Source organism: Sparus aurata, chromosome 23 (genome assembly GCF_900880675.1).
Source record: "Sparus aurata chromosome 23, fSpaAur1.1, whole genome shotgun sequence".
NCBI classification, from domain to species: Eukaryota; Metazoa; Chordata; class Actinopteri; order Spariformes; family Sparidae; genus Sparus; species Sparus aurata.
In genome coordinates this window covers 10,527,869-10,650,686 of record NC_044209.1, presented here as the reverse complement: position 1 = coordinate 10,650,686, position 122,818 = coordinate 10,527,869, and the positions used below count along the sequence as shown (strand labels likewise).

The following is a 122,818-nucleotide window of genomic DNA, read 5'->3' as shown; positions in this document are numbered from 1 at the left end:
TATGATTAAAGAAATCTTTCGTTTCAGAGGCAAGACAGACCCAGCCCACATTGTGAAACACAGTGTCTGAGACATGTTTTCCCTTTTCACTAAGAGTGTGTGACCTAGAAGTCAGGAGTATTGCATAAGAAAAAGTGGAGGAGGCTCAGAGGCTGCAAATCCACATGCACAAGTCAAACATTATAATCAGTGGGCCAAGTGTTAAAGACACTTATTTAGATAAAAAACACGTATTACAAGTAAAAGATAAAATATTGCATTCTCCGTGATCAAGGACTCCTCTAACCACCTGACTGCACAATAAAAAAAAAGGAATTTTTCTGATATTTTCCAAGTTGCACCTCTCTTTCCTGATCAAATCAACCAACAATGTTAGTATCTATTGATGTTTCTTCTTCACTGTTCTGTTTTTTTAAACTGATCAAGAAATTACTATTTACCCCATGTTTTACAAAAAGAGCGAGAACATGCGTAACATCTGGCTACCTGGATTAATATTTACATTCGCAAACATGAGAAACAGCTTTAAAATCTGTTGAAATGTCCTGCAATCCGAATGGTCGGAAGAATCTTTGAGAATACTGTGAGCAGTTCATTGCGTTCAAATGCCACTCGGTATTTACTTTTCATTAAAATCCGATGCAGTGGTCTGTGACTCGGATGTAACGTTAGCACGTGAGAGTCACAAACAGGGGCCGCTCTCACCATTCAATCATGCGTCCTGCGTGACTGTGACAGCTTACAGCTCCTCCTGCAGTGTTGTGTCGAGCAGCCGTGCAGCAAGCATGTGGGCAGTACCAAAGCTGACATGTCATATAAATAGTAGGTGAAATATCACGTAAAGATATTTCATTTCAAATTTGTTTGCGCTTGAGACTAAATTCCTCTAACATTTCCACTGTAAAAGAAATGTATCTGATGAAACGTCATGCCAGCAGTAACTGGTGTCCCCTGCTGCTGCCTTCTGCTGTATGTGAGCTTCTTTCATGTGTACAGTACAGTAGTGCCTCCTGTGTGACCATTAAAACTCAGATCTCCCCGCCGTCCTTCCTTCCACAGCACTTCTACCACCTGGACACATGCCAGACACAAACACACACACACACACACACACGCACACACGCGCACACACACACACACACACACACACACACACAAACAGATCTACAACCAGACAGGAAGCACCCCCCGCCTCCCCTGTTCCTGTTTCTCACAGCATGCATGTGTGTGTTTGTGTGTGTGTGTGTGTGTGTGTGTGTGTGTGTGTCCACGCTCGCTCTGTGGAGGCCTTCCACTGTGGACAATCAGCAGGAGGCACATTGAACAGCACAGGAACAAAGCTACACAAAGACGTGAGATAGAAGATAGCGGAGGATAGAAGCAATATTATTGGAGAGGAAAAAATATACAAAAAATTGCACAGAGAGAACGAAACACAGATAGAGACCAAGTCGGAGAGTTGTGATTGTGGAACAATGCTGGCGGACAAACTGTTTTCTTCACCTCTCTCCTCCCTCCCTTCCTCTCTTCTGTTAGCGGGAGGGAGAAGTTCAGGCGGCGTTCGTACCACTGCAGATGATTTTGAAAAGCTACATTATTCTGGACTTTTTTCTAAATGTTTTATGTTCAGACTGCAAATTCTAAAACAACAAACTTAATGAAATACATTTTTTTATGGAGGGTTATAAATACTACAGCAGAATCATACCAGAGTGTTTTCCCTGCTCATGCCAAGCAAGACACTTTTCAAAATATATCAACTTTGGAGATGCCAAAGAAGCATTATGATGGATCCCAGTGGTTGCCTTGCAAGATGCTGACCACTTTGGTCTCCTTCCTGGGCTACTGCTGCTCCTCCAAGGCGGCACTGCAGCTGCAACAGGCTAAGGAGTCGGTGTGTTTACTGGGGAAACTACAGCTCACAATTTGTTTTATTGGATCCATTGATGGCTGTTTGTTTCACAAACCAATAGCAAGAAAAACGTGACACAACCCACCAGACTGAACAACCACTGAACATACAGTCAGGATATAGCACATAAGGAAGCTAATTCTGGAGGGCAATTTAATCTTGGCCCACCGATCTCCCTTCCTCTTGTTGTACAGCAGACTACCAGGGGCGCGAAAATATTTGCGTGATTGGTCGTTAAGATTTGAACTTGACCACTTTTCTCACTTAAAATAATGAATGCATTCAGAACATAGCATAGAATGCCAGGACCATGAAGCCACAGAGGCATTCATCGTATGAAAATAATAGACGCAAGCCAATTAGGAACAGAGTGGGGCAGGTCTTGGGATCCATTAAAACAGACAGAAAACTACTGTCTAGATTTGGATTTGCTAAAATGAAAAGAGGAAGACATGATTTAAAAATGATATGTGGACAGTGGAAGTAGTTTAAAAAAAAAAAGAAAATTAAATTGTCCTATTTAACTAGGTAATCAATTTGTTCTGTTTGCATCAAAAGCCCAGTGGGGAGACACAAAAGTACAACAAGCAAACAGAAAGATTCACTATTGCCAACTCTTTCTCCTCCCCTCTTCACCCCCAGGCTGTATGTGTGTGTGTGTGTATGTGTAGATGTCTAACCAGACAAGATCTGGCAGAGATAAAAGATGACACCCGCACAAACACACGCTACTTTCCATTACATTTGCATCCCCAGATTTTCATTAATTTGCTTAAGCGCCCAGCCACATGACACAAAGCCGGACAGAGGGCCAACAGAAGCGAGCTGGAATTACAGTAAACTCAACATCAGAAAAGTATGGCAGAAGAGAAGCCGGGAGTGACTCTAAGATCTAGGTCAGGAGCCCGGCAACATCAGGGTTTGTCCCTTGAAAACACACACAATGTGTATAAACATGTAAAATGAGGCAAAGCCACCCAAAGCCAACAAGTCAACAAGGAAGTGAGTGCTGGCACAAGTATCGCACCGATAAGAGGCATCAATTAACAATCTGTAATTTACACAGCCATTACGGTTTATCAGCGCTTTTTTCTGTCAGCTGACGGACAGATGGACACACCTACAAAAAAAACACGGAAAGATTCTGACTTATCAACACTCATTTGTGCACCGCTAACTTAATCACTTTATGAGTCTAAACCAAACCAAACCACAGATGGTGACCAGGGTGAGTCACCTTATCACATGTCCTTTTATCGGAGAGTTTCTTTTATAGACTACTTACAGAGAAATACTCGTGTGCCTAGATTAGCTGTTCATCCTTTGCCCATTGCTAAAGACCAGTTTGCATTTCAGTGATGCCCTCGAACATACAGTGTCGAGTCACATCTGCACAATGTCTGAAGGGGAAACTGAATATAAAGAATAAGGCACTTTAGATTAGGGCACACTTAACTACTTTCTTTTTAGCATTTACTTTCATTATTAGCTCTTTATTAGTCATTCTTAAGCACTTGGTAAGGCCTTATTTTCCATGACAATGCTCTACAAGGTGTCCCTCCATAAACCCACTAATGACTGCTCTTTGATGGTAAAGTTCTTGTACTTGAATACTGATCTTATTATGCTTTACCTAGCATGGGCCTTGGAGGGTGATAGTACCACAAGATAAGTTATTTCCCTTTAATACTTTAACACTTCCTTAATATGGTCTACTCGCATGTAACGCTTTGACCTCAGTAACAGTAGAAATGGTCCAACAATACCTGCACTGATATATTTCTATATTGTGAATTATTTAAGTATTTTCAAACGCTACATCTCCTGAAATCTGTGCAACCTGCTATAAAAGTCATTGAAATATAATATAATGATAAAAGTAATGACATTTTTTAAATACAAAAAAGGACCCATTTTCATTCAACTTTATCAAATTAAACACAAAACATATTTACCCAATACATTTCTAAAAGCAGGAATATGAACCAAATATTTAATATCATTTGAAATATGTGTGTATTTCAGTTTTGCATTTCGCTGGTTGTAGAAATGCGGAAATGCAGTATTTCCTCGATGACTCCATTGCCATTTGGTGCATCTTCATATGCTCGCAACAAAAAAAAACTATAAGCAAAACTAGGGAAACACAGACCGCTCAGAACTACCATATCTCTCAGTCTCTCCCGGCCATCGCTCGGTGGCGGCATTGCACGTCGTCAACGCGTTTTGCAAAGCTCGCCACGTAACATTAATAGCGTCATCACATGCATAAAACGTGATATGGTGGAAGAGGAACATCTTTGCTAAGATTAGCAAAATTCATGAATATTCTGGCTTTGTTGGATTTAATTTTAGGGCTTGCCAGTTGATGGCCATTGGTGGAAGGTCTGTATCTTTACAGTTAATGTACAAAAAACTCTTCATCACGTCTTCCTGACTTGTTAGGTCTTGCTCATAAATAATCCACTGGTAGCTTGATACTTAATAACCAACACAGGTTCTTCAAGTCTATAGACCATGTCAATCAAGTGTTATTTACTACCACCTTATAGGGCACGTACTTCCTTCTTCCTTCCCATGTGCTACTAATGTGCACGCTAACATTCAAGTTAATGGTTAATATGTGTGCCCCAATATGAAGCGTCACCAAAATTCAGACTGAATATCTAAATTGTGCTTCAACACACAGCTCCTGAACATCACTGTGTGTCTTTTCTCAATGTCGGACGTACACATACAGCAGATGTTTTTCTCCTTTCTATGGCAGGAAATACAGTGTAGCTTTCTATCCTGTCTTCAGAGTTTAAAGCTTCCCTATATTTGTGTGAGTGTGTACGCAAATGCAGAGGGAAACACTTCTGTCTAACCTGGTGTCACCAGAAATAGGCCACTAGCTGAGCTAATCTTCCTTCCTTTACATAAACAGTCCAGCACACAAGGACACACACGCGACCGGCTTCCCTTCCTTGGAACAAAGATATGTTCATGGTTATCCCAACTGTTGGATTGAGACACACAAACACAAAATGAATCCAGACAGGGAGATAACAGTGGTTATTCTGGGGTTATTCGCTCCAAGCAGACAGTCAGGACAGCTGAGGGGGAGCGGGAGACACCACCCAGCCTCCCGTCAGCTAACACTCTGCTGACCTCTGACCTCTTCCGAATGCGTATGTGTGTGTGTGTGTGTGTGTGTGTGTGTGTGTGTGTGTGTGTGTGTGTGTGTGTGTGTTTGCTCACATGTATACCAGCTTCCATGCTTTCAGCATTGTGATGGAGGCTGTTTGAAGTGTGAAGGTTCTGGCAATTCAAAAGGTCAAGTTAGAGTACCATCACCAGTTACCAGTAACCACCAGTTAGAGTTACAGCCATCTCATATTCACACACACAACACTATCTTCTGCTTTACATCAAATAGAGTGCTGCGAGGTTTGAGTTGAGTTGTTTGGGGGCAAATGTTTGATAAGTTTTGTCTGAGCTGGGTGGTGTGTGTAGTCCGGGGTTCAGGTTGTGGGCTGGTGAGATGGACGCTGGGGGATGGAGACTTGATGTCTGGGATTCCTTTGGCTGCAGCCCGACCAGAATAACTGCTGAGAAGTATCTGAAATTCCTCTTTCATCCGGGCTGCAAGGATGCCGTTTATTGCTCAACTATATTGCACAACATCTTAAATATTACCGCATAATATAATGTCTTTTAAACAGAAACTATTTTACATGCAAGGTGAGCTTCTTCTGCCCTTTGAAAGGTGTCCCAGCAGACTGATGCGTGGGATTTGAGTGTGTGGGAAGCCAGTGAGGGATTCATAACTCTTACGTGGTGATAAAATTGTTCACCGTTTTGTCAAATATACTTGAAAACTTTCTTTCCCTGAGTTAGATGAGAAGCATGACTCTGGCCAACAATACCAAAATCTACCTACAGGCACATCTAAAGTTCAATAATTAGGTCCTGACTAGGAACCTGTTGGTACTGCTCCAAATATTATTCATGCAAACAAAATTCAAACCTGATGGGAATTTAAATATTTCATGGTTTTGGGCCATAAGAGCAGCAAAATGGCTTTCCAAGCGCACCAAGAACTACAAAAAACTATCTTGGTGCCATGACTGAAGTCCAACAGGAAGTCAGCCGTTTTGAATTTAGTGCACACTTTTGGCGATTTGCACAACCTCGTGCTGCAGCTTTCACCAGATCAATTTCATGTTTTGTCAGGGCATTCTTTTCACCTTTGTGATGCACAGTTGCTAAAAGCCTGAGTTTTCGTTGAACTACATGGTTGAATCCGCACTGACTTCTCGCATTTGATAAACGTCCCAGCCTCAACACATTTAAATGCAAATAGTCAGTCACAGTAGTAGCTGCCCCCTAGTGACAGCATAAAATTGTTATTTTCTAAACACTGAGGTCCTTTTTGTGGCAATCATCATTTGACTTACATAAAATGTTGCTGTCTATTCTTGATATATTACGATCTAACGTGTCATCAGTGAGAGTTCTCTAGCGCCACATAGTGGAGACAGGAAGTCAGATTGTTCCGAAGTGCAGTTGCAGTTTAAATTATTATGTTACGACTTTTGTTTATTCCATGGTGTAAAAAATACACATTGTGATTTTACAGGGAATTATGGCCTACTTCTTGGCACATGTACAGTAGGTTACAGACAATAAGTTAACCAGCTGCTGGCTGTAATTTCATATTTACCCCACAGGTGGTGTCAATCCTCTCATCCTCTCACTCTTGGCAAGTAAGCCAAAAAGTGAATTTGTCCAAAAACTAGAACTGTCCCTTTAAAGCAACTCCATGCCGATTCAAGGAAGAATGAAGATCAAGTGTTCTTTGTAAATTAGGCGAAAATTATTGTTTTCACTGTTGGGATAACATGAGTGTGCCCCAACCTTTCATCTGAGTACCTGATAAATGACATTTCATCAAAAGACATTTATCGCTGTTTTCTTAGAAAAATAAGCACAAAACAAAACAATTTTAAGTATGATCTGAGTGGGTGGATAATAGAGATTTGCATGCGCATCCACACAGAAACACGCACGCAACACAATTGCGTGTACGTGCACACCATATTCCTTGTAATGGTGAGTAATGATTTTGCATATCCGTTGTTTAATGCGTGTTGTCGTCATCACTTTGCATTTTTAGAGAGACGTGAACATTCCTTTTTTTTCAGTGACGAGAACCCTCTCAAAACAGGTGGTGCTTTTCGGGTTTATCCAAATTCGACGTCAAAATCTCGCAAAGCACACATGTTGTTTGGTCGGCCAACAAGGTGCAGTTAAAATAGCTAAAATAGTCTCCGGGGGGATGACCCGGCATGACTGCAGCAGCTGAGAATTTCATTAGAGTGGGAGGAGAGAGGAGGGATGGGAGGAGGAGGAGGTGGATGAGAAAGATGAAGGAGGAACACGAACCGCAGAGAAGCGCTTTTTAAAAAATAACCAAATCTGTGACATTCTGTCTTTGTTAGGGCAGCGTCTCGTACACTCACAATAACAATAACTACATGTTTAAGGTTTTAGAATGTTTGGTTGAGGTCTTTGACTCTTTGTAGGAAACCGGAAGCAAACAGAGGTTTAATTGTGTCGTCTTGACAATCCACAGGTCTTTATCACTTCGATGTAAACAAATGACACTTTCGAGCTGATACTGTCATTCTTATTTTTAGTAAAACTCAGTGTCAACTTTTACTACAGCGCAAATACGTCTAACCGCACATTCTAGTTGCTTTACCTTGAAGGCTACACACACAAACCAAGGCAGGCTATTTACATTGCTTTCCCAGAGGGCAATTTTGAGCCTGAACTTAGCCGCGGACAGTGTCGGACTGAGGGTGTTTGAGGGGGAAGGCCCAAAAAAAGAAAATAAAAAGAGCATCAGCTGTATGTGATGAACACCAGCACGCAGAAAAGTCCTGATGCATATTGTGATGAGACGACACTTCACCACGCCTTGTTCACTGAAAGGTCACCATAGAGGGAACTTTATCATGTTTGATCTACCACAGGACATCCAGGAGGGCACTTGAGGAGAGTGTTTTCAAACATGGGGACACCAGGGTGAACAAGAGAATGACCTTTAATGAACAGTTTGCATTTGTTTTTTAAGCTATTTAGATATTAAATGAAATTCACAGACACTCACACTTCACATGCAGTTTGTTAGCAGCAGCGTGTCAGGTTCACACCCATCTTTTTTCCATAAACGACTTACTTCCTCTTTCCTCTTCAGTTGTGTGACATCTCTGCCCTGCCACGCTCCCAAACGCACACACCCTCACACACTCACACTCAAACACACACGCGCCCACAACTCTCTCTGTTAATCCTTATAGAAAAAGTGTGAGTTATGTTAAGGCTGGTGTGTGTGTGTGTGTGTGTGTGTGTGTGTGCATGTGCGGCATTGTTCCCAGTGTGATGACTGCTTGTGGAGCCAAGGCTTAACTTTTGTGCTGAGTACCTTTGTGACCAAAGCCTGACCTGAGTCTATTAGTGTGTGTGTGTGTGTGTGTGTGTGCGCGCGCGCGTGTGTGTGCGTGTATGTGTCGACCACTTGCTGAATGGACAGAATGTGTCTGACTTCACGGGGGACTATCTAGTCGACTACGCAAATGAGCCACATGCACTTACACAAAACTCACAACTTTAGTTAAACCTAACCAGCGTAAACCTCTCGTTTTATCACAGAGAGCAAACGCTTGTGTATTTATCCACATATGCAGTTGATTGCCATGCTAGCAGCCGTGTCTCTCGGTCACCCAGTCCATCACTTTGGCTAAAATATCTCAACTGAACGGATGGATGGATATAAAGTATTGTAAGGACGCTCAGGATCTATAGTAATCATTCCAATGAGTCCTACAGATTTCATCTAGAGCCACCATCAGGTCAAAAGTATGTCTAAGAAGATGCTTTATGACAAAATGATGATAAAATAATGACACTCCCATCAGCCTTAGCTGTACTATCTTATGATGCTTAACCTAGTAAGAATTTTACTAGCGTCCCTTATATTTTTATTTTTTTCGTCCCTACCACTCAAACATCCTGAGTCTGCCACTGGCCAGGGTGATATTCATCTTATCTAACTGTTCACTGAAATGCAAACGCAAAAGAGGTGCATTTCCCAAAATGTAGCTTTTGTTTTATGGTATACAAAGTTTGACGTCAACACCGATGTTCTCCCCGCAGGCTTGTTCGTGTGTTCACAGGGTCGTCACATTTCAAACGCGCTCGCTCTTTGTCGTCACAGATTTTGGTTATCCATTTATTTGCCTTCTTCCTGCACTCTACAAATATGCAGTAGATCCCTAGTTTCTATGCTATGCTCACCCACTCCAATACGGCATGATCTCATATCGATAAAACTGTCCAGTTGCGTGATGTACAGTTTGTCTTCTCTGTCTGGAGCATTGTAAACCGGATAATGTCTGCCCTGAGTGCCTTCCTCTCTACATTCAAAGAGCTAATTCAAACTTTTCAGCTCTCTTCCATTAAAGGGCGTGGAGAGGCACCGGAGGAATAGCGAAGGGGAGGAGCAAGACATTCAAGCCATTTCACAAACTACCCTCCCGAACTCAAGTCTCCTGCTGCGCTGTTGTTTGTCTCCGCTTAGACTTTCATGTAGCCTCAAGGGATGAATTACACACCTAATGACACCCGGCTCTCCCTGTGCTGCCCCTCGTCGGTGCTTTATATGTGTGTGTCTCAGTGCTTTTTGACTTTTTGTGGAAACATACGGATGTAAAGTTTCCCCAATATTTATTCCTCTTGCACTTGATGTAATTTCCAACCTTTGAAATCCCATTTCATGATGATTTTTATTTTTGTTGTTATTTTTTTTACCTTTCTTCATCGACCACATTCATCCTCCACTACGTAGTCTTACTTTTTGTGTTGGTCAGACGTCTCAGTTTAGTTTTGATACACTGTGTTGTGGCCACAGCCTACCATGCATGTGAACCAAGAGTGGTGAGCAGTGGATAAAGCTCTCTAACGGCTTGTGTGAATACGTTTGTCAGTGACGGATGGGCCATCACAAAGAAAATATCACATTACACACTCTCGACAGGGCAAACAATTGGGGGAGGGCAGGGTGCACACACACACGCAAACACACATGCACATACATACACACTAAACATTTCACCCTCTCACTTTTCATATTCCGTCGACCAATTACCTTTTACCTATTATTCCACTGAGCCAATAAAACTGAGACATCAAGTGTTGTGTGTAGCATGATTATAAAAGCACCTTGCCAAATGACAGTAAGTTGTGACAATATATGAAGTATTTACACTGTAAAAAGTTACTCTAATCAACGGCATTGTTGATGCTTCCTGAGGATATTACTGCCCGCTGAACTTTAAAGCCCCCCTGTGACTCACTGAACTGCTCACCTTTGTTGTGCGTAATGGACTCTAATGTCACGTTAACGCTGGAGCTAGAAAATTGCGTTTGATTACAACATACTGTGTGTCAGCATAGCCTGCTGGTAAAGGAATGTGCATTGCTAGGACTGAGGGGCACATTTCAGAATAAAGACCCATTAAACCGGGACAGCTTGTCCAAATGGGGACCAAAATGTTCAAATTTGCTGGTTTGTGGGTCAGTGGTTAGGGTTGGGGTTAGGGTTCAGCAACTAGTGGTTATGGTTTGGGTAAGTGCAAGTGTGTGTCTACTGTCACTCTTGCTGGCTGGGCGTAACTCAACCAACAGCACTCCCTACTGGACACACTGGATCACATTGAGCTTCATGTAATAATCAATGTAGTTTTACTGTAAGACAAAGAAATATGAACTTCCTGCTAATTCTAGTCAGAATCATTGCAACATAACTGTGTTAGACAAAATACTGAGATACACTGGATGTTGGGTTAATTTTTGTGTTTGTTTTTTAGCTTAGTAAGGTTCCCAGAACAGTTGTGATTAATTAATACAGTACACCACTGTGGCAGCTGCTTAGATAAGACGACTAAGGTTTGATGAATTCTTATCAAACTCTGCAGGTTAAAACATCTGCGTGTTCATACTCAGGTGGTTTGTATTCTGGCTTGGGGGCTTCCAGAGTATGGAACTTTTGAATGTTTAATAATTTCAATTAATGCACTGTTTTTAATTGCTGTAAGCACTGTACTTAACACAGGGAAATGCTGCCAGTAAAGAAGCTAATAATCACTGCGAGGCATTGTTTTAACCGGAGAGAAGAATTGTAGAGTTATCTGGGTTGTTTTTTTGTTGTTGTTGTTTTTTTTTTGCGTTGTGTTGAACTGCTGAACTGTTTTGTATTCACAAATGAGGTCCATGTTTCCTTGGAATGCAGATATGAATGCAACAGACTACACTTTTTTGCAACTTAAAATGTCACTCATTTGCATTTAGGTGTAAGGTCTCCTACAAAAAGTTTTTTTGGGTTTTTTTTGGACTGTGGAACCGAGGATGGAGGACGGTAGAAGCTCTATGGCTAATGTCAGAGAATACAACAAATTTAATTCTCGTAGTATGTCACTTTTTTACTTCAAATATTAGGCTATGGTGTCATACTAATGAGGTAAAATCAACCAAACAACTCCATGTATTATTATCAAGAAATATTTTTGTGTATTCAGTGTTCTTGTTTGCACTTTTTCTACTTTTGATAGAAAAAAAATTGGGGGGGGGGAACACGGTGTAACTTTGTTTGTATGGAATTCAGTTGAATATGGCGCCAGATAAATACATATATTCATATATGCTGAACATATTGTGACATATTGGCTACAGTGCTCGCTGAAAATATGCTAAATCTGTGTCCATCCATCCAAGTTTCAACTTGTGCGCACACCGGAACCTTCGAAGGGGGACGACTTTCACAGCAGGACACAAAGATGGCAGACGTACCAGATAACGCACCAGAACGTGAGTTTTTAAAGATGTATTATTTAGGTGACTTTAACCTGTAATACATATATTGATTAGCGATTTGGTGTTTTGTAATGTTATCTTTGCTCTGATGTGTTTTAAACAAACGTTATTATTAGCAGCAGTGGAACTAACTGCGATATTCCTGTTTGTTTTGTTTTCAGCGTTTTTTATTTTCTATCCAGGCAGGTTATCAGTTAGCTAAAATATGAAATACACTCCTGTGCTGTTAATGTCGGAGCTTTCAATCCAAATCATAAGTTTGTTCAACTGTGAAGTTGTGTGACGCAGTTATTAAAGTGTTTTCTTAGAGCCATTAGATAAACGTCATATTAATGCGGATTAATGCCAATGCAGAAAATGGCCAATTTTGCCTAAATAAATACACAGAAAGATGAAAAATAAACAGTTCTGAATATATTGTCATTTGTGAGAAGCTGCCACATTAAGGTGAATCCATGAAATGTTGCTGAGTCATTGTGACTCAGTTAAGATTCAGTGTGGGAATGACAGCAGTGGCTATCAGTTACTTCTTGATATTAGGGGTCGACTTATATCTGGCTTTTTCAGGCCCGATACCGATTATTAGAAATCAAGGAGACTGAAAACCCATATTTGGGTCTTTGCCGTAAAAATGAAAATCTGTGTGTCAAATAGCCAACAAACAGTGAAGGAAAAAACAGTGCAGTGTACTCAGGTACTGATCTTAAGTTCAATTTGCTACTACTTTACTTCAGATTATTCAGATCTTAAATGTGACGTGTCACCGATCAGATGTTGTTGTAGGCGGGACATAACATAGCGCATTTTTAAGTATGTTTATTTTATCTGCAAAATTCACCAATTCTAATTCATTGAAAGTGCTGAATATCGTCCCGATAACCAGTCCAGATACAGATTACAGATATGTAATTTTGAGACAAATTTGAACCCAAACCCTTCAAAAATGAGCCATCGGTGAAGTTTCGAATAAACATACGAGGAATCAAAATCACAATGGTGAAATTCAGAAATTCTCAAAAAGTATTTGGAGTACAGCTGTATGAAGTTGCCAGACCCTTAATCTTTTTTGTTTTGTATTTGTATTTGTTGTTTTTTAATAAATCCATTGGATTTTAGTTGTAAATTGTCACAAAAAAAAAATATTTAAATCAGCATTTCCTGGAGCCAAAGATGATGTCCTCAAAAGTCTTGTTTAGTCCAGAACCCGACGACATTCAGTTTACTGTCATACAGGAGTAAAGAAACCAAACATTTAAACACATTCACGCAAACTAATTAATTCACCATCAACATTGTTGGTGTTTAGTTGAATAGTTGACAGCTAATGTATTAATTGTAGCTGCTCTAATTTAATACACATTTCCCCAAAATTCAGCTTAACACATTAGCCCTTTTTACACCGCGTCTCCGCATTTTTTCCGGACCGGTCGTTCGCCAATTCTCCACCGATGGTGATTCACACAGAGCGAAGCATCTCCGCCTAACCGCCTGTAATTCACACAGAAAGCCGGCGCTGCGGCTCCTAAAGAAGTGTGGCAGTACATGTCATGTTGATGATGTCGGTGTTTCCCAGGTGTTCCCCCTGTCCGGACAGTTTATAATCATGTGGATGTTGTTATAATGTGTAGTGATTGAGATACTGACCCACCAAACATCCTGGAAAGTGACGAAGTTACATTTTTCGCGCTGAAAATTACATAATTACATAATCGCCATCAGTGAACTGGACGCTGTCTGACTCTCACTTGCGGGGACGGAGGCTGAGGATAGTTCACTGAAGTCTAGGTCAAGAGGGCTGATGGTCGCTGTGATTTATTTTCATCACAAACACTCGGTGAGTTAAAGTTTTTGCTGGTGACAGGCGCTGTTTTTTGGGCAGAAATGTGAGGAAGAGTCGGGAGGACAGGCGGAGGACAGACGCTTCTCCACGTACTGCTGTGGTATTTGTTTTCCTCATATAAGTTTATCAAAGACAGTTACAGTCACTATGTTACTGTTGTTTGGTCCTGTAACGTTGCTTTGTGGTACATTGCTCTGTATTTAGTTGAGTGAAGGACCTGTGCAGTTGACTAGTCAGATCGACACGCCCTCGCTCCGCACCTCCGGATTATCCGTTCACACTGGGACGGCTCACCAATAATGCGGCCCTGATACTACCTCCAGAGGCGGATCAGCGCCGGAGCTAAATTTCCCACCCCGCTGCATCTGAAACTTTCACACAGTGGAGGGTGCGGAGAATTGGCGCAGGATCCCCGCATGCAAACGGCAGTGTGAATGGGGCTAGTGGGTATGTTAGGAAAGTCCCAAGTTTGTCTGCACAGCAGGCGTTTGAATTGGCGTCCCCACCAGAGTTTAAACCACCAGAACCACAACATGTAATCCATTTCTGATCAGTTTAAGATTATCTGACAAACTAGACACACTTACAGCTGATCTCTGTTGAATCCTTTCAGACTGCCCGGGTACAACAAGTGAGCAAGCAGGGAAGTCATCGTCATGTGCGGGCTGCCCCAACCAGAAGATATGTGCTTCTGGAGCCACCAAGGCCCCTGACCCTGGTAAGACTGTCAACAATTATATATAATTATATACTCTATACAGTAAGGCCAGTAGAAATAGTAGTTTAAAACCAATATTTCAGTGGATGCTTGCTTTGTCTCATTTGAGTGTCTTGTTCTGCTGCATCCTTCGTCTCCTCCACCTGTCTCATCTGCAGCCATAGCGGAGATCGGAGAGAAGCTGTCGACGGTCAAACACAAAATCCTCGTGCTGTCTGGGAAAGGAGGAGTAGGGAAGAGTACCTTCAGCGCTCACCTGGCCCACACCCTCGCAAGTGACAGCACGAAGGAGGTAATATAAAACTGAATTAAAACAATCAAGGCCATACTGACGTTTAACCCAATCCCAGTTATTGTGACCCGTAGAGATCAAATAAACACCACTAGAGGTTGCTGCAGACTTGGCTCAACAGAGTTTTATGGTCATACATTTCAGACAACTAAAGCTGTGATCATACACCCAGTTTAGCATTTAGCAACTTCCTCTTTATGTGACCGCACATATCAATAACTCTTAGCATCTCACAGTGTCTCTGCCTTTGCTAAAACCCCGTCCGGCTGCATACGTGAAGAGGTGTAGTACAACAAATGTGGATACGGCTCTGTTAGCCATACTCCCCCTCCTCTTCCTCCTTCTCCTCCCTCTGGTGTCCAATTTTATCCCTCCAGCCTTTAGGTTTCTTTGTTCAAGCTACAAAAAGTCTCATATTCTAGCACACAGAGCCTGGAAATTCTCAGTGTGGCTCTTGAGAAATGCAGGATTACAAAACTGAGTCTAAGATAAGAACAGTTCTGCTTCCTCTGTGTGTTTATAGGTCGCCCTGCTGGATGTAGATATCTGTGGTCCGTCCATTCCGAGGATCATGGGCTTAGAGGGTGAACAGGTGAGTTGAGGGCAGAATTGTTAACAGTGATACAGCTTGTGAGATTTTTCCCAAATAAATTACACCTACTTTGGTCTTTTCCACGACATATAACATTCATTCTCTTCATGCAGATGTTGTTGCTATGGCTGCATCAAGAATAAAGCTTATTAGTGTATATATATGTATATAAATAAAATGTTTATATTGTTGTGTGTGTAGCTTGAAGGGGCTTACAACTTTCATTGTGCTGTAAAATGATTCCTCAATCTGTCCTCTTCTGCGCAGGTTCACCAGAGTGGCTCAGGCTGGTCTCCTGTGGTGAGTCGATTAAAATTTTCAAGCTTAATGTCTTACTCCTTTAAGATATTGCACATATCATCAATTCGCATGTGTCTGTCTGTGTCTGTTGTAGTATGTGGATGACAATCTGGCGGTGATGTCGATCGGCTTCCTGCTCAGCAGCCCCGATGATGCTGTGATCTGGAGAGGCCCCAAGAAGAATGGTATTTGATTTTGTGTGTGCTTCGAAATGTGTTTCACTTTTTCTAAATGTGTTCCCTCTATATAATCTACGTCTTTTTCTTCTGCCAGGGATGATCAAGCAGTTTTTGAGGGATGTAGATTGGGGGGACCTGGATTACCTCATTGTGGACACACCCCCCGGCACCTCTGATGAACACCTGTCAATTGTCCAGTACCTTAGCTCCACCCACGTCGATGGGGCCGTTATCATCACCACACCACAGGTAGCACGCACACACGCTCACACGCGCTCAGGCATAAATCCTGTGACAGTTACTGCAGTAAGTAACATTAAAGGCATTTACAGCAACTGTAGAGGGGGATTCCGTCTGCGCCCACTTTCTCTCCATCCAATTTGACTGCTTGCGCCTCACTTTGTGATTAACTACATTTCCCAGAATAACTTTTTGCCTACCACCTGGAGATGTTCAGTCGTTCAGTGGTGGTTTTTTTGTAACTCCAAACAGTAATAATGATAGTGAGAGTGACACTAAAAGCCACAACGATATTAACGGACCAAAAAATGAGACGTGATAGCGGGCTAAAAGCAGGAATCATTACCTTTACTCATAACGCAACATCGCTACAACTGCCGTACAAGATCTTAGCGCTGCTCTCCACGTGGATAATCTGCCTCTTTGTGACACAACATTTGCAGCACACTGACATTGCTGTTTTTATTAGATTTGATAAGTATTGTTGTTAAGTCCCTAAAAAAATAACTTCTGCCTTGAGTCAAGAGACCTCAGTGGTACATTGTAGGTCAAAGTGTTGGTGAGATGTCATTTTATCTTTCCTGGAAACCCCCCCCGGTCTGGTGACTGTCACCAGACGTCTCTACACCTACACGTTTGACACGCCGCTAAATTCAGTAAGTCACACACCCGTTGGGGGTTAATGCAAAGTAATTCTGTGAAGTGTGGCCACATGGGGTAGATTGAGAGACGCATTAGAATTCCAGGGGTCCACAACAAACTTTACTTTGTGACAATCTCACATGTGACACCTAACAAAAAACATACAATATAAGAACCTATATCATAAGACATTACATTACAAAATAAACAGGACAAGGCTAAAACGTTTACACAGACAAGACAGCTCCTGGTATCACAACGGTTAAGATAAATGTAGTACAATGATTTAATTCAGAAAGTTAAATACAACCTGATTATCTGACTATGATGACAATGATGATTATGATCCGTGATTATAATATTATAACATTTGGAAACATTTGGAAATGATGAATGTGCTGCAAATACAGTTTACATGACATGAGTATCCTGTTTTGAAACATTGAAGAAACATTAAATTGTTGATAGTTATTTATTTATACAGTGTAGAGTGACAGGGACAACATCGCTGTAAGTGTCCTAGTTCCCAGTTCCCTGGGCAGGTGTAACGACAGCTACGATAGACACATATATACATTTAAATGGAACAACAATATTGGACATTGTAGCAAAGCACATATGAAAAAAAAAGCCCAAAAACTTAAAAGCGAGGAAACAAGAGATAAAACAGAGCACGGTTCACAGTATTTGTGTAAGTTAATGTTTTGTTTTTGTAAAACAGTCACACATTCACTGGAGAAGGATTGGCAGTAAAGCCATAACCAAGCTGCTGTTGTCCCTCGCACTTTTCTTTTTACAGCGTTACTCAAGAAGTAACCTGCTTGCACAATACAACCACAATATGGCAAGCAACAGAGGATGCTTTCTTATCGCAAACCTATAAAAAGCCACAATGGCTACAGTGTGCCTAAACAAGCCTTCATAGCCCCATATAAAGTTATCATCCAACATGTTTACTAGTCGTTTGATTACACGTTACACAATAAAAGCAGTCAAATAGGAGCAGCACTTTACATAAAATACAGAACACTGTATTAAGACAACCCTGTGCGCTTGCAAGTCCACTTCCACACAGGTGTACATTCTGTGAAATCTACAGGCGGTATAAACTGTGTGTTCTGACACACAGAAACAGCACAGTGTCCTCACCTGGTTTGATGAGGGCTTCTGCATTGTTCGGATGACAGGACACACCTTCAGTATGAGGTGCGGTGTGTTAACTAAAGAGGCACCAAGGAGTCTGATGGCATAGCAACCCACAGACACACATATTTACACATTGACAAGATATTACACATACTTGCATAGTGTAAATGTAAAAGGGTTTGTCACACTGAACTTGTGCTCTTGTTTACGTTGCCGTTATGCGCAAGCAAATTGGTTGTCACCGTATTTATTGAAAGACTTAATCAAAGTAAACACTTCCTGATACTTAAATTAGACCGGGGCCGGTGAGGTCAGACAGCAGAACAAGCACTTCCTCATTCCTTCAGCTCTCACTTAACCAAAACTAACCACACATGAGCCGGGAATTACCCTGGCAAACAAGCCAGTGCGTGAGATATCAAGAGACGGGTTTCCAAACTTGCGATAACGAAAGTATGAGAAGAGTGAGAAGAATCTTTTCTTTTTTTTTTTAAACAACACATTTCCAGGCGAAAGCATGTCAGCTTATTGTTTTTTTTCTCTAGGGAACCGTGATAGCCGTTGCGAGGGAAGAGAAAACAATTTGAGCTAATCCTTTCTCTTTCGCTTTTTCCACCGGGGTCTTGGTTTCCTCCCTTTCTCTCTTTCTTTGCCCTTTTTCTTTTCTGTCTGCCTATTTCTGTTTCTTTCTCTCTCTCTAGGAGGTATCGCTGCAAGACGTGCGGAAGGAGATCCGGTTCTGTCAAAAGGTCAAGCTGCCGATCATCGGTGTGGTGGAGAACATGAGCGGCTTTGTTTGTCCATCGTGCAAGGTCACTGACTGATGCACACACACAGACACACACGTCACACAGTTGTGGTCAATCAGGATTAAGTCGATATTTTATCATCACAGTTCGCTGTGTCTGATTATCTCTTTAAAAAAATGTATGACACAACCATGTAGAAAAGAGAGCTCAGGTGTATCTGTCAGAAATTGGACAGCTATCTGTCACACACATGTCGGAACAGACGGCCAAACAAAGCACACACAGTAAAAGAGGAACAGAGGTTGCAAATTAAACAATAACGGGGTTGACAGACGTGGTGGAACCGGTGTAGTCTGGTAGACAGAAAGTAGTTCCTACATGAAACTGCTCACAACAAGGTCAGACCAACAAGGATTATGTTTTCTGGAAAGAGATATCGATGTTGAGCTTTCAAATGTACTATTTGGCTTTTTTTTTTTTTTTTTCTTTTTAAGATTTTTTTTCTGGCATAGACACCTTTTATTAAGCAGTAGACAGGTAGGAAATATGGGAGAGAGAGGGGGATGTGACATGCAGCAAAGGACCTCCAACCAGAATCGAACCGGGGTCGGCTGCGTATGTGGCATGAGCTCTAACCACTCGACCACCTGCGCGCCCTATTTGGCTTTTTGAGCACCACAAGCCAAGTGCCGTTTAGATCTGTGAAATTGGAAATAAGGCCGACATCTACATGGCTGACATCTGCAAAACTTGACAGCTCGCACCAAATCAATGTAGATGGATCAATAGCACTACAGGTGGGAGGGGAAAGATATGAATGTTGATTTTTGGGCTGAACTGTCCCTTTTAGGCTGTACGGCCTATCAGGATGTCTGAATGTGTCTCCTCTGATTCAGGTTAGTGTCACCCATCAGCCACAAAGGAAGCATGCAGTGTGCAGCTTTTCTCAACCTCATGCACGTGTCAACAAACATGCTATAGCAAACAAAACTCTGTGTGTTTTCTTCAGACTTCTTATGTTTTCCCTCTCACTGCATTTGTGCTCTAACATGGTATAGTTAATGGAAGGCCTCTGGATCAGCCATCATCATCCCATTGAAAATGTAATACATTAGATGCTGTTGAATTGGCTCATTTTAATGATACCTATTTAAGGCAGGAAAGGACTGATTTTCCAATACGGGCACCTTTGCTGTGTTTTCCTGAGCTGATACTGATCACACCAATCTGCAGCACATTTTCTGTAGGAAGTCTGTCTGATCCGTCCCACAGGAAGAAACACGTGTCATAGTTCAGTTCAGCACACTATGGGGCTGGGCAATATATTGACATTGTATCAATATCTTGATATTAGACTACATGTTTTAGATTCTGAACATTGTGTTCTCTTAATATAGCGTTAGTGTTGTCTTTTCCTGCTTTTGAAGGCTATATTTCAGTGAAGTGATGTGATTTTGTGAACTTACCAGGCTGTTGTTCTTGTTCTAATTTTCTCACTTAGTCATTAAATCCACATTAATAATGAGTATTCATCAAAAACCTTACCGTGTTAATATTTTGTCAATATAGCAATAGTTATCCGTACGCTAGTTTCAATATGAATATTGAGACATTTGGGCTGTGTCCAAAATCACTCACTACTCACTATATAGTGCACTATATAGTGACTACGCCATTTTGTAGTGCTATATAGTGCACTCAAAGTATCCCACAATGCATCGCGAAAAGTAGTGTACAACCAATGGTCACTAACCAAGCAATATTTACCGTCATGCATTGGGCTGCGGACGGAGGCATGGAGGTTTCAATTCACATTTCAACTGCGCGACAGTAGTGACATCATTAACGGCGCCGGAGTAGTGTCCGAAAGTCCGTTTTTCTTTCTGCCATTGAGCTCACTATATAGTGCACTATGTTGGACTCACTGTGTAGTGACTAGGGAGTAGGGAATGAGTGGGTGATTTCGGACACAGCCTTGGTAAAAAAAAATATTGTGATAAATGATTGTCACCCAGTCTTGCATTTATGAAAGGCTTTTGAAGAGATTTCAAATATTGAGATACATTATGTAAGTCAAAATAGCTTAAAACTACTATGATAATATTTTAAAGGTGCAATATGTTATAAATAGCCACCTGTCAAATGTATACACCAAGCAAATAAGGGGGTAGCCTATCACCAGTGTAAACTGCTAACTGCTTCAAACTGTAGCTGCTGTCAGCTGGTTAGCTCAGGTGTAATCCAGTTAGCGGTCCTATTAGCTGACTCTGTCTGAGCTTCTGAGCCTCTTGACTTGTGTGGTGGTATTAGTGGTATTACGAGACAAGATGGGCAAGGGCTACCTGGTTAGCAAGCTAACTTCAGAAGATATCTCTGCAGCACAACACATAGATGTCTTTAGCTCAACGCCAACACTGTTGTTTTCATCACATTCTGCTGGTAATGTCAGTACATTTTTAGTAAGTTCTTACATATTGCACCTTTTTAAAGCCACATCTCCCAGCCCTAGCACAGTAGCTCAAACCTATGTAATTTATGGTCCATAGAATCTATGAAAATGCAAACATAACTTCGATTTGTCTTCGTCCTCTCTCCTTTAGAACACGTCACAGATCTTCCCCCCCACCAGCGGAGGTGCTGAGAGAATGTGCGCAGATCTAGACCTACCCCTGTTAGGAAAAGTACCTCTAGACCCGAGGATAGCGCGGAGCTGTGACGAGGGCAAGTCTTTCATCAACGAAGTACCTGACTCCCCTGCTGCCAAAGTCTACCAGAGCATCGTGCAGAGTGAGTGATTCCGAGAGTACATACTCAAGCATCTTCAGTTCGTGTTTTGCCACTTTTCACATCATAACGTGGATTGTGTTATATTCCTTGGTAGGGAAGTCTTATGCGTACGCAGACATGTTGTGGCTTCCACCGAAGTCCCTTATTATTTTTGATGACTGGATGGTTTACATGATGTCCCAATTCCTGATTAAATGTAATGAAAGAAGAAGTGAATGCCTTGCAAATGGGAACCAGTCGGCTAAAGCGGAAGAGGGAGTGATTGAGATTCAATAACTGTACTTGCATCATGAGATAAAAGTTAGAGGAATCTGATGCGGTTTGTGTAACAGATGATTCACTCAGGGCGTTTGCAGAAAAACACACGCACACACACACACAAACAAAAAGATCTAATATAATAGCTTGCTTGTCTCTTTGGAATTCTTCATCAAGTCCATCAAACGGACGTTATAGTCATGGTCTCGTTCCTCTCCCGTCTCCTCGAACAGGTATTCAGGACTACTGTTCCAACCGTGTGACAGAGGAGCAGAGCACCAGCTGAACCCACACTGAGGGCGGCCATACTGGACCAGAACGCCAAGACCAGCCACCTGATGAGAGCGTGGTAGAAATGATTCACTACTGAATAAGAAACGCACAAAGGAGAGCAAATAAGAGCAATAATGCAACACTCACCAAAGTCTCAGAGAACGACCTCAACATCACATCGCATCAGTGATCAGAGACGTGTTCCACTGTGTGATAAAGTCACTATGTAGAAGTAATTACAGCTTCACAACAATGAGTTCATTTATCTAAATAAGCACTTGGAACTTAACTTTGACAACAGTGGCTGCATTTCCAAATATTTAACTTCAAACGGCCACTCTGGAGATACTCTGTATTTTACACCTTTCTCCTTAAGCTAAAATAAATACTTATATAATCAAGAGGGATATTTACTATATAATTCATAATAGGCAATTATAAATGTTTTGGTTTTTTATGTAATTGTCCAAAAATCCTTTGTAAAAGACCAAAATAAACAATGTGTTATTATGTTGTCTCTCAGTATTGCAGCATTTTACAGCCTCTAAGTGGCTTTAAGCAACAAGCCCATTGATTCATGCTGAATAAGTAAATCTACAACAACTGGACATTGTCGTTTTTTGGTCTGTGAGACTGTTGTGGATTCTGTGATGCATCCTAAAATCTAAAATGTACACTGGCTGTTCCTGTAGTTGATAAAAAGAGGTAGGAACTGTCCCTGATGTGCTGCAGTAGGCGAATTTGGGGAAGTCAAATCACTGATCGTGTAGTATGTCAAGCCGTAGTGTCAAACATTTAACCATTTCATTAACCATTACCCAAGCTGTGTTTGTGGATCCTCTGGCCCAGGTACACTGAATCAAGTGTCAAGTTGTTTTTTCATCGTCACACACACATTGTAGGGACAATGGCAGTCTCCATGTCGCTTAGGTACAGAGTTACAAACAGAAAGAGCTGGAACAGGATAGTGGATTAGAATGTAAGAAAGTGCTAAATTTAAGATTTAAATTCATAAAGAAAATTATGAACACACATTATAAATGATATTTAAGCAATAGCTCCTGAGTATCAGTAGTGAGCAGGGAGAGGAAGTCACACGATGGTGCCATCAGTGGGATTTAAATGATCAAAAGAAAAAGTACAGCGGCATCATCGCAAGATGAACTTTGATTCTGTTTTCTCTAAGATTGTAATCATTCCACATTTGAAATGAGGGGACTGTATCTGTAAATGTTAACCCTTCAGGCCAGGTGCATGGTTTGCTTTGTTTTGCCATGTCCTGTGAAAGTAAAACTGAATCCACAGTAGCAGAAGTTGAAATGTACCAACGTTTTTAATTTCCTTCACCAACCAAATGTAGTTACAAATTGATCCAGCATAACCTGGAGGGTTATTTGATTATTTGATTATTATTTTGTTATAAACAGTTGTTTTGAACACATGTTGTTTTGTGTAATGTTCTTGCTTTAACTGATTGACAGTGAAATAAATGACCAAACATGAAATCTCTTTCAGCACTTTTCTGTCAAAGTTATCAAACTGTGAACAAACCTTTTTTATTCGATATGTGGATGATTCAAATATCACTTGATATCACCTGTCGTTAATGTTAAACCCCTCCAGTACTTTGCCATTGGACTTCACTGATAATGATTATGGCTGTGTGGACAGCTTAAGTGGTGCAATCAGTTTCACCACCAGGCCTCTACTGCCAAGTCCTGCCAGTTTGTTTTGTGCGTGCGTGCATGCGTGCGTGCATGCGTGCACGCGCGATCGGCTTGCATGTGCTTTGCCATACATAGTCGTAGTTCCTCTGGGTTTCACTGAAAAACACATGTGAAACTGCATCTGCATCCTGCTAACAGACAAAACAACAGCAGCCGCAGCCCCACAAAGCGATTCCCACACATTGGACGTGCCACGCTGCGCTGCATTTATGTTGTGATGGTGCTAATTGCAGTTTATCGAGCCATAAAATTATGACCTCAATTTGAACTTATTTCTGTGTTAAAAAAAAGATAGAGTGATCTTGAAAAATACTGTCAGTTTAATTTCCGAGAATACAAGCACATTTAGGAAACTAAAGAGGATTTAATACACACAAAAACCTTAAAAACAGAATGTACAAAACAAGTAGTGCGTTAAACTGTTTCCGTATTGGAGAGTGTGAAAAAAACACATCAGCTTCTGTTGGTTTTGGCAAAGCTGCAGTCTTAATCCATTTCTTTTAAAGCAAACTACCCATTACACCGGTCAGCATTAACCAGTTTTTAATTATTGACCTAGTTGCCTCTCTGTCATTAACTTTACCACATGAGGTGTGGCCAGGGTGAAACTAGGCAAATGAAGCTGGGTGAATACGGAGCATGGCAGTTGGGCATGCTTTGTCCAGCCAAACCAGTTCTAGTCCCTGAGATAAACAATAAAGTGGACTTGTTTCTTATATAAAGAGAAGAGAGCATGCTGAATATTAATGCTCGGTTGAGTGTGAACAATTGATCCCACTCGACATCAAATGGGGGAAGTGATTTTAATCAGAGGAATAAACAAATGTATTTCTGCCTGTGTGATTTTGTGTCGGACAAATAGAAAGTCCCTAAAAATCAGTGACACGGTGACTCATCAGACCTGATTGTTGTCAGAAACTTCACTTCCCAATACTGATGATCTCTCCACCTCCAGCTTTCACATGCATTCCCCCAAAAAACTGAATCAGCCCTCCCCTCCAACCACACAAACACCTCCCTCTTTTGATGAGACTGCCTTCCAAGCAAAATCAATGTCCCTTTAAAAAAAGAATTAAAACTGAATCATATCCACTAGTGGCTGTCTCGCATGCCAGACGTCGATGACCACGGAGAAGACGTCGTCGCCATGGCCCAATTCGGGGAGGTTCTGGACGCAGTGCGGCTGGCCCTGACCTGGGCCTCACCTGCCGAGGTCCGAGCCCTGCTGGAGGGTTTGGTGGAGGACCGGATCATCTCGGAGGCCTACGGCAAGAGCTTGAGTCTGCACCGACCGGCTCACGGCGAGACAGGATGTAAACCAGGTTTGGATCGGATTAATTCTCCATGCTCGGACACCCACCGGTACCTCAACAAGGATCAGTCGGTTGAGGTGAGCTGCCAAGAATCTCCCATCTCTGACCCCAACCAGACAAGATGGGAGCCTGTTTCACCAACGGATGAACAAACGAACACAAGGTCCGGGCCAGAAATTGATCCATTGGACTGGATTGAAGAACACTACCTTTCTAGACCTAACTATGAACACAGCGTCGGGTTAGATGATGAAATGACGAAACTGCTTAGACATGCAGAACCAGTGCAGACGCCTGCAAGTGATAATGAAAGAATGAAAAGGGGGAATTTAGAGGATGAGAAGGAGTGGTTAGAGCAGGTAGAGGAGGAGGCTAGACGGATAGCTGTCCCTGTGTGGCAGCACTGGGACAGAGGACGGAGGATGTTGCTGCCCTTGGTTCCTTCTCTGACAGCAAGTGAAAACACGACAGGCAGTGAGGCACAATGCTCTGCTTTGAATATGGAGGAGGAAACAGAGCTTGCAGCAGCTTGCAGGACACTAGATTTGTACGCCGACAAGTTCAACTGTACAGAGCCAAACTTCACACTGGGTACAGTCGCCACCGACACGCTGAAGGGCCTCGGTTTCTCTGCGTACAACAGCGCGGCGACAACCGGATGGGATCATTTGGATGCCTCACCTGTTGAAGCCTGTGCAGCGAGAGACACAAGCTGCAGCATCACAGACAGGTTGTTGGGCGAGCTTGATGGCTGCTGGGTAGCTGACGGTACGACAGGTGCGACAGAGGACCAGCTCTGTTTGACCGCAGATGCACAATGTGGCTTTCCAGGATTGGCAGAAGATATTGGATATTTACTGTCTTCCTGTGACCCGACAGACACTCATACCAACGCACAAGATAACTCGCTTTACTCAAACACGGATCATAGCTCGACGTTCAGTGTTCTAGAAAGTGTTTTCAGGGCTGCAGGTGCTACAGACACATGCAGCAGTGACGACATAGCAGACTTGCACGAGGATAAAGAGGACGAGGAGATGGTGGATCCTCAGTGGAGTAAGTGTATTGTTGTTCTTCTGCCAATCCTTACATCTGTTCTTATTAAAATGATCCACCGGGGTTATAGGAACACTGCCAAAGCCTTTAATTTCATGGTTGTTAGGGAATCTCCAAACTTTTTTTCTGTCCCAAGATGCCTCCCAGTTTCCCTTTCCCAGCGTTCCAACAAAAATCATGAAGTGAAAGTAACCCCTGCTTATGGTTTCTTTGGGATGCTTGTCTGTTTTGTTATTTTTGGCAAAAAGGCTGGGCAGGTTTGGGTGTGAAGGGTGCGCCTTACTTTCAGTTTCATTCTGAGTTGCTGGGATGCGGAGCCCAAAAGGGAGTTGACGGATGAGGTATTCAGATATTTGCATAAGTAAAAGTATAAACACCATGTTGTAGAGACACTTTGTACTGAAAATCTGTCTTAAAGTGAAACTCTTGCCGGAAAGCAACCAAGGCTTTATTTGTGATTGAATATGAGTCAAACCTTCGTGTGAATTCATAATTACGATGAAAGAGGCACTTTTAAGATTTACCGTAGTTTCGTTTTTGGGCAAGCTAATTTCCTCTGCGTACACAAACAATGTTCTCAATGCTTGTGTTCATGTGTAGAGACCCTGGTGACACTACAAGCAAAGTTTCATGTTGTGTCGAGCCTTCTTAGTGTTTTAAGAATAGCGATTTTGATGCTAGCGTAAAAATGCCCCTGCACCCCATTGAAAATTAGCTTGCCCGAAAACGAAACTATGGTTAATCTTAAAAGTGCCTCTTTCATATTCAAAACAAGGCAGGGTATCGCCATAGTAACTGCTAACTGCTGCCAACTGTAGTTGGTTAACTCAGTTAGCCGCACAGTTGGCCTTGCAGCTAGCAGGTCAGACTGGAAGCTCAGGCCCAGGGGAGTGTTAAGGCCCCCACACACCGCCCAGACTCAAATTAACAGCCAACTGCCTTTATCTGACCACTCTGTTGCCTCTCATCAGAAAAGTTGCACTGAAACAGACCGCCTCGGCAACTGCCAACTACGCAGCAGCACATATATTCTGCACTTGCGCAAGATAGAATAGGCCTCCTTAACATCAGGTGGCGCTAGTCTCATGCCACTACTCCAAAACATGAAAATAAGAAATGACGGAACGGAGTGCAGACCATAGATTATCAAAGAAAAACAAAGCGTACACAGTACTGGCTCACTATTCGTTTGACCTGAGAAGACGTTTGTGGAATACAATACTTGGCATTACTTGAAAGATCATTATGGCTGAGCTGATGGTCGCGTTGTCTGCTCTCGGGCTCGTTATTCTACGAAGACGTCGCAGGAGGGAAAAAGTGGTTTGTCCCTCCCACACACCGAGCTGATTCGCTAGCACACCGCGAATCAGAATGGTCATTGAACAGACAACCAATCAGAGTATCCAATGGCGTCCAATCCTCTTGACAGCCAACCTTCTCAGACTTTGCACGTTTAATCGGCGTAGACAACGTCCGTGCGGCTCTAAAGCTTCCAACAACGCTGAACGCACCGAACATTTCCTGAAATCGTTCCACTCGCCCCAAGTGCGCCAGACGGCCAACGGTTGGGCCGGTGAGATGCTGCTTTTAGCATTTCGAAGTGACATATCTCAGTGCATCGTTTTGTTCAACTTTTATTCTAATCTTAAAATCATTATCTTCACAGTATGTATTTTTTAACAAATAACCCAAAATACGTTGTTTAATGATGCCAGAAAGTTGGATCATGGAGGTTGATGTCTTCATTGTTTCGCAACCATCCCTGCTGATGAAAACGATACGAATGCGACTCAGGCAGAGATGATCAGAGACGAGGTAACTCTCAAAGTTTTATTCATGTTACCTTAAGTCAAATTCGCCGACTTCCTTCCTCACTCTTTGACCTATCATGTGATGCTTACCCGCAAATTATAGCAACAGGCAGCAAAAGGGAACGCACCACTACCTTGAATCAAATCACAGATTGCTTTTTTGATATGGAGATTTTGCATATCATATCTTTAATATCATATTCAAAGCTGCCCTGAGCATTGTGTTGTTTTAGCAAACATATTGGGTTGCCGACCAAACACTCCATAATAGTGGTTACTGTGAGAGTACAGAGTTAAAAAAGAAAATCACATACAGAAACTTTATATTATCATTAGTATCAAAAGAAAAAGTGTTGAGTCCTCATGTTAGAGAAACTTAAACAATAACATTTTATTGCATGAAAAATGACTTTGGATTATCAAAGCAGTTACCAATGAATTTCCCGCCTATTTACAAAAAAAGCAAAACTATCTTGATGTGTTGAACTCGTAAGCAAGCCAGTCACATAAATGTAGTGTAGTAAAAAAAAAAAGTGAAATATTCTCCCAGAAATGTGGTGGAGTAGAAATAGAAAGTGTCATAAAAAAGAAAGAAACATTCAAGTCAAGTACAAGTATCTAAGTGTTTAACTTCAGTACCAACTTGAGCGGAAGTGCTTAGTGACATGTGGTGGCCCCCGTCCCTAAATAATTGCACTGACTTTTTGCAGCATTGTGACCTGTCAGCTAAGAGGACAGTGTTCACAAAATGTATGATGTAATGTCTGTGAAAGTCAGAAGAGAATCAGGGAGCAGCCAGAGGACCATACTGTAGAATTAGATACTGAGCTCATGAAGCTTCAGTTATCCATTCAGACTTACAGTTTCATGTGTGAAACAGTTGGAGTTTGTAATGCTGGATGAGATGAACTGGGCCCTAAACAGCCATGGTGGACTTTACTGTGGGAAATCTGCTATCAGTGAAGCAAACTTTAATGACAGGGCAGGGAGTGTTTGGCCCAAATGCCTGTTTTTCTCTGTGGAGTTTTATGTAATGCCACTGAAGTACCAGGGCGGAGTTTTGTTCCAAAGTGCCACATTAAAGTGTTGGCCAATAAGATTTTCCCCCCATCCCCGTCTTTGTCCTTGCTTCCTTTCAACTTCTGTCATATTGCCCACCCTGTCCAAACTCTTCCCTTTCCCAACTCCCCGGTATTTCCTTATGCTGACTGTGATTGTGTCCACTCAAACCCATTGTTTGCTCAAGGAAACAGTTCAACACTGTTGTATAACAAGGCTGACCAACAGGTATTAATGGTATGAACCTGTGTGAGGTAATTTATGGACAGCCTGGCATGTTGAGAGGTAAGTGTGTATCTGCTCTTGATAAAACAGGTAGAGCGGGTACTTTCCACTTTACCAAGCCAAAACTCCCCGCATTTCCGTGTTTGTGACATGCAGGTGTGTGGTGTCGGTTTTCACCATGTTTCATCATGATCGCATTGATTTCAAGCAATCTGAGCATATATTCAATATCATAAGGCACCTGGCTGGGAAAAGTGCTCACATTTTTGCTCAAATTGAATGTTGTATTTTTCAAATGTAGAATTATATCTAATCAGCGCTTTCCACAATGGGCTTCTGCTTACAGTCTCTGAACTACAAACTACAAACCCTAATAATATATTGTGTGAGGTGGGCTGGTTTATGCCATCCTAGGACGTTACGCCAGAACATAAAACACAAAATAAGAGACAAGTGCGTTCACACACACACACACACACACACACACACACACACACACACACACACACACACACCTCACTTGAATTCTATGTCCTGTATTCTCCATTCAGTTCCCCTCTTTCTTTCCCCACCATGCCTCAACTAGTTTTTTTAGATCACACGAGGCTTCATACCTCACTGAATGGTTTCATTTTATCATTGTCTCACAGACGATATGTTGTCAATGGCCAAATAATATCTCGTCAGTTGACATTAATCAACGTGTATTTAAAGTAGCTATTTTCCCCCCAGTGTTTTGAAATGTTCTTCGTAATGCTCAAAATGAAAAAGATGAACCTCAGTTTGGTACAGACCTTATTACCAGGTGGACCTTTGACATAAAGAGCAGTGATGTAAAGATATCATGATAAAATATAACTTAGGTAAAATTGAAAGTCACCCACACAAATAGAGTTACCTGGGTAAAAGCCTTGATATTAAATGTACTTACGTATTAAAAGTAAAAATAAAATACAATAGTTTCAGTACTTTTTTAAATGATTCTTTTGTATTTAGTATATCAAACTGTATAATATGTATACAGTGTATTATAGTGTATACTGTTGGTCAAATGATTATCGGATCAGACAATTCGGTCTCCTTTTTCTTCTTCTATCCGATTACCGAATTCAAAAATGTGCTACGTTAGCTCTGATGTAGCATGTAATCTGCAAAGTAACTAGTAACTAAAGTAAGTGTGGAGTTAAAAAGTACAATATTTGCCCCTGAAATGTGGTGGGGTGGAAGTATAAAATAACGGAAAGTGGAAATACTCAATTAAGTACCTAAAGATTATACACAGTAGAATACAGTAGTAGTAGAAGTACAGTACTTGAGAAAGTGAGTTTACATCACTGATAAAGGATAGTGATGGAAAAGAAGTGACATGAGCTGACCCGCAAGATCACCTAATAACATCATAGTAATAATAATTAATACTTACACATCTATAGTTGAGACTTCATGACAAATATAATTGAATTGACTGTTGGGGATATATTTAATAACTGTCAGGAGCCTGTATGCCATATGACTATTTAGTGCTGTTATTACATCCTTATGGGGGAATTTTACATATCTTTGAAGACGTAAACTGAAACTAGAGTTTTGTTGCAGGAACGCACTCGGCTGTTGCCCCTTCTTCGTCTCTGAAAACCGCCTCGTTTTGGCGTGGCCGTGTGCGCTCCTGGGGCAAAGTGAAAGCAAAACCGGGCTTTATTGTTAGACCGAGCAGGTTTGTGCGCACTGGCTGATGTACAGGTCATTTGAGGACATGTGCGGAGGCTGATGTACTCAGTTTAACGCACAGAGGATATACACGGGGAGTTCAGAGGACCAGCGCATCATCATCATCATCATCATCATCCACTGAGGCTGGCGCGGCAGGTAAAAGTTACCCCGGCTCTGATGGGGCGGTTTGGGCACGTTTATCCAAAGTGCGCAATATGGATAGGAAAAGATGTCGGCGGGGGTCTTTCCTCTCATCTACATTTCTTATCTTTACTTGAGTTTGTATGTGAGGAGTTCATCTTATTTGACTGAGTTATGCAGAGTCGTAAAGTTTTTTTGTTTTTTTTCATGACTTTTATCACAAGCACAAAGAAAGAAGAAATAATAAGTTTTTGTTTTTATTCGTGCTTAACGTTCTTTATTTTGCAATCTGACATGTTTAAATAACGTTATTCACGCACAAACGTCGAATTCGTCAGATTTAGCACCCAGACTTTCTTTTATCAGTGATGCACTGTGTAAATCAGCAAACTTTCAGCCATTATAATGCGAGCGCGCTCTGCATTACGCGTGTGTAAGGTGCCTTTGTGTGGCTCACAAATGCGCGTAAAATGGTGCGTGATTCGTGGAGACGAGGTCGTGGGAGAGGAAAGCTGGCGAACGCAGGGTCTTTGGGGGGACTTCCAGAGAATGAAAAGAAAGTGATTTCACTGTTAAGCAAAAGCGCTCTGGACACAACAAACAGACGCATGCGGTGGGCGGCGGCCATTGTGTGTGTGTGTGTGTGTGTTTGTGTGTGAGCACATGCAACATGGCCTCCAACTCATACATGATCAAGATTTTTGCCATGTTAAAGGCTTTTCTTAGCATTGTTGCAGCTTTGGCTCCCCCAACCATGTGTGATGCTCCATGCAGTTATGTGTTTGCTTTTATTGATGCAACATGGTTCTCTAAATGTGTGTTGTTGTTTTTTTTTTGGTGTGTTATTAGGCGACTAGTCAGCCCCATAGCTTCTGCTTTTTAAAATGTCGCCCCCCCCCCCCCAAAAAAAAAAAAAAGTTAAATTGGTGTACTATCTCCAGCGTTCATCTGTACTGCTAGTGCAGGCAGTGTGCTCGGTGTGACAGGAAATGGCACCAACATTTTTTTTATAGTGCGCCACATATGCAGGATTTGTTGGCTTGCACAGAAACCCCAAGTGCAGATCTGAGTACAAAGTCCCCAATTGATTCTGTCTGTCAGAGTCCTGGTGATTAATCTTTGAAAGGGTGTGTCTGGATTGTCTAACCACACACTGATGCCATATGGTTACCTGCTAGGACAATAAAGGATCAAACAGACAGGACAGGACAGGAGAGGAGGTCAGCCTCCTTTGGACCATGGGGAGCCTCTAGAAGGGTCCAAATGTGGGGTAGAGAAGGCTTCCCAGTGGATAAGATAAGTGATAGAGGGGGCCATAGGTGCAGCTGACAAATCTGACATGCTCTTCTTTGGCTCTGAAGCAGCATCCTCTGTCTGTAGTCATCAGTCTGTGGTCTAACACAATGTCCTGCCTACAATACTGATTGGTTTCATGTCACTAGTAATAGCGAGTCAACCCTGAGTAGTCTGAATTTGCAAAAAAAACTGTCAATCGATCGATTGATCTTTATTCGTACAGCACCAATTCACAACAAAGGTCATCTTGAAGGGGGGGCGGGTACAGCAGCTACAACAGTAATGACAACTTGACTAATCGAGATGTGAATATTTATAATACTTAAAGCATAATAGCAATAATAATAATAAGCTAAACCTATCATATAAATGTATTAGAGTAGAAGTATAAAGTAGCAGAAAATGGAAATACTCAAATAAAGTACCTTAAAATTACCCTAAAAGCAACATTATGTAGTATTTGGCACTGTCGTAAATACAAGTCCCACGTCTGTAACAATTTGTCGAACGCAATGTAGGTGCTAACTACAAACAAAACTCATTAGGTAATAACAGTTTTATGCCGTGAAAACATATCTATTGCATGCTGAAGTCTACATGTATGTCACGCTGTGATCCCGCCCTCTCACTGAGGTTACACAGTGCAGAAACAGGTGATGGGGGCTGAGTCAGTGACACCATTCACCCTAATACAAGGCACTGTACCACCAACTCGATCTTGATGCTGTTGCTTTAATGGAAAAAAGTTACATAATGTCACTTTAAGTAGTAAATTGTAGTTGGCTATATTACATCACAGGTTAATCTTAATGTTAACACCTTTAACTGAAGATGTATATCAGTACTCAATAGTGGTTATCGCTCTCCTTGAATACTTTAAATCATATTGGTGTAAAAAAAACATATACGCTGGTAGGAAGCCTCTGACATCCTTTGTAGGCTTTCGGCAGCAATCACTGTTGTTTTGACTGCCTATCACCCGGCTGAGTATAAGATCATCAGATAAGTTAGTGTTATTATACCCAAGGCTTTGACTCATCGTGACAAGCATCTCATTTGCTCCTCTTTTTGTCCACAGTTAAAACCGCCTCGTATACAATTGAACTTTTCTTTTCCCGGTTGGATCGCACAAAGATATGGGTGTGCGTGTGTGTCAGGACTTGATTTTTTGGGGTTTCGTCGTGTGCGCCTGGGAAATCTCAACCTGAAAGCATCAAGGTCAGGCAATCCACAATCGTACCATGAGGCTAAAGTCCTAACCATACAACGCCGCCCGTGGCTTTCATCTATGAGTCAACATCAGGGATAGCTTTGTGCACCATGTCAGCTCGGCCTGAGCCTACTGAAGGAGAGACGGAAGAGGGGAAGTCTTTGTCTGAGATAACCAAACCAAAACTGTCAGCGCTTTATAAAAAACACCACATGTATCCATTCCTGTCAGCCTTGTTTGAGCAGTGCCTTAGTTTCAATTTCAAACAGGACATTATTATGAAATGTTTAAGAGATATGCAATAACATAACTGCACCAGTGGGACTCAAAACATCGTCACAAGCTGCCCCCACAAGTTCTTTTACCACATTTATCAGTTCTTCTCCTCTGCCCTCCCCTCTCTGATCTTTTCTGCCTCACCCCTCTCTATATTCTCTAAAAGCTACTTTTATATCAGGATTGTTTTGTCATTTAACGCTTTTATTAGATCGTACCACTAAAGAACGGTGACAGGAAATGAGGCATGTTGCAGTTTTTAACTCTTCATCGCTCAGCACCAAAAACATGGGAAAAACAGTCCCTCCCAAGTGCAGGAAGCCTCTGACATCCTTTGTAGTCTTTCAGCCAGCAATCACAGATGTTTAGCAATGAGTCATCAGCACAGTGCTCTTTTTTGTCCAGGTTTCGAGGCTCATGCTTTACACGTTTGTGACGGTTTGATCTTATGGAGATATGGGTGTGTTTCCTTAGCTGTATCACAACACGGTTGAAGAAAAAAAAAATTCACCACTTTGGCATAGTTCTTAGGATGTGCCTCAGAACCACGCAGGGAGGCTCCTCAAAACATGACTGGAGCCCGAGTCCGACTGATATATCAGCTGGCGGATATCATCGACCGATACTGGCCTATCGGAGAATATCACTATTGGTATCCAATATCAGCTGATATGGAAGTTTTTGGTTTTTACAGAAAAAAAAAAAAAAAATGCGAGGAATCATTTATAATTCTTGATTGTATTTCCATCAAATGGTCTTTGTCACCATTGTTAGATAACCACATTAGGGGAAACGCCCCCAAAAAAAAATCACAAAACATTGGTAGCTGTATCAGCCCCAAGGATCTTGTATCGTCAGGAACTAATTGGCAATTTAAAGATTCCACATTTTTAAAAGTGAGATTGTCGTATCTTTTTTTATTACAAAGCAGGTCTCGGCGCTATATAAACACTATGATTGCACCAAAATACTCAGTCCACAGGGTATTGCACCCAGCTCGTATTCAGAAACTATGCCTTTAGGATCTCTGTAAGGTTGTGATGTCACAACTATACAGTAGACCCCGCCCCCCCCCCCCCCCCCCCGACCAATCAGGACAGACTTACTAAAGAGACAGAGGTGCTGCAGCAAGGGACAGTCTGAGGAAAACATAATTTAACATTAAACGTTTAAACATTATTTTGTCGACGACCAAAATAAAAGGCATCAACCTAAAATGAGCATAATATAAACCATGTGCTGTAGTTCTGCGTCTCTGAGAGAAAGCTAAACAAAGAATTGATACATGAGAATCCTGTATGAAACTGCCGAAGAGGAAATTTGGCACGAGTGACTGTAGCTGTAAGTCAAAGTGCATCTTGTTTAGTCCTGATCCGACAAACGTAAGAGTAAAAGCAGCATATCATATTCTGCTGAGTTAGAGTTATACTCATAAATAATTTATATAATTTAGAGAGCTGGGGGGTTTCTTCAAGGAGCAGCCTTTCACCATCCTAGTTAGCTGCAGTACAGAGACAGAGGTGTTTTAGCGACGAACCGCACACTCACCTCACAGACATAAACCACAATCACACACGCAGAACCCAAACATGAGCCCGGAAAAGGAAAACTGTTTTCAGTTTGTGAGTGGGTGTAGGTGAGATGTTTGATAAATGAATCTTCCTTGATTTAATCTGAGATACGTTGTTTTCCCTTTAAATCCGTCTCATATAATGTACCTGATAGTTACCCGAATTAACACAAAGCTGAACATCCAAGACATTCATAATATGAACATTTGTAAATGCTTCTCAGTATTCATACCCTCATAACTTATTTGGTATAGGCACCAAGTTTTGGTGGGTAATTTTCTGTCGCCTCCATGTCAGACCGTGCACACTCATTATGTGGCATCTGCAGAGGAAACAACCACAACGACGGCATTGGCTTTTACAAGTAAGAAATGATGAAATTCTGAAACGTACCATGGGATCAATGTGCAGAGCTCTTTATTTGAAGACAGGCATTGTTGAAGTTGCTCAACGCAAGAGATTAGGCAACTATAACTCATCAGAAACTTTTATCATCAGTATATTTATTAATTCATTTTATTATTCGTGTCAACAGGTGCCAAGATGCAGGAAGTGGATCAGGACCCGTTTGTGGGTCCTAACTTGGGAAGTCTCCAAGGTTAGTATTGTCTGAGTCTGAATTACCTGTTTAGACTGTAGAAAGGAGCTCTGTGGAGTGGTTATACATGAATGATCAGTGTTGGTTTTGTGACTTGTTTCATGACTGAATAAATAAACTGACCTTAAAAAGGACAACACGGGTTTATATTGTTTTACTTTGTTTACATTTGGCGGACCCTGCCACCTTTCTGGCTTCAAACAGTGTTCTGGGACCTTCTTTTTCTCTGAGAACAGCTTGTTTATTCAGATATGAAAATATTTAAAAACATATTTCTGTTTGAATTATTGCCTCATTAATATTGTAAATATTTGAATGTCTGCCCCATAACTGCATAGTGCCCCTGTAATATATCGACTACTATATCAGGTGGTTTTCATTCCAGGACAGATTGAGCCAATTAACAAGCAAAATAATCTCATTAGTAAATCTCACTAGACACGGCTGAGATGCTCTGATCCTGCTGCCTTAATTTGTCTAAACTATGAAGCAGACCCTGTTAGACCATTTTTCTGAATGAGACAAAACAGAGGATACACTGCAAGTGTAGTTTTGAACATGCATTTCTTAATGTAATATGAATTGTTCAATCTCCTTCAACTTGTTTATTATAATAGTAGTAAGGCCACTGATTTTTGCACAACCTCCACCGAGATGCAGGGAGACCTGCATTGATCAGTCTAGAATGGCACAGGCAGCAGATGAAACAGCAGTGGCAGCAGCGTTGTGTTTACAGTGATGTTAAGCAGTGAGGAAAGTGTGAAACCTTATATGCAGAGCAGAGCTGTAGAGCTTACCTGTCAAGTGACTGTGGCTGCAGTCACGAGTCCTCATCTGACATCGGCAGTCAGTGGCACACATTAGGGCACACAGGTCGAGAGGCTGACAGTTTAATACAGGCAACCTCAATATATTATGATGCTCTCAGTCCTCACGCATTGATATCACATTGTATGCGTTTCTGTGTGTGTTATCAGGTGCCAAGATGCAGGAAGCTGATCTGGACCCATTCACTGGTCTTGACTTGGGAGATCTACCAGGTTAGTATTGTGAGAGTTTGAATGGCAAATACATTTATTCATTGAGTGGGAAAGTCCATTAAGAACTAGATGAAATAACCAAAAGCTGCTCGACTTTGGTGAGATGATCAGACTCTGCCTCCTTTGAACCATTTTGTCCAAAACATCACACACACACACACACACACACACACACACACACACACACACACACACACACACACACACACACACACACACACACACACACACACACACACACCATTAAAGGGACCTGGATCAACACTTACACCAAGTGGAATAACAAACAGGACAGTTTCCAAATGATCTGAATTTGAATGGCTGAAGCAACTTTTGCATTAAATTCAGCAATAAAGTTGTTAATTGATCGAATAATCAAGTTAGCGATCAACTGGGTATTTTCCAGATAACATGATGCATTAAAAAGTTATAGTAGATTTGTAAGGTCTGGGGTTTAAAGGGGAAAACTAAAAAGGCTTTGGAGATAGGAGTTGGACCCAAATGCAGTTACACACGGGAGGCAAGGATATGGGGAACAAAAGGCGAGCTTTTATTTAACAAAAGCTGAATACAAAAAACCAAGAGCAAGGAACAGAAAGACAAAAATGGACAAAAAGTAGCAGTAGCAAAGTAGCAGTAGCAAAGTAGCAACGCAAAACAGCCAGACAAAGTAGCAACAAAAAGGGCAAGGCAAAGTACAACCGAAAAAGGCAAAGTACAAATCAAAACCAATGCAAAAAGCAAAACTCAAGGTCCAAAAACACATACCTTGGGGAGATTGGAGATTGGAGATTGGAGATTGGCAGGAACAGGAACATGAGCAGATGTGGGCAGAGGCAGAGACAGACAGAATACAATGACCAGACAAGGAGTGAAGGGAACACAGAGACTAAATACACAGACACTGATGAACAGACAAGGAACAAGTGAGGTGGACCAACAGGTGAGATAACGAGGGGAAGGCATGGATGAGGACACTGACAGACAGAGGGAGACAGAGGGAAGAACATAGGAGACACTTAAAGGACACGAGGGCATGGAAAATCAAAACATGAGACACAACAAGACATGATACAAAGACATGGAAATCAAATACAAGAAACCACAAGACAAAAGCAGACACATGAACACAACACAAAGAACATGAATCAGAGTCATGACAAGATTCAACTTATCTCACTAGGAGGAGATGACCGGTGGTGTTCTCCGTCTCCTCCAGTAACCACCACCATATGTGCTGGCCGTCTTTTACTGAATTCATTCAACATACCAGTTATAGCTGAATATCTGAGTCACGTTCAGGGTAGCAAAATGGGGGGCTCGAGCTTCTTATGCTCCTCCTGGGTCCCTTCTGTGTTTTTTCAGACAGCCCAAATCATTTAAACTGGGATGTGTGCCAGTTCTGAAGCCAATTGTTTCCATTCTTGCTGTTACGATGCTGTCAGGTTTGGAATCCTGTAGTGCAGTGCAACTGAACAACATCATTATTGAAACTTTATGAGGTTAAAAAAATAAGCAGCCAGAAACAGACTTTTTTTGTTCGATAAACTAGGAAATTTGAACATTTCATCAGAAAATGTAAAATCAAGCTTTTAGAAATGTTCCATGTGATAATTTCCGTTATTTTGTGTTTCAGAGGATTTGACAGAATTCCTGAATGAGGATTATCTGGGGAAGATAATGGGTATGTCACAGCCAGACCTCTGCACACTGTGTAATAACAAGTAAAAACACATATTGAAGTTTGAACGCAAAGGTTGACGATGTTGTCTAATTTCCTCTGCGTGTTTTCCTACCTAGACCCAGATGAGCTTTTTGCCATCTTTGGTGACCCTTTGTTGAATTGTGAAGATCAACTCGACAACTGCAGTAAGTAATCTACTCTGTTCAACTGATTTAGCAACAGCTGATTAATAAGAGGCAAAAGGGAAAAAAAGAAAAGGTCTAACCGTTTCAGACAAACTAATGCAAATTGTATTTCATCCAACGTAGAAAACATAAAACATCTTGTGTAATACATGTGGTTTAAGTCTGTTGAGTCTAAATTATTGGAAACATATTGCATTTGTTGTTAATATTTTTACAGTGGGGTCTGGGAGAGCCCAAGGGACAAGGAAGTAAAGCCACTGCCAACATAACATGAGGGCTACAAACATGTTTTTCTCCATGACGTCATTGCTATTTTAGCCTGTGTGCCTGTTCCTTTTTTCGTTTCTTCAAGATGTTTGGAGAAACATGCTTCGCTGCCTTGATTTTCAGTTCAGCACTGAAAATCATGAGCATAACAACCGTTTCTTGTTACTGTGTCTGCCAGTTGCCTCACTGACTCTTTTTACTTCCTCTTTCTTTACACTTAAGGTGATGTTCCCTTGCCATCCGAGCTGCCCAGCTCAGACAGCAGCCAGCAGGGACAGACGGGCAAAGCGAGTAACAGGAGAAAAAGGCCCAGAGGTAGAAAACCAGCCTGATCACCTTTTTGTCGTGTAAAACTTCTTCATCTTAGGATTGCAGCATTCTGAACGGCTCAGTTATACTTGCACACGTGGCAGGTTCACATGTTCTATTTACATTCTTCCTCTCCAGTTTCGCGGTCGCAACGGTGTTCTGAGGAGACCACGCCATCGAGGCCCAAAAGGCGAAAAGTAGCAGGTGATCTACTAACTGTGTTACACCGTGGCTTTCAAATGCGGGACAGTTAAATATGTAACCTGTGACCACATAGCTAATGTTTGATCACTGTCCTATTTTCACACCAATCATTTAAGGTGGTTCCTACAGTGCTTTTAAACAGAGCTATAAACCGAGATATCATCCTGGCTCCTTTAGCCACTTTACCACAAATGACGTATACTACCATGAACATCATTTTTGCAGGCCATGTTGCTGTGTTTTAGAAATCTGGATGTAAATGGTCTTCTTTTTCAGGCAGCCATTGTTTCCATTCATCTCAGCATGTTAGGAAATTATTTAGAAGAATTTTGAAATTCACTTGAGGTGTCCATCACAAGACATGAACTTCATTGACGTGTTTTATGCACGCCCTAAAGTAAAGAAGAAAAGAAACACATTTTTTTGTAGCAAACATGTAATTCATATGACTAATCAGCTGTTTCTAGAGGCAGATTTAAACAGTCCTTATTGCCCCGCACAGATCTGATGTAACCATTGATGCGTGAAACAAACAGTGTGTCCACATTGCATATCACTGTCTGAAGTTTGTCTGGTTATTTACATAATCTTTTTGCGCCCTCTTCCTCTGCAATGGTATCACGGCTTTCTGACTTGAGAATCAGCGCCACCAACTGCTAATCTTGATGAACCATCCCAAATAGTTAATTTTTTTAGAATCAATTTTGAATCTGTGATACATTTGGATGGAAACACAGCAACCATGAATCAATTTGTAGTTCACTGTCATGAATTACGGTTTTCACAAAGTACAATAAAAAGAATGGCAAACAATGGATGCTTGATACATTAGGAAGCATGCATTTACAACATGTATTAAGAAGATTGTCAGAAATGTTAAGACATCATTTGTAGTCAGTTGGCTAAAACTTCTGGTTCTGGGCTTCCTTTTGGCTGTCATCATGTAAGGTGAGCTATATAGCACCAATTCTTTTGACCCATACAGTTTTGGGCTACTGGATCAAAACAGCGCCCCTGTTGGGTGGTTTTCCACCTATTGGTACTGGGTGAAATCAGCCCAATATAATGCATCCGTGCTATATTGACCCCAATTCAATAATTTAAATTCAATTTATATGTTGTAATGTTAGTTCTTCCATTCTTGCAGGTCGACCAAAAACCAATGAGGCACAAGCTGAGCCAACTGTTGACCAAGGTAAGTTTCTAAAGTCGTCCATTAATTGTTTTCTGTTTACTACAAAGAAGTGATAAGGAAAATGTAACCACCTCAGAGCTGAGAGATAATAAATGTCATGGTTTTGGGGGGTGGTTGCTCCCACATTAGGAAAAACAATGCAAAGGTGCCCTCTTGGATGTTCCAGTGAAAATGAAACATGACAAACCGGCCTCTGGGGTGGCCTTTCAGTACTATGTCTTTATGCTAGTGCCCCATCGCATGCAGCTGGTGCCCTACACATTTTTCCAGCCCTTAAATATCTTGAGTCCGCTACTGGACTATATTAATATTTAAGTGTGTGTGTGTGTGTGTGTGTGTGTGTGTGTGTGTGTGTGTATGTGTGTGTGTGTGTGTGTGTTTTACAGAGGTATTCTACTTGGCATGTGGCACAGTTAATCTGTTTTGCCAGAGTCAAACACTACGCTAAGGGGTTAAAGAGATGTAGGTTGGCTACGCTTGACTTGGTTCCTTTGTGCCACTGGAGTACATATCTAGAAAGAGGAAGTGTAATATGTTGCTGTCAGATAAGAAGTCACACCGATGAACCAAAAGGAGAACTCTGAGGAGAACTCTCAACTCACCCGACTTCCGCCAGTCCAGTTCGGTTCTTTTTTAGATATCTGATAAACTCCCAGTCTAATAAAAACTCTTCTCAGATAAAGTTTTGCCAGTGTAGTCAGTATTGTAGAGCTTTCATTTACAAGGCTTTGTCTCAACACATGTGAAAGTCTGCGTCAGGCCCCAAAATCTTTGGCACTAAATCCTTTGTTATGTCAACGGAAAGTAAACCATCAGCTTGTTTTTCCTGCACAGCCTCCCTTGTTGATAGGCTCAAGGTCAATAAAACCTGCAGGAAGAGAATGATAAGGTTGTTGTCAATGCTTGTTTTGTAGGTGCTGACACAGGAACAACAAGTCCAACACCGAGTGCAGCAGAGATGGCGGGCCTCTCCACAACTCCACCAAGAATCCTTCATCTCCATCCCTCCATTCAGTTTATCACCATCCCAGACTCTTCAGGCTATCAGGTTGTTCAGACACTAAGACTCTCCCCGTCGGTCATTAAACTTCCACTCCCCAGTGCAGCTGCTACACCTACTTACATATTTGGTGAGTAAAGAATTTGCAAACACTGTGTTATCAGTTTCAACTGCCTGCTTGAGAAGTTTACATTGTTGTTGACATTGTGCTTGAGAGTTGTTGGCTGTGTAGAGGAAATAAACACTGGATTGCCCTGAAAATAAAAATAAGAATTGATCATTAAGCTTCTTCCAAAAAGTATAGCTGTGATCCAGCTGTCATTAGTGACCGCAGACCTGCACCAAATCAGTTTGTTCAGCAGAAACCTTTCACATTCACCCAGATTTCTGCAAACATTTTTAGACCTGGTCCCATTGTACCAAATGGTGCCTTTGATGTAATTGGACATATGGTACTACTATGGGACTACTTTGTTTTTGTCTTGAATTGTGCATATGCTGGCATACAGACATGACAGGTGGAGTCCCCCAGGGCTTAGTCCTTGATCCTTTTTTTTGTTTAAATTCCCTGCCCCTTTCCCCCCCAAATGATGAGAACAATTCTCGGATTGGTGATTCTTAGGGACACTGCCAGCGACAGTGCTGTACATCAATCTGCATTTAGTTGTCATGCAACATATCTGGAATAAGCTTCACAAAGGATAGAGATTTGTTGCCAGTCTAATTCTAAATCCTGAAGTATGTGTTACTGGTTTCAGTTTTTGTTTTCCATTTTGTTTCTACCCATCTAATTTGTGTTTCATTCTATTAAATTGATGTTAACGGTGTTATTAATAACATTCAGCTTCTAAATGTACAGTCAGCTGTTCGAATCATCTGCCCCCTCAAGTGGTCACCAGTTTGTGCACTAGCTCGAGTTGCTATAGTAAGTAATATCAGCAACTTCAGCTTATGTCAGCATTAGTAAACATTAGCAAATGCTGCTAATGCTCGCTAGCAAACATTAATGTTGCTAAATGCTAGCTAATGTTGCTGGCTGCAAACTGTCAACCATTCTTACATTGTTGATTTTTTTCCACAAACTGGCGACTACCAAGACTCTTGATCGCTGACAAAACATGAATACTGTGTAATACCAATACTGTTACCTGTTAGCTATACTGTTGGCTGACTTGGCTGAGCTTGTTACAAGCTGGAGCCAACCATCCAAATTCTAACACAGCCATAAACAAAAGAAATCTAATCATTTTGGATGTGACGAACATTTTAAGATTATTGATTCACAATCATAATAATGTTTTTAAGGATAATGACCTTTCTAAGTCTAAGTCTTCTAATCTGTCTGCATAAAAATGGCATTGATGTGACTTTAAATTACTTTTTCATTATAAATATATATTTTTCATTCTTATATAGAGCAAACAACTTGTATACATATTAACTTTCCTTGCTGCCTCATGTATGTCTATTCTTTGCTCATGTTCCACGTTATCAGTACACACTCTAACCCCTGTTTCTAATATAGTTCCTGCTGCTTCACCACCCTGCAAACGCCAATTGCCACCCCTCTCTCCCGGTGAGTAGAAAACAATTGGCCAACCACTGTCTACCAACTGCTGTATATGTGTATGCAGGCTCTTCATTTTCATTTTCTTGTGTTTGCAGTGGATGGTGCAGTAGCGCCAGTCCAAATGAGTTCATCCCCACCAGGATCTCTGTCAGACACTGCTAGCAAGGCCATGTCTGCCACTTGTGCCTCACCTGTCTCCCCTAGCAGTGGTGAGTAACAAAATATGTCTCATTTCTTTATCCGTGTGCATGAATTAACCAGCTAATTATTGCAGTGTTACAAATACCATGACATCTTGCATTTCAGAGATGTCTACATGTAAGGATTCGCCTCTTCCTCAGTCTCCCATTGTCTTTGACATTCCACGTAAGTTACCACGTGCTTTTATTCCACTGTCCTGCTTTGATTTAAAATTCCCTGGAATTAAAAAAAGATGCTTTATATAGAAGCACTTTGGTATTCAGTTGTGTTATTATTTTCAGAGGTTGTAAAGGACCACATTCAGGAAGCCAAAGCACACATGAGTCAAACCTGCCAGGATATGGAGGCAGGCCTTAGCCTGACCTCTCATTACGTGGACGTCCAAGTGAGCCAGAGAGAGACATTTCGCTCTGGAAAAAACACAAGCAAATTCCTGGACAAAGAGATGATTATCATGGGAGATACAGATCGGCAAAAAAGCTTTTTGAGACGGGGACAGGTGAGATTTTTACTTTCACTGGATAGAACACCCGCTGATGTAATTTGTGAACATAGCTTAATTAAATACAATGATGCTAAGTATTTTGATTTGTTTATATGACTATTTAAATCATTGGCTGCAACTCACTGGATCCTTTATGCTTTCCTTTTTCCCCTCAGATCTTCGAAGGCCCAAATGGAGACAAACCCAAACGCTACATAGTGCTTCTTGGCAATGCTGGCATGGGTAAAACCATGCTGATCAGAAAGCTGTGTCTTGACTGGTCCAGAGACTGTATCCCACAGTTTGACTTTGTCTTCTTACTAGACGGCAAAGCACTAAGTTTATCAGAGCCTACCTTTAGCCTACAGACCCTACTATTAAACATCTCCTCCTTTGCCCCTCCCTGCTTGGACCCAGAGGCAGTGTATGCTCAGATCCTTGCGGCCCCTAAGCGTGTGCTCATCATTTTTGATGGGTTTGACCAGTTGCGTGACTATGAAACTCTACTCCAGACTCAAGAAAAAGACTTGATCACATCCTTGCAGAGGGACAGTAAAGCACAGACATACACAGTAAGGCAGTTATACTCTGCCATCCTTCAAAGGGTCCTCCTTCCAGGCTGCACTCTTTTGCTCTCTACCCGACCAAGAGGCACTGCAACCCAGCTTCTCCGGCGGGCGGACAGCTTCTTGGAGGTGTGCGGCTTCACCCCCGCAGACATAGAGACATATTTGTCCCAGTACTTCACCGATCCTGCCCTCAGAGCATCTGCTTTGGACAACTTAAAAAGCTGCAGCTACCTACATCTCTTCTGCTGGAACCCTGGAGTATGTCGGTTGGTCTGCATGGTTTTAGAACAGTCTAAAAGTTCAGAGTGCCTACCGCAAACTTTAACTGGGCTCTGCCATCAAGTGCTTCAACTGAAAATAAAAGAGTACAGTGAGACTGTGCAGGCACAGGGTGAACCTCAAACTGAAATATCTGTAGAGGAAACCACAACCCAGACATGTCAGAAGAAAGCTCGGACGACGTCCAGGGCACAGGGTAACACTCGCACCCAACGAGCAAGGAGGGCAAAGAAACAGGAGAAAGAAGAAGAAGAAGATGAAGAGGAGATGAAAAGTGTTGGCGAGGAAGTATATAGGATAGAGGACAGAGAGTTGCTGTCTCAACTGAGTTCCTTGGCCTGGGATGGCGTAAAAGCAAACTCCTCAGTGCTCGTCCCAGGACGGACTATATCTGCCAAACTCAAGGGATTCGGCCACAGGACAGGGCTTTTCCTTTCTTATGACTTGAGAACGAGGCAGGTTGTCTCAAGTGGTGAGACAAAGGGAGCAGAAAAAGAGGGTAGAGAAGAAATGGGAAGAGGAATAAAAGGAGACGGTGCGAGGAAGGAGACTGACGTTGGTGATGACCTCATCCTGTTGTGGGCCAGTCCTTTCCTTCAGAGTTACTTGGCGGGGGTCCATTTGTCTTTGTCAAGGTAAAGGTTTCTTGATTCATCAGAAAATAATTGACTTTTTATATGTTTCCAGTAGAATGATATTTTAAAAAAAAGATTAGCTGAGAAGTGGTTGATTGATAGAATGAATTGAAGACCTTGAGAGGGGAATAAACGTGAATAAACTCTGTGCCTTGTTTGATTAAAAATGAAAGTACTTATCCCTCTACACTCCTGGCCTCTTTTCTCCTTCACTTCCAATGCCCTTCCCTCTCAGGATTCCCCTAACTCTTTCTCACTTTCTGTTTCCCCAGGACTGTAACAGATCGTAACTTCATCCTGAGTCTCCCATTCCAATCAGGCCCAAAGGGACGTCGGCGCCCTCAAAGGGAGGAGCTCGAGCTCACTCAGCGTTTTGCAGTCGGTCTTCTGTTTCACAAGAGGACAGAGCTGCAGAGGCTTGACTCATGCACGGAGACTGCCTTTAGAGATATGGTTAGCAACAAGCAGGCTTTAGTAACAAAACACCTTGAAGGTCTTTCACATGGAGACCTGAGTCCTGCCCAGGTCCTGGAGTCTTGCCACTATGTTTATGAGGCAAGCTCCACCCATGGCGATGGCAGCAGAGACAGTGGCAGCACACGACTAGTTGCTCACCTTGCAACAAATCTTCCAGAAGTCCTGACATTTCATGGAGTTCCACTCAACCCATCAGACGTTTTCGCCGTGCAGAACATTCTCAAAATAGGGGGAACTGAAGGAAGAAGTTTTTGTTTGGATCTGGAGGATTCTGGGATACAGATCTCTGGACTCAGAGCTCTGGTGGGGCTCAACAACATCAACACATACAGGTACGGGTTACATTCCACATCTTGTAGTGTTTGTTAAAGACCTAATCAGCTACTGTCTTGTAGCCTTTCCAAAACACAAAAGTATGTGTTCCGGCTTAAGCCTAATGTATGGCAAGTTTTAGAACCCATCAGCTATTATCTGATGACTATTTGGCCTCTGGCGGCAGCGGCCAATGTTTCAAGGCCTCTGGTGTTGCCAGGGAATATATGGATAATGGATATCCAGGCCAAGACTTCCTCTTCTGTGTGCATCATTTTGGCTAATCTTTGTAGCACATATCTGCAAATGAATACCGATAAGTTATGATATCCTCATAGAAAGTGAAGTCGTTTACAAGCAATAGCTGATGGGCAGTATGAGACTATATTTGGGATAATGTGATTGGTCAATACTTCTTTGACTACACTGGTCTTACCTTTTTTCCAAATAATCGGCCCAGAAGCCTGCCTTTGTCTGCATTTGTCTCAATTTAAGAAGCCATTGTTTCAAAACTTATTACAAAACTCATAATAGTCAAAATAGTAACTCTGCTTTTTTTGGCTTCATTTTTAGCCCTTCATCCAAGTCTGTAGATAGTCCATTAATAGCAATGTCATCCCTCGTGTGTCCTCTAGGGCCTGCATTGCCGATGTCATCACCTTGTGGGAGCAGCTGCAGCAGAGTAGTGAAGAAGAGCTCCAGCAAGGGGCAGTGTCCAAATTCAAGATTCACCCCCTGAAAGCCACACAGGTGTGCCACATAGAGCACCTGGCAAAATTGGTGAACATACATATGCACAAGAGGCTGTCGAACAGGTAATACACCACACACACATACACCCAGCTGTGCTTTGCATCATGCAAACTATGTGTTTGTGTGGCTGCTCACATTTGTCCTTTTGTTTCTTGTAGTCCTAGCCAGTTTGACTCCATTTTGGCAGAGGGGGTACCAGCTGTCACAGACTTGCACAAGCTTGAGTTCGAGTGAGTAGCTCTGACATTTAACATATGAATTGACCTCAGTGATGATGAAGATGATGATGACGACAGCATGATGACATTGTCTTTCCCTCTAGGCTCGGTCCAGACAATGGTATCCTGGCTCTTCCCAAGTTGTGGGAGCTGCTGCCAGGTCTACATAACCTACAGCGCTTAGAGTAAATATTCACACCTTTACCTCCAGTTCTGACTCATGTGTGCTTTGCATCAGTCTCTCTCTGTTTATACTTTGTTTTCTAGTCTCTGACAGTATCTCTCTATCTTCTCCTTCAGTCTGGAGAACTGTAAGGTAGGGGACAAAGGAGCAGAGAAATTGGCTGATGCTTTGGTCTCACTCCGTTTCCTGGAGATACTCAAGTGAGTAACATCCTGTTTAATCCTACTCAGTCTCAAAGCTGTGTTGATATTTGACCCCACAATACAAAATGGGTCAACTTTTTTTTGATAAGATCCCTATGCACGTCATTAGTGTTTAACCAAGTGTTTGCTCTCTTCTTCTGCTTTCTAGCCTGTCACAGAATTGCATTGGGGACCAGGGGGTGAAGAAACTGGCAACCACACTGAGAGATCTGCCCAAACTGCACTGTTTAAGGTATATATGTAGACAGATACACATATAGCTGCACAACACCCAAAAAGGTGCATACTGTAAACCCACAGATTTTCACTTCCCTCTCTGTCCCCTGTGTTTTTTTCAGTCTTTACAGCAATGAGATTTCTGATGTAGGGGCAGAGAGTTTAGCAGCTGTCCTGCCACACATGACTTCCCTCACCGACCTGGAGTAAGACTATATTTACATCTATCTATCTATCTATCTATCTATCTATCTATCTATCTATCTATCTATCTAGTTGTTTCTGTGTGTATTTATGTGTACAGTATATGTGTACTGTGATAAGTAGTCGTCCTTATAAGTCGCCCTTTATGTATCCCAGTTAGCAGGGACGTAGCACAAAATTGTGGGCCCTGTACTGTACAAAGGCATTCTCTATTGGCCCATCTAGTTAGCTCACAGTTTTGGCTCAGTAAAGATGGCAAGAGGAGAGTTTCCATGAACAGTTTTGGTTGGCAAAGATTAAACCAGAAGTAGTGTTTGGAAATACTTCAGGACAGGCAAAAATACTAAGATGGCCCAGGAAACTGTTGTTGATTAGTCTGTTGGTCCGTTATCGGCCCCTACAGCTGTTTGTAATTCAAAGAGCTACGCCAATTCCCCTCAAAGTGACCACGCCAGAGGAATCCCAGGCAGAAGAGTTTCCATTTGTAGGAATATACTTAAGTAAATTAACTTGTGCTTAACACATAAAACTATAGATTTAATTTCAAAGATTCATGAATCACAAAATTGTGATACTTCATTTGCACTGGAGTCATTCTGCTATTCTCTGCCACTTGCCATGAAAAATTGTACCATGTTGTTATGTTGTGGTCTTTGAATTGTTATATTTATCTTTTGATAGAAAAAAAAACTAACAATCTGTATGTCCTCAATGTTGTGTCGATTGATCTTTGCAGTATTAAACTCGGTATCAAATGTCAATATTTTTCAAGGTGTTGAAGCAAAGTTATAAATTCCATCACGTCGGATGCTCCTGCCAGCAAGAAATATATTGGAGAAACCAATTAACTTTTTGTAATACCTGGTTTATTTCGTTTATGTGAAAAGGCACTGTGGTGTCTGTATTTTGTATTGAACATCATCATGGGGTGGCTGTGGCTCAGTAGGTAGAGCGGGTCGTTTAGTGATCGGAAGGTCACTAGTTCGAATCCTGGCTGCCCCCAGCTCCATGTTGAAGTGTCCTTGAGCAAGTTACTGAATCCTAAATTGCTCCTGATGAGCAGGTTGGCGCCTTGCATGGCAGACTCCACCATCAGTGTATGAATGGGTGAAAGTTGCATGTATTGTAAAGCGCTTTTAGTAGACTGGAATGCAAGACCATTTACCATCATTATTAATCAAAGCATTCAACAGATGGAAAGATTATGTATTTAAACACACAAACGACAAAAGAGGAACCAGTGACAGTGACGAAAGTAAACGTGGTCACCAACATATGAAAAACGTTGGGTTTGTCGCTGTCCGTTGATACAGTTGTACGCACGGAAGAAACATCTAATGTGTGAACTGTTTTCTGTTCCTTTTCACAGTGTCAAGTACAACAAGCTCACTGATGTGGGCGCACAGAGTCTGGGAGTCAGTCTGAGAAACTGCAAAAGAATGAAGACTTTGAGGTGAGAAAAACGTTTGCATGTGTGCAACCACCGTCATGTCCTGTCCGATCTATTTTTAGGACGAGGCATCCAACCGCTCCACACTCAAAACCAAAGTCCTGTTGTGTAATTCCCTTCCTCATGGTGTTGTGTCTCGTCTCATCACAGGCTGTGGAACCAGTGTATTCCGTACGGAGTGTTCGAGAGACTCCAGCAGCAGGACAGCCGCATCCTTTGGCATTAGAAAACAAGATGGAACCTCTTTACTATAAGGCTGTGGACTTTTTATCATGCACCTGGTGCTCACAGGTTTACACTACACGCCGCACATTTTTTGTGGATGGGAACAGGAAACGACAGAGAGAGAGAGAGAGAGAGAGAGGGAGATGGAGAAGGTGAGAGAGAGAGAGCACTAAAACAAACACAAACTGAGAAAGATCTGCTGCTTTATTGCCCAGTCCTTTCAAAGATGCCATTCATTGCTGTCAGGAAATAGTACATGTTTTTTTTTTTTTTTAATTCTTGGAACCCCAATGTGCTGCATGTGCTCAAGGGGGTGTGGTTATGCTTGGTACAATTTCAAGAAGAACATTTGCACTATTTTATTCCTCATGATATGATGATGGCGAGTTTTGTGCCATGCATAGATTTTTCTTCCTCGTGTGTGTTCTTTTTTTTTTTTGTGCGTAACACAAACAGTATTTTTTTTTGTCCGCACTCCTTCTGTGGCTGTACATTTGGCAGTTTGCTTAACGATCACAAGGCACTTTAATGTAAATAAAAAGGTTTTATCTCTTCAACGGGTACGTCTTTGTCGCTCTCTTTTTTTTCACGTGTTTACTGAATTCGTAGGTCTTCTAACAACTTCTGCTCACTTCCTTTCCAACAGGTTTCTCTTCTCTATTTTGAAACCAGCGGACCTTTAACTGTGTCGTGGTATCTGTAACTCCGGGTAGTATATTGTATGACTTTATTTGCTTAAAACCATACTTTTTCCAAAGAAAATGTTACAGATGACACGGTGCGGAGACAGACTTCCTCTAATGTGGACGTCATGGTAAAATAAGCGTGGGGTAACTGAACAAGACACATGATTGTCACTTTGAATGTTCCCCAGTGATTCTGGTATCTCTCGAGATTTATTTCACGTAAAGAATTAGGAAACTGCAATTTTATTTTTAGCAACAACCCACGTGTTACAAACCAGGGTGCCAGATCATGGAAAATGAAGGATTCCTGTGTTTTGGGGGGGTATGACTGAAAGTTAGGATATCTGAAGCTCAGTTTGCTTTGCTTTTGACTCTTTTTAACGTTACGGAAGTGGAATACTAAATCACTTCAGTGCCCCCTAAAAAAGTAAAATATAACAAAAAGAAACGTCTGATTGCTGAGAGAGAATCACCACCAAACATCTGAACCGCCACGCACAGCTCCCCCTCTTTTTATCCACTCAATCAAAACGGTAATTCAGTCTGCTCAGTCAGCTAATTTGAGACGTTTCATCTCAAAATCACGGTTTGAAAATTGTCCCAAATTTGAGAAGGAAAGTTACGGAAACATAAGCTAGCTAAATTAGAGAGTCACATTCTTGTCAGCTTTTACAGAGGAGTTATATAAAGCATCCTGACTGGAAACATCACAAACTGGCACTGACAGGACAGGAAGGCTCTACAGCTGGTGATTAAAACCGCCCAGAACATCACTGGCACCATCTAAGGACCATCGGTGACATCAGTGAAGTGAGATGTCTGCACAGAGCCCAAAGATACTAAAAGACACCAGCCACAGTGTGTGTGTTCACCCTGCCGCCATGTGACAAAAGATGCAGAAGTATCCACTGCCATACCACCAGACAACGGAGCAGCTTCTTTCATCGGACTGTTAGACTACTCAAATCATCCTCCACACCTCCACATAGATGATCTTTTTCGTATGTAGAATAAAGGGATTGTAACACACGTTTGTCTTCTATAACCCTGGTCTTGTGAAATAACCATTAAGTAACCTTTAACCTTTTTTAAGCTTGATTTTTTTATTGTTTGGCAATGTCGTTTATTATTGGCAGAAGGAAGAAAACAAGCATTTCTTCGTAGAGTAGTGTCAAAGGTACTCAGTCCAGTCTCATTTCGCTTCATGTACTTCGCTGGTTTATGATATTAATACATATACAGTGGTTTACTTGCATTACTCAAATATCACTAGCTCTGAAGGTTAACTCTTTTATCATTTCCTTAGTCAAGTCAAAAATCAGAGCATTTCAACAAGCTGCCCCTGTTGTCCGGTGCACTGGCACTCTCTTGTGGACAAAATGTCAAGTGACACCACAAGAGCGCGTGGTAGTAGAAGCAAACAGGCTCAACTGAACATTTCAACTTTAAAGGGTCACTGTGTAACAAGTTGTAACACTTTACACGTATTCACCACTGTCTTTTTTACTGGTCCTATGTGAGCAGATCGTTACGCAAAACCTCAGCGTCTCTCTGTATAGTCTCTAAAAGCCAGTTGATGATTTTGATTCCTTTGTGAAGGACTCTTCAGCCAGAGAGCAACAATTGCTAATGTTAGCTTGGAAATGGAGCCCACACACATAACTAATTGGCTTCCAGCACAACAGGGAAGCTTCACAGAGCCCCTTTTAATAACAACGTCAATTCATCACACTAAAACAACCGTGAAAGTAAGAGACAACGCTGGCATTCGCTCAAAGTTTATTAAATACACATTGGAAAATAAAACTCTGTTACGATCCCATAGCTTATTATAGCATGTGCATGTCTGCAAAGAAGTACATGTGGAGGGATGACACAAGCGGTACAATGATGATGAGATGATTATTAGAGTGTCGAGGGGTTCCACTAAACTGAGATGCGTTGAGCGGAGTTGATCAGCACAGTGTGGTATCATGCCTGGGAAATGGCACAAATTTATACCTGCAGCCAAATCCAGTGATTTATTAACAGTTTTTTCGTACAAAAGTAGGACTCTCTCCAGCATCGACAACTTTATCATCTGATTTACCCAACTTACTGACATGTATCTTCAGTGAAATATCAGATATCTTCTTGTCAATATGATCCTCAAGCGTGATGCAGCTGGTTTACACCCTGTCTTGATTTTTTATTAACGACTCGCCGTCTGGCTACAGTAAGCTCTGACCTGATATTGATTCTGCGACTATTTGATTTCAAAATCCCACACAAACATTGTTACACGACATTGAATGATTATTAGCATCCTGAGCTTTAGTGTCATGTGATCTTAAATGCTGTTTCAGGTGGCCAAAAAAATTGATTTCTTTATGGACACACCGATTTATACAAACACATGAATAACCCAATTGGATATTATAAATGTCTCGAAAAAGCATTGCCTCAATACAAAAAAAAAGATGAGGGAATTTGGTTATCAGCCGTTATTCATAAATACCGCTTGAACTCTCTGAAAAAGTCGTCAGTGCATTTGACACGATCATTTCTTGAGTCCCTGTTCATGAGTCACGGCATGGCCTTTTCTTTTTCTTTTGGATTCATCACGCCTGTGGACACGTATTTGGCTGCATTTAATGTACCATTTGAGGTGAGTAGGCAAAGTGTTGGTCAGACGTTGTCTTGCGGAAGAATGTACCGGTCAGGCAATGACGTTCTGGACAAAAGCTTGATTTGAGTATGGGACGTGCATGTACAGATATTTTGAAATGTTTTTTTTTTTTTTTGTCTCTACAGCTTCAGCATATTGGTGGTCAACAACCACATTGCGATGATTATTATGCACTATTCCGTTAGACAGTGCTGTATGCTACGAGAAAATATTGGTTCTCCTGTATTGCTTCCATAATCAACACTTAGTTAATTAGCTCTTCGTAGACCGACAGTATGCACAGTACTTTCAAGGCTTATAAATATGTGGTAAATCAAGTGAACTATCCCTTTAAAAAAGTCACTTCTACACATCCACAACCAAACTGAACAGCTGGATGGAAGAATTACTGGATTCAGCACACGAGCTCATTCATTTAACCACTGAATAGCCCCGTTGCTTGAATCCAGTTTTATTATTGCTGCCAGGAATAAACATTTCATGAACTGACTACTAAATTAATAAAGTAAACAGAAGAAAGTGCTATAAAACAAGAGGTTTGACAACTAAAACCCATTTCTTTTAAAAACACGCAAACGATATCATGCGTTTACTTTTTTCCCTATGTCTCTAACGCACATTCATTACACTGTAAAAACAAACATGGATGCAACACAGAGAGGACGAAAAAGTCAAATATCTGAAGCACTTATTCTGAGGTTCTCGTTCATGAGGTTTCAGCCTTTTGACACAACTCATACTGATAACAGTGTGACACATTTGGCCAGCTAACTACTGTTACAGGTGCACTACGTAGCTTTGAGAAAGATGTCTAAATCAGAAGAGAACTCTTGATTGACTGATTTATCATTCCTGAACAAACTAAATTTGATTTATTCATGACTGAATAAACAAACTGACCTTTTAAGGACAACACATGTTCATGCTGTTTTGCTTTGTTTATACGGGCGGACCCTGCCACTTTTCTGTCTAATCATTTTCCTCTGAGAACAGCTTGTTTATTCAGTTATGGAGTTTGTATTATTCCCTAATTTATGTCGTAAAAGTCACAATTCTGAGTTTAAATTTCTTCTCCAAAACTACTCAGTGCCCCTTTAACTCTAAGTGGAAAATGTTGTATGCGTGTGATCCGAATTACTGATTCGATATAGATTATAAGAATACATATTTAATCAAGGTAATAATTCTCCTTGCATAATTCAATACTTTATGGATTAGAGTGAATAGTGTGGTACGGCTCTTAAGAGATCGGGGCTCACCTATATTGTGTAGATTAACAGCCTGTGACCAGTGTCTGTGTTAAGTCTCGCAAATGCGCGACTTCCTAACTGTGCTCCTGAGAATGTGTACATCCCTGAAGCTGACATACAGTGTGGGTGACCTCCAGAGACACATTTTGAAATTGCAACCTCAAGGATGAGTGAGCCTGTGGACCAGCAATGCATTCTGTATTCTGGAAACTCAAAAGGACAAACAGTTGGAAAAAGTTGTTCTCTGAGTGACTAAGTATTCGACAGGGCTACGGTGGACATTGTTTTCAAGCCTTTTGCCGGTTCTTCTTCAGTGTTCTTCAAACTCTTGAGGGCATCGCAATGTGACGGAAGTGGGAAGTCTCAAGTCACTTCCTTCCAGATCTTGCACAGCCTTGGTGATTGTTCAGATTGAATGCAGACGAGCTGAATCATGCTCCGCTGATGACATTCATTATTCATCCACAGGATCCTTTTTATCTTTCCTTGTGTCCACCGTGAGGGGCACAGATATCGGTGCAAGGCTCGCGGTGTCTGGCCGTAGTCAATAGTTTGTTTAGAACGGCAACACACTGTCTGACAGCTGATCCAGTGCGGAGTGCTCCTCCCACGGGACAGTTGCTGATCATATGGCCGTTGATGCTGAATCTATTTGTCGGGCTACCTTCTCTTGAGCCGAGACAACCTAGAGACACAAGACACGTGTTACAGCAAATCCCACATTTTTTATATTATGACATGTTATTGCGTATAATGTAATTAAAATGGTGAGCTTTATGGAAAGCACAATTATGTTGACACAAAGTAATACAATTGTACATAATCCTGTTTCTTAGTATGTTATTCTAAGCATGAATCCGATAAAAATGAGATCTAAAAACACAATGTCTTGCGTGCTCTGCTTACTTTTTCACTGATATGTCTGTGTGAGAAAAATGCAGCAACAACATCCACTTTGAGGCAGGTTCTCCCCACATCACTGACCAGGGAGTTTTCAGGCTGGCCCTATCTGACCTCAGCATCAGCATCATCATCATCATCATCATCACCTCCACAACTTTCAATTTCCCAGGACTGCCCTGTCACTCAAGATACCCCTCAAACACATCTAGCTCCGTGTCCGTGTCATAGGGGACAGAGGCCGGGTCGGACAGCACCCCGAGGTCCACCAGCGCCTGGTCCATGTCCTCGGGCAGAAACACTATCCCCACATTCAGGACGATGTACTCCATCAGAAAGGCATAGTAGAGGATCAGGACGTTCACAAAGAACAGGCCCAGATAAAACATATATGGGAGCTCGTCCAACAGCGATTCTACCGAATCTAGCTGGGCATAAATTGGATGTGTCATAGAAAAGAAAGAGAGCCAGAGTTCGGGTTCTTGCGTTGGTCTGGGGCCGATTGTGGCGGACTGAAGTTGTTGGTGTCCCCGCTACAGATCTTTCAGGGGTGCTGGGACTGGGGCGTCCATTTCGGCTGCAAACAGGGGGTTGAGAGGCAGCTTCCAAGAACTACTTAATCTGCAGGGTCCAGAGGAAAACGAAAGCAGCACAGGTAGACGTAAGGGCGTAACGTTCATAGCTAATAATAACCTCGGGTCGGTATCAAAATATCACGTTAGCTACCGCGACGGATTCTTGACATTGGCTCTTTGGGTTTGCGGAATTCACGCCATGCCAGCTGGCAGGGGCTAAAAACAGTAGCATGCAATGCTAGTAAGAACAAACGCGCACATTTCTACGAGCAGAGACTTTCCCGTATATACACCTGTACCCGGAAAATACGTAAACACTCACGAATGCACGCTTCTGTCGATGTTTTTACAGCTAAATGTCACTTCTAACATTTTTGCCAACTGCACCAAAACAGTCCCGACGCCAAACCGACAACCGAAGCCTCACCAGTTGATTGGCTCACCCCTTAGCAGGCTCTGCTGTGATTGGTCTATGAGCTGTCAATCGGCGTAACGGCCCCCTTGCGAGGACGCGTCGCGTGCTTTAATCGTCACTAGTAAGAAGGGAAGTTGTTGTTGTAGTTTTCGTTGCCTCTCTTTTGTATGCTGTTGCGACAGTCTATCGCAGGGGGAGAACAACAACTCCCAGACAAACCAGACACTAAACCTGTTACGTAATGACCCCTCGGCTCTGCTATCGCCGCCTATCACCTTCTGTTTGCTAAGTAGCTATCTGTTCGTGAAAGTGGGTGTAATGGATAGATGCCGACACTAACCTGAGCGAAATAACGAGCCTGGCAAAAATATAGCCCCGCTTAGAACCGCAACCATGTTTGGCCGGTCACGGAGCTGGGTTGGAGGACAGGGGAGAACGAAAAACATCCACTCCTTGGACCATTTGAAGTGAGTAGTTAGCATTAGATATGCTAGCGTTAGCATCTATGGCAACCGGTTGTGAACCACTGTCAGCATTATCACTAGCACAGTTAACAGCTAAAATAACAGTAGCCAGCTAACTGTTGCTGCAGTCCCAAAGATGTCCAGTCAGCTTATACACTCTATGTCGTCTCTGTTTTGCTTAGTAACGTAGCTGGACATGTGAGTTAGCTTGGAATTGTTAGCTTTCAAGTGAAAATCAACCTTTAAACAGAATCGACACTGTACTCTTCTAACAGTCCATCTGACATTAACTGCCCATAAAAGCATTATATCTAAGATTCGGGACTCAAAGTGCCTTACATGTGTTTTCAGTTATTCTGGATTATAAGACTTCTGCTCAAGTTGATGTAGAGGCACCGTGCAGCGATCAGAATAGCTAAACTTAAAGTTTCCCCAACACAACAGGTGTAACAAATAAACGTGAGGGCGATGTCAGTCAACTTCAGTCTTAAGATAACTGATAAGTTTTTAAAAGTGGAAACACCTGTGTGCATTTATAGTGTAGACGTGGTGTTAATGTGGTGGTTATTATATTACATTATTCGGAGAAGATTATTTGTGATAAATTAGAGGCATAGGGCAAATTCCTCAAAGCCTAGTGAAAACACAACTTGGTCTGTCTAAGGTTAAAGTTTTTAAAACATTTACTTGCTAATCTACAAAACTGAGCTGTGCATTGACTGCTTGCTTTCCTCCATCCACGTGTCTCCATCAGGTATATGTACCATGTCCTGACCAAAAACACCACAGTGACGGACCACAACCGAAACCTTCTAGTGGAGACCATACGCTCCATCACAGAGATCCTGATCTGGGGAGACCAGAATGACAGCTCTGTGTTTGAGTAAGTCTATGTCTTTTAGCTACACATATGCAGATGTGACGCCTGCGTGGGAACCAGAGTGACAGCTTTGTGTTTGGAATAGCTGTTCGTTCAGGCGTGATTTACTAATTTTGCACACTATTTTTAATAATAATTTCCCATACTTGCATTTGAGCAGATGCACAGTTGATGTTCAACGAGGGCCTCAATGCTTCTTGTTGATTTTTGCTATTCATGATTGATCTCTTGGAGATGTTTGAACGGGAAAAATCTATTTGGAAACCCTTCCCCCCAGTATTACAATGAACATAAATGAAGAATCCTACTCAAACAAGTCTCCTACCCCAACCTATATAGTAGCATTGCTAACAACTGAGCCACCATGCTGCTCTTCTCTAAATGTGTAAATGGTGGCTCTGCACAAAGTAGTAACAGTTTGACCTGAGAAGACTTTACATATTTGTTTTGTTTTTTGCCCCACAAAAAATTCAGTTGGGGGAAGTAAATGTTTGCATTTGCAAATTTATGTTCAGCTAAGCAGTTGGCTTACTGATAACCACTTGTCTGCGTGCGTTTTTATGTAATTAACATGGCATTAAATGCTGCAGGAGAATGTAGCTGTTTCCAGGGAGTCATGCTCATGAGACCATAGTGCTGTGTTATTTCTTTAATCATAAGCAGCTCTGCAGTTAGTGCTGCATGTCATCACCTCTGTCTTTCCACTTCGCCACCTCTGGCTTCATGGTTTGAAACAGGAAATGGCTTTTAAGAGCAAAAAAACCACAGACTTTGTTGAAAGTGCACTTGGTGCTATCAGGGAGATCTTAGAATAAACAAGGTCATGATTCATGAATGGTCACTCCTAATATCAAAGGCTAGTAGCTGTGCAGTATTTTGTAGTCATTGGCTTTAAAAAAGTAAAAAAAAAAGGTGTAAACTGAGATGCAGTGCTATTGCAACATTATGATAATGATCTATATTAAAAAACAACTTTCAGTTTTCATGTTGCAGTTTACTGGAGTGTTTTTTTCTAGATTCAATATTTACTGTGTGATAGTCGTGGTTGAACAGTCGAAAATCTCATCCAATGAACAGAAGCTTGAAATGAAAAAGTGTAAAAAAAAAAATTGTCAAAAGAGCAGTATGAGACAACAGGATATAGGTGTACTGAGCACACAAGTGATGGCAAAAGTGATACTTGCTTCTTTGTTTTTTTCATGACTAATTTTGTGACAGTGTAGATACAGACGGAAGAGAGAGAACCACGAGTATAAATGCAACAATAGAAGGACTCAAATGAGGATATATGTATGCATCTTAACCACTAGTCAACCAGGATGCTGCAAAAGAGATAGTCTTCTTTTTGACAGTTATATTTCAAAATGAAGTCATCATGAATTGCGTCCCGTTTGGGTTAATGTGTACACTCCTATATGTGTTCAGCTTCTTCCTGGAAAAGAACATGTTTGCCTTCTTCCTGAACATCCTGCGTCAGAAGTCAGGGCGCTATGTGTGTGTCCAGCTCCTCCAGACCCTCAACATACTGTTTGAGAACATCAGCCATGAGACTTCCCTGTGTAAGTATTTGAACCAGCATTGGTCAAAAAAAAGAGAAAAAGTGGAAACAAATCTTCAAAATGTCTGGCTTGCGGTGTGAATAATTCTCTTCCATTATACTGAAAGAGGTTTCTTTTATGTATTACAATATTAACATTTTACATCCTACTGTGTAATTCTATCAAGGCTAGAACTAGTGTTTTATTTATTTAATTATTAAGATAAATTAAGACAAAATACAAATGCTAAATAGATGCTGAAAATACTTTTGTCTAGATTAAAAGTGAAAAGTCAAGTATGTCTTTTTGCAGGAGTGTTGTGTTTGATTGCCCTAAAATGTACAGTGTGTAGATGTGCACTCATCGTTTGATGTGTTTCATAGGCTACACAGTGAAAGGCGTGTTGCACTGCCTTTCTTTGCAGAAACATACAATGCATTAGCAACCTGCTGCATTTTTTGTTGTTGCTAGGCAACCAAAGACTTGGCAGATTATATACTGTCATTTATACAAGTTTGCATTTCGTTAAATTGTACTTGTTGAAAATGACAGATGCATTGTTTCTACAGGGGATCCTTTCTCATGTTCACTGTTCACACAGGATTAGTCGAACCGCACTGATCTGATGATATTAGAGCAAGATTGAATGTGGTGCAGTGAAGCTGTCCACTTTCAGCTTGAGGCGCTTAGTGTGCTCTTCTACTCTCACTTTGCTAATAGTTTGTAAATAGAGAGATTGTCAGCAGTTCACAGTACGCCATCTACTTGAAGCATTTGCTGTGTGAAAAAGCTGATCAAGTCTCTCCTCTTCTCAGATTACCTGTTATCGAACAACCACGTGAACTCTATCATCGTTCACAAGTTTGACTTCTCAGACGAGGAGATTATGGCCTACTATATCTCCTTCCTCAAGACCCTTTCACTCAAACTCAACAACCATACTGTGCACTTCTTCTACAATGAGGTGAGGCCATGGCTAGATGGGGGAAGTAGAAGGTGTAGAGAGGGAATGAAAGAGATGTCGGACGTGTAGGATCTGTAATTTGCAGTCAACCATCTGCACCATCGTGAACTCTTCTGCCAGACAAAGAGGAAGGAAGGAAGATGAGAGGCTTTAATTTGCATTTTGAGCAAGTCGACCTCTGTTTGTACATATCCATCCACTAACCACACACAGCAGCTTCCTGTGTAGATGGATTGATTTTGCCAATCTTGTCCACAAGTAATCCTCTTCACTAGCTTATTCAAACTCATAAAGTCAGGGTTACCTTAATTTAAGCATAAGTTTCATTTATTACAGTTATGGTAGATGTATTTTTTACAAGATGTGTGTGTGTGTGTGTGTGTGTGTGTGTGTGTGCGCGCGCGCGCGTGCGTGTGTTAATCTCTGATGTTGTTGTTGTTAACTCATTATTTCAGCAGTATCTGTAGTTCTTCCATTGGCCTGTGTGTGCTGGGGAAAGTTATTGGTGTACTGTTGATGGTAGCTTCACCCCTGAAGCCAAAACCAGACCCAGTGTGTAGATCTGAGAGTATATTTGTGTGTTTATATTACCCATAATAGAAAAAGTTTTATTTTCCTTTACTTGATGTTTTTTGTTTTAGCTAAAGAAATGTTTCATTTTGTAATTTTTTCAAATTGTATTTATATAAGTATTTAAAATGCAGAAGAATTAAATTGCAATCAGTGTTGTTTACTATTTATCATTTAACTCTCATGTCATTTATTATGCTTCAGTCATTGATCTATAGTTTATTCCCACTAGAGAGCGCTGTTGGATAGCAGATTACTTAAGCCTCTTCTGTTCCTGTCAGATCTACACAGGTTCTTGGTTTGGGTTTGGTGTCAGGGCCAGGTTTCTTCATTTGCTGTGACCTCTGGGTGACCGTTTTTTTCTCTCTGACCCTCAACTGTGATTGACTGGAGGTCGCAGCGACTGAGGAATGTACAAGTAGAGGATCAGGACCTGGCACAGAGAGAGACGACTGAAAGGCGCAGAGCTGATCTGTTAATACATGTTGACCATAGTTCAGCTTGGTCTGTTTGAGACTCCTGTTCAAATCAAAAGCTTACATTGTGTTATTTTGCTTTATGTTAACCTTTTCAGATGAGGTGCACCCTCTACAAGTCAGCAACAAAATAGGCTCACTTATCTATCCAATATAATATCCAGACTGACTGTACAGTAAAAGACATTTTTCACAAATTCTGCACGATTGGAGTTGGTCCACAAGGTTACTCATTATTTCTTTACTGAAGACTGAGAAATTTTACATTCATGTTGTTGCTGTGTAATCTGTAAGTTTGACTTTTGTCTATTTGCACGGCCTGTTTGGTAAAAAGATCACTAGTCAGACTTGTACTTGACATTTGTAGAACATTTTCTCAGATAACATGATATCAAAATGCACCACTGCTCAGGATTTCTGTCTCCACTAGCTGCTTTCTCTCTCTCTCTGTGGCCGTATGTGGCCTGAGCGCGACGGTGCAGTGCCTTACCTTGCTCACCGGCGCCCCCCTCTCTGTCTCCCACACACAGCACACTAATGACTTTGCCCTGTACACCGAGGCCATTAAGTTTTTCAACCACCCTGAAAGCATGGTCCGCATCGCAGTCCGCACCATCACACTCAACGTCTACAAAGGTGAGTGCCAATAACAGGCATGCGCATATGCTAACCATACACGCATACACACACACACACACACACATACACATACACCCATACAAACACGGGATGCTGGGACTGCCTACCGCCTTTCTTTGTACTTCTCCCTCCTTGCTGCTGCTTCTGGTGCATGAGCATGACTAACAGGTAATGCTGAAAAAACACACACGGATAAAAGAGATTGATCATCCTTTTAGTTTAAAAGCGTGTCTCTCTGGAGGTGTGATGTAGTCCAAATAACACTTTTTAAGACATCATTTACCACTTTCCTTAATACAAGTTTGTCCTTAGGTCTTGCAACTAAAGTAGGTCTACTACATCAAACAGTCCCATCCAATTTGAGTGCCCTATTCTGAAAGTAATACCATCTGCCATTTGGCACATCTCCTTCAGTGATATCCCAGACAGCAGATCTACAACACAGAATAGAAAAATGTAGTAACTATTTGCTGTGAACCTGACAGATAAAAACCATTTGCCTCCATCAGCTGCAATGTCAGAATTGTATAAGGGTATATGAGAAAATATGTAATCATACATCATGATTCCAGCGAGCATGGCTCTATGTCATGTCTGCAACATGGTTTTGTTCCATCCTCTAAGTGGCTTCATACCCCATCTGAAGCTGGTTTTGCTGACTTTCTCAGATTTTGCCTATATGGTTATATTTATCTATGTACCTTTACCATGTGTTAGTTAAGGTCCATTTCTATATTAGTCTTTTCTAATGACCAGGGAGTCTGCACAAATGGTGTTTAATTATGCCATTCCTGTGTCTGACTTCCTGTCTGACTCTGTGCAGCTGGACACGGCTTCCATCCAAAATATACTAAGAACTCATTTTGAGCAGAGAGGTGTTTCTGGGATGGTATTTGTTGTTCAAACAAGCCACTTTGTGCTGATTGTTGGTTAAAGCGGTGTTTTTCAGTTCTGTTCCTTGGAGCCCCTCTAGGTGTTTCCCTGCTCCAACACACTTGATTCAGATGATCAGCTCGTCATCAAGCTCTGCTGAAGCCTTATAATGACCCCTTCATTTGAATCAGGTGTGTTGGGGGCAAGAAGAAAGATTGAAAGGACAGAAGGCCCCCCAAGGAACCTGAAAAAGAAGGAAGGGTCATTATGTCACTGAATCTTGCTTTGGTGCTAGAATTTGTTAACAGCTGTTATGTGTTTAAATCTATTAGGGATGGATGGAGAAACGCACTCAAACCCAGCATATCAACATACTTGTTATGATGAAGAAATGCCTCAAAGTACACATTTCAGAGAGTAGGTTAATGGTTGATTTTCTTTCTTTTTCGTCAGCATGATGTTTATTCCTTGACTTTGTGTAGGAAAGGCTCCTGTTCGCAGTCTAAGTGCAGTCTCATCAGCTATAATCAGTCAGACCGGCTCTTTTCGATCACAGTATTGTCAGCCCTGTCAATCATTTGGGAGAAAATAAATCAGTTTTTTACCTACTTTCTGAGGTGTTTTATTTCATTTTCTGGAAGCATTTTTTCATCAGAAGAATTACAACGTAGATGCTAACAGGTTATAGGGTGTTTCTCCACATATCTCCCATAGACTTAAATCCAGTTGTCACCACAGTCTCGAAACAAAGCAAGATTCTGTGACTTTCATTTCATTTATTTATTTAAAGGATTAAGGATTTCATTTATTTAGACAGACCACCATGGGTTACAGGACAGCTACAGTAATACATAGCAACAGACAAACATGCATTCAGATTAAATACTAGCAAAGATGTTCACATTTTTGATTGCTTTATGAACCTTCCTTTTTTGTTAGGTTCCCCAGGAACGGGATTGAAAAAACACTGTGGATTTATTCCCTGCTCTCAAATTATGACTCAAACGATAACTTCCGTTTTTTGTTGCCTCAGTAACATCAGCTGTTGCATAACTCTAATATTTGCCCTCTGCTTTGTTTCTATTGCAACAAGCCAATTGTGATGTGCACTGCGAGCAGTCAAAATCCCATTCAGCCAGCGTTCACCATGAAAAATTACTAACATTTACATTTGTATAGAAGGTAGCTGGTTGGAGATACTGTAATTTTACCCATAATTCCTGCTTTTAGATTTGCACAATGACAGCTGTAATCAGTTAATTGTCTTATTAGCTTCTTGTATTAATCTTTACAACCCCTGTGAAGTCAATGTCATGCTTTACTTTTATACCTAAGATGATACCTATTTATAAAAGAACATAACATAAATATCATATTTTTTAAAAATTTAAAGAAAGGATTTATATTAAGAATGTAAAATAACAAAATAACAAAAAACAAAATAACAAAATGAGTGTTGTGTTTTGACTTAGTGTACCTGAGACAGCAGCTAAAAAGGGTCAGAGTTGAAATAATCTGAACTTTGCGTGTCTGCAGTGCCTCACTGAGCTCACATGCACATATATAGGTGTAAAATATAAAGTCCACTCTTCCCAGCATGCAGACCCCCCAACCAAAGATCAACTGTGCATTAGCACTGCACCTTTTCAAAATAAATATCTTTCAGCTGCAGGATTAGCACAGCAGTGTTGCTGTGAGCCTGTAAACAACAGGATTTCTCTAAAGGCTGTGTTACTTTCTGCACTGCGCTCCATCAGCCTCTGCTTCTCCTTCCTTCTGTCTCTCTCTGGGCTCCTCAGGGCTCAGAGCTTATTGCTGTCAATCCGGGGAAATCGGGTGTTACTTTAAGCGGGATGGCTTTTCTCCACATATCATGCTTCTCTTCACTATACGTAACATCGCCTCAACATAAAATCACTGCAGCCTATCAACTATTGCATCTTGTCTGTCTCAGTACTTTCTTGTCTAGTCCTGCATGTACGCTTTGCACCGTACAAATTCGTCCATGAAGTGTTGATTCTGTAACTCCAAACAGTGACGTCATTACAGTTAGTTCAGCTGACTTTAACCACAGTAGAAGTACAAGTGGAATAATCTAGTAGTGTGGGAATGCATCATTGATGGGCTGGCCATGTGCTGTTCTATAGTGGGGAATCTTTCAAAGAAGGAAGCATCAACTTAACACTGCAACTTTGACTGTGTAATGCAAAATATTCATTTCATTGGGATTTCTCGCTGTGAAAGCTGATGCTTATGCTGTTTAAACTGCTTCACATCTTTCTCAAATGTAGTCACTTTAAAAATTAACCTACGACTTAAATACCTGCAGTGTCACAACAATGAAAATGTTAGGTCAGGATGTTGCAATGAAAACTTTATTTAGCATCATAATGTTGAACATGTCACTGTATGATGCTTCCTGCTGATTCCTTGGGTCATACACTGCAACAAATGACAACCTGGAAAAGGATTTTAGCGAGCATCAAGAATAATTAAGCTAGCAAAGATATTTTGGTCAAATAATGTTATTTTTTATATTATGTTTTGATAATTCAGCATGTTTCTGAGAAAGCTGCTTGTTTCAGTTTTCTCATGTTGATGTATTATACAAATCCTGAAAATAAGTTTTTAAAATGTTGCAGTAAGATATAAAGTCCTTTGCCGGATGGGCCATTGTTTGCAGTTTATTTGTTAAGATATCTGTGGGGTCCCTCCCAGCCTCCACCCCTCCACAGCCGCCCCTTTACTCACATTAACCCTGTGTCTGTTTCCCCTTCTCCCTCCTCCTCTTCAACAACCACTCCTCCTCTTCCTCTCCTTGTCTCTCTCCTCCTCTCCCTCCTCCCCTCTACGCGCCCCATCTGCCTAACTCCAGTTTCATGTAAGTTGGTTCCATTCATTCAGTCTTTTTCTCAGGGCTGGGTATCCTAGAAACATTTCCTTATACTGTTACCAATTGTTCATGCAGTACATTGATGCAGATACAATTCTAAAGTGTTAAACTTGCCTATAAACCAGTCACTGTTTTGTTGTTTTTTAGTACGGTTGCTTTAAATGTGACACTTCTCTTACGATACTGATTTTAATACCTCACACTCTTTACAAACACTGAGCTAAAATGACTAACTATCACAAATCACATTACTCCTCAGTGTTTGTTGATACCCAGCCCTATATACTGGTGTATCTGTTATAAATGTACTGGTATGAATATCCTTGCAGGTCTTCTTCTTGTAAACCATTCTGTACCATCCACCTACATACATGTAGAAAAACCTGCAAGCTTTTTAATTTTTTCTCAGGTTAATTGTTCCACAGACTTAATTTCAACTGAGCCCCCACATGGTGCTTGTTGTTTTGGTGATGGGTTTGACAGTTTGGCTCACTGTTAAGTTAAGATATCCCCCTGATTTAACGACTCAGTTAATTACCTAATGGACTAAGCTGGAATGATACTGTGACTCTGAGCAGTGGCAGCTTGTGATTTGTCTGTTTGTTTAATGCTGTTATATAATTGATTCATTTGATGTGGCTGCTCATTCACAACCTGTCACAGTTTGCCCTGTGTGGATTGGCATCGTGAAAATTTCTATGAGCCTTGATTTACATTCTGTGTGAGAAAGTGGAAATACACCAGGGGTACTGTTCACATTTTGAAGTGTTTTATAACTGACAAAGGTATTGTCTTTCATAATCAATAGATGTTGTCAAAATTTAACATCTACATTACCCTTAATGCAGCTAAAGCACAGACAGATTGGTCAGAGATACATATATATATACAGTTGTGGTCAAAAGTTTACATACACTTGTAAAGGACATAATGTCATGGCTGTCTTGAGTTTCCAATGATTTCTACAACTCTTATTTTTTTGTGATAGAGTGATTGGAGCACATACTTGTTTGTCACAAAAAACATTCATGAAGTTTGGTTCTTTTATGAATTTATTATGGGTCTACTGAAAATGTGACCAAATCTGCTGGGTCAAAACTATACATACAGTAATGTTAATATTTGGTTACATGTCCCTTGGCAAGTTTCACTGCAATAAGGCGCTTCTGGTAGCCATCCACAAGCTTCTGGCAAGCTTCTGGTTGAATTTTTGACCACTCCTCTTGACAAAATTGGTGCAGTTCAGCTAAATTTGTTGGTTTTCTGACATGGACTTGTTTCTTCAGCATTGTCCACAAGTTCTCAATGGGGTTTAAGTCAGGACTTTGGGAAGGCCATTCTAAAACCTTAATTCTAGCCTGATTTAGCCATTCCTTTACCACTTTTGACGTGTGTTTGGGGTCATTGTCCTGTTGGAACACCCAACTGCGCCCAAGACCCAACCTTCGGGCTGATGATTTTAGGTTGTCCTGAAGAATTTGGAGGTAATCCTCCTTTTTCATTGTCCCATTTACTCTCTGTAAAGCACCAGTTCCATTGGCAGCAAAACAGGCCCAGAACATAATACTACCACCACCATGCTTGACGGTAGGCATGGTGTTCCTGGGATTAAAGGCCTCACCTTTTCTCCTCCAAACATATTGCTGGGTATTGTGGCCAAACAGCTCAATTTTTGTTTCATCTGACCACAGAACTTTCCTCCAGAAGGTCTTATCTTTGTCCATGTGATCAGCAGCAAACTTTAGACGAGCCTTAAGGTGTCGCTTCTGGAGCAAGGGCTTCCTTCTTGCATGGTAGCCTCTCAGTCCATGGCGATGCAAAACACGCTTGACTGTGGACACTGACACCTGTGTTCCAGCAGCTTCCAATTCATTGCAGACCTGCTTTTTGGTGGTTCTCGGTTGACTCTTGATCATCCTGACCAATTTTCTCTCTGCAGCAGGTAATAGCTTGCGTTTTCTTCCTGATCGTGGCAGTGACATAACTGTGCCATGCACTTTATACTTACGAACAATTGTCTGCACAGTTGCTCTTGGGACCTTAAGCTGCTTTGAAATGGCTCCAAGTGACTTTCCTGACTTGTTCAAGTCAGTGATTCGTTTTTTCAGATCTGTGCTGAGTTCCTTTGACTTTCCCATTGTAGCGTTTGTAACCGAGCCTAATGACTGCATCACATGAGCCTTCTTTAAATGGGCTCAGAGAAGTCAACAGGTGTCGTCAATCATAATCACTCACATGAAGTTAAGAGGCCATGCCATGAAGCTAATTTGATTTGATTGTAACTTTTCTACATCACCAAAATTGATAATGTATGTTGCTGTATGTATACTTTTGACCCAGCAGATTTGGTCACATTTTCAGTAGACCCATAATAAATTCATAAAAGAACCAAACTTCATGAATGTTTTTTGTGACAAACAAGTATGTGCTCCAATCACTCTATCACAAAAAAATAAGAGTTGTAGAAATTATTGGAAACTCAAGACAGCCATGACATTATGTCCTTTACAAGTGTATGTAAACTTTTGACCACAACTGTATATATAGTACAAAGTGGACCAAATTTGGCTCTGTTGTATCTTTTGTCTTGTCCTTCAGTAAGACGATGAACACAGGCTGAGATAACCAGTTTGGGTTAGACTGAGACTTGTATAATTACAGAGCAAGCGTCTCTCCTCTTTATGCCACTCCAGTAGTTCTCCCTCTCCACAATCCACAGTGGATTGGCTTTACCGATTCATCTTCCTAATTTGACTTAACTTGGTAATTGTGTTAATTTTTCTCTTAATTTAATGGTTTTGTGTTTATGGTCCGTTGTTTTTTCAAATCACATTAAACTGTCACATTCTGGCACACTGTGTGTATGTGTGTGTGTGTGTCTGTGTGTGTGTGTGTGTGTCTGTGTGTGTATGTGTGTGTGTGTGTATGTGTGTGTGTGTGTGTGTGTGTGTGTGTGTGTGTGTGTGTGTTTTGGGAACCCCGGTAACAAATCTGATCCTGCCCCTCTTCTCTCCAGTGGATAACCAGCACATGCTGCACTACATCCGAGACAAGACAGCAGTCCCGTATTTCAGCAACTTGGTCTGGTTTATTGGCAGCCATGTTATCGAACTGGATAAGTGTGTACAGACGGACGAAGAGTAAGTGCAATCTATGTTTGTGTTTCTGATTGTTATTGTCTTTGGCCTGTAGGGGTCATGCTTGTTGCAGGTTTGTAACTATTGTCCTGGTGCTACTTGGCGTAATGCATTGTATACATTGCATTATAATATATTTTAACTCATTCATTACATGATTTAAGCCTTTTAAGTGGCTTCCAAATTAAAAGATGTTCTGTTTTTCACTCCACACCATGGTCATATTATATATTTTGAATGTACACATACATCAAGATGCATGAGTGTAAATGCTGCTCCATTCCATGATTAAAAAAATAACATCTTGACAATGCTGCAACACAATTTAAAGAATCACCTAGTGCCAGTAATAGTAAGCTGGCAAGTCAAGCTTATAATGTTCAATGTGGTAAAAAGTTTTTTTATATATATGAAATTCAGTAGAATGGTTCACAGAAAAGCAAACCGTGACTTTGTCAGGAGTGAAGGTGTGACCACTACCGCTGCCTAAATAACAAGTCATTCTCTCGCCCTTTCTTTGATGTGCCCCAGACATAAGAACAGAGGGAAGTTAAGCGACCTGGTAGCGGAGCACCTTGACCACCTCCACTACCTGAACGATATCCTCATCATCAACTGTGAATTCCTAAATGATGTTCTGACCGACCACCTCCTCAACCGTCTGTTCCTGCCCCTCTATGTCTACTCTTTGGTCAGCCCCGAGACGGTACATCACCCTCAACCCCACGTCTAAATTAATTAGTTTTCACTGATGTTAAACAGTTCAAAGTTCAAACATGTAAAAGTTGCTTCCATTCATTTCATGACAAAATTTAAGGACATGACGTGTTATAACACAAACGCACAGAGGTGTTGTTCCATTGGCTAATGTGTTAAAGAATACATCAGAGAAACTGTGCATGTGAGTGTACTGTTTGATGGGGTTTTTCAGGGTTTCACTGATGAAACATTTATAGCCTGCAATTATTAATTTAGTCTTGATTATCTTATTCTTTATCTTTATTAGTAAATGCATTATTTAGTCTGTTAAATAAAAGACTGTTCAAACAAAAACAGGAAGACAAAAACTCCAAGATGTTCATTATGCAGTGATATACAAGAGACAAAATAAGCAAGTCCATGTGAGTGGTGTCATTTTTAAAAGCATTTTTCCCACTTTTTATTGGTTCACGATAATTTTAGTACACTATCAAAATCAGTTTGCATAGACTTGAAACTTCCTCAGCAGAATGAATGCACTAAAATGACACAAACATCCACACTGGTTTTTGTCAAAGCTACTTTTGTTTCCAAATGGTCTGTATTGTAGCATTAATAGTGATAAAATGGAGTGATCAACAAATCCTTCCTGATGATGCATTCATGTGCAGAAACGAAGGTCCGACGACAGAGCTCCACCATTCAAATTGAGCATGGTGTTGTATTCATTAACTTCTGTATGATGTTTGAAACTCAACAGGGACGACAAATGATAGCAATTTAGATATAATTAAAACTGAATATGATATGTAGCAAATGGTTTGGCTTCAACATGTATTACACTAGCCCTTCATGCGATCAATCTTACTAGGTGTGGAAATCCCATATGTGTGACTGTGACTGACCTTTAATTTTTCTGTGTTTTTAGTCTGAAGAGCGCAAGATCAACCCTCAAGTGTCCCTTTACCTGCTCTCTCAAGTAAGCGACGCACACACATACAGACAAACACAGAGATCAGACTCTGACATCACCAAAGCACAGCTGTATTTGAGTTGCATTGTTGGTAATAAACTGCCAGTCATTCTGCCCGATTATCATATCGATTAACCCCTCAAGAAATGTATTAGTCATGGAATATGAAATTATGCTTGAAGGTTAAAATGTTAGAATGAGTTTCAGCTTCATGTGGGATGTTTATAGATTTGTTTTCCCTTTGCTCTGTTTTACAGTATAAGGTAAACATTTCGAATGATCTCCTTTAGCTCGACAGAAATTCGGTGTATGCTGCTCAGTCTAATTTTTTTTTCATATTTGTCGAAACTGTAGGCTCACTCAATGTGTATAGAGGAAGACACTGATGTGATAGAGTTATGAACTCCTACCATATATAAAGTGGCACTCTGCAGTATTGGAGAGGAAATTTAAACCCAGAATTGTAATATTTAGAATATTAATGAGTTAATAATACAAACTCTAAACAAAGTAAAAGATGTAAAAAAAAAAAAAAAAAAAAATTTGGTTAATCTCTGAAACTCCATAGTGCACCTTTTAAAGGCATTTTTCCAACTCTGATCTCTTCCTCAATCACCTGTGTTGGTGTATTTTACAGGTTTTTCTGATCATCCACTATGAGCCAATGGTCAACGCCCTGGCCAACGTCATTCTCAACGGAGACCTGTCTGTGTTCACCCCTCAGACAGATTTACACAGCACGCTCAAGAGCACGGTAACACACACACACAGAAAAAACACACTGAGCACGCACTGTATGTAAATCAGAAGCGGGGTTGTGTTTGACATTAGCCCTGCTCACAGAGCACACACAGCAGAAGGTGTATTGTGTTACAATGTCACACTGGTTAACACATGCACACACACCTACACAAACACTGGAACTACTGCATAAAAACAAGAAATGCACAGAATCATTCTTACACCGACATAAATGCACACAGGTACACAAACGCACGCATACACCAGATTGCGCATTGTGATACAGAGTCACACAAGTACATATGCACGCAAAGACTTTAGTTCCAGAAGTGTGTGTAGGTGGTTATGAGATCGCGGGCTCATGGTTTTCTCCATGATTCACCCACATCAAGGCAGCAATATGCAAATGACCCACATTGTTTTTCTTCTTTACATGTTTCAATCTCTCTCTCTCTCCTTATTTCCGGCTCTTCTCCTGTCCAAGCCTTGGATTGAAATGTCCTGTCTGCTGTTCCTTCCGTGTTTGCGCCATCTTTCTCTCATCCTCTCTTTGTGTTTACATCTGTATCTTTATGTTGTTTCCCTTTCTCTTTATCTCTTTCTTTTCTATCTCCCCCTCGCCTCCCCCTCATCCTCCCCATCTGATTCCCCTCACATTTTCTACTTCCCTATTTCTTTTTTCCTGTGAGTTTCCCCCTCACCGCCTCCCTCTTTTTAATGTTGTGACCATCTGTTTGTAAAGCCAGGTGGGTGTTTTGAAGTAGTGAGTGTTTCTGAGAACCCTTGTGGTTATTCTCTGTGCTGTGTGTGTGTGTGTGTGTGTGTGTGTGTGTGTGTGTGTGTGTGTGTGTGTGTGTGTGTGTGTGTGTGTGTGTGTGTGTGTGTGTGTGTGTGTGTGTGTGTGTGTGTGTGTGTGTGTGTGCGCGCGCGCGTGCGTGCGTGCGTGCGTGTGCACGCGCTAGACCTGTGGCTGTTGTAAGAAGCAGCCTACCTTTTCAGTGAATGTGTGTTGAGGCGTGATGTCTTAACAGTGTTGGTCTACCACAACAGGAGGCAGCCAGACCCAAACTAGCACCTGCCAGCTTTTCATTCAGCATTGCCTTTCTCCGTCTAGTAGGCATTTCGTGTACTTTAAAAGTGCCACATGCTGTATTTTTACACGTGTTGCACTTTTCAAAAAGAAGCATTAGTAATGTCACTGTCATGTGGCTATTTCATGCAGATAATCCTGCTTATTCTTGCTGTTAGTGTCTGTGTTTCTGTTCTTCACTGTTTTGCCCACTGATCAGCCCATATCAGGAGCTCTGATGGCTCAGCTTCCCCAAAGGCACAAGAATTCAGCAGGCAACTTAAAAGTCAACTAAGGGTTTCTTACTCTGAAAGTTGCTAATTCAACGGGTGTCATTTCCTTGCCTCGTCCTGCAGTGACGTTGTGTGTCTTTTTGTCCTGGTTCTTTGCTTGAGTGTGTTCCTGTAGTTCCATTCCGCAGTTTGCAGGCTCATAGGACACCTGTGTTTTTGCACAATGATTTCTTGTGGAAAACTCTGACGACAATTCCTGATGATGGATACGAGAAAATAAGAAGCTGCTCAGAAACCCTCTTTTACATGCATGTTGGATCATGGCCACATCAGACAGGACTGCTGTCATGTTATTGTTTGATTTTTTTGCAGATGAAATACCAGACAGACGAGGGCTGTGTTTTCTGCGCAGGTGGTCGAATGGTACTTCCTGTTTGTGTGTGATGTGGCAGGAAATTTGGTCACATGACGGAACACTGACAGAGCTGGCTCACCTAACCCAAATCTCTTTCCTGGAATAAGTTTTTTTTTCTCTCTCTCTCTCTCCTTCTCTTTTGTGTGTAAGCAGATTTACTTGCAAGTGCACCAGTTAGATTAGTTATTTGCATATCTCTATACATCTAACCTTTTTTTTTTCCTCTAAAACACATGCAGCTGTTTGAGCTGTGTGCTTTTATACCCTCGACCTGGAAATGGTGCCCTGTTTTGAAGTGCTTCTAGGTGTGTTCATGTCGGGTTTTGCTTGTGTGTGCGTGTGTGTGTGTGTGTGCCTGCGTGTGTGCACACGCTCCGTGACCTCCATTGATTTCTCAGCATAGGCTCAGAGTGTGAGCGGTTTACCAGAACATAGTCAGCTAACAGGTGCAAAACACACACACACACACACACACACACACACACACACACACACACATACAAACACACACACACACACAAGAGATACAAGTCTGTGGTTTTATGCCTGATATACATGCTATATTTTAGTAGAAACTGCTGTACAATCCTAAATGCACAGATGTACCAAGTATACAGATAGAAAATACTTACATCAGTGTTTTTAGAAGTGTGTCTGGTAACAGGAAGCATAAAAAAAGACATCTCTGTATTATTTAGCATAATAAAGCTAAAAGTCTTCAGCTTCAGGGTAAAAAAAACGCATTCTAATCTTTGCCAAACAAATATTTGTTTTCAGTCTGATCACCACAATTAGTAGTAGTACTAATTTTATTTTATGATTAGTCAGTTTTACTGTAAGCCACTGTTCAAATCTTGGCTCACCACCTTATCATTTACCAGCTGTTTCCTGTGTGGTATCAGCATTTTGTGCGAGTTCTGGTGTTATTTATGTGTGAGAAGTTTGTTTCTTGGAATTCCAGTATGGCTTCTATGACCTCAAAGCCAGAAATCGTGTGTGTGTGTGCGTGCGTGTATGCGTGCGTGCGTGTGTGTGTGTGTCAAGTGGTCATTTTCTCCTCTTTGCTGATAGAGGTTATCTGGGAGGAAGTGGCTTGTGTGTCTTTAACGGACTTTGATCGAAGAGATGCGGGAAGGATTTACTGTAAGGGCTCTGTGTTTGTGTGCATGTGTGAGAAGATCTAGGCACATCAGTACATCTGTTGTGCAAGGTTGTTTTTGAGTGTGTGTTCTAATGCATGTTCATGCGCCTCTGTTTTTTGCATGCGCATCTAACAGTAAATGGTCACAGTGATATGGTTTTCGGGAAACAGGGCAGTTGGTTTCCTCTAAGTGTCCTGTCGTTTAAATGTTTTTTTGGCTGTTTCTCAATGGTTTTGAACTGTTTGTAGTCAGCACAGACCGGTATCAACCAACCAACCAACAGCAGCTACGCTTTGTGTTAGCACAGAACAGCTTTGAAAGCACAAGATAACAAACTACGTACATGATTTTATGATCACCATCAAGGATTTCAAAAAAGCTGATGAAATAACTGCACTGTAATCATCAACATCTGTCTCACACTCTCACCCCTCTGATTCCTCCCCAGGCCAGTGCAGGAGGTGTGCGTCGGTTCACCAAGCCCCCGGAGTCCCTGGAGCGCTCCCTGGAGCTGTCCCGCCACCGCGGCCGCAAGAGGACACAGAAGAGGCCAAACTACAAAAACCTGGGCGAGGAGGAGGACGACGAAAGGGCTGGGGCAGGGGGAGGAGGCAGCGGAGGAGGAGGAGGAGGAGGAGGAGGAGGAGAGGAGGGCTGGGACGACGATAGCGGCAGAGGAGGAGAGAGGGAGGGAGGCCGAGAGAGGGAGAAGGGAAAAGGTACAGAGGGAGTAGGAGGAGGAGGAGGTGGTGGGAGTTCTAAGGGAAGCAGAGCGAGTGGGGAGACGGCGGAAGGTGAGTGTGTGTCTCGCTGGACCTTGTACAGTAAAGGACTGTGTTTGTGAGTGTTTCCTTACTCCCATCAATCGGACACAGTGTCTCATGATGCACCCTGGTTACCCAACAACCACCACAGCAGCTGCCCTCGTCTCCAAACAGAAAAGAGAGAGAGACTGAGCAGCGTAACCTTTACTGTAAATGTGCCCTTAATTTAATGTGCACATAACTGCTACAGTCATCTCCATGCATTTACTCAAATTCAGATTAAAATGTGCAGCCTCTTAAGCACTCAAGTTATAAGGTAATTCCTGTATTTTTTAACCTGGACTTTATATATTGTTTTCGTATTTTGGTGTCTTAATGACCAATAGGTACAGAAGGTTTTGGGGTTGATCCCGTAGATTGCCTCAGCCAGCAGCCAGGAATGGAGCAGTGATGGCTGCAATGTATCTGCACTCATACATCCACTTGTAAAGTGCTTGTTTTTGCAGACAGTCTCATGTTTTTATTCTTAGTATCAGACAACATTATGGAAATGATTCATACAAAGATAAACCTTTTTGTTCAAGAGTAAGATCATTTTTGTTGAACTAGAAACAGCTGTTATACTGCTCTGTCTTAAGACACCAGACTCCACTGACAAAAACAGTCATTTTAGCTCGCAGCACACAGGAGTTGCTTGTTTGATCATTTAGTTTGTTTGTATTACTGTGTGGTCTTAGTCATTAGAGGGATATTTAAGAGCTGTCCTAATTCCAAAACTTTCTGCACCTGTAAGTCATTTAAACGCCAAAATGAGTAAAATAAGGCCCAGGTTTAAAATCACCAGAATGACCTTTTAATGCCTCTTGATTCCAGAAAAGTGTTAATAGCAACAGATGTCAAAGAACAAAAGAGGGCTCAAAGCTGAGACTAAAAATACGATCTTTGGCTAGTTTTGAGATGAGGCCTCTGTCTTTCTGCTGCTTCCCCTGTTTGGCACCTCTGGTCACATGTCCAACACAGTCTCCATGGCAGCGGCCTGTCCATTTCCACGGTGACACACCATCCATCCTATGCTCCTCACCTCTCCGCCTGTCTCTCACTCCTGCTCTGTGTGTGTGTGTGTGTGTGTGAAATCTAAATGTCTGACCATCTCACTCATCTGAACTGTTTCCTTCTCTACTTTGACTGAATCGACTCTTTTTGCAGGGAGTCTTTGTGCAGGGCTACAGCATGGGGTGTAAAACTAATGGCATCGTGGGCTGCAGAGAAACCGTTTCAAAATGACACATGAACCTTTTGGGGCAGAAAAACAACACCAACCCTATTTAAGTGATTGATAAGAGCAGTGCTAAAAGGAGAAACTTCTTGAAGAATACATGGTAACTTAAGTGACATGCTGTACCGCATTGGCTGTAATGTATCTTGTATTTGATGTGTTTCGAACAAACGGTACATTTTATGCATTGAAAAATACAAATGTTGTTTTCTAATCAATTTGAAGAAGGAAAGATTGGCCCACCTCTCCTGCTTTAACGCATTTCATTGTTTCTTTGAACCACACAAGTGTGAGAAGGAAGCATGTCAGAATGTACATTCATGATCACTGGTGACATTTTTCTGATAGCTATGCTGTGTGTTTGTGTTTAGGCTGTGTGACGTGAATGTGATTCTTATGCACTGAAAATAGAAATGTCACGTTGATGGACATTTATGTAGGTAAGCAAAAAAGAATGTGTGTGTGTGTGTGCGCACACAGAGATAGAGATGGTGGTGATGGAGAAGTGTAAGGTGTCCGAGCTAACTGAGCAGAACATCACTGATGAGGAGAAGACTGCTGCAGCCACCAGAACACACACACAGAGGAGCAGGTACATGCACACCCATATCTCAACAGACTGGAGCGTTATTAGATTGGTCTAGAATTGGAAATAATGAATTAAAGAGGACGTGTCTATGGACTAATGATGTACTGTCTCTCTGCAGGCCGTTCTTAGACATGGTGTACAGTGCTCTCGACTGCACCACCGATGACTACCATGCACTGTTTGTCCTCTGTCTGCTTTATGCTGTCTCACACAGCAAAGGTTGGCCTTCCTCTCATTCATTTGGTTGCTGTAGCTCATTGTAGATACACAAGGTAAATTAAAATCAGCGGTACCCATACTGGAGGTAGAGACTGTGCACATTTCCAAAAACACTTCAGACAGAATGCTCTTGAATTCCTAATTCACATCTGAACAAATGTGTTCCAATGTATTTTCAATTGCCAGTTATTTAGGTTCACCAAGCTAAAGATAATTCGGAACATACAAGAGTCCTGCAAGAAATCCAACCTCCACAAAGGTGATAATGTTCAGTGTTTGTCAAAAGTGTTTAACTTGTTGGAGGATATGGTTTCTTGTATCGCTGAATTGTATTTCCTTATACAGAGGAGGGTTATCTATTATTTTGCCCACATGATAAACATACAAAACACTGTTCACACACTGTAGCTCCAGGAAGCTGTTTTCACCTTTTATTGATCAGGGACCTGCGCTCAATGATAATTAGATGTTCGTGCCTACTATGCATTATTAATCATTTTGTCCACCCCTTTTTTATCAGTAAGAGCAGGCTTAATAACAGAAAATAACTCTATAATGCTCTATAATAAGTGCAAAGTTATCATGATCCATAGAATCCCAATGGCCACATTTGATAGTAAATGTATAATAGTGTGTGGTTCCTTAACTGTTGGTTGGACAAAAAAAGCTATTTGAAATCTTCACTGAAATCTTTTCTTTTTTTTAATTTACAACTTTTTATAGATTAAATAATCAGTTGATTAATCATTAAAATAATCAGCAGATTAATTGATTCAGAAATCATCATTCACCTCTCTCCTGTCTGTTGACCTGTCTGTAGGTATAAACCGAGATCTTCTGGAACGTCTGCAGTTGCCAGTTCCCGACCAGGAGAAGAGCTCTTACAGCCTGGTGCTGGCAGAGAGACTGATCAGAGTTATGAGCCAGGCAGCACAGCCAGGTAACACACACATAGACACTAGGGCTGTAGCAATACACTAATCTCACGATACGATACGATATACGATATTCAGCTCACGATATGATATATATCACGATATTCAGCCAACGATACGATTCGATACGATTCGATACACTTACATCATTTTCTGAAAGATTTTAAAAGGGACAGTGTGATTTTGGTGACACCTTGTGAGTGAATACGACAATAAAACCATTGAATTAATTGTAGGGCTGGGTATCACCAGGTACCTCGCGATACAATACCATCACAATATTTTGCTCTTGATAACGATAATATCACGATACAGCGATTCTGCGATAATCGACATATTGCAAGAAATTTCATCCACGATACATCACGATATCTGTGTCACTGAAGAAATTCAGAATTTATTGACTGCACTGAATCCATTTCGCAGGAATTACAAAACATTGTCAATCAATTTCACATGAATGACAGCCAAGTAAACAAAGAGTATATTGCACAGTGTCTCTTCTTAACACACACACTGACTACAACTATCATTAAATATCTATATGTGTGGGTTTCAGAGCTACTTAAACCATTTTTAAAATTTTATTTGGTTGTATACCTATGTTTGAATAAAGATAAAGCTGTCCTCTGAAGAGGGGTGGTGGTGGGCCAAAAAAAAAAATATATTATTATTATTATTTTTTTTTTTTTACATTTTTAAATATCGATATTTGGCACCAGTATATCGATAACGTACCTCAAGACGAAATATCGCGATATATTGTAGTATCGATATTTTGGCACACCCCTAAGTGACACTCCATCAGCTGTCCTTGATCATAACAATAACAGGCCCTGGTCGAATTCCAGTTTGAAAGAGTGCCAGTCTTTTTCATCTGAGATGATGTACATGTACATGTCCTCATTTCTTATTAATGTTTCTTCTCTCGTGTGTGTGCGCAGATGGAAAAGTGCGTCTAGCTACACTGGAGCTGAGCTGCCTGTTGTTAAAGCAGTCAGTGCTGTCTGGAAACCACTGTATAATCAAAGACGTTCATCTGGCCTGCCTGGAGGTACAGCACACACAAATATGTACATGCTACTCTCATAGAACATATATCAACATATCACACACACCCAAGGAGTTCCAGGGATCCGAGGGTCAGAGCAGAGCAGTAGAAACAACTCATACTATATAATTGATTTCACAACTTCGTCAGAATCCGTAGCTGCAGTTTCTCGATGAGTACTAAATTGTGGTTATGAACAAGGCGTGTTTGAGCACATTATTAATGATCGATGGTTTAGGAATGATGATAAGTGGGATCATCCCTTTCCTCCTCTTCCTTTTAAGTGTCTAGACCTTACATCACACCCCCTTAACTGTGATCACCTCCTCATTCACTCCCTCTCCCTCCTGCTCCCCAGTTCTTCTGGGAAGTGTTTGACTTCCTCTGTACTCACTTCAGGGTATTCCTCCTTGCCTCGCCGTCTTTTCTTCTTCTTTTTATTCTTCACTTAGAAGAAGTAGTTGTCCTACTGTTTGACTGTGATTTTTTTTTTCTTTTGTTCAAGATCAATCAAATTTTATTTGTATAGCCCTTTACAATAGCCAGACGGTACCCAAAGTGCTCTACATGAAAGCAATAAAATAATACATAAAAACAATACATAAAAACACAAGAAAGTGCTACAGTGCTGCAAGAAAACACAAGAAAGTGCTACAGTGCTGCAAGAAAACACAAGAAAGTGCTACTAGTGCTGCAGGGTGTTAAAGGCCCTCTAAAAGTGCAAAGATCATATCTTTGAACAAAATCACGGTCTCACCTGATACTAAAATTGGATTACAATCAGAGCATGGTCATTTTACTGTAAATTCTCCAAGCAGGACTGCAGGTTTCCGTTGGTACTGATATCAGTTATTTTAACATAACTTAAAACGGATGGGTTCTGCTTGAAGAATTGGTTCAGTGCTCCTTTGGCTGAAATGCTAATGAAAAGGTTTTTTCCAAGATTTGTTACTGTTCATTTTGCTTAATATTTGGTCAACTAATGCAATCTGGCACTCTTATTTGTGCTATCCAACAGAGGCAGCGTGCCAGAAAACAAACACAAAAAAAAATTATGTTATTATGTTAAGATGCCAGTGACTTGCCCTCTCCACCCTGCTATGGAGGAAACGGCTGACTCCTCATGTTACTAATCTCTGACAGGAAAACAGACAGACATTTCTGAGTTGTGTTTATTTCACATAAGTATGTCATAAGACTTCACATTGTTGTAGGATTATCATATCTTAAACTTCTTTCAGTCGTGTGTCCCTGCAGGAAGAACATTGGTTATTTAACAGTTGTGCTACATCTTACTGTATCTGGTTTCTGATAAGTGTGGGATTCACTGGTAGTTCACATGAATATAATTCACTATTGTCATGCTTTTTCAGGAACAGCTGGGAGGCAGAAGATGTAATGAGAATGTGCCTTAAACGTTTTGGTCCCCTGGAACATTTTACAACCACATGAATAATTTTAAATTCAAACTAATTTTGTATAAAATTGTTTTTTTGTCAAGTGCTCTACTATGTCACAAGTTGTTTTGGGATTTTGTGCCCCAAAATGTCTGATTTTGCAGCAGCTTTTCTTAAAAATTACCATGAAAATGTCATCATAGTTGGTTAGTAATTTTCCAACACAGTGAACTGCAGAAGTGTTAAAAAAAAAGGTTGAAAGAAAATAAAACATGATTCATCATTACATGGAATTGGTTCCAGTTTAAACGTGGTTTCCAAATGATCTTCAGCTCTTGAAAGAACCTTAAAAAGCCAAAACACAAACACTCTGTACTGATACTGTGCTGTGTACTGTGTATACGTATAAAGTAGAACAGTGGTTTTCAAGCTTCTCAAGAGACCCCTGATACAAATTAGTCCACAGACACCCCTTGATAAGATCTTTCCTTTTAGATGTTTTATCGCTGAAAGTGTGTACAACCCATGATGAAATGACTCATATTTTGTCTCTGTCATTCCAACCATGAGTCACCCAATGCCAGAACATACATTTCCTGTTTTGCTGGGGACCCCCTGGAACCCCCACAGAATGCTGGGGGTCCCCAGACCACATTTTAAGGTGGTAGAAAGTACTTTGAAAAGATTTGAGCAAGTGAAGCTTGTTGGAGAGCAAAGGCCTGTGTAGATTAACCTAAAATCTGTTTTAGTGTTTGTGCTATGAATGATTTGATTGAACTGACATGGAGTCATGACAATAGTTGTAGGTTGTGTTCTTTTTATGTAGGAAAGTGTATCAATCGGTACATTACACATCATTCTTCTGCTTTGTCTCCTCTCGTCTAGAAATGTATAGGGGACTAAAGTTGGCCGTTTTTTTTTCTTTCTAGACGTTAACACCTCTTTGTTTTGTTTTTTGCAGGGTGCTAGAGAAGAAAGCTTGCACTTACTGAGGAGATTCTACAAAGTAAGTGCACACAGTAACACACACCAGCACACGCATGCACCACTAACCTCCGAAAATAAGTTCTTCTCTCCCATCTACCCACACACGTGCGGTATATAACATGAAGAGAGGTTACACTGATGTAAACTAGTTAGGAATGTGCTGACTGCTCTAATACAAAAGGATTTCAGTTGTGCAGGATTATTCTGGCTGCTCAGACAGAGACGGACAAACCGACAGAAAACCAGTGACTTGGGGAGAATGAGAAAAGAGAGGAAAAACAAAAGACAAAGAGCCAAACAGACAAACAGTTGATCTGGTGTTCGAACCAGTTCTTCTTGTGAATCATGTTACAACAAAAGCTGAACCACAAGCCACAGTACCATCAAGTCCTCATCTGTTTGTCTGTGTGTTTGTTCGTGTGAGTGTATCCACTGATAATAAATAATAGCATTTCCTAGAAGAGGTAATGGTTTAAACTGAAAGTGATTCCTATGTAAACTATAAGGTCACGCACATAAGTCAAATGCTTTCAGAGCAGTTGATGCTTTCTCTTTCTGTTTGAGTTTCTTTGGAAGTCAGTTTTGGAACTGGTCACAAGAGTATGCTTTGGCTGACTATTAAGGCAAAAAAAAAGTTACATTTCAGCATTCAGGAAAATACCATTGTGATCAATGTGCTGACTCTGAGCATCTGGTGCTTCCAGCAGGTTAAGATGGAAGTTTTAAATAATTTTCAAAACCTTCTTTAATTGATATTTCCTTTCAAATATTTACCCTATAAATATTAATATTCATTGGGACCACAGTGGCATGGTCAAAAAATTAGTAGCTGCTTCCTTTGGGACAAAAATTTGAATGATGAGTCTGAGGGATGAATGTTTATTTATATCAGATAATGACATAAAATGTATCTGAAATAAGAAAACATTGACAGTTTTGTTTTTTCAAACCACATGATTGCAGTTTAATTTAGCGCTGTCTTCAGCAATAAAAGAACACTTTCAGAATTGAGGTGTTGAGCAGTCAAAACAAAATGTTCTGGATTGATAAAATTAGCCTGGATGTTCATGGTTAGATGAACACGATGAACTGATGAGAAGTATGAACATCATCGCAATCTCTGTCCCATACGCTTAGAAGTTCATCTGTTCATGTCCAAACAGCTTGTCTTATCTGCCCAGTGTTTCCTGTTTTGGTGCATTTAGTTGATGGGCTGTCGTTTAAGAATTCCTTTCCCACTGCAATTATCATTTATGTGTGTGCCGTGCTGAAACACAGCAGAGGAGCACGATTTGCACTGGTGGCCTGCAACAGTTTGATGCGCCCGGATAAAAAACAGTCCTGCTGATTGGTCACTGTTTGACTGCATGTAACTGTAGAAGAATGTGGTTCGACTGGGAAGCTGCCACGGTCCAGACATATGACCAGAAACACATACAAAAAGAACATGAACATTATCAAAACAAAAGATACCTTTAGTATAGTGTCGTGCAAGTGTGTTTACCTACATACAGTGTTTTTACAATCAGCATTCACAGACTTGCACACACAGATGAGTCAGCTGAGTATATGATAACAACATGTGACATGACTAAGTGGTAAACAGAAGGAAAAAACCTGAGGGAGGCCTTCTGGGCAAATCAGGACGCAACTGTTACTTGTTAAATATCATCTTAAATCGATTGATAAAGATGTTAAAGGGTGCATTTAACATATTTCTGTCCATAATAGGACATTAAGGTGAATGATTATGATATAGAATTATCAAAATAAGTATAAATATGATTTTTGGGGGAACTTTTTCATGTCAAAAGGCGCAGAAACTCAATATGATTGTCCACCCATATTAGAATTCACGACAAATGTTTTGTCCACACATTCTCTGGCTCATCTTTAACATCTTTCATATGTTGTGATGTCATCACAGGGCGAGGAGATCTTTCTGGACATGTTTGAAGATGAGTACAGGAGCATGACGGTTAGTCTGCCTCCATTGTCACATTTGGTTTTTTTTTCTCCCTGATAAATGAAACATGACTTGCCTGATGTATTTGTGGTGTTGCTTATGTCTGTCTGACGTGTGTACATTTGCAGAGTAAACCGCTGAATGTGGAGTATCTGATGATGGATGCCTCAGTGCTGCTGCCACCCACCGGTACCCCCCTGACGGGTATCGATTTCGTTAAAAGACTGCCCTGTGGGGACGTGGAGAAGACGCGCAGGGTGCGTCCAAACACAAGCTCAGTCTACATTGCATGTAACAGTTGAAGCTGAAGTCAGGGGCTCTCATGTTGTTGGATTAGGATGTGTATATATATAACACGTATATATATATGTGTGTATATACGTATATATATATATGTGTATATATATATATATATATGTGTATATGTATATGTGTGTATATATATATGTATGTATGTATGTATGTATTAGGAAAGCAGTATATATATACTACCGGATTGTTTCTGCTTTCCTGAGAGTCACAAATAATACAACACAGGAGTCATTTAATCTATAGTATAAACTAATCGCTGGTTAACCTTCCTTTTTTTCTTGGAGACATTATTCTTGTAGGGAACCAATATAAACGCTGTTGCTGTTATTGTCCTACATCCATTTACTTCACAATGATATGTCAAAGTACAAAACATGTCTCTTGGCAGGCTAAACAATAGCTGACATTCTAAAATACCCGTGTAATATCACTGTAATACTAAAGTGGAGGTTTACCTTGTGTTACATACTTTTGGTTTGAAGCTCTGCCAAAAACAACAAGTTTTGCTACAATCTCCGGAATGGCAGCACTCCAAAGTTCAGATAAAGATGAAACATAATGGCCTTATTCTAACAGGGATACAAACATTGTATGATTGATGTCAACGCCTGTTTCTTGTAGGATTGTCATTGTTTTGTATTGTCACTGGTATGCTGTAGCTGTTGGCTTCAGGCAGGAAGGTTGAGCATAACAACTCTAACCGCTCTGTCCGCAGGCGATCCGTGTGTTCTTCATGCTGAGGTCCTTATCGCTTCAGCTTCAGGGAGAACCTGAGACGCAGTTGCCTCTGACCAGACCTGAAGACCTCATAAAGACAGATGACGTGTTAGACCTCAGTAAGAGACACAGAGACACACATACACACACACACACACACACACACACACACACACACACACACACACAGGCAGGGGCTTGCTGTATATGACGCAACCACATGTTGCAAGAACGCTCATGTGCTTTTTTTATTTATAATTTTTACTCTTAGTCTGATTTAGTCCAAAAGTTTGGACATGGACAACATGAAAGACTAAATTCAAGTCAAATTAGTGCAATAAAAGTAGAATCTAACACAAGAGAAGGAAAGAAGATCACAGCGCAAGAGCAAGAGAAAATTCTTACAACTGCGACCACATCTTTAATGTGCAATCTGGTGCAAAGACCCTCAGTCAATCTGTAGGATAAATATCTGCAGATTATTTATAATGCCTAGATACATGCACATGCAAACATTGACGACCACAACGATGCAGAGACGAGCGTACAGACTCACACACAGCATGTATGCACGCAGCTTCCCACACACTGAGATAACCTGTGCAGAGTTCTCCTACTGTACACAGGTGTGTAGATGTGATGGAAACTTTCACGTGGTTAGTTTTTGCCTTGCAGGATATCACAAGTACGGTTGCACCGTAATGTGAACAGGAGCGATGGCGCCTTCACACACAGTGCACAAAATTTGCAAATCTGTACAGCTTCTTTTTTTTTTTCTTGCATGCGTTTTAAGTTGCTGAAGTCGTAACTACGCTCAACAGATGTGTAAATGCGTCTGTGTAACCATCACAACCTCACAGCACTCTGATTCCCAGTAACTGAAGCCAAGCTGCATCTCAGCTACCAACCTAAGTGTAACTTGTTGTTGAAGCGTGAGAGTTTTTAGGTATGGTATTATATGGTAAGGTATTTTAGAATCAGTTTTACACACATTGGATTTTTCAGTTTTATTTCCATAATATTATCAACAAATCTCACGAGGCGACCAAAACTTAATTCATTGTACTAGCGAGGATTGCTTGTGTAGCCAAAGTCTATATGTTCAGTATATAGCATATGCTATATATGCTTAAATTGCATTCAGCGGGGTAATGTAGAGCAGCAGCAAAGGATGTCTTTGTTTGGCCTGCTGTCCGAATCATTAAATCTTCACAAGACTGAAATAAAGGTTTTCTGTCCACAAAACATCTCCGGGCTCAGGGAAAATATAAAACTTGACTGTTTCCTGAGAACTCCAGATAACGTTGTCTTGGAACAGATGTTGGACGCACAACCTCCACTTAATGTGCTTTAAATCATAACACTGTTATTTAATTCCACCTAGTTATAGTGTGACTCTGCCAAGTACTGGTGACCACCCAAGAGCAAGATGGAATAAGCGGCCTCATTGTCTTCCACTGAGTCTCTGTGGAGTTAAGTTACAGTAATATGATTAGCAGATCACATCCAAAAGCATGCAGGTTAGATACATCAGCCAGTGACCCTGCACTCGATGAGCGGGTATAGAAAATGGAAATCCATGCGCAGATGACATCTTTATATTAGTGTTAATTTGTTTATTACGATGGTATACAACGTAATGATAATAAAGGAAACAATACAATATAGGCCATAGCAGTTCACTCATGGCTACTTCAGCTAAACCCCTTTCATACTGGACAAAAAAACCCACTAACACTCGCTAACATCTGGCTTTTGTCTTCAATGTGAATGGGTGTAATTGGTATTTATGCAGCATTGTAATGTGCTCTCACTGCCTGATCGTAACTGTGCATGTGCAACGCTTAATGAAGTTGAGTAAGAAACGAGATCTGTCTTATACAGAATTTTAGTGAGTAAGGCATTACAAATGTTTTAACATCTTTTGGATCAAGTTTGATGAGGTATAACATCCGGTACTATCCCTTTTTTCACAGCATGTTGGTAATGACGTTACAAAAAAACAGACTGAGACAGACCCGTCTCCAGGCGATGTGAAAAAGTCCAACGCTTATTCTTAGTAGGTTTACTCAGTTTTTTTGTTTTTTTTTTTAAACTTGCATATTTGTGCTAATTTTTGTGTAAAATTGGTATTGGAGATAGACAGGGAGTCTACATCTCATTTGAAATGAGCCTATTCTGTTTTTCATTTCAAGTTTACCTTAATAAGCAGAACGTCTCAGAGAGAGAGAGAGATATTATTTCACCACATATTCCCCAGATCAGATAGTAAATCATACAGTATCTATGAATTGTATCTTATGATGCAAGCCAAGAAAAGCCTTTCTCCTCAATCTGTTCAATCTGTTTTCTTCTCCTCTGTCAGTCTTTCACTCCGTCACTCTGTATTTGCACCAGTTCTGTTATTTTTATATCCTTCATCTACTGTATTCATCAGTAACATGACTGCAAGGATGACAATTTAAGAAACTTTCTGTAAAATCTAATATAACTTGCACCGTTTTTTTTTTTTTTTTTTTTTTTTTTTATCTTATTTATGATTTCAGATTATTCAGATGGCGTTGGTGTACCATTTAAAATCACTTCTTAGAAGAACTGATGAAGAGAAGAGTTCATTGTAAATTCCACTGAGTTGTTTACTTAGCAGTGATGACTGTACCGGCTGTGGCAGAGTTAGGTAGTCGCAGCCTTTAAGAGTTATCATATCATCTGTGATGACTGAGCTGCAGTTTCGGGGCTTTTTGGAAACACTTTTGCTGAATTATTAATAATGTTAACCTGAACGGATCAAAGCAGTGATGCAGCAGTGTTCCCTCAGATCCTTCATGCTTTCTGATTGGATTTGTTATCTCCTGTTGAGATCTGTTAAGTGTCTGTATTCCACTCGTTTTTGTGTGGAACAGCTAATCTGATATCTGCAGCTGACCTGGTTTTGAAAGACTTTCCTCTCTTGTGATGACTGTATTTATGTGGTAAAGCTCTACTTTCATCTTTCCCAAAGCCTGGTGATGAAAACGCACCCTAAAGTTCTCTTTATTCCCCTCTTTTGGGTTGAGGGTGGGTGATCTCAAGAAATCCTTCGACAGATAGATGGAAACACACCTGTCGAAACCAAATGTCTCCCTGCCAGCCTCGCTTTCAAATCCATCTCGTGGTTGAAACTGTGACTGTTTTCAGGATTCCAAATGTCTGTTGAAAGAGGCTGTGGCAGATTTGGGTAAAGATAGCCTATAAGAGCTATCATATCAGGTTTGACCTTCGTTCCAGTAAGTTTTTATCTCTTGAAAAGTTCATTTGAATCAATCTCTTCTTTGAGTATCTTTTAGTAAGTAAGATAGTCTGTCTTTTATTAAACTCCATCCATGTAAAGTTTAAAAACAAACAATTCCGTGGTCAGGTTTTCTGTCAGTGTCACTTTCATTTAAACAAGGTGACTGACTAAGAACACACTCTTACAAGGTAAGTGTGGCAAGTTGGAGGGTTTTTCCTCGTGGCTTTGGGAAGGTCAACCTGCAATCTTCCAACCACAGAAACTAATTTTCTGACCATTAGGCTGCCATCACCTCCATATCGTCACAACCTCTGGTAACTGGTTGAATCACAGAACATTTCCTGATGTCTGTACCTGTACGTTGTCTGGGTGGAGTAGTTTTCTTGTGGTTGCAGAGATGGTCTTGCGAGTTTAAGACCGTGTTGCATTTCTCACAACAGGAAGTTGGACCTTGTCCTGACTAACAGGAGCATGCCAAGACATGAATTCATGTTGATAGTGTTTAACATGGAAGTTTTGCAGTTGGATGTGGAGTGCAGGAGTGGAGTTTCATATTTTGTGATTGATTTAGATCATGGACTTATTTAGTGAGGCTTCAAAAACAGGTGATTCCCTTGTTAGACTTTTTAGTTTCTTGTTTTTGCCTTGTTTATGGTTCTTGTAGGTATTTGGAAGTGAAAAATCGTTGTTGGAAAAGTAAATTCTAAAGAACCTGAGTATTTTGGGGTATATTTCTAAAGAACGCACTCGAGTGTGACCAGTTTTCTCTAGAGGAGATATGAGGCTGGAAACTAAACTTGAGTCACTTGATTTGATCAGCACGAGTGAGTACAGTCACACTATTGTCTACCTTCAGTATAGTTTATGCAGCCTGGCGGGATAATTAGGGACGCTTGATAGCTCAAATGAGTGCTTGTAGGACAGGTGTTATACAAAGAGTTGAGTCTGGGAGCTGTGCACCGCACTGTCTGGTAGGATGTTATTCAACAAAAAAAAACAACAACTGATGAAAAGAACCACACTTCTGAAGAACTTGGGCAATAAATAGCATCAGCAGCACGTCTGCTGAATGATTAATCATGGCGAAACTGGCTTGATGTCATCACATGTCACATTAGTACATCCTTCAGACACGGAACCAATTATTATAGTTGCTTAATCACCAATATTTCTTTTCTTCTGAATGTCCTTCTTCTGAAATCAGGAGTGTATACTCGGAAACATGCTGTACCTCATGAAACTAAATTTTTCATAGAAAGGTGCTTCCCTGTTTGAAAGTACTTTCAAAACAAGGTCAGAGGTTGAAACTGTAATTCCAAAAATGCTACTGGATAGAGTTGACTTGTCATCTATTGAATTACATTTTTGACTGAGCAGCTTGACCTCTGTAATCAGAAGTTAAGTAGAAATTGGGGGTGGGAGGGTTCTTTCCCAGCTGGTCCGGGGATTCAAACCATCAAACTTCCCCTCATGTATCTGACCATTTGTCTGTTAGCCTGGTTGCTACCATAGTAAATCGGGGACTACCTCTCCAGCTGCAGGTGCTTTTCACCGTTCAGCATGTCAGTGGGTAAAACCGAGCTCCTGGCAACCCCCGTGTGTCTATTAATGTTGGCTACAGAGAAAGTCATTACCAGAAGTGTATGATTGAAACTACAGGCCACTGTGGGTGCATCAACAGCTGTCTGACCTCAAGAAAAACACCAAAAATTGGGGAAAAAATAATATGTTCCGCCAGAGCAAACATACTAACACAAGGTTGCTTGAGGAAATGGATCTAGTCAATTCGTAATGCACCCCATTAGTCACAACAGTCTAATGATGAGTTGGTCAGAATTCTTGAGAATAGAAATCAAGGAACCAGAGAGCAAGAATGTTTTACAGTGGAAGAGACATGAGTGAGACAAGAGACAGAGAAGTTTATCAGGGGCTGTACGTCAGTGTGGTGTTACTAGTTTACATTTAGAGCCAGTGAGGGTGGGTGATCTTTTAAACCAAAACCAGTTGTGTCAAATCAGGTCAGCATTGGTTCCACATTTCATGTTTGCTTTGCAGCACTACACTGCAGTTAAGCTGATCATGTGTAGGCTTATTGTTTGTCATCGCCCTAGACGTGTGGGAGAAATGTGGACTTCTTTGTCCTTTCAAGTGTTATATCAGTCTGTCGCTGCTGTATCAATATGTGTGTGTGGACACAATAGTCAAAGCTGGGGTGGAAACAAATAAATAAATGATTAAGTAACGCACAAATCTACAGTATTAAAAGGAACAAAGGGGGAAAAAGAAAAAATAGAAATAGGTTAAGGAGGTTATGCTGTCTAAGATAATTGAGTTGTAACTGTCAGGTTCTTGTAGGTGATATATTAATATAATAAGTACATTCACTTATCTCTGTGGGTCTGTATTGTATATACCATGTACATATTCCCATATACACTATACTGTCAAAGGTATTTACTCACCCATCCAAATAAGTGAAATACAGGTGTTCCAACCACTTCCATGTGGCCTTCAGATTAGCTCAAGAACAATGTGTCGAGAGCTTCATGGAATGGGTTTCCATGAAGCTCTTTGCATTGCAGAAAGTGCAAAGTCTAGTCACTTGTAGTTAAAAAAACAAAAGAAGAAGTATAGTCTTTTAACAAATTAATTTAGGTCAATAAATACATAAGATCTACAAGCTCACAATGTGTTGCAATGTGTTGAACTTGTAGATCTGCAATTTTCACAACTTATGTGTGACACTTTTGTATGATGAAGTAGGACATCAATTCATGAAAAAAACAGTTGAAATATGTTGGAAAAAAAGTTGAAAAGTTGAAAAATGGAGATAAAAGGTTTCTGTCCAACAGCACTCTCCAATACTTATGGATTATATTTAAAATACGTCCATATAACTGGGGGTAGGCGTAAACATGTGAGGTGACCTGAAGCTTGAAGTTAGGCAGTGAACAGTGACACCGAATTTGTCTTCAAAATAAGAGCTTTACATTGCACCCCATTGGAGTTTAGAACTGGGTTCTTAGCAGGGGGCTTTTAATTTGAAAGTAGCGACCGTTCCTAGCTTGCTGCTACAACCACAAGCAGACAATGAAGACAGCAGAAATGTCATGCATTTTGAACGTCTGACAGACCACCCACTAACATTTACGTCCATTCTCGTCTCGTCAACGAAAACTCACACACGTCGCGTCATGTTTTAGTCATCAAAGAGCCATGTTTATCTCGTCACGTCCCGTTATCGTCAGGAAAAAAAGGGGCGTCAACTAAATTATTTTGTTGACGAAAACAACACTGTTTCCAAGCGGATTGGTAGATTTGTGAATTTTATTAAACACCTGTTTCGATTCTTAATTTGTTATTTGCATTCCCAACTCTTCTTTCCATTCTTTCGTCACAATGTTGGTTGTCAGTTTTTGTTTATCTTATACATTTTACCAGATTTTACAACCAGTAACGACAGTAGCCATGTTGGGTGTTGCGCCAAGGTTTTTCTCAAGAAGATGAATCATTGTTTTCATTCGTCACATAAAACAGAAGTGGGCTGTAGAAGCTATAGCATTGTCATTCTATGTGGTTTGTATGACTCATTAAATGTTCCAGTTATGTAACCATAATTAACTGTGTGTGTGGGTGTGGCCCCAAAGTCACCTTCGCCCCTTGCATTGCCGGTTCGATTATTAACTGGATCCCAGTTAATAATCGAATCGATCATTATTTTAACATTGGTATTTTCTGGTTGAACCGAAAGAACCCCTAAAAACAGAAGGAAGGGTTGTTGTGGTGACAGATGTATTGAAGTCTATGAGATGCATGCAGAAACACACTAAAACCCAACACATCTATGTCGATTAACTTCAGAAGACTTTTTTTGTTTTTTTACGATCAATGCGCTGCATGTTCTTTGCCTTTGTGTAGGAAGAGCTCCTGTATGCAGATTAACTGAGGATTTATCAGCGATAATCTGTCGGACTAGCCCTGTTTGGTCACAATATGATCTGCCCTGTCAATCATTTGAAAAGTGACAGAAGTTGTATACCGTAGATATGTTGGGTTTTGGAGAGGTTCTCCATGTATGTCCCATGGACTTCAATACATTTGTCACCATAGTCGGGCACCAAAGCAAGATTTGGTGACATGATGACCCTTCCATCTTTTTTAGGTTTATTGGTTGTACATACGCAGTTCAGAAATGTATTGGCGCTTCGGCTTCAAACTTTGCGCAGAGGCCTCCGTCAAGCTGCCAGCTTGCCATGTACCCCAGCATGATATATGCAGTGAAACAGCCGATTCCCCTGGACAGTGAATGAGTGTGAATTTTGTCGCCAGTCAGTTTGTGTGCAGTAGGGCTAAGCCATAATCTGTAACATCCACCAACTTGTGTTTGCTGAAGATTCATTGTTTTTATCAGCAACTTTGTCATAAAAACTGTACAGATTCATTCATATGTAACAGTGACAATTAGAACACATTGCACAGTGCTTCACACCACCACTCATTATGTCTTTATAAATGCACAACCACAGTATTCTTAATATTAGGACTCCATGCAGTAAAAGAAATTCTGTTCTGCTTAATCTAAATGCTGTTGAGCAGTAAGAAAGTGATGGTCGTTCCATGTCTGCAGGACTCTGTACTACCACTACTGTGTGTCCAATAAGTGTTTTACATTATTGCATCAGTAAAGTGGACATGTCTATCGTAGAGCCTGTTGGAAAATAACAGAAGGCTTGTATTTTCATTTTGCAGAATACAAAGAAATTAGGAGTGCTACTCCTGATCAGTGCAGTAAAGGAAGACACAAATATTGATATAAAACATCTGTATATAAAAATTCACAGGACCAATAACAACCTCATTATACAAACATCTATAGCCGAATAAAGGTAGAAAACAACAGAATACTAGAATAAAATCTAGAATAAGAACATAAATAAATACAATGCGATATTCATTTGAATATTTGTGTTGTTACACTTGAATTGTTGCAGTATTTTGAATGCAGTTGTTGGATAAATAAAACTGTGATCCACAGCAATAAATGTAGTGATGTGGAAAAAAGAATTTCACAGAATAGATGTTACTGCACAGCAGATTAAAAGGGATATTGCACAATACGGATGTATTTCACAACATGGATGTATTTTGCACTGAAACATGTTATGTAAGTTGTTGCTCAGTGGAAGACGGACTGATGCACATGGGGGTCACTCGCTAGTTGTTTGACTTTACAGTTAAAAACAAAAAACCTCTTTCAAAAGTGTGATACTCGATACAGTCTGCTCAGGTATATTATTATATTATCTCAATATCGTTAATGCACGTTAAATAGTGTAGCTGATGTCACTGGTTAGAACTGTATGGAAACCAAGGTCTAAAAAGGTATTAAATATAACTTCAAGATCCCCGCCTATACGTTGTAACATGCTACATGAAGACAGTGAACATCATAAACATTATACTTGGTAAACAACAACATGTTAACAGTGTTATTTTGAACATGATAGCATACAGGTGTTAGCATTTAGCTCAAAGCACCACTGTTCTTACAGCCTCGATGGAGCAGCTTGCGTCTGTGGTCCGCTTCCATTAGAGGATAAGCCAACAAGACTAATTTTTTACATTGCTTACATCACTAACTGAATATCTCATGTTTCAATGCAGAACATTTGGTCCTAACAGGTGATACTATGTTTCCTTAAGGTCACAAATGGACCTGTGACACCTATTCAGTCAAACCTGGACTTGAATGTTTCAACGGTGTGTTGACATTGTCATTTCTGTCTATCTCTTTTAGATAACAGTGATCTCATAGCCTGTATGGTGGTCAGTAAAGATGGCGGCCAGGCCCAGAGATTCCTCGCCGTAGATGTGTACCAGATGAGTCTGGTGGAACCGGAAACCAAACGTCTCGGATGGGGTGTCGTTAAGTTTGCCGGACTTCTGCAAGTAAGAGAAAAGTGTTGTGATCATGTCTGTGTGGCTGTCCTCTGTGCTAAAAATGTTCAGTCATTAAAATCAATTGTTTTTTATACTTCCCTCTGCCTTTCTTCCTCCCACACATGCTTTGTTTTTTTAATTTCCTTTCTCTGTTATTGGCGACGATTCATCCAGGCTTCACTGTTTCTTATAGCCTACATTGGTGTTTCGTCTTTCTTTGTGCAATTCCTTGTTTTTCTCTTTCTTAGTTTTCTTGTACCTTGTTTTCCTTCCTCTTTCTCTTCTATTGTTATTTTCCCTTCTTCTTTTATCAGGTGTTTATTCCTGTTGTTTCCTGTGCCCTTCATATCATTTCCCAGTGAAAAAATGCTAGAAATATACCATGAGAGAGGGCATACAATAACTTATTTACCCATCCCTCCTTGGTATGTTAATGCGTATAGGCATGTTTGGTCATGCTGTGTTGTGGTCTCAGTGTATTCTGCATTGTCACCATGGCCTGAGAAGTTAAAATTATATTGCATATTTTTTTTTTTTAGAATTGCAGACTATATGCATTATGCTATGTATACCTTAACTGTATCATTATAATGTGTTTCCTGCATACTATGACTCTGAAATTTAATGTGCCCTTTATTTTTCTGTTTACCTTAAACCTGTCAGCCATCTTTGGGTGTGAACCAAAGTTATAATATTTCTGAATTCTCAGATGTATTTGAAAGGGTTTTTGAAAAGGTCCTGTTTTGTTTTGGTTCTGCCAAATGTTCAACTGCTTATCTTTGTTTTAGTTTCAGTTTTAGTTTACTGTAATTACCCTGATTCTAAAGCAACAGAACACATGAATCCACCTGTTTCCCAAGTGTTGAATATGTAATGTTGAGATGCAAATCATATTATCTGTCTCAAGAATTCAGCAGCTTTCTTGCTTCTGTTTACTTCGCTCCAGATGCAAATCTAGAACATGCACTATTGAAGCTTCTGTTTTAAATATTTGTATGTTCTCAATATGTGGAGCACAAACAGGCTTAAACTTTAGTTTATTTATACAAAATTTTTTTTTTTGTTAAATAAACAATAAATTAAGCTTTTATACCTCATTGCAAAAGAACAAAAAACAATTCGTTATACATTTTTGTTCATATTTATTTTGTAGAGACAATTCTGTCAGTGTTTAGTTTTAGTTTTTCTGACAGGGTATTGTTTTTATTTAGTTTCAGTTGAGTACAATTTTTTCACTGTTTAGTTTAAGCTGTAGCTAACAGCACCTCACCCTGGTGTGAATTTAGGGTCTTATTTCTCTGATCTGATTCTGTCTGATTTATCTGTCTTCACTCACTTTGCATCCATTTGGTTGTCTCATTCAATTATCCTCAAATTTTAAAAGAATATATTTTTTTGTTAGTTTTGTCTCATCTTTTTCCCACTGTTTTCTTCTTATTCATTTTTTCTGTTGCATTCTCACTGCTTTTCCTCCTCTCGCTTCACCTCTCTCTGTCTCTGCCCCTTGCTGTTAAGTCTCTCTAACCCACTCTTTGTTCCCTCTCTCAACAGGACATGCAGGTATCTGGCGTTGAGGACGACAGCAGAGCACTGAACATCGTCATCCACAAGCCCAGCTCCAACCCCCACGCCAAGCCCCTGCCCATCCTGCAGGCCAACTTCATCTTCGCCGACCACATCCGCTGCATCATCGCCAAGCAGAGGCTGGCGAAAGGTCGCATCCAGGCCCGACGCATGAAGATGCAGAGGATTGCAGGTGAGGGGAACAGAAAGCCTTAAGGCTCCAGTCCACACTTTATTGGTCAAAATGACCCATTTCTCTTTTGCACAGAAGAGCAGGGTGACCGGCCTTTTACCCCCAGTGGCTGAAAGTGTTTCAGAAGCTACTTTGAAAGTATAGTTACAGTAGTTTTTACAAGAAATCACATGAAATGTTGAACAGAAAGCAATGACTAAAACTGTTTAAAACAGAAGTATTCATCACTGAGCAGCTAGCACTGCTTTTACCTCATCTTTAGGAAGTCTTCCACAAAATGATCAAGCCCCCTTAGATTCAAAGAATTATAAAATAGGGAAAATCTATTTATTTATTTATTATTACTCATCGTGAAACTACTCCCCGACAGAAGTGTGGACTAATCTCTTTATTTAGAGCGTCATTTCTCTGAATCAGACAATGTCCTCCCTCTCTTGTCCTTTAAATCTTATTATTCACTTATTCACACATTTATAACTTCTAAAATATTGCTATATCATCAACTGACCGAAATAGCTGGTTCTTCTTTATGTGCATTCACTGCCAGACGTATGGATTTACCCATCAGCCACTTGTACTTCCCCTCCAGATGGTGTCATTCTTTAGAATTGCACGCAAAGGCACTGACATGATATTTGCTGAACTAGCAACATTTTAACGTCGAGGAGGATGTGAGTCCTGTCAAAATAACGGCTGCCATCAGAAAAACTGTTGCACGTACAAACACATTTTTTAGGCAATCATAGTCAGGACAAATACGAATGTAAATATTTCTCACTGTCAGAGTTGCTCTATGAAAGTTTTGGACTTCAATGTGAGATCACAGAAAAGCACTAAATTCAAAGTTTGATTCTGTGGTGGTGTTGTGTTTGTCTCCCTCTCACACTCTCCACTTCACTCTGTACGCAGCTCTGTTGGACCTCCCCGTGCAGCCCAGCGCAACGGAGGTGTTGGGTTTCGGCCAGACAGCCAACGCTTCACCCAGCGGCCTGCCTTTCCGGTTCTACGAGCAGTCGAGACGGGCGCCCAACGACCCCACCGCCAATAGATCAGTCTTCGCCTCTGTGGATAAAGTACCAGGTGACCAGAGTCCACTGCCTACACATACTGCTTCAGCCTGCACACTAGTTCAGAGAAATACACTCTCTTCTGTTTATGCTTCTCTCTCTGCTTTAAATCTAGACATGAATGATCATAGAACCATCACAAAACTCCTGGTTGACAAACACTGGATACTTTATGAGAAATATAATAAAAGTCAATAAGGGAACAGGTCATTGTAATTGTAACCATTTTTTAAATCTTTTAAAAGATACGTTTCAGAAAGCTGTGTGACCCTCAGACCAAATTGTGGTCTATATCAGTGGAAACTGGTTTTGTGATTTGATCTTCAGTGTGGAAGTGTAACAGTGAGTCAGACTTGTGTCTATCAGGAGACTTCGATCAGAGGTTTTGTCCAGAAATAGAACTCCTGAGAATACAACTGAAAACTCCCCTGATCTTTGCTTCCGATTTTGAAATTCATGCATTTTCTGTATAACGAAATACCATACAATATAGTTTTACCTGAAGTGTGGTTAACTTTTTTTCCCTGTGTCTGTTCCTGCTAGACTCTTACCCACAGGTTTATATTACCTGCTGCAGTTCTGAATAGGACGCTTTGTTTGACTCAGCAAGGGGAAATACGTTTAAAATCTGAAGGTCCTGAAATCCTTTAGCTTTATCAGTGTGACTACAAGCTTCTATTAGAGACAATATTTATCAAATATGTTTAGATAAACACGGTGCTTGTGTTGGCCTTCATAGTGACACTGAGTACTGTGTATGTGTTGTGTGCTTTAGGTAAAAGTCCAATTTTGTAAAAAAGTAAGTTTTTTTTAGACTATAAAGCAGGTGGGATATAAATAAATGTACATGCTCAATCCACAGAGAAATGTTCTCAGCCCATTTTCAGAAACTGTGCTTTCAAACAAGTTGTCTGGATTAGTGGATGATGTCAGAAATATACAGCCGCCGTCCTCAGCACAGCCATGTTTGCAAAAATACCAGCAGAGATGGTGCAGAAACTCAGTTAGTGGTGCCTGAACAGACCTGTGAAAGCTGACCAATCATGGCAGGCTGGGCTTTTCAGAAGGAGGGCCTAAAAGAAAAGAGAAGAGATGAATAGAGGTGCTGCAGCAGTGGACTAGATGTATGAGAAAAATAAAGTTTTTGAGCATTAAAACATGTAAACATTTAAATAAAAGAATGCAGCTGAAAATTAGCAGAAAACGGGACCTGTGAAAACCTTTTGAGCTGATCTTTCTCTCAAAATTAAGCACATTCAAGAACACATAAGAACAAGAAATAAAATGCATTTATGTGTATATACTGTGTGCCGCACGTAATCCAGACTTGTAACTTAATTGCGTGTTTTCTTGTACGTTAATAGTTGAAAAAACACTTAAAAGGGCTCACTCATCACCTGGAAGGGGGGGTAGATATGGGCCAAATGAAATGGTAACACATGGGTGTGTCTCTCTGCGTGTGTGTCTGTGTCCATGTGCGCCATCTCCAGGTTTCGCAGTGGCTCACTGCGTGTCGCAGCACAGTCCCTCGCCCCTCTCCTCCCCCTCACCTCCCTCCAGTGGGAGTGGGAGCACAGGAAGATGTGACTCTGTTACTGCGAGCACTATATCAGCCCAGAGCCCCACAGGTAGCGCTCACACAGCATGCATAAACACACACATGGAGAAGCACAGACGCCACATTTTAAAGTCAGAGCAGACAGCGGAATAACTGTATTGAGTGGACCAGCTCTTTATAGCACAGAGGTGTTGTTAACGCAGTATATCTGCGCTGTACATCACACACATATGTCCTTTACACATCGAGTTGTGGGTGTAACTATGGTATAGCCACGTATATATATATACACACACACACACACACACACACACACACCCACACACCACATAAACCAAAATAGTTTCCAGCGGTGTCAGTCGAGCTGTTGGTATAATATAAGGAGTAGACACACGAGCGATTGAGTGTCCCTGTGCTTCCTCTACCACAGGGTCATATAGAATGGCTGTTTGTGTTCTGTTCTTTGTGAATGTAAATAATCACATTCTGTCCTCCAGAGAGCCTGTTAAACTACTCAGACCTGCATCATACGGTGCAGTTACATTCCTGATTCCATGGCTCAGGGTGACGCATTCTTTTGTTTTGACAATCACTTTCACCTTTGCTCTACTGAAGCAGAGCAGGTAAAAGTTTGACCTGTGCAGATGAGAATTTATGGAAGTTCAGTATCTGATTGATGTAGCTGAACCCAAAGACTCTAATATTATTTAATTTTAAGAATGACAAAATTACTTGGTAGCTTTATTTGGTTGATGAGCTGTTAAACTTTTTCTCTCCTCTTTTTTCGTTTTTTGTTACATAATGACACAAATATATGATTAAATGATGCAGATAAGCTACTCAGTTCCCCAGGCGAACTTTACTTCATGTTTGAGTGCCTCTGTATGTTCTCTGAGTGTTTCATACACTGTCTGAACAGCTTCATAACTGCAGCTAACGTTCTTGTTGTAAACAGCATTGCCAGAAAGAAGCTTAGTTTTCAAACTAAAAGAATATTCCACTGAGATGAGACATTTTAGTAAATTAACCAGCGTTTTCGAATCTTGACCGTCGCTCAAGTAAATTGTTCTGTAATTATGTTATTTGTTTACATCTCGTCAGCCTCAGAATGCAGAGACCTCCAGGGTAACAGCCCATAATGAACCCACAACCTATCATGCAGTAGTTTGTTCTAAGTTTGTCGAATATGTATTGGTCATTGTAAAACATCTTTGTTGTATCTTCCAAACTGCACCATTACACTCTTACAATGTAAGTATGCTTGCATAGTAGTTAACATTGTAGTCCATAGTTTATTGTGTTGCTCTGCCCACACAGACCAGTGCTGCTGCTGCTGCTGCTCTGCTAATGTTAGCGTCTTATGCAGTGTGTCCACCCTGTGCCTCTTTTTCTACACAAATATTACTACTATTATATATATATATTTTTTTTTTCTAACATTTACACATTCATTGGTGAATACTTTTCCAATTCCATCCTCTTCATCTTCATACTGTTTTTTACATTCTTCAATTATTTTACATTTGATTCTTGACACTTACCAGACTACAGTTTCAGTTTCTGACTTTATTTTTACCGTTACGCACCAAAACAGCAGGCAAATTCCTTGTGTGAAAACCTACTTTTCAATAAATGTATTTATTTTTATTCTGAATGTAAAAAGAGGCACTCTGTGAACACACTGCGCTGTGCTGCTTACTTGTAGGTCTGCCTGCGTCTGTCCAACTGATCTATACCTGCATAGATCTGTTTACTAACTACGTGAAGCTCTCCTGTGTGTGTCTATGTTCATGTGCAAATCCTGAGGGTTTTGGGTTCCCACTGGGTTTGGCTTGATCATGAAACTTGAATCGTGTTTAAAGCAGAGGCTTTTCTGCTGCATGTAGGAAACATCCTGGGAGTTCACTACCTTTGGAAAAGAAAAAAAAAAAGAAAAACTTGTTTCCCTTTGCATACAATTCCACATTAATTAACAAAGAAGGGCTTTCTCTCTCCATCTCCCTCTCTCTTTTCCTCTCCTCTCCTCTCCTCTCCTGCAGATGATGGTACATTTTTGGAGCACACCCCGCCCTCCTCCTCAGGCGGAGAAGGGGAAGGAGGAGGTGGAGAAGTAACACTTGTCTCCTCGGTCACAGCTCCGACGCTGGCCCCGAGCCTCACCCCGGCGTCCCAGCCCACCATCTCCCTCCTCACCGACAACAGCGCGGACTCTCTCAGCGTGGAGTCGCTGACGCTGCTGCCCCCTTCAGACTCGCCGCACCTGCACCCCTGCGCCAGCCACGCTCCCGCGACACACTCTCTACAGAGACCAGACGCCTCCATCGCAGAGGAGGAGGAGGAAGATGACGGAGAGCCAAGAAAAGAGGAGGAGCTGCAAGAGGAAGACGGGTCGCCAACCGACGAGACGGAGACGGATGCAACAGTAAAAGAAAGCACGACGACGGAGCTGGTCACACCCACTGATGAGGCGCCAGAGGTGCCAGAGGGTGGAGACGAGCCCGAGGGCGAAGACACACTTCTGGAGGTGAACAGAGACCAAGAAAGTTGCGACTTGTCGGCCACAGAGAAAACAGAAGATGCAGAGACGCGCAGTGAAACGCCAGACTCTCCTGAGCTGGATTAATCACCACACACACACAGTCATGCTCATGCACTAAAACTCGCCTCTCTCTAAAACACACACACACACACAAACACACACAGTGAAGTGTGATAGTTAAACTATCCAGCTTGGCTGCAGTATATTTTCATGTCGCTACCTGCAGGTAGTGTGTGATGTGAATAGTTTAAGGGGCTTTTGGAGGCATCTCAGCATTTGTGTTTGCACATGAAGAAAGACTCTCATCACTCACACAGAGAGGACGAGACAGACGCCGGTCCGACTCAAGGAAGGCTTTAAAGCACATCTGGGTTTCTGGTCATTTTTTTTAGCAAGCGTGTGTAAAGGCGCGCAACCAGCAACGTTTTTTACTCATTCTGATCGATTGTTTGTCAGTTCAAACACACACAGACACACACACACACACACACACACACTCACACACAGACACAGACACAGACTGCTGCTGTGAACTGTTCATCCACATACTATTTTTGTGTCTTACGTTCACATTACAGGTCACCACTGATGTTTTCTTGGTGGTGCTCACTTCTATGCTAACAGTACAAACACAGCTGCACTTGCCTTTTAACCACTTGCATGTCAGACCTGTCAGCAGTAACTGCCACATAGGACTGCCGTCAGACAGGTGTGTGTGTGTGTGTGTGTGTGTGTGTGTGTGTGTGTGTGGGCTCACATGGCTGCATACATGTTCTATATTTTGTTCAGTTCGTATTGTTCCATATTTAAGTGACGGTCTGTTTGTTTTCCTGCTCACTATTCAGTGTAACATAGCTTTAATCTGCAGCATCTTGAGCAAGGAGGGAGCAGGTCTCATACTGTAAACATTCATTTGATGTTATTGTGACATCAGAGCTCACAGCTAATCCTTTTAATCAGTGAACACCTTGGGTGAGGTGTGTGAAAACAGCTTTTTTCATTTGCACGCAGTCGGTTTCCATCGTATGAACTGCTGCTCTCTTGAGCTAACGTGGTAGAGGGGTAAGCAGTGAAACGAAACAGTTTTTTCTTTTTAGTCAGATATGCAACAGTCATCAACAAACTTTGACCTCGTTCGATTGGATTATATATGAACCTCCATTTCCAGATGATTAATTTCTCAAATCTATTCGGTGGTCCATAACCTGCAGGGATTAGATAATGTGTTTATGCACACAGGTGATTCATCTGACTGACCGAATGAATGAACGTTCTGAATGGAATAAAGGCCGCTGAATGAGTGAATAATTAATAAATGGGCATCTCTCAGTCCATTCATTCTCCACGTTAAGCTTTTCAGCCTGTAGCAACACGGACGTGCTGCTGTTTTACTGATTTAAATCTAGTCATCAATGATATAGTTAGAAAGACAGATAAATAGTAAAAAAGATGATTAGTTGAAGCTTTGATAGCGTCACAAAGTGATGCAGGTTGACAGATATCAGTTGTTAAATGGATGAACACGTGTGTCTTCAGGTCAGAACGTCGCCATAACAACACTGGGTTGAATGTATCTGCCATTTGCCGCTCAGGTGCTGACCTGAGCTCAGTTTCTAGTTTTCTCCACGTAAATTGATAAATGCGCTCAACACTCCTGTTGCTGGCGCAAAGAATAACTTTTCCACCCAGCTACTGGTGAACTATAAAATACCCACTCTCCAGGAAAAGTCTAATCTGGTTAGTAAACCCCCCAAAAAACCTACATCAAAGTGAAACACCTTGGAAAAATTCAACTATTACCAAGAAACAAAAGCACTCTTCGAAGAACAACATTGCGTTTTCTTCCCACGGTGCTCTGAGTTCAGTGTCGAGGGGCAAACCCATCCTCGCCCTCCTCCTTTAATCACTCGAATAAAGCTTTACTACTGCAATAATCTTAAGAGCTAACCAATGAGGGGAGAGATGAATGTAACAGACTACTTGTCTCTCCAAATGGCGGTGATCAATTTGAATGGGATCAGTGTGTTTTATCCTTAATTCGCGACTTGGTTTGTAACCAACTAAGCAGTCTTTTCTCTCTTAGCTCGCCATGCTTTTTTTTTGTTTTGTTTTGTTTTTAAACCCTTTATTAAACCTTTTCCCCGAGCTTTTCTCTTCTGCCTTCGCTTTTCCGGCTCGCGCTTTCTTCTTTTCTGTGCCATTATCACACAGCTGAAGTCTTAACGCTCGATCATTCTTATTTTTTAACTCTGTACAGTCATCGAGTTTGTAAAGGAGAAATTCAGAGCAATACTCTTTTTTTTGAGTCAGTCTCTTAGTATTTCCATCTCGCTTCTGTAAATAGCAGAAGAATGATAGTGATGATGAAGATGATGATTACTGTAGAGGCTCGGGCACACTTTGTAGAGCTGCCTCCGGTGAAGACAACACGGCGGCTCGTCGCCTGTAGCCGTTGGCCGCCTTTATCCAAACATGCCGCGACAAGCTTCTGTTACTTAGTCTCTGATTGTAGTGTGGGTGTATGTAACATGTTTGTATGCTCTGTAAATGCTCTCGGCTTTTAAACCTGTAATTATTGTTAATGAACTGAAACAGAGGAATAAATAAAGAACTGCAATAAATTATTCTACTTAACAACAGTGAGGCAGCTCTGTGAGTCTTGTTATTGTGTTAGCAGAGTGAAGATGTGTCGTTTTTTTCTTTCTTCTTTTTTTTTCTTCCTTCTTCACAGAATAGCACTCTGGCAGTAAGAGCAGAGGAGGTTCTCCTCAGTGTTTGAGCAAGAAAAACCACAGGAAATATTAGAAAAGAGCTGTCAACTCCAAGAACACACCCTCCCCTATATACATTACAGAATGTGTGAGGGCTTCCACGTATTGTGTTTCACGGCCAAGGTCGCATGGTGTAGAATGTACCTATATGGGGCTTATTTTGGGGTTACTTTGTGTGTGTGCAAGAGTTTACAAAAAGATTCACCGTAAGGGCACAGTGAGGAAAAAAAATAGATTTCAAGGACAGTTGTTTTTACTTTTTTTTTTTTTTTTTTCTAAATGATAATTAGGAGAAAAAAGTTATATTTAAAAAAAAAAAGTTCAAATTGTGACACATAAGTCATAATCGTGTGAGTCAACAGCTCAGGTTTTAATGCGCTGGTGTAAAAAAGAAAAAAAAAAAAAAGAAGATGAAAGCATCTCGTGTCAAACAAGTGAAGACCCGAAAGGTTTCAGAAATGAACACCTGACTGTTTTATCTGAGAAAATGAAACCAGTTCCAATAACCAGATGTGTTTTCAAGCAGCAGTTTGATGATATGAAAGTGTCCCATGAAGACCATGTGAGCAGTGGCAGACGCAGGCCGTCTAAGGGGGCGGCGGACAAGAGGGGCACCTTTAGTTCCATGACTCTGATACTCTGTTGTACGTTTCTATGATTAATCTCACATTTTCTATGGTACACGACATTCTGAGAGTCGAAAACCAAGCGGTGACATAAAGATCCATCCAGCGTTTCTATACAGGAACTTGTATTGCGTCCTACACTGCAGTTCCACAAATACGTGAAAACAGTCTTTTCTAAGAGCTAACATGTACGCGTGTATTTTCGACTCCTGACTCTCGCAGTCGTGTGCGTGAGCCGGTCGGGAGGCTGAGATCGTGACGTTGCTTTTACACTTTCTACCTTTTGCTCTTGTGTTTCTGTGGCTGCTGCAGGAGCCCTCAGTCACCTTGTGGTCTTGATGTGTTGCTTTTATCTCGGTTCCTCTCTTCAGGGAAGTCTGGTTGTGTGTGCGTAAACATGTGAATGGGTTCCTGGTACTGCAACCATACAGAAACGCTGTAGTGAATCTCTGTGTGTGTGTGTGTGTGTGTGTGTGTGTGTGTGTGTGTGTGTGTGTGTGGCTGCATGCGTGCGTCTTTTCTCTGTACCAAACCACAGTCATAGCACTGACTTGATACTTTTGACTGTAGCGACCTCGTTGGAAGATTTTGTCTGTTCAGTCTGCCTTGATCACCGACATCGCATACGACAGTCCTAAATATGAGCTCTGTTTTTTGTTACAGATGCTTTAGAGTGCATTAAAATTCAGGGCCACTGTTGAGGTTTAGAAATGATGTTAGAAGATTACATATCTTTACACTAAAGGGCTTCTATACACATTTTCTGCCCCGTCACTTCAAGCTGCGTACAAGTAGCACGATTATACTTTCGCTTAAAAAGCCTACTACACATTCGAAAATGTGGAGTGACGTATTATAAAGAGTAAGAAGTTCCAACGGGTTGGCGGTCGATGGATGGATCAAACGGGACTTTCACCCATGAGACCAAACGTCAACGACTCTTAACTTTAGTCCGCAAGTTAGCAGACACATTTAACTTACCTCACGTACCTGCCGGCATCTTTTACTCAATCAAACCAAACTGTGACCGTGTTTGATTCTGTTGCCACGACAACCGCGGTCACGTGACAGTGGACTACAAACAAAGATCTGGATGACGCAAAGGCGGCGTATCAACCTGGACGCAAAAAACTGACTTACTATGGCGTGGCAGATAAATGAGGCGGAGCTATGGATTTTATACCAGCCAGTAGCTAATTAGCTTAGCTTCGCGCAAAGACTGGAAATGGGGAAAATGGCTAGCTTTGTCTAAAATTGACAAAATCCTCCTGAAGTCTTATCGTCACCAGGCGACTACTGGAGACCGGAGGGAGTTGTTATTAACATGTGTTTCTGAATTTTACTTGTTGTGTCCATGCTACAATATGCATCCGCTGTTTGCAGTATCATCCGCTGTAGCCCTTACGGCAACTCGCAACGGTCTCCCTCAGCAGAGAAAACTTTCTCCCATCACCAGCAGAGGGAGTTGGATCAACGCTCACGTTTTTGCCTGGCAAGCGTCTGTCACACATCCCCACCCCGCGTCAAACGACTGTCCTTGTCCGCACCGTAACTTAGCCGCATTTATCCGTAGAAGCTTGAAACAAGGGCTAAGAGCTAAGAAGATGCAAATACCAGTGGCACAGTTGAAAGAAACACACTCATGAGCGTCAGCTAAAAAATGGAAACACAGCCGCCATCAATGGAACTGAAGCATCTCGAGTAACCCATTAACTCACAATGTTATCACGGTCAGGGCTCAGTAGTCGATCGCTGTCAGCAATCTGCAGTGCCTGGTGGTATTGTCCAACGGCCCAACCCTAGTTTCCACAAAATTTCTTCCAAATCAGTTCATCATGCTGTACATTCAGAGATAGCCCTCTAACAAGAAATGGTGAGGAAACAAATCCAGAGGAAACGGGTGACTAATGATAGTCTTCTGGGAACTCCTTTTTGTACATTACTTTTGAATGAGAATTGCTTTAATGAGGAACTTGGCATTAGTATTTGGTCTCATGGAAGTCTTCCAAGAAAAACATGCAATGGAAGCTGCTGGATGGGATAAAAGATCATGTAAAAGCTATTTCGTTTGTTGAATAAAGGTAAGACAAGATCACAAAGACAGAGACGGGGCATCTTATTCATATCAAATGTTCCTGTTGTTCTTGTTCCTCGTCAGACGTTTTGTCTGCCTCCGTCTCTTGAGGTGCCAGTTTGTTTGGCTGATTTCTGTAAAAGGACACGTTAGTTTAAAGGACAGAAAAGTCCGAGCAGAGGATTCCACAGAAATCAGCTGATAAGCACACCTCACTTCACCTTTTGCTTCTTAAAATAGTCGGGAATGTCCTGAAAACTGAGAAGCTATGAGTGAAACTGCTACGTATATCACTCATCATCATCATCATCATCATCAAGTCAAGTCTGTCTGACTTCAGTTTCTAGGTAAAGCTTAAGAAAAAAAAAAGTGATAGCAGGTTAAAACGAAGATATTACAATCAGGCTTTACATCACTGACTCATGTTCCACTGGGGTATGTGATCCACCCTCTTCCTCAAGCTGAGATAATTATATCCTCAAACTACTCAGGCTTTACTTGAATCAGGTTGTGAGTATGATATTCGGTATGACTCAACATTGTGTCTTTGTTTGTGTGCGTGTGTGTGTGCGGCTACATGTGTCTAGACCCAAGAGAATTAAAAAAAAAAAATCCCCCAAAAAGATCACAAAAGCCTTATGGTAAGGTTCGGTGTTCGCGTTGGAGTTCTGGTTAGAAATGAGGAAGGGGTTGGAGGTTAGCTCAGGTTAAAACCACAAGCTGCATCTGAAAAAAAGTACACTACTGCCTGAAAAAGTGACGCATACTCTCACATATGTCATGAAACTGCAGAAATTTGAAGAAATTACTCTGCTTTCTAAACATAATGCCGGCTGAAGTCACAGGTCTGGTCGCCGTCGCGTTCCCACACATTCTCAAGCTGTTTGCTTAGCTTAGAATAAAGAGTGAAATACGGGGGAAACCGCTGGTCTGGCTCGTCCGTCAAGCTAAGCTAAGTCTCCCTGAGAGGTAGATAAGTGGACTGTCATTGCATGTGCCAGCGAATAATGAGGGTGAAGCTGACAGCTGTTAGCTTAGCTAAGACAAAAAATTGGAAATGGGGAAACTGCTGCTCTGCCCATTAAAAAAACAAGTCTGTTCTAAGCTAACACTTTGCTCGAAACATTGTAGCTTCATATTTACCACAGGAGCATGACATAGGTATCATTTTTCCCATTTACCTGATTTTAAAGCAAATCAGGGTGTTCCCCAACCTGTGGAACAAGTTTCACTGGTTCTTTAGCAACCTCATTCCAGATTCAAATGAACTACAAATCACGCTGGCTACCAGCTAATTCAGCTAATAACATTAGCATTAGCTTAGTGTTCTAAAATGTCAACACATCTTAAACACATTTATTTTAAGCTAGGAAGCTAAACGCGCTGGACATAATAGAATGCTAATGTTAGCTAGGAAGTGGTTGGATGCTAAGATTAACTTACGGGGTTATTTCATTATGGTGTTTTTCACTGAAATTTGGCCAGATGTCCCTTCAGGTTTTCAATATCTGTCATTCATCATTCTCATAGCAATTTGTGAGCTTCCCCTCCACCTGGAAAACAGCCCCACAACTTTATCCGAACATTCCGGCTTCAAATTGCCGCCATGTGAATGTGGTCTACTGATCGTGAGGTACTGACGAGGATTGTGAAACAACAAAAACATGAAAACACAGCGAGGTATGTTCTGCACACCGTGTGAACAAACCGGCAGGTCGGGAAAGCAAGAAACAAAATGAAAGGAATGCTACAGTGATTTATGCAGCAGTTGAACTTTTCAACTGTTTCACGTGAAAACAAAAGTTTCTTAACATCGCTTCCTGCAGTTTGGACGAAGCACTGGCTCTGTGTGTAAACGTTGTGTAAGGTTCCTGTTAAATCACTTTCCTCAGTGTGTTTCACATGCTGTTTCCACCTATGGTGGCATGACTACATGCATTCAGCGCTTTGGTCCATTGTGGCATCAAGTAGTTAATATAATGTGTGAATTATGTTTGGCAAACACATGAGTCATATACTCCAACCAGGTGTACCCACCTGGTTCAGTGCTGCCACACCCGTCAGTCAGTATATAGCGCAAGGAGGTGGTTTGTTCAAAAAGCACCATCTTCTTTAGGCCTCACTCTTCAGCCTCTACCTGTTTTCGTATGTTACTTTTAGTCCGTTTCTTCTTATTGACACAGCGACCTGTCTAAATATATGCTTCATACGAGGAGTTTATCAGAAAATGAAATGCAAACCGTAACTCAAACCCTGACCTTGATCTAACATCTCTGTCTAACCACTAACCCAAAAAATTTCCCACTTCCTCCTGAGGAAATTTTAATCTGCTGTGGGTCCTCACCGTGTTTAAAGCACTACACACACACACACACACACACACACACACAATCACACACTTCATTATGTGTCACTTCTGTCCCTGTTTCTGGTAAGTGTGTGTGTGTCTAAGCGTAATAGTCCATTTACTACCAAAGTAACCCCACCCACCAGTCACTTCAGCCTACAGAGATGAATCACTGTGGTGACGATACTGTACACTACCTCGCACACTTCCTGTCTGACTGTCTGTCTGTCCCATTGTCTGTGAGATAGCGTGGACACAGTGTGTTCAGCGTGTGATCACGAGGGTGGGTGTGTTGGTCTCCGCCCCAACACACTCCCACTGCTCCTGCACATGACATGATTTGGGGGAGGAGAAGCAACTGAACCAAAAACCAGGGAAGGTTAGTTTAAATATGTTTTATTCGCAAATAAAATAGTAGAAAATATATAATATCTTAGATTCAGTAAAGAAGAGACACATCATCTCTCTGGACAAGAGGTAGGATGCCTCGACATACAGTACAACTTAACACCAGACCTCCTGACTCCAATACTTGACTTCTTTTACAACATTTCATCTGCGCTACACACAGATTTTTCGTTTAGTATTCGAGCCATCGGTGCTGGCAAACATTCATGTGGGATGTAAACATTCAACGACTTTAGAGTTTAAATCTGCTACGGAAAAGCTCCCTACTGGTACCGTCGCCTGGGGTCGTTTCAACCGCACCCTCCGACACGCCTCCACGTTTGTTAAAGTCCACTCCGTTGTCGCTCTTAGAGTCCTTCCAAAGTTCACTCTTGCGCATTTTCGGGCCACGGCGACCCCTGATAGAACATTCACAGCTGTTTTCGCCAGTTCTTTTGTCTCTGTAATGGCTCCTTCGTGTCTGTAGTTTTCTCTTAATGCAGCGTTTACCAAACTTTCACGCCTCCCGGAGACCGAAAGCCGCTTTGTGCTTGTGCAAGTGGGAGTTGGGTCTCCGGAGGTAAAATATGTTGAAATGTCACACACGGACTCTGTCCGATTGGAGACTGCCTGATCTCCACCGTGGTGATACTGTCTCTCGTGAAAACAGGGAGCTGCCTTCATCTGTAACCACGGCAACATCGTCTTGACGTCCAACGCGTGACTGTCGGGCTTTACAAAACAGTCCGGTAAAAGCTGCCTTCTTGAAATTAAAAATAATACTATCAGGACTTTATAAGGCAAGTTTGTTATAGTTTGTAAGGGAATTCCAACAGGTAGTCTTGGGTCACATGGGTGAGAGGCAGCTCCGGAACCCGGCTCTGTCCGCCGCACAGCTCCATGACGCGCTTCCTGCACAGCTCCTGCAGCGTCGGCTGCCATTTCCTGTACGGGCTGCTCAGGCTCTTCTTGGGAGAATTGCTGTAATACTCCAAGAGGGCGAAGAGCGTCGGGAAGGAGCGCTCGTTGCCCGCCAGCGAGAACTTCTGACGACTGTAGGTGATGCGCACGCTCACCGGCCCGCTCTTGGCGTGGTAGGACAGCGTGAAGAAGACGTCCTTCTGCCGGCTGTCGCGGATAAGGAAGCTTCCCAGGGGAGCGTCCCGCAGCATGCGATGCGCGTCCTCCACTCCCAGAGGACCCCAGTAGAAGCTGCTGCGCTCGAGCTTGGACGCTGTGTCGGTGATGATGTTGCAGTCCTCCTGGCAGGAGAAGGTGGGGAAGTGGGTCAGGTACACGGAGGGGTGGGACGGCGTTCTGGGGCTCCTGTCTGGAGAGGCCCGGCGCTGAAGCTGCTCCGACTCGATCTCGTGCCTGGCCAGCGAAGAGGACGAGGACAGGGATGAGGAGGATGATGAGGAGGAGGACGACGAGGATGATGACGATGAGGAGGATGACGACGATGAGCTCGACAAGCGAGTCTTGTCATGGCCTTCCACTGTGCTGTCGGCTACCATCCTACAGGGGAGAGCGGCCCCAGACCCTCTCCCATCTCTAACCACCACACTGACATCCTGAGGGAGACAACACGAGAAACAAAGGGTTAAATTCATGACTGCTAAAGCAACAAGACGTTTGACTCAAAAGAGGAGGATCTTCATTGACAAACTAAACAAACTGACCTTAAAGGTCAACAACCTCATACTGTTTTACTTTGTTTACATGTGGCGGACCCTGCCACCTTTCTAGCTTCAAACAGTGTTCTGGGAGCTTATTGTCCTCTGAGAAACAGCTTTTTAACTCAGGTATGGACAAATAAATGTGTCTGAGTTTGTGTTATTGTATATATAAAGATTCTGAGTCCGAATTTCTTCTCCAAAACTGTGTAGTGCCCCTTTAAAATCAGCTCAACTAAGAGAAGCATTGATAGAGTATAGAGACAGTAAAGATAAAAGGTTTCAGGCAACGACCACATAAGGCCATAAAAGAAGACAAGGTCGACTTCTGTCCTGTCAGTGTGAGGATGATTACTTCTGTGTGTGTGTGTGCGTGCGTGCACTTCAGTGACTGAATCTGAAGCGAAGGTCAGGAATTCATTCTAGTTTCCATTGACGGGCACTATGTTTGATATGAGTGGAATCTGCGGTTTGGCTCGCATACAGTCAACGCTGATGTCAGCCACAGACAGATTACTGTACACAGTCTGCACACACACACACACACACACACACACACACTCTCTCTCTATGGTTCTTTTTTTATCAGGTCAGAATCAAACTTTTTCAAGCCAGTTGCACACATAAAAGACATGAATGGGACTGAGTGAGGTGATAAAACATCTACTGAGTGAAAACTCACACATGACTTATCCCATATCAACAGGAGCCTCTCCTGTGTGATTCACATGCCTCCTGTCTACCTGGAACCGCTGCAAGGAGCTCATGAAAAGTTGCTTTAAATTCCAGGAAAAAGCTTAATGATTACCAGAGGACGGCGTGTTATTTATTATCACTCTCATTATTCTTCTTATTCTTCTTATTCTTATTTAGCTTTTATTCAATGCAACCACATCTTAAATTCAAATGACTCAAAGTCATCACAGGTGGTTTCTGATTTTGTTTGTTTTTTAAAAGTTTGGCAGATGTTAGCAGCTGGACATCTGGAATCAAATCAGGTCGTGCACACCAGTAATGCGCATGTGTTTTCCACTGCGCAGCCACGGAGACCACCAATAAATACAAAAAAAAAAAAAATCGTGCATTAATAAATCCAGTATGTGTGTAGAGGGGAAAAAAAAGTCTTACCGTTTTGTTCTAACAGAGGCGCCGGGTTAAAGATCCGTCTGCGTGTAATCCCCACGGTGCAGACGGAGCGATGATGTTTTTTTTTCTGGATAATCCTGCAAAGTCAAAAAAAATTAGCTCCGCGACACGCACGCAGCGTCAGACGCGTCCCGGCAGCTCAGGAGGTGTTCAACGAGTCGACCTGCGGGGCTGCGATCGTCAGATCGTCGGCATCGTGTGTGTGTGAGCCCGTGGTAAACACTGCTTAGTCTTTATAGCAGCTTAGCCCCGCCTCGGAGAGTTTCCTTGAACAGGCAGGATTCGCTTCAGCTCAGGCCCGCCGCTTCTGAGAAACACGAGCTCGAAACGAAAGTGAAAGTGGAGCCGAGAGCCTCCCCAGCTCCCTTCTCTTCTTTCTGTTCCTTTGAACCGGCTGGAGAATTTCAAGAGAACCGCAAAGCCCACGTGACAGCGGGACGTCTTTTTTAAAAAGGTGGCCGATTCGAATAATGGCAGGATTTATTAGACAGGGCGCTCCGGCTATTTTTAATAAACAGTCAGTATTTTTTTTTTTTCTTTTTTTTTTTCGAATGAATTGTTTGATTCATTCATTTAAAAAACTGAGTGTGTGATTTTAACGTGCGCACCCTCAAAAATACATTTCAAGGAGCCTGTGGTATTTTTACATTTAAGGTTCACCCAAAAATTAAAAACAATCCACCGTTTTCTGCCCAGCCTGCCAAGTCTGGTAAGGTTTCGTAGTCCGCAGAGAGTTTCTGCGTTCCAGCATTCTCCTGAACAGCGAAGGTCTACGGGGACTTGTTTTTAAATAACTACATTAAACATAAAATCATTGAAAGGCACCGTGCTGTCACTGATAAATCCACCAGCAGTGCACATGCATATATGCAACCATATCCTTTACTGATTTTGAGTAGGGGCAGCATATTACCGGAATAACAGATGTCGTTAGCTAGTTAGCTCGGTTAGCCGTGCATCTAGTTGTCCAGACTGGGAGCTCGGGGCACCAGGGGAGTGTTGTTTTTTGGGCTGGACAGGTCGGGGCAAAACTATAATTTTTTCACATTCTGTTAATGATTTTAGGGTCTAAGCTAAAATCATTAGCACACGACCCATCTCAAGTGGATGCACTAGCTCAACCGTGCATCCAGGGTGTAAATAATGTCTTTTCATTGGGGTGAGAAGAATAATGACTCTATATTAATTTTCTGGGGGGAACTTATCCTTTAAATAAATAAAATCAGGTTAAATGTATTTCGTGACCCGTTCTGGTTTCAGTCTCAGTCGAGAGTTAATGTAGCCTAGATTTTGCATGTAGATGAAATTCCCCAGTAGAAATCAGGCCTGGAGCGTTTTTTTTTCTTTTTCTTTTAACCTCTGCTCAATAGGGCAGATAAGGATCTGATCTCTGCAGTCAGAAAGCATCCCTGTTTAATGTCAAACCACATAAAAAGAACAATTTAAATCTTTCTGTTTCCAGTAAATACCCGCAGTGCTGAACAAGTCAGTGTCTCTGCTGCACTTCCATATTTGTTGCTAATAGTCAGCTGTTTTGCACAAAAAGTCTTTAACGCTGCCTGGACATTTGTGTTGATTCATCACCGAAACGTCTGCATTGTGTATCCAAACAGTCATCTCACTGTTTTGACTTTCAAAACTGGGCCGAAACAAGAAATCTGCATTGTGAAATCTTTTTACTATCATTATTATTAGTATTATTATTATTATTATTGTTATTATATTGTACGACGTGGTATTAAAACAATGCAGATGACACATCATAGTACAGTTCACAGTACACTTCAGGGTTTTTTAGTAGTGAGACTGTGGTGGGTTACTTTCTGAGTAAGAGTCACTTGTTTCACATTAAGTCTGCTCGTGACGCAAGACTCACTTCAGAGGAATCTGAAAATGAAGTTAAACCTGATCTAATTTAATGTTAATTAAGCCTGAGCAGCAGTTTTTTCCAGATTTGTTATGGCTTGCAGCGTGTGGACGGTGGCTGCGTGCATACGGTTGTTGGTAATTTAATCTGTGTTTCTGTGCTGAGTGATTCATGTATTTGGCAAGCAGACGCACAGTGAGCAGTGCAATGTACATTTCATGACAGTACAAGATCGTTCTCAATATCTCTGCACATGAAATCTGCACCATCTTTGGCATTGATGATAGTATCTTTTTTTACAACTGCAGCATCGGTCCTGCCAAGTGCAGCAAGAGAGACGGAAATGAAAGTTATGAGCAGCCTCCCGTTGGCAAATGTGGGCCAAGCTTCACAAGTAAGTACAAACATGGCTTTGGAGAGAGAGATTAACTAAGACCCAGGTGGTCAGGTTTCAAAACACTTAGTTTGTTAAACAGACAGTTAAGGAAATACTCGTGTCAGCTGGAACGGCTTAAAGAGGCAGAGGCAGATGATGGCTAAGATAAGCTATGTGAGGTCATGGTGTATGTATCATGGTTAGTTTCTTTAATGGTGACTCCTCTGACTCAACTAGTACTCAGATGAGACTTCTGCTTCCATTACGACCACTCTGTAGGACCAAGATAAGACTCATGGGCTTTGTATCAGTCTTGGCTCCTTCATTTTCTTTTTCAGTTGACTGATAAGATGTGGTCGCTCCTCCCTCGCGAAGACCCGGTGGAAAAAAAAGGCCCACAACCCATTTTGTGTCCCCATCCACAGACCATTTGTTTTGCCTATGAGTTAGTTGCTTCAGAAAATAACCAATGTAAATCAAATATACTCTATATAACCTGTAAAAACGTAACAAATATCTATCATAATGTTGCAACCAGAAGCCAAATGGTACACATGCATCCAAAAGGGAGCTATGAAGTGGTTGAGCCAGTGGTTTCAGTGTTTTGATTACTGGCTACAATCAATAAGTCCTTATTTACATGCATTTGTGTATGACTGCTTTATGTTTGAGGTGGTGGTCGGAGGGGCCGTCGGCGCTGAATGGCAGCCACGCTTCCGTAAGTCTGCCCCAGAGCAGTTGTGGCTACTATTGTAGTTTACCACCACCAGTATGACTGAGTGAATGAATGGAACCTGGAACCCTGTGAGGCACTTTGAGTATCTAGAAAAGCGCCATACAAATTCAATATGTTATTATTATTATTATCATTATTATTATTATTATTATTATTATTATTATTATTATATTATATGTAGGAATTTTGGTTTAAAGCATGAAAATGCACTGAAATTGGCAACATATTGTGACCAAGTAACACCTCTGACATTAAGTTAGCATGCCAATTAGCCAGTCCCCACACAATTTGTACCTCTGGAGCCAACACCGACACTCCCGGCTCCTGGTTGAAGCCGTAGACAGCTAACGTGACCGCTAGCTACATGGTTAACTTAGCTTACCAGCTAACCTCAGCTAGATTTAGCAGCAGCTGGCAGTTACTTTGGTGATACCATTTTTACACCTCAGAGTCTGTTTACAAGTTTTTGGGAGTACCTCCTTACATGTGGGAAAAATGGCTGTATTAAAGCTTTAGCTGTAGCGGAAGCTGTGTGAAGATGAATGGCCTCATGTGACGTCACTCGAGTCAGTGTCCATTGAGACTAAAGCTTGAAAATGAAAGAAATTTCAATCAAATCTGGGCGCGTGACGTTAGAAAGACGCAAGCGCACTAGATCTCTGCAGCCTGCTCATTATCTCTACGTTAGCTGCTGTTAGCATAAGACACATCCTAGACCAAACTGACTGTGGTTGAGTTGCATTGTGGGTAATGTAGGTTCCAGGTATTGACAGTGAAGAATAATGTGTGGAAAAAAAGAAGATGATATTTCTGATTCTGCTGATTCGTGTGCTTTTTTTTTAGGTTTTAGGTTAATAAAAGTTATTAATGTTTAAATAAAGCTTTCGGTTGTTGCAGGAATGCACTGTAAATGGGTGGAGTACTTGTTTACAGGTGCTGGTAAACTCATATAGAGATCAAATTCTCAGTGTGGAAAAACTTTATTGTTACCTTTTTGGCTGCAGGATATCTTGACACATTCAGGGTTTTTTTTATACTCAGACTCGTGTAAATGTTGTTTAAGGTAATCTACACTTGGTTTTCTGATAAGTGGTATCCATGTGTGTTTTGTGTGTGTGTTTTGTGGGGGGGGTGTGTCTGAGCAAAATCTCTTATCTAATGTGATGAACGATACGTTAAAGTTGGTGAGGTGTGAGCATGCAGAAGGTCCTCGGTGCGGGGAGTTGTGATTCAAGACAGGAGGCAGACAGACATGGAGAGGGAGGACTGCTCTCTGGTCAGCTCTGCCCCGCGTTGTTCGGGTAGGAACGGGTTAAAGGATTGAGCTTAATCAGAAACACACGCGAGTTGTAACACTGGATGTCTGCCACGGCTGCGAGTGTTGCATGTGTCTGGATTTTTCCTACATGCAACGCACTGCATATGTGTTACAAATGAACTCAAACCCAATCGTGTGTGATGCAGTTTGGTAACACTGCTACTGTGTGCACGCGTGGGTCTTGCGTGTTCATTACCGTGCGCCCAGTGTTAATGGTCGTCTGTGCGCATGCTCATAAGTTTCATTTCTGTGAAACAGGGAGAGAGACCAGAGATTGAAACACAGCCAGCTCGTGGTGTGTCTAATTGCAGATCCTCGCAGACTATCCAGAGCGTTGTTTGCGTGTGTGATTGCAGTTTTGCAGGAGTCTTGCGTGCATATCTTTATGTTCATTTGTATGTCTATGCAATGCTTCATGAGTTTCATTTCGGTGGAACAGGGAGAGGAGCGGAGGGCTGGAACACTGGGAGCTGGACTGTGATTGCTAGATGTATGGAGGATGTGTTTGCATGAATGCAGCGTGTCATGTGTGTTATTTCTTTTTATTTTGTTGCATTATTCGACTGGGAGGATACACGTAGGCATTGTTACTATGAAATAAAATGCAATCATACAAGACCTCTAGCCGTTAACTGTATCCTTGTCCCGGGTTTGCAACCAGGGACTGCAACACAGAGTAATGACTGAAAATAATGTTGAAAGCTGCAAAGAAAATGAATAAATAAATAAATTGCATGCTGTATAAATGCAACCCATTGGTCAGATGCAACATAAAGTATCCCCAACAGATGCGTTAACATAGACGAATGGTATAAAAACACTGTTGCACTTTTAACCGGGAGCAGTTTGAGTTGGTAAGAGGCATCCGTTGCTGCAGCCGCACTGGAATTTGGAAGATAGGGTCATTGTTTGTCTGTTGGCTGTTGAATTGGAGCGTTCAGGGTCAGAGGGTCCGTCAGCGGATGAAAAATGAAGAGCTGGGCAAATCTATTTTTGGTCGCTTCTGGGAGCTCTCTGTATCAAACCGTGTGAGCTTCATCGGAGTCCGTCTGCGCCTTTAATTGCTGCATGTTTGGTAGAGCGTCATGAGACATGATAAAACAACGCGAACGTGTCGGGGCACATCTGGAGGTTCCTGCAGGAGCTTTGACACACTTTTATTTTTCACTTTTGACTTCTTGGATCTGCACAGTTTCTTGGAACGTTAAGTGTTTTCAATCTGCAAATTGTCTAACTGCAGAGGAGCAGCGATTGTCTCATACAGGTTTTACCGTCACACCACACGGGCGGACAGCGGGGGATGAATGGGAGCTGTGTGTGCCGTTGTGGGTGTGTCCCCGTTTGGCGTTCTCACATCCTTGAGGTGTTCTGATCAAAGTGGCTCCCTCTGTTGTCTTGCTCCGCCGGTCCTCAAAGAAAACACCTTTTCACTTCCTTGTCTTCAAAATCAGGAAACATCACGTTGTTTCAAGACATGAGCTCCATTTGTTCATCTCCTTGCTGTCTGTGATGACATTTGCGCAATTACCGACAGTGAACAAGAGTCGCTGATGGGAAATGAGTGTGCTGTCTTTTCGTCGTCCTCCATTGTTGTATTGTTGTTTTTTTGTTGTTTTTTTCCACACTGTTTGGATGAGATTTTTCTCATTGTCATTGTTTTTCTAATCTAGATTTATTATTGCATGCAGATAGTCACTGGTATTCCAGTAAGGCCAACATGGACGCCACCCCCCCCTCCCTCCACGGGCGGTCATCAGGAGTTGCTCCATAGGAGAATGTCCTGTACTTTCAATATGATATGTATGTACTTTCAGTTTGTGCCATACTTTCACTTTGATGCTCTTCATAGGTAAGGATAAGGATGTGCTCCGCTGCTGAGTGATGAAGGTGATAAGGTGTGAATAGGAGCCGCAGTTAAAAGATAGGGGTAATCTTCCAGTAAACACTAGAGCGCACACATGCAGTATTTGCTTTAGGCCTGCTGTGAGCCCCTTTGTATTGCATGTTATTGCAGTGTGTCCTGGTGTGCCCTGGCGCAAGTGAATTAAATCCCAATTCACCATAAAAAGGGCCGTATACCTTTTATTGTTGTCTTTTTTTTTCCTTTTTTTTTTTGTGCACGTCCAGTTTCATTTTGAGCAACTCGGTTTATGATGAGCTTTACGAGAAGGCATATACCAAAGGTAACTTAAGGTAGGTAGAGGGCGAAAATGAAAGCACAAAAAACAAAAGAGATTTCATGAATAGCAGAATAAGTGAACACATTAGAGGTATAATCTGAGGAATTTTGGTTTAGAAAATAAATAAAAAAAGTCAACAGAATGTAAAGAAATAACAGTTTTGACCTTGTCTAGAGAGTTAGCATGCTAACCAGCTAACTTTGACAGTTGGCGCAAAAAACAAGGATTCAGTTATTATCTACTCATCTCCGTGCCGATTGGGAGGTCAGGGGACATTTCTGGAGCTTCTCCTAATCAACTGGAGAAGAAGGGGACATGTTTTAAAAGGTACTAAGAACAACTGAAAAAAAGAACTAAAATGACTTCATACAGCTTACCCAGCATTATCCAAGTCTCTGAAAGCCCCAGCATCCAAAATTGATTTGGAAAGACTTTACTTAGACCCTTTTTAAAGCCGAACTTCACTGTAGCTGCTAGGTTAAAAGTGTAAGTGTGCACAAATGTGACGAGCAGTACGGAGCCCTCTTATGGTTTTCTTTTTCGTTTTTTTTACATTTTAACACAAGTCCCCATCTATTCCAGTTGTTTGAGAGAATGCTGCAACGCTGTGAAGCCCCGGAAATGTTTCCTGGACTACGAAACTTCACCATCAGCATCGGGGTAGCAGTGGTCAGTGGCTGAATTTTCATTTTAGGGTGAACTCATCCTAAATGTTTAGATTTTTCGAATATGATGTGGCATTCTGGGAGATTATAGTGTTTAGCTGTTCTTACCATTTCCTTTTAGGGCATTTAGCAGACGCTTTTTTTTTCTTTTTTTTTTCTCTTCTGTAGAAAATAAAAATAAAGAACAGCTGGCACTATTGATGTGATTGTTATCTTTATTTCTAAACCTGTATCTCAACAAGCCCTCATAAAACAGTTAATGTTTCATCAGTTTGCCATTTCCCTGAAGCCTCTCTGGCAAGATGAGCCTAATCCCTTTCACTGTCAGAATAAACCAACTGGCACTGTAACTGTGGCGGGTTCTTTTATATCCTCTCTGAATGTCATTGTATTGCATGAGTTGTTCTGATGGACAAAACAAGAACCAGCAGCATTTTTGTCAGCGCCTGACTACGATTCAGATCCAGTAACTTGATCCAGTAGTTCCTGCCTTCATCTGTCAGAACAGGATTGCGTCTTGGTGAAAGTGGAAGTGGAGCTGCAGCGAAATGAGAAGCTGCGTTTCAGTGAATCGTTTCTGGTTATAGTAAGGAGGTAATAAAATAGCGCCGGGACATGTGTTACTTTCTAATTCACAGAGCAGGAAACACAGACGATTAGACTACCTTTATCTGCTGTGCGATCTAGATGATGCGGTAAAATAATAAGTGACCTATGCACCAAAGGTGATTCAGCAGAATGTGAAAGTAGAAAAAGGTCTTCCATGAAGTCCTGATGGTTACAAGAAGCACTGCAGCACTGATAAAGTCCCTGACGCCTCGATAGTTTCCAGTGCTGCCTGATGTTAAATGTCAATCAGGGCATAACAATGCTAACAATGTTAAAGGGCCGCTATGTAGTTTTTTGGAGAAGAAACTCGGAAATGTTCATTTGGCCCCTAGAGAGCTGTTTGAAGCTAGAGAGGTGGCAGGGTCCGCCACATGTCAACAAAGTAAAACAGCGTGAAACTGTGTTTGTTCCTTTAAGGTCAGTTTGTTCATCCAGTCGTGAAAATAACTTGTTTATCTTTTTTTTAAATATACAATAAATCAGTCATAAGCTCTTTCTCCTCTGATTAAAATGTCTTCCCCGTGACTACACAGTGCACCTTCATCAGGAAAACTTTCTTTCTTCCCATAATAGCACACGGACAAACTTTGAAAATATTAGCCAAAAAAAAACCCTCAAAATCATAATATTGAAGATGTCCCTGTGCCCACTTTCGTTCATCCTGCTCCTCATCCCTCTGTCATATTTGAGAGTAACTGAGGAGTCATTGTCTCCTCCGGCCTCCGGCAGAACAGTGCCATGTTATTGTTTGTTCCACTGAGGAAAAGTGGGCAGCGTAAATATTCTCTGGAACCGATTATTCAGTATCCCCGTCAAGGGCACGTCATCCCATAGCATGAGCCGGCGCAAGCGTTTTAAAAAGTCCATAAAAATCAGAGTCGTTAAGAAACAATGGCCCTTCGGCGAGTGAGACAGCTTACAGTAATGCACCCGCTGCAAGTGAATCAACAGGTTCACATGAAAAAGCCAGAGTGGCTCCGAGGAACCAGACCGGGCAGCTGTACTGGTAGAGTTCTAACAGGCGCTCTGTCATCCTGGCAAGAAGCTTCTGGCAAAACGTCTTCCGTAAAAGTCGGGGGGAGGAGGTTCATTTCTCACATATGCGCACTGCCTCAGAAATATGCACCCGGGTCCGAGAATCACTTGATTGCTAGGCGGAGGATTTGAGCTTCCCTGCTGATGCGTGAGCTTCAGAAACATTATCCTTGGCACCGTGTGATGAGGAAGTCTGCCCTCCGTTTCCCATAACCAGCAGTGGGAGGTGTATTCCAATCTTCACATAATGTGGTATCAACATATTACTGTATCGTGAGGAAAGGTCCTACATTTGAGCTGTGACGGAAGGGAAAGTACAGATGTTTTATCAGCAAGTATACTTAATGTATGAAAGCAGAAGTGCCCTAGACATTCTCCTGCGGCTGATTTATTTTCACATGTATGACATCAGGCCCCCTCCAAAGGGACCTCAAGATAAATCTGAGGGTTGTGAGATCATTATTGGGGTCGGAAAAGAAGAGAAAACTAATTCTGCCGCACGATATGTATCTAGAAATATATCGCCTTCTCTATAATGTTGTAATTTTATCTCCTTGAGCTTCAAACTATTCTGACGTGAGCAGTTTTAGGGGGAAAACCCGTCTTTGGTGGAACTGCTAGCAACTCATAAACAACTAAAACATGACAAGACACCTTAAAATAGTCCTTTGCACCATATTATATCCAAGAATGCTTAATATTTACTAGCCTCATCCTAGGTTCAGCACGATACAATATAGTCCAATCTTTCTGTCTTTAATGATGTGGTACAGAAAGCAACATAAAGTAGACATAGTTCAAATAAAAAGTGTAATTAAAGGGGCGCTATGTTGTTTTGGAAAATAAATTCAAACTCTGAAAGGTTATATCTACAATATTGATACGATAACAATACAAACTCTGACATATTCATGTGACGAATCTCTTCAAAAAGCTGTCCGCAGAGAGAAATAAGGCCCCCAGAATGCCGTCTGACGCTAGATAGGTGGCTACTTATAAGGGTCCCTGCAAATATAAACGAAGTAAAGAGAAGTATGGAAGTGGTGGCTTATTCACACACTAAAATCTATTTAATGTTCAGATTAAAACGTCCTCCTTAAAAGCACCTTTAATATACTCTCCGCCGCTGCCTGGCACACAAGAAACGTGAGGGGACACAATCAGCATCGTTAGCTCGTCAGCTATCTGCTTTGACTTTTGGCTGGCTTTGGCAGCAACTTTATCTTTTACGTGTTCAATATGCATGCAGACCACACCCAAGTCTTATCTAGACAACTTAACAATAGTTGTGTGCATGTTGAATGTGAAAAAGGGAATGCTGGGCACTCCGACTCTCTGCTGAAGGTCGCTGCAATGTTGCTCCTGACAAATTAAAACGTTGGGAGATAGATTCTCTACGTGAGGCCCGTTGCCCCTCAGAGCCCCTGAACTATCCATTCTGGATTACCTTAACCCCACCCACCTCGACAATAAAGCTCCAATTACCAGGCATTCAGACCGAAACGTCTGTGGTTGGTCGAGAGCCCGTTGCTTCGTGCACTGCGGAGGAAATGAAGTGTGTTGCGACGAGGCCGGTCTGATAAATGGATCTGTTCATTTTGAAGCATTATCAGATGACACAGCGGTTTATAATACCATGGAGAAAAAAAAACCTTTTGCAACTCTGGAAGCAGTCCCAGCAACAATCATTTGATCCTCTCAATCTTTGTCTGCACATTATTCCATTTCGGTTCCCCGGTTGGTTCAGTGTATTTAAGGCGAAGGCTCTGGGCAGTCCCCATTAGCTGATTAAGTTCTCTGCTGTACTATTCCTGTACTTCACTCTCGGGCCAGTGACCTGTCCCCTCGGTCCACTCCTGACATTTGACAGCATCACCAAGACTCTCCAGCCCTTTCCTTTAAGCCCAGTCAGTTCCCAATAAAAAACACATCTGGTTCTTTGCGTTATTGTTTTGGAGGCCATTCCAGAAAACCCTGCTCTACCTTGGTAAGTGTCTTAGATGTGGAAAAAAAAGAAATTCCCCACATTACACAACAATTCATTGCTAAATTTTGTCATGCTTTTTTTTTGTTATAAGGAAGCAGCAATTATTTGTCATCTCTACTGGAATTAATCTAGTGTTCAGCACCCAGTAATGTTTTGTTTTCTTACCCAGACCGTTTCCACTTCTTGTCTTCGGCAGTGATAAATCATGTGCTTATGTCTGATTACGACCTGTGATGTCAGAGCTCCAGCTCGTGCCGTGTAGCTGTGCTATCAGCTGCTACCAAGCGTTGGTTCTGTCGGCCTGGCCGTTTGGCAGCGCTGCTGTGTTTGTTCCAACTTTGGCCCTTTGCCCTGGCCTCCACAAACCAAACACACAAGCCCTCGCCGTGGGACAATCCCAGGAGATGTTTCAGCGAGGATAGTACACAAAGAAAACTTCCTCTTCGTAGAACAAAGACAGGGTTCCCACATTGGTAAATGGCCCTTTGGCAGAATGTGTTTTATGATTTTGGGTTATGTGAACTGACTCAACTTGAAGTCTGACCAGATTCACATTTGGCATATAATGAGTGTTCTTTCCAAAACTAAACTTCGCCTTAAAGGTGCATTTTGTAACAGCCTGTTAAACACATGCAAATTCCGCTGTTCCAAAGCCACATCACAAAACAACAATACAATGTGCAAGAAGAGTTGTCAGAATGAAACTGAAAATCGAACTCGCTGGCATATCCCAGGATTAAAGCTCTTTTCTTTTCTTGAGTTGTAGTTTCC

General features: G+C 41.4%; 5 protein-coding genes across 10 annotated transcripts; 3 read left to right on the top strand and 2 right to left on the bottom strand.

Moving 5' to 3' along the window:
* The first annotated feature begins 11,726 nt into the window (after positions 1-11,726).
* nubp1 (nucleotide binding protein 1 (MinD homolog, E. coli)) lies at positions 11,727-23,355 on the top strand. Of its 2 annotated transcripts, XR_003982743.1 has the most exons (11): positions 11,727-11,824; positions 14,284-14,388; positions 14,547-14,680; positions 15,204-15,272; positions 15,540-15,572; positions 15,667-15,757; positions 15,846-16,000; positions 18,481-18,591; positions 21,129-21,315; positions 21,807-22,011; positions 22,073-23,355. XR_003982743.1 is itself a non-coding variant. In XM_030408189.1 (10 exons), the coding sequence occupies exons 1-10, from the start codon at positions 11,794-11,796 to the stop codon at positions 21,857-21,859; spliced, it is 969 nt and encodes a 322-aa protein (XP_030264049.1). In that variant the 5' UTR covers positions 11,727-11,793; the 3' UTR covers positions 21,860-23,355. The 2 variants fall into 2 exon arrangements, 1 of the variants encoding a protein (XP_030264049.1); XM_030408189.1 differs by having other exon boundaries at positions 21,807-23,355.
* Positions 23,356-24,674: 1,319 nt separating this feature from the next.
* Positions 24,675-50,266, top strand: ciita (class II, major histocompatibility complex, transactivator). 2 transcript variants are annotated; one of them, XM_030409018.1, is made up of 23 exons: positions 24,675-25,942; positions 35,777-35,839; positions 36,817-36,879; positions 38,516-38,563; positions 38,680-38,748; positions 39,238-39,330; positions 39,463-39,528; positions 40,676-40,723; positions 41,638-41,853; positions 43,249-43,299; positions 43,389-43,502; positions 43,600-43,659; positions 43,776-43,993; positions 44,155-45,461; positions 45,734-46,270; positions 46,886-47,065; positions 47,162-47,233; positions 47,326-47,406; positions 47,522-47,605; positions 47,757-47,840; positions 47,947-48,030; positions 49,398-49,481; positions 49,629-50,266. In XM_030409018.1, the coding sequence occupies exons 1-23, from the start codon at positions 24,682-24,684 to the stop codon at positions 49,702-49,704; spliced, it is 4,959 nt and encodes a 1,652-aa protein (XP_030264878.1). In that variant the 5' UTR covers positions 24,675-24,681; the 3' UTR covers positions 49,705-50,266. The 2 variants fall into 2 exon arrangements, with proteins under 2 accessions (XP_030264878.1, XP_030264879.1); XM_030409019.1 differs by lacking the exon at positions 24,675-25,942 and adding an exon at positions 30,746-30,903.
* A 1,885-nt stretch (positions 50,267-52,151) lies between these two features.
* Positions 52,152-56,234, bottom strand: dexi (Dexi homolog (mouse)). The gene is made up of 2 exons (XM_030406688.1): positions 55,214-56,234; positions 52,152-54,992 (listed from the first exon to the last, which is right to left on the bottom strand). The coding sequence occupies exon 1, from the start codon at positions 55,657-55,659 to the stop codon at positions 55,390-55,392; it is 270 nt and encodes an 89-aa protein (XP_030262548.1). The 5' UTR covers positions 55,660-56,234; the 3' UTR covers positions 52,152-54,992; positions 55,214-55,389.
* Positions 56,235-56,331: 97 nt separating this feature from the next.
* clec16a (C-type lectin domain containing 16A) lies at positions 56,332-102,890 on the top strand. Of its 4 annotated transcripts, none has more exons than XM_030406686.1 (24): positions 56,332-56,664; positions 57,416-57,544; positions 58,967-59,100; positions 59,895-60,043; positions 61,620-61,725; positions 65,477-65,482; positions 68,511-68,634; positions 69,163-69,322; positions 70,259-70,309; positions 70,941-71,057; positions 74,352-74,697; positions 76,424-76,535; positions 76,651-76,751; positions 77,572-77,691; positions 78,631-78,740; positions 81,096-81,140; positions 83,049-83,099; positions 83,216-83,344; positions 84,115-84,235; positions 93,185-93,336; positions 94,879-95,083; positions 95,993-96,163; positions 97,641-97,778; positions 99,748-102,890. In XM_030406686.1, the coding sequence occupies exons 1-24, from the start codon at positions 56,591-56,593 to the stop codon at positions 100,329-100,331; spliced, it is 3,435 nt and encodes a 1,144-aa protein (XP_030262546.1). In that variant the 5' UTR covers positions 56,332-56,590; the 3' UTR covers positions 100,332-102,890. The 4 variants fall into 4 exon arrangements, with proteins under 4 accessions (XP_030262546.1, XP_030262547.1, XP_030262544.1 ...); XM_030406687.1 differs by having other exon boundaries at positions 56,333-56,664; positions 69,163-69,337; positions 74,352-74,622; XM_030406684.1 differs by having other exon boundaries at positions 56,333-56,664; positions 69,163-69,337.
* Positions 102,891-108,928: 6,038 nt separating this feature from the next.
* On the bottom strand, positions 108,929-111,611 carry socs1a (suppressor of cytokine signaling 1a). The gene is made up of 2 exons (XM_030406530.1): positions 111,257-111,611; positions 108,929-110,026 (listed from the first exon to the last, which is right to left on the bottom strand). Exon 2 carries the CDS (start codon positions 109,967-109,969, stop codon positions 109,262-109,264), a length of 708 nt encoding a protein of 235 aa, XP_030262390.1. The 5' UTR covers positions 109,970-110,026; positions 111,257-111,611; the 3' UTR covers positions 108,929-109,261.
* Positions 111,612-122,818: the final 11,207 nt, after the last annotated feature.

Bases quoted from the DNA above. Each gene is read 5' to 3' on its own strand.
- nubp1 (XM_030408189.1), top strand. From the start codon at position 11,794: ATGGCAGACGTACCAGATAACGCACCAGAAC. The intron at 15,273-15,539 runs GTGAGTTGAGGG...TCTTCTGCGCAG, and splicing joins TGGGCTTAGAGGGTGAACAG to GTTCACCAGAGTGGCTCAGG. The intron at 21,316-21,806 runs GTGAGTGATTCC...CTCCTCGAACAG, and splicing joins CTACCAGAGCATCGTGCAGA to GTATTCAGGACTACTGTTCC.
- ciita (XM_030409018.1), top strand. From the start codon at position 24,682: ATGCCAGACGTCGATGACCACGGAGAAGACGTCGTCGCCATGGCCCAA. The intron at 45,462-45,733 runs GTAAAGGTTTCT...CTGTTTCCCCAG, and splicing joins GTCCATTTGTCTTTGTCAAG to GACTGTAACAGATCGTAACT. The intron at 46,271-46,885 runs GTACGGGTTACA...TGTGTCCTCTAG, and splicing joins AACAACATCAACACATACAG to GGCCTGCATTGCCGATGTCA.
- dexi (XM_030406688.1), bottom strand. From the start codon at position 55,659: ATGACACATCCAATTTATGCCCAGCTAGATTCGGTAGAATCGCTGTTG.
- clec16a (XM_030406684.1), top strand. From the start codon at position 56,591: ATGTTTGGCCGGTCACGGAGCTGGGTTGGAGGACAGGGGAGAACGAAA. The intron at 74,698-76,423 runs GTGAGTGTGTGT...GTGCGCACACAG, and splicing joins GAGTGGGGAGACGGCGGAAG to AGATAGAGATGGTGGTGATG. The intron at 95,084-95,992 runs GTGAGGGGAACA...CTCTGTACGCAG, and splicing joins GAAGATGCAGAGGATTGCAG to CTCTGTTGGACCTCCCCGTG.
- socs1a (XM_030406530.1), bottom strand. From the start codon at position 109,969: ATGGTAGCCGACAGCACAGTGGAAGGCCATGACAAGACTCGCTTGTCG.